The sequence below is a fragment of the Prionailurus viverrinus genome, chromosome D1 (genome assembly GCF_022837055.1).
Source record: "Prionailurus viverrinus isolate Anna chromosome D1, UM_Priviv_1.0, whole genome shotgun sequence".
Lineage (NCBI taxonomy): Eukaryota > Metazoa > Chordata > Mammalia > Carnivora > Felidae > Prionailurus > Prionailurus viverrinus.
The window spans coordinates 44,778,123-44,922,301 of record NC_062570.1 but is presented as its reverse complement, the minus strand read 5'-3'; the positions used below and the strand labels follow the sequence as shown (position 1 = coordinate 44,922,301).

The 144,179-nt window shown below is 38.5% G+C and overlaps 1 protein-coding gene across 3 annotated transcripts; it reads right to left on the bottom strand.

Annotated features, from left to right (window-relative positions):
- Positions 1 to 30,233: 30,233 nt before the first annotated feature.
- CTSC (cathepsin C) lies at positions 30,234 to 142,224 on the bottom strand. 3 transcript variants are annotated; one of them, XM_047877121.1, is made up of 8 exons: positions 142,199 to 142,224; positions 85,246 to 85,388; positions 68,230 to 68,375; positions 49,338 to 49,504; positions 44,855 to 45,010; positions 40,177 to 40,292; positions 34,576 to 34,707; positions 30,234 to 33,281 (listed from the first exon to the last, which is right to left on the bottom strand). In XM_047877121.1, the coding sequence occupies exons 1-8, from the start codon at positions 142,207 to 142,209 to the stop codon at positions 32,779 to 32,781; spliced, it is 1,374 nt and encodes a 457-aa protein (XP_047733077.1). In that variant the 5' UTR covers positions 142,210 to 142,224; the 3' UTR covers positions 30,234 to 32,778. The 3 variants fall into 3 exon arrangements, with proteins under 3 accessions (XP_047733077.1, XP_047733076.1, XP_047733078.1); XM_047877120.1 differs by lacking the exons at positions 85,246 to 85,388; positions 142,199 to 142,224 and adding an exon at positions 70,194 to 70,471; XM_047877122.1 differs by lacking the exons at positions 30,234 to 33,281; positions 34,576 to 34,707; positions 40,177 to 40,292; ... (2 more) ...; positions 85,246 to 85,388; positions 142,199 to 142,224 and adding exons at positions 55,857 to 59,160; positions 61,432 to 61,516; positions 70,194 to 70,497.
- Between the last annotated feature and the right edge of the window lie 1,955 nt (positions 142,225 to 144,179).

Here is a 144,179-nt window from a genome sequence, read left to right as displayed (position 1 = left end):
CATGGTTCGTGAGTTCGAGCCCCACATTGGGCTCGCTGCTATCAGCCTTTGCTACATGTGAGTATTATCTGCATTATTATTTTCTTAATTAACTAAGTTTTTTTTTTCTTATCCATATCATCCAAGAAATCACAAGTTTGATATGCTGGTTCAATTTATTCAAATACATATAAGTATGTGTATTTTGTCTAAAACACATAATAAAGAACCACCAAAAAATAAAATGTGTACCACCTAAATGGGTTAGAGAATATTGCATTGCAAGCTTCTTTCTGTAAATGTCTGTGCCCTTAGGCACAGTTCTCTCATTAACTACATTTAAAATAACCACAGGGAGTGACACAACGTTATGGCTTTAAATGTTTAAAATAAGTTTGAAAATATAAATTACACCCAGAGTTTTTTGGGGTTTTTTGCTTGTTTAAATTTCCAAATTCTACTGCCTACTTATAGGTTGTCTCTAGTTCAAGCAAAGACCTGGCAGATAACTCAGATCTATAGGAATTTAATAGACTAGATGCCTGGAGGACAGAAATTTATCTTAACATAGATGTGCATTTAAAGCCACCAACACTCTTTGAATGTTAATTTAATCGCTAATTCATCTAAGAGTAAATTGAACCAAAAGTTTCAATTCAATCTCAGAAGCCAGCTAATAGACACTAATGCAGAGGAATATGAGGTACCAAGCAAAGGTATCCTACCCTTCTGGAAAGGGAGGAACATTTGATGAGAAAGAGGAAACTTATTTAACCTCCCTATAATCCACTCTATCTTTGCTATCTCCATTTCCAGAACCTTAGTTCTGGTCTTTAGTAATTTAGGAAGTCAGAGTCAGGCTTCTGTGCCTCGCCTTTAATTTACTGCCACCCAGCTTCAATAGACTGCCACTGAGTCTGCCATGTATTCACTCAATATATACTGAACTCCTTCTATGAGTCAGGCACTGTTCTAGAGCTCTGATCATGTCACTAGCCCGACCTTGAACCCCTCACCATGGTCTTTCTGTTATAGTCCACCTCCCTTAGCTTGGCATTTAGGGCTTACCTTCTGACCTTTTTCAGCATGTCGTGTTTCAGCCCCCCTGCACCGCTTGACTTTTCCCTGGTACACTGTGTTCATACTCCTCACAGCCTTTACACACATGCTTGTCTCTTCCGCAGCTGGCCATGTCCTCCTGGCCTGTTTAAACTCACCTCATCTGGGAAACAGAGATGGAATCTTCAAAGGCCATCTCCACTTATATTTTTTAATGGATCTTTCCTATCTTTCTATTTGTGTTTTTGAAAACCTCCTTTGACGATCATCTATTTCATTTCATAACTGACTAAATAAACAATTTTTCAATTAAGAAGAATGGAGAAGAAAAAGGAAAGAAGGAATAAAGATAAAAAGAAAGCTATAGAAGCTTGGAACAAATTTCAGAATGTTATATAAGTTACCCATCAGCTTATGAAGCTTGTTTTTCTTCATGGGTAATAAAAATCACCCACATGTTTCCCATTTATAGCTAGACTCAGTTAATTACAGCATTGTTTGTGGTTGCTTCTGGGCAGGGTCAATACAGGTAATTAGATCTTTTAAAATCTTTAGAAAGTTACTCTCATTCCCTGTGAAACATCAGTATCAGATGCAGTATGCATTAGCAAGGAGACATGGTGAGTAGCGTGAATGAATTACATGATCCTAAGGTCGGTGAAGTGAAAAACTGAGGCAATTAGAAAGACAACTCACACATGGTTTTTGTCCCTGAATAACAACAAGCAATTAATTTTTGCTAAATATTTCTAAAGAAATATTTAGAAAAAGGTCTCAATTCTGAAATTTAAAAAAATCAGGTGCATTCAAGAACCATACATTCTAGGGCCCCTGAGTGGCTCCATCAGTTAAGTGTCTGACTTTGGCTTAGGTCATGATCTCATGGTTCATGAGTTCAAGCCCCGTGTCAGGCTCTGCGCTGACAGCAAGGAGCCTGCTTGGATTCTCTCTCCCTCTCTCTCTCTGCCTCTCCCCAGCTCATGCTCTCTGTCTCTCTCAAAATAAATAAACTTTAAAAAAAAGAATTATACATTCTTAGGTTTAGATGGACCCTTAGGAGTCATCAAACTTTCTTCTAGAAATAAAAGCTTTTCATCAACTCAACCCTTAAATACAAGTTTTTCCATTATAACCTGTGAGTAGCATGACAAAACAAAAGGGCAGGAGTTGCAAGCTTAGACAAACCAGGCTTGACTCCAGTTCCATTCCTGGCCAAGTTGCTTGGCCTACCTGAACCTCTGCTTTCTTGTGAGTAAAGACAGTAACATCTACCTCAAAGACTGGTTGTGAGGACAAATGAAATGCAGCCTGGATATGACAGGTGGTGTTAGTAAGTAGGCACTGAAGTTTATCAGCCCTCCTCAAACTAAATGCTAGGGAAATGAGTTTGCCCCTTGGAAATTAAAATTCAGGCTGACATATGCAAAAGCACTGAGCAACTCTGAATAATTTACAGCCCAGCAGAATTGGTTTGTATCTGATTGAATTTATTAACATTTAAAGGAAGGTGAAGATCAGAAGGAGAGGTTGAAAATCTCAGAGGCATTCCATGTGTAAGCATTTTCTGGATGATTTTTCATGTTTAGCCAATAATCTGCAAGTCCTATTCATGAGGGGATCCCCAGTGTGGAATGGTCGGAGGGATCTTCTGCCAAGGAGCTTTAGATTCCTATTTTCATAGGCACTATTGCCCTTACTCGCTGGCGTGGGTATCAGGTGTCTGAGACTAATGTCTTTAGACCTTGGGTGCCACTGGATTCCTTTGTCCTGATTCCATGCTTTTCATGCAAACTCTACTGCTTGTTTGGAAACCCACGTAGGTCAGCCTCTAGACACAGTACACAGTGGTCACTTGGAGACTGAGTATTCCACTCCCTGTGGCCATTACCTCTTATGGTAAATTCATAAACTGGTATTTGAATTTTGTATCTCAGTTCTGTAGGCTTGCTTGATATGACCTTGCCAAGAGATGGATCTACTCTATGTATTGACAACATCAGCAAGACCTCAGTACAGGAAAAATTCAACAAGGAAATAAATGTCCCCTGGTGAAGAAAGAAGAGCTAGAAGCCTCCTTTCATGGGACAGCCCAGTATCACTTTATGACTAGGTTAAATCTTCTTTAGTTTCCATCCTAGTCACCTGTGAAGTATTCGTTGCATCTCTTTTCTATCCCAAGGAGGAGTCTTTCGGTAAATGCTCCCTAAAGCACTGTCCAAGACAAATATTTGTGTGCAATTAATATATCAGGGAGGTGATCCTGGGAAGCACCAATAGAAAAGTGAGAGTAGAAGGTAGGACATGAAAGAAAGCCAGTAATGTTTATAATATCAAGCAAGTTAATGTTGGGGGCAACTTGGGCTCAATCTCAATAGGAACTCAGGGAGACGATGTAGAACATGACACAGAGTTATTCTCCTCCCAGCCCCCATGGGCAAGGAAGCTATACATTTATCCACTAATTTCCATCTCTTTTTGACTGAGGGCTATTTCCTAGTGCATCAGTTCCTGGCACTTCTGGCCTGCTGGTGTTTGGGGCCTGAGGATGCCCTCAGGTGAGAATCACAGGGGCTTTTGGAAGAACTGCGTAGGCATGTACTAGAAAGGGAGTGCCAGGGAGGTGTGGGGTAATGAGCAGGGTACCCAACAGCTGCTGCTATGGGAGGTCACTCATGAAAGAATAAAGCACATTTGCTTCTCTCAAGTGCTTCCAGTGACTGGATATAATTCTAAATCATAATCCAGTTCATTGACAGTAGTAAAAACAATGTAAAATTCTTCTCTGTTTTTGGATTTGGCTCCATAAAAGGCACAAAAGGAAGGAAGGCAAATCTGAGATTGATTCCACTTCTCCACATTCTCTTTGAGTGGAGAAGTGATGACTATAGGAGTGTATTCCCCAAAGACAATGCTGAAACTGAATTCTACAGCTTTACCTTCTATTTACATTCTGTTTCAATGTCTGGCAGAAATCTGCCAGCTAGCTCTGATGTAACTCAGGCATGTATGAGGAGATTAGAACGTAAGTTCAGATGTCTCCCTCTTCAACACTCAAAATGCAAGCAATGTCACATTTTGAAAAGTTTCTCAGTTTTAGGGGTCCCTGGGTGGCTCATTTGGTTGAATGTCTGACTCCTGGTTTTGGCTCAGGTCATGATCTCGTGGTTCATGGGATCAAGTCCTCATCGATTCTCCTTGGGATTCTCTCTCCCTCTCTTTGCTCTCCCCTCACTGGTGTGTTCATGTTCTCTCTCTCTCTCTCAAAAAATAAATAAACTTAAAAATTTTTCTGTTTTATTTAAGGTTCACTGAGGACTCCCTCATCCACTCAACTTTTGGGGAAATCCAATGTCAGTTATTTGAAGGACTGTTGGTATGGGTTCCTTTCCCTCTTTCTTTGTATGATACAAGAACACTGTCAGGGCAAGAGGGAGGTGAGGCTTGTGTAGATCTGGAAATGATGCCTACCAGGCATCAAAACCTTGAGCAGGGGAGAAGCAAGATCAGTGTATGCATGTCTCTACTGTCCTTGTTCCTTGTGGCTGTGTGGTGGCTTGAAGAGTGGTGGCCCTTGTCTCGCTGCTCCAGGCTGTAGTAAAGTCTCTTTGCCCACCTCTGCCTCAGAAGTCCGCTCTTTGGGAGGACTGTAGACCCTCAAAGCTAAACTCAGCTCCAGTTCTTCTTTGTGTCTTTGTACCTTGGACCACAATGCCTAGCCTTGACCTGTATCCCCCTGCCTTGCCCTTTTGTCCAGAATCTTATTGATTCAATCCACAAAACTAAAAGTCAAAAGTACTTTCTAATTGCCTGTTCTTGAACAAGAAAGCCTAATAGCTTCACTGGAACTAGAGTGAACCTTGGTTATTTTCAACTTCCCTTTTTTGGTCTATAAATTCATAGGCATATGTAAACACACACTCAGAAAGAGAGGAGAAGTAGGGAAAAGTGATTTGGTGATAGGGGGGTTGGGAGGGTAACACATAGCTCCAAATTCGTTCACCAGAACTAAGAAGAACCAGCAGGCATCGAAGGCATCTTTGTTGCTAAAAGCAACAAAAATAAAATTTCTGGCCTAGAATTCTACCAGAAAATTTCTGCATTACTGTTGTTTATTCATATGAGTTTCTGATCCTTGCCTTGACCTTCATTGGCTATCAAAAGGCATCTGATTGTAGCCAGTCTTCAAGTCCCAGACTGGCCTGCACCATTCTCATCAGCTAAGATCACCTTAGTCATGTGGTATTTAAAGACACAAAGAATTCACAAAGGTTTTTCTTTTAGATGCTATTGCTTTGGAGTATGTATTGAATTCCACAAAGTCCTCTATTAAGTTTCCTTTGATGCATCTATAGTACAGTGGGTGATACTCCTGTTGATGGTTCTGAGATCATTGTAATAACCTCATTGAAGGCTATTTGTCTGCTGAATCATATATGAATCTATATATGATAGAAATATTGATCATATAGAATCTATATATGATAGTATAATGATTTTGAAATCCCAGTGAAGAACTGTTAAAGGAATTTGTTAAAAATGGAGATCACAGCCTAAGATTCTAATTCAATAGGTCTGGTATGGGCCTTAGGAATCTGTATTTTTAATAATGATTTTCAGATGCAGGAGGTGAGAGGACCACTTTCTGTAAAAGACTTATTTTTAAAAAAATTTTTTTTTTACATTTATTTATTTTTGAGAGACAGAGCATGAGCAGGGGAGGGGCAGAGAGAGAGGGAGACACAGCATCTGAAGCAGGCTCCAGGCTCTGAGCTGTCAGCACAGAGCCCGATGCGGGGCTCAAACCCACGAACTGTGAGATCATGACCTGATCCAAAGTCGGACGCTTAACAGACTGAGCCACCCAGGCGCCCCTGTAAAACACTTATTTGATATCCATGTGTCAGGCAATTGCCTAAAAGCTTTAAAGGCTTTATTTTATCAAACCATCACATCAATGCTATAACACAAATATTATCGGCCTCATTTTATAGATGAGTAAATGGGAGCTGAGAAAGAAATCAAAACTCGAGGTCATTAAATAAGTATGGGTTAGATGAGATTCAAATTAAATTATATCTACATGATTGCAAAATCCAAACTCTTTCAATTATATTACATTATTAAATAGATTTTAGTATTAGGGATATTTCGATTTTAGCAAATATGGCAATTCTCTATTAATACATCTTAAATTAAAAAAAATAGCAGTAATAATATGTTCAACCCTACTAGCAAGAGAGTCTGGGAAATAAAATTTCCAGGCTTCTAGCTACATCTGTACAGGGGTGAGCACAGGAGGAAAGTATGGGTGAACAATATTGCATATAGTGATGTCACATATCACTGTTTGACATGGTTGGCAAATACACCTCCACTATCTCCAGGCTGCTCTATCTGATGTCATTTATGTGACACGTTTCTGTAACATCATGATGTGTGATGTTACTTAATTCATTCACAAAGCTAGACCTTTTTACAAATCTGTCATAATTGGAGAAGGAAGAATACAGAGAAAAAAGTTTAAGAGTCCTTGGTCACCAGTATATCCCCAGCACCTATCAAAGTGTTGTACAAATAATAGACAATAAGTATTCAGTAAACAGATAGTCTCATTTTAGCCAGAATTTTGCCTTTAGTTACCTACTTCTACCCATCAAACATACCAATTTCCAAGCTGATGGGAATATAAATTATATGTTTATTTTGGAGGATCATCTGGTAAAATACGTCAAAGCCTTAAGAAAGTACATACTCTGTGATCTAGCTCCTAAATCACTCCGTGATTCTAGGGCCTAAAGAAATAATAGAAACAGTGTATAAAAATGGCACATTTATAATATGAAAAATGGACAAAGTGTAAATGTTCCTTAGTAGGAAATTTGTTAAATTATGGCATATTCTAGAATGGAATATTATGCAGTAATTAAAAATGATAATGATAGATTTGGTTCACATAAAAAAAGGTAAACAATATTATCAACTGAAATATTTCAGAAGAGTACATATTTTTTCTCAATTTTGTAAAAGTAAAAAACTAAAGAAAATTAATTGTAGCTACACAAATGCATTAAAATGTATAAGAAGAATGAACCCAAAATGTCAATGGTGGTTCTCTCTGGACAGTGGGATTGTGAGTTTACTGGTTAGAACAGAAAATCAGACTCACAAAGAACTAAGGTATCTGGGAACTTTCAAAACTTAAAGTCCAGAAGTAGTGCTCATTTTAAGTAAGGAATTATCCCACTCCTCAGAGTTACAAAAATGTGGTTTCTTCCTCCCTTCCCCAGAGTCCACTTCATCTTCAGTCCACAGACGGGGACCTCTTGGCCCCAAGGGATGCCCTCATGTAGCCAAAGATTTCACCAACTTGTTCCCCATTCAGAGGGAGAGAAAGGGTCCCTTCCAATACCTCTTGCTTAAGTCCTGGGTTTTGCTCCTAGTGCTCAAGTTAGGAGTGTGCCCAATTCTGAACCATCATGGTAGCCAAGAAGTCACAATTGGCTTCAGCCAAACTGGGCTTGTCTCTGGAGCTGGACCATAAACCAGCAACGCTTGAATGGCTGAGAAGGTAAATACCCCAGTGAAAAATCAGGGCCTCATTATCAGAAAAGGTGAACAGATTCTGAGGAAGCAACTCACAAATGTGTGTGGCAGTGGGTACTTCACTGTGCTATGCATTTTGTTCAATAAACATATGAAATTTGTAAAAAAAAAAAAATCTGTCCTTGAGTTATAATTCACATATTAATGATGCTAGTTTTTGCTGTGATAATAAATAATGCCCCGAGAATAGTGACTTAAGACAACTCAGATTCCTTTTTACTCATGTTCTATGCCCATCTGGAGTTGTGCTAGGAGTTCTATTTCATGTTGTCTTTTCTCAGGGACACAAACTGGCAGGGCCACTACCACCTGAAATTTCACTGCTGTTTGTGCTCAGAGGGCAGAGAGCTGGAAATATGCATGAACAGTACAAAGGTTCCCAGGTAAACTGGAAACCACTAGACTTGGGGAAAGAGAGCCCAGGTTCAAATTCTGAGTTCACACTATGCTAATGCTGGTACTTTAACAAACTGAATAAATCTCAGTTTCTTCCTTTTTGGAGCAAGTATAATAATACTAACACCATATGGTTATAATAAGTTTACATTTGTCATTTCAAACAGTCAAGTGCCTGAAGCATAATGGATACTGTCACTCAAACTAGTTGAATTAGAAATCATCACTTTGCTAACTACAATTAACTATCCACATACCAACGTTTCAGATTCACATAATTGTTATTTTATTTTATTTTAATATTTTTAATGTTTATTTACTTTTGAGAGAGAGAGAGAGAGGGAGAGAGAGGGAGAGAGAAATGAGCAGACAGAAAGGGAGACACAGAATCCAAAGCAGGCCCCAGGCTCTGAGCTGTCAGCACAGAGCCTGATGTGGGGCTTGAACCCACAAACTGTGAGATCATGACCTGAGCCGAAGTTGGACGCCCAGCTGACTGAGCCACCCAGGTGCCCCACATAACTGTTATTTTATTTTCACATTAAAATTCAGAGATGGTGTCTAATGAAACTTGGGAAATCACTGTGTAGGGAGAATTGGAGGCAGTCAACTCTAGATGAGAAGCTGTCATAAGCTGTGTTCCCCAGTAAACCGACTCTGGGGTCAACTTTTGTTTGCTGGAATAGCATCTGTAAAGGGACGAGGAAGGTAGGACTGGGTAAGAAGAAAAGTTGACTTGTGATGCGGCAATCACAGAACCAATCTGCCCGGGAGCTCTGGAGCTGGGGTGGCCCTTCAGGGATGTGCTGGATTGTGGCCAGGGATCTAGGCCTAACCTCGGACCAGGTGATGCCCTTAGAAGGCAATTTCTGGAGAGCGACTTAGCTGGGAGCTGTAGCCAGCAAACTACCACAGCTAAGGAAGGTGAGGGACTGAGGGCTTCAGGCCCAATGAAGGGATCTGAGCCAGGTACCATGGGATCCACTTTGAAAGTAAACCAGCAGGAATGGGGTATGCCTGGCTGGCTCAGTCCACAGAGCATGCAACTTTTGAGCCCCATGTTGGATGTAGAAATTACTTTAAAAAAAAATTTTTTTTAACAAATATAAACCAGGAAGTGGAATAGGCTGTGAAACTGGAAGGACCCAGACTATGACTTGTCATGATTTCTCATTACATTGTGCTTCCACTTGAATAGTGAGGTGTTTACATTTATAAACATTTACAAATGTGGCATTTGTAAAAAATGCATAGTTGGCATAGAACTTACATTATTTTTCTCTTGCCTCTCTTTTGTCCTCATTAGGAATAATTTCCCTATGTTAGGGCAAATGCCAAAAGAGAACTTATTTTCATGGCAATCACCTCAGAAATAATTCCTGGAAGGCAAAAATCATTATTTGGCTTATTCCTACCTTGGTTGAAATACTTCATAAACCAGTGATTCTTAGGTTGGAATATGGAATTTCTCCAGGACTTCTTGGGTATGTCTCAGTGAGGCATGAGGAGACATGGTTAAAGAAGGCATGTCGGGGCACCTGGGTGGCTCAGTCGGTTAAGCGTCCGACTTCGGCTCAGGTCATGATATCACGGTCTGTGAGTTCGAGCCCCGCATCGGGGTCTGTGACAGCTCAGAGCCTGGAGCCTGCTTCAGATTCTGTGTCTCTCTCTCTCTCTGACCCTCCCCCGTTCATGCTCTGTCTCTCTCTGTCTCAAAAATAAATAAAACATTAAAAAAAATTAAAAAAAAAAAGAAGGCATGTCTTCTGGAGCATAGACAAGATTAAATGACTTGAAAAGCAGGGAGGAAGAGAGTAGACTTAACAGTTTAATGATTTTCAATTAAAAAAGTGTATATATTAAGGAGCACAAAACTGCATTATTTTAAAGATAACACTATATCCTTTTAACAAATTTCATGCTTGCTGAAGAGCATTCAAACCACATAGAGACACAGGCTGGTTCTGCTGTGCCTTTAAGGGGACTTCACCAGAAAAGTTTACAAAGCCCATTCTAAATAGTTACAGCTTTCTCATTACTGGCTGATCACTGCTACTTTCAAATTTCACATTTTTAAAGAAAGTTTATTTATTAATTTGGTGGGCAGAGGGGCACAGAGAGAGGGAGAGAGAGAATCCCAAGCAGGCTCCACACTCTCAGCATGGAACTCGATCCCATGAACTGTGAGATCATGACCTGAGCTGAAATCAAGACTCAGATGCTTAACCAACTGAGCCACCCAGGCACCCCTCAAATTTCACAATTTTTAAACTGAAGAGTAATACTTCTAGCAATTGCTTCCTTGGGAAACAGAACAAATAAAGCTTATATTTCTGTTAGAACACAAAGGGTGAGCATCAGTATATGCTTTATATTAAGCAAGCCAATGACATACCAAAGAGATTTGATGAACTGCCATCTCAGTGTCTTTCAAAATAGGGTCACAATGGAATGGTGAGAATAGAATAAGCAACAATGGTTATCAAGCATTTTCCACAGGCCAAAATCTTCTCACAAAGTTTATCTCAGATAATCCAACTTTCATAAAAAGTATTTATTATCCTGATTTCATGAGTGAAGAAACTGTGGGAAAAGGTTTAAACTTCAGTTTGTTGGTCATCAGAAATCCCAGCTCCTTTATCCATGTTAACAAGTTATTGGCCAAAATACTAAATTCTTTTGACTAATATCGAGAAGCCTCAGTTTGGAAAAAGGTGTCTGGGCTTTGGAATCACACTGAAGTTTAGATCCTGCTTCTATCATGTATTAACTCTATGACATTTAGAAAGGGCTTAAAATTTTTGAGCCTAAGATAGTTTATCTGGAAAATGCAAGGTACCAGCTTTGAATTGTAAGGATAAGAAAAATATATAAAAGCACAGCAGAATTTGAATAAATATTGTTATATTTTGTATTTAAGATATATCAAATAACTTTCCAGGAGCTTCCAGATTTAACTGTATATAATTCCTTGAATGATGGATTCAATGAATACGTCTAAATGAATGTACCACTTCTCCTTCCCAGTCTATTTAGAATGAAAGCTAGGGGAGCGGTGGGTCATTTAGGAACCTTGGGGAGGAGAAGAAAACATTCTGACTCAGGAGCTCCCCTGTCTGTATAATTCAGCCCAGCCCTGAAATGTCTGCGTGTCTCTCAGGCAGCTGCTGACAATCAGAACATCAAACACCCTCCTCCAGTTTTCCCAAAGAAGCCATGGTAATATTCTCAGTGTGCTGTGGCTACTGCTTTTTTTTTTTTTAATCTTCCTCTTTTACCTGACCCATTTTTGCGTGGGCTATTTTCTCCACCATTTGAGCCAGTTTTAATTAAGGCTGATAATTCTGGGGTGTCTTCGACATACTCCCTGATGAGTATGATATAAATGGACACAATAAACAGACGATCTCATATTGATAGAGTCTACAGCTGCATCTGCTAATTAGGGCCAATAAAGGCTTTGGGGGCAAGAGTTCCCATGTGACATTTGTTTAATTAAAGCTTTTGTCTGCCCTACTCAGAAGGGTGAAAAATATTCCACTTAAAATGGACTGAAAACAAACATAGCTTTTAGAATGTGGAACATTCCCTAACAGACACTCCCAGGCTCCCAGAAGGAAACTTTTAGGCCAAAATAATATGTTTTCTTGATAATATTTACAATGTTGTTATTGTCTTAATGAAAACCAGATAAGTGATTTTATTTCTCAAGCCACCTGTATACATAGGAGTTGGTTTGGCCAATCAGCTTTAAGGGCAGGGGGAGTAGGTTCAGAGACAAACCAGGAAGGATTGGGGTAGAGATCATAGAGCCCACTTAATGGCAGACTGGATCTCTCCTAATATTATTCCATGGGTGATGAGCTTGCCTTGACCTACTACATAATGTGTGCTCTCAATCATGAGTTATTTACTGCAGATCTTTAGTTACCTGTTATAGGTCAAGGAAGAAAACACATATAGTTGGACGATGAAGTGGGAAGGGCTTTGGGCATAGAGCCAGGAAGTGTGGTTTAGAGTCCTAATTTTGCCATGAATTTAGGAAATGTTTGTTAAGTCTCAGTTGCTTCACCTTGAGAAATGGAAGTATATATGTTTAGGGAGGGCTTTAACTTGCTTGATTTCAAGACTTTCCTGCCTTAATTTTTCTGGATACACTTTATTTGAGGGGATTTTTCCAAATGTGGTTCATATAAGTGGCCAATTTTCAAGTAATTAAAATACCAAAGCACATATTAACAAATTGGTAAATTTTTTTTTTTTTGAGAGAAAGAAATCAGGGAACGGGCAGAGAGATAGGGGCGGTGGGGGGGGGGGGCAAAGGATCTGAAGTGGGCTCTGTACTGACAGCAGTGAACCCTGTGTGGGGCTCGGACTCAGGAACCATGAGACCATGACCTAAGCCAAAGTCGGATGCTTAACCAACTGAGCCACGCAGGCACCCCAGTATATTATTTCGTGATATAATCTGTAAGGTTTTTGCTTTTTGATGATATATGTTGTAAGGTGCTTTTACTTCACTATGAAAAATTCCAATTATCAATGAATTATAGATACAAAGAATGAATGGCTAACTAATAGAAAGTATTGGCTCGGACCCCTGAGTGGTTCAGTCGGTTAAGCTTCCGACTCTTGATTTTGGCTTAGGTCATGATCTCACAGTTTATGAGTTCAAGCCCTGCATCAGGCTCTGTGCTGGCAGAGAGGAGTCTGCTTGGGATTCTCTCTCCCTTTTTCTTCCCCTCCCCTGCTTATGTGCCACCCGCCCCTCTCGATAAACAAACTTAAAAAAAAAAAAAGAGTATTGGCTCTTAAAGATAAAATGATATATTTGTTGCATAAGTAGAAGACTGATCTATACAGCTGCCCTTGATTCATGATTTAGCCCTATGTTTTGCTAAAAATGATAAATAGTATAGTGTCTTAATTCTAAGATGCACTCCCTCTCCACATTTTAATGTTTCTGAAATCAAGATCCTTCTCAAAATCAAAGTCAAAAAGGACTAGCCTAAGTTGTAACATAGCTGTCATTGCTTCTAGATATATAAATTGAGCTCTGTATGTAAAAGAGAGAAGGAGAGGAGAGGGAGAGTGAGAGAGACAGAGACAGAGGCAGAGAGAGAGAGAGAGAGAGAGAGGAAAGAGACAGAGAGGAGATAATTTTTTATTTGATACTTGCCTACATTTAGTTACTTACACTATAATAGGAGCTAAATTTCAGCTTTTATGTATGGTACCCTAATTGTTACTAAATATGCATTCAAATATATTATACCCAGGGCCACCTGGGTGGCTCAGTCTGTTAAGCATCTGACTTGATTTCAGCCCAGGTCATGATCTTACACTTTGTGAGATCAAGCCCCGCATTGGGCCCCATGCAGACAGCTCAGAGCCTGGAGCCTGCTTTGGATATTGTGTCTCCCTCTCTCTCTGCCTCTTCCCTGCTCAAGCTGTCTCTTTCTCTCTCATTCCCTCTCTCTCTCTCTCTCTCTCAAAAATAAATAAACATTAAAAATGTTTTTAATAAAAAAATAAAAAGATTTCTCAGCAGCTGAGTGGTGGTTATGGGGGCGGCTATGGCGGCCAGAGCAGCATGAGTGGATATGACCAAGTTTTACAGGAAAACTCCAGTGATTTTCAATCAAACATTGCATAGGCAGCCAAGGAGCAGTGAACAGCAGCTACTACAGTAGTGGAAGCCATGCATCTATGGGAGTGAACGGAATGGGAGGGATGTCTAGCATGTCCAGTATGAGTGGTGGATGGGGAATGTAATTGATCCTGATCGCTGACTCTTGGTCAACATTTTTTAAAGAAAAAAGTTTAACAGTTTTGCAATACAAGCTTGTGATTTATGCTTACTCTAAGTGGAAATCAGGATTGTTTTAAAGACTTAAGGTTCAGTATTTTTGAACACAAACTTTCATCTAGGATGTAACAACTGAGTAAACTATAACTGTTAAACAATTTTCAGCTTTTCTCTAGTTATATAGTAGGATGTACTCAGGACAGGTAATGAAATGGAACTAGGAGAGACTGATATGATCAGGTCACCTGTGTGAAGGACTGACTTCAGTTCCAGAATTCTCTCTTCCTTTTCTCTTTCATTCCTTCCTTCCTTGCCTCCCTCTTTCCTTTCTTCTTTCCTTCTTTTTTTTTAAATAGGTGACTTTATTCTTGACATCTTGACATTATTAAAAATTCAATGCATATATAAATTATAAATCAGTCAATAGAATAGATTAGAATAGACAAATCACCTCTGCAGAAGAATTCCAAGTAATTTATGTAAATACTTCACCCTCAAAAAGGTGAAGCATAACTCCTGACTCCTTAAGTGTGGGCTGTGTATAGTAATTTCCTTCAAAGAGTAAAGCCTGAAAAATGGGAAAAAGAAAACTTGACAGTGGAAAAACCAGACAGCCACACCTCAGCCAGGTAAGTTAGGTTGACAGTGATAAATCATGTTGGCAGTATGGACCTTTGATATAATGTGATGGAAATGGCATTTCACCTCTGTGATCTTCTTCCCCAAAACGCATAACCCCAGTCTAACTATAAAAATAATCAAACAAATCCCAATTGGGGGACATTCTATGAATACTTGAGTTGTATTCATCAAAACTGCCAAGGTCATCAAAAACAAGGGAAGTCTGAGAACTTGTCATGGCCATGGGGAGCCTAAGCAGACATGATCACTAAAGGTAATGTGATATGCTACATGACATCCTAGAATAGAAGAAGATATTAGATCAAAATTAAGGTACTTTAATTAAGGAATTAAAGTATGAAGTTAAGTTAGTAAGAATGTATCATTGTTGGCAAATGGACCATACTAATGTCAGGTGTTATTAATAGGGGAAGATGGCTGTGGAGGTAGAAGGGGAGTCTGTACCATTTTCACTGTCGGTCTCAAACTATTCCAAAGGAAAAAGTTTACTTAAAAAAATTAAGTACTCCAAGGGAAGTACTGTACTTTTTTAAATCTTTGTCTATCACAAGAGCTATGTCCTAAAATATATTTCTATTTATTACATGTGCCTTTAAAGTTGAGATGTTAGTCATATTTTTAAAGTATTTTTCCAACTTCAGAATTTCTGTTAACTACCATCTGTGATAGGTGAGAAATTAGTACAATTATATATTATTCCTTCTTCTTTCCTTCTATCCCATTCTTTTGCTATATCATTGTACATCAATATCATTATATTTAAAACACACAATACCTCCAACAGATGTTTAACTTTAATCCTACATTTAAATAATTAAGTGCTGGCAGTTTTAACCCCATTTTTTTCTATTAATGAGCTGTTCATTTAAAATACATAGGTTGAGGGGCCCCTGGGTGGCTCTGTCATTTAAGCATATGACCTTGGCTTAGGTCACGATCTGACGGTTTGTGAGTTCAAACCCTGTGTTAGGCTCTCTGCTGACAGCTCAGAGCCTGGAGCCTATTTTGGATTCTGTGTCTCCCTCTCTCTCTCTGTCCCTCCTTCACTCGTGCTCTCTTTCTCTCTCTCAGAAATAAACGTTGAAAAAAATTTTATTTATTTTAATTTATATTTTAATGTTTATTTATTTTTGAAAGAGAGAGAGAGACAGAGCATGAGCATGGGAGGGGCAAAGAGAGAGGGAGACACAGAATTGAAATAGGCTCCAGGCTCTGAGCTGTCACCACAGAACTGGATGCGGTACTTCAACTCATGAACCACGAAATTGTGACCTGAGCTGAAGCTGGACACTTAACGGACTGAGCCACACAGGTGCCCCAGAAAAAAAAATTTTTAAATACATCTGTTGATCCTCTAGGTCTCATTATCCAGTAGAGTTTTTGTTTTACCAAACTAACTCTGAGATTTTATATTTCCTGAGATCTGGGATGCCTGAAAACATCTACATACAGTGTTATACATGAAATAAATACAGCCAAGAATGAATTTGTTCCATCACAATTTTTAGTCTATGTATTTTTAAATGCAAACCATTTGTGTGTGTGTGTGTGTGTATGTGTGTGTGCGTGTGTGTGTGTGTGTGTGGTTTGCATTTAAAAAATAAGAATCTTACATCAAATATTTTCCAAACTGGTTCTGCTAGCCTATTATTCTGTTTAATTCAATAGCCCCATCTTTTTTGGTATCACAGAGTTTAGGCCGAAGATTTTCCACATTCAGAATTAAAAAATTATATTGAACCAATTTTTTTCATTTGGATTTTTAGGATATACATGAAATGAGAATAACAGGAGAGAAAATGGGAGACTTGAGAAGAAGAAACAAAAAGTACAGCTTAGTTTTGAGCCACCAACAGTGAGTTATGGAACTTGTATCCAGTTTACAGTGTGACTTTCCATAAGGAGTTTAGGCCTTGACTCTTCTGACAGAACATTTGAAAACACTTTGTATGTTTTCAAGCAGAAACGAAGGCTTATAATGGGAACTGGTTCAAGAGGAATGAATGTGGTTTTGGCAATACTGACAGAACTCACTCTTGGTTAAAATGTGCATCACCCCGGCTGACCTCCAGAACAGCTTAAGTGGCTCCTGCATGCTGGTCTTGTTCCAGCCTTTTCCAGGCTTCTCTCTGAGCCTTTATCCATTCTGTGCACTCATCTCAGGATTTGTCTCATTGGCAGCACGCTACCCACCCACGAGGCATGTGGGTTTGTCATGTAGCTAAATGCCCAGGGAGATAGAAATACAAATTCATGTCTACAAGTAGAGGCAGTAGGTCTACTTCGAGTAAATATTCAGTACTATAGGTAGAGTCCTTTCAGTAGAAACTTGTAGATGTGTAAATATAAAGTGGTGAGACATTTATTGAATTAAGGGAAGGATGAATAGGATCGCTTGAGGTTCAAACTAGGCTGTGCCTTAATTACCCTTAGGGGTACCAAGTTGGCTTCTCATCACTTGTGCTCCCCACAGCAAATCGTAGTCAAAGATCATCCGTCACACCATCTCTGAGACTTTAATCCTCTGTATTCTCCTATACTGCAGCAGGTAGGACTTTAGAGTTTACAAAGAAAAAAATAGCTTTACCCAAAATAGGGATTTCATGATAAAGATAAAGGGCAAATTTAGAAAAATTTTGGTGCTGCTGTGTCTCAAAGAGATTGATGCCAGCAGTAAGAAACTGAATGGTCTGTTTCTTTATCTCTCTTCCTGCTAGCATTTCTGTCTCTCTGTTTCTCTCTTCCAGATGGATGTGCTCTGTTTAAATTATTCAAATCCATATGAAGGGATTACCTTCTCTATAAAGTTGGAATGTTAATACATGATGAAGGAAAATATGATTCTGATTATACTGCTGCTGCTGATATGAAGTACCTACTATCTGTGCTTAAAAACAAGGGTTATACCTATCCAATATGATTGTTGTAAATACCAGACAAAATCATACATGGAGAAATTTAGCCGATTTCCTGACCCACAGTGATTTAAAAGTCAAGTATGGTCCCACCACAAAGGGCTTTGTATTCTGTGTCAACAGTGATATTAACTAGCATTCACTAAACACTTACTGTGTGCCGGGCAATTTTTGAATGGCTTTAGGTAAATTATCTTCTCAAATACTGTGAACTGTATGACTTGGGTGCTATCATTATCCCATTTTCCAGATGAGGAAATGAAAATAACAGAAACGTGAGTAAGTAGGTAGTAGAATGTGGAATGGGAGCTCATCAGTCTGACTCAGGAGTCTGTGCTCTTCACCTCTATATTACACTGACCCTCCGGGTGAATTTTAACCCAAAGACAGTGGTGATTTTGTAAAGGTGTTAACCAATGAAATTTTAGAAACAATTTGAGACAGGCTTGGTTTTTATAAAGATCAGTTAGATGATAAAATTGAGAACACTTAAAGATATAAAGGTTAGCTTTCAGCATTGCTAGTAAAATTAAGACTAAAAATAATTCTGTGCAAAGAAATTGGAAATATATATGACTCAAAATAACCCAGATGATTCTATCCCAGCCTTGATGATTTTAAAGGGTTCAGAACAAGGTTACCCTACATGTTGGCTTTTCAGAGAACCTTAGTTCTCCCTCTTTTCTCTTGTGAGGCAAAATCTAGCTTAATGGCAGGACTAAGGACTTTTGAATTACTGACAGCATGCTAAGCCTTGAGATAAAACAGCCTCGGATTCATGAAGAGATCAGTCAGATATTCAGCATTTCCAGGATCAGACTGAGCGTCAGCTCCAGAGGGATACATGAGGCATGAGTTTAAATATCTCTGCAGCACAGGCATGCAAAGCAAAGGAAATATCTATGTGTTGCAAATCCTATGCCCTAACAATTGCAACTCAAAGAAAGCCTAATGGACTCAAAATGTTTCATCTTCATATCTGGTACAGTCCCAATTTCTATTTGTAAATTGATGAAAACCAGATTTCTCTCAGCAATTGGCCTTCATTTCTCAATTTCTCTCTTCTTTCTCTCTCCCTCCTGCACATATCCCCATATAAACACATATGTATACATGCATACATATATAAATACATACACACACATAGGCCTGCATACTTTAGTGATTACTTTTCTTCTGGTATATTGTGTTTAAACAACTTCAGTTCCAGACAACAGGGATATTCTTTTGTTCCTTTTCATTTAACTCAGGATGCTCTTTGGTTCCTTGAGAACCAAAAAAAAAAATTTATTTATTATGTTTTAAAATAATGTATTTTTATGTTTTAGATTCCCTCAAAGTTGGCTCAGCGTCTGCCTCTATCTGTAATATAAGTAAAAGACTCAGGGCAACAAGAAATAGCTTTTTTATTTCTTATAACCCAGGTCTGTTTCATGATATTTTAGTCCATCTTTGCTTTTATAGGACATGAGGTCTTGCTATTTCTGGTTACAAAAAGAAAGAAGTCCATCTTTTCCCTCCTTGGCAACCAGCCTATTTTTCAGAGGTGAGGCTGTTGACCTAGATATTCTGCAATGATCTGGTCACTTCCCCTGACTGTACTTCAAGATGTTATTATATGGAATATTACTCCATTATATAATCCATGGATGACCTCTAAATATATCCTAATCCTTCCCATTCCAGAATATCTGTGCAGTTATCACAGACAATATGATGTTTACATAACAATTATTCTCCACAGATTCACTCAAGACCCAGAAATAAAGCATGACTAAGTAAGGTACTTTATGTGTGTGCATGATGTATGGATCTGTCTGGAAAAGGTAGAGAGCTTTATGACCCACAACAAAGAAAATACAGGGATACTAACATTTTTGTTCTTTATTAGATTTTGTAATCATATTAAGAATAGTTATCCCAGAATCCCAGAGTATCTCTGATTATCATAAAGGCCTTCCTTGTAGAAGGTTTCTTCCTTCTTTGCCCTGATTTGCTACTATCTAGCACAACAGAAGGATTATTTTTCCTCCTCATCTATGATCTACATACATGACATGAAGGAGCGCATTTCTTTTTAGAGTTTATTGTATTGATTCTCTCTAAAACAATATCTGGATTTAGCACAGATGCAACTGAACAATAACTTACAGATGTATAAATAGTAGATGGGACTACTCATATTATTCAACTAGCAAGTATTTTTTGAGCAGCAATCGTGTGCCAGCAATTATGGTAAGCATGGAAAATGCATCATCTGAGTTCTCCATTTCCTTAGGATAGAGAAAGTGAGAGGACATGCTGCTTCCACTCTACTAACGAGAACGAACTGGTTAATACACAAAACCATTAAGGATTTTTAGTCTCTTAGAAAACTGACGGCATCAGGTAACCTGGTGAACTGAAATGCAAAAGGTGACAAGCCTCTCTGATGAGACAGGATACCCTCCTTTGGCAGAGCAGTGAGTGGAGGATGTTGCTATAGATGTGGGTAAAAAGAAAGTAGATGGAATTTTAATTAATTTTCAAAGGCTGAGGCACAAAGATCTCTGCATCCCTTCACCAACTCTTTTCTTGAGCCTTCCCTGAGTGCTCACAAAAAACACTGGGGACAGAGGACATAAAAGGGACTCTCTCTGGGGTGCAAGATATATGGCTGTCTAGGTGATGGCAAAGAAAGGTACCTGGGAGGAGCCATCTGTATCCCAGGCACAAATCGTGGGAGACCGCAGACATCACTGAAGGAAGGCCAGGAATGCTATAAGAGATGACTCTTCCTGAGAAGCAGTCATGGGGCCCGCCAATTGTGCAGGAGAACCGCAAGAGGCCTGCCAGCACTCCATGCCTCTTAGTAATTATGAGAAAGCATCACTGTCATCAGGAATTTGAGGACTGCAGTACATAGAGGATAATGAAACAGGGTGGGTATAGAGCAGATGGGACAAATGGAAATTGAACACCAAGATGGTGGACTCAAATACAGCCATTTCAGTAACTATACTAAGTACAAATGGATTCAATACAGGAGCAAAATTCAAGGATTTCCAGGCAGGATTAAAACACACACACAACAACAACAACAACAACAACAACAACAACTAATACTGTCTACAAGTAACACACAAAAACACAAACAAGTTGAATGAAAAAGAAATAAAGTAATATATCTTTGAACACTAACTGTAAGAAAGATGGTGCAACTTGTGATTCAAAAAGTTGCCCACAGGGGCACCTGGGTGGCTCAGTCAGTTAAGCGTCCAACTCTTGATTTCAGCTCAGGTCATGATCTCACGGTTCATGGGTTTGAGCCCTGCATCCAGCTCTTTGCTGATAGCATAGAGCCTGCTTTGGATTCTCTCTCTCTCTCTCTCTCTCTCTCTCTCTCCCACTCATGTATATAATCTCTCTTTCTCATTCTCTCAAAATAAATAAATAAACTTAAAAAAAGTTCCCCACATAACACCTTTCTATAGGAGCCAATGAACCTTTCCCTTTTGACATAGCTATATCCTTGAATACAACATACCTCCATTTCTCTGCTCATGCCATACTTTGTCATGCTTTGTATTTTTCACAGCAACATGCCCATGTATTTTTCTGATTGTTTATCATTAACCTAATGCTATAAACAAGCAAAAGTAAGTGCATCAAATTCATCAAAGTTTACAATCTCATTAGGGATTCATGATACAGAAACAGATAATGAGTGTTAAAACATTTGGTAAGAGAGACTCTTAAAGATATCTAGAAAAAGAAATCTGACAAGAATAAAGGTGAGACAGACAAAGCTTTGAAGATAACAACAGCCTCCTAATTGATTTCACTGTTTCATTCATTCCTCCCTCTCAAGCTGTCCTTAATAGCAGATTAAAATATTATCAAAATAAAGATTTGATTGCATTATTTTCCTGCACAAAATTTTTCTTACCACTGGCCCTGTCTTCACCAGCAGGTGCATCCATCTAATATTGTTAAAATCCAATGTATGTGGGGGTAAAACCCAGGCCTAGTGCTACAGCCTTTCTTCCTCCCCAGAACCTTGAATACTCTCCTAGACGGTCTCTCCCTGGTACCCCCTAGAACCTTGGCCCAATTTCCTGGTTCCAGATACCATGCTTACCCATTATTCTGTTGGGTCCTCACACTATTTCTACTTATTTCATCTGGGCACTAACTGGGAATCATTTGCCAAAATGTAGAACCATATTATGTCTCCCATGTGCCTAGGAGACTCCTGCAGCCATGTTCCGTCAATTACAGAAGATGTCCCTTTAAATGTCAGTGCTGCCTGGATCACATCACTGGGTTTCCTTGAAGTCCATATATCAGACTGATGCTTCCCTTTATGGCACACCAACCCACCTCTGAGGTCCGAGATTGCTTCACAAGCAAAGATTTATATAACACTGTTCCATTTGCCTCTTCTCTTATTGACTTCTAATCTCCCTTCTCAAAAAATAAATATATAAATAAATGAATAAATAAATAAATAATAAAAATAAAAAAGCAAAGGATGACAGAAAGCAATATGTACAGGATTGAATTATTTCAATTATCAAATTGAAAGACAGTGAATTAATGCTATAGGCTTTTAACAGAGAGGGCAAGCTATGTCCTCACCTCAATATAAAGAACCCATTTAGAGGTCTCAAAGCACTAAATGACATGAGGTCATGGGTTAGAGGACAGTGAATTCACAGAGGCAGGAGAACCTGATTAAAGTAAATTTTCTAGGAAAAAGGAATGTGGACACCAACACATACTTATGACACCAAAACATATTTACTTATGGGCACTCAAGTCCATACCTGTTTTACAGTGACAGATCAGTCATGAGTAGGATAATTGTCTTCAAAAGTACTGTAAACTTACTAATGCTAAGGAAGGTATAAATAATTCTCCAAGTCAATATTGGCTGAGAATGGTATATAATTTTCTCTCAGTCATAGTTAAAGGAAGAATTACTAACTTGCTGCTTACTACATGGCATTTCAGATAATAAACCTTAAAAATAATTTAGCAAACTAGCAAGAAAACAGGCTCAAGTCTAAAGCTGTGGGTTCAAGGGACGCCTGGGTGGCTCAGTTCATTAAACATCTGGCTATTGATTTGGGCTCAGGTCATGATCTCATGATTCATGACATCGAGCCCCAGTTCAGGCTCTGTGCTGACAGTGGAGCTTGCTGGGGATTCTCTCTCTGCCCCTCCCCTGCTTGTGCATACACGCACACATGCTCTCTCTCTGAAAATAAATAAATATTTAAAAATGAATGAATGAATGAATGAATGAATAAATAAATAAATAAATAAATAAAGCTGTGGGTTCAAATACCCACAAGCCAGCCTTTTAGTCTCACTGAATCTCAGTTTTTATATCTGTAAAATGGGCTGTTAAAACCTATCCTATCTCATAGGTTGTTTGGAAGAATAGTATAAACATTACATTACCAGGTAAAAAGTAATTATTTTGTTTATTGTTGTGGCCATTTGGACAAGCACAGCATCTCCTAATCTGGTTAATATAATGTCTTATTTTTGACACACAAACAACCATTAAATGTTTTATATCCTTCTTTAACACAGGAGATTTGAAGATCAGCTTTTGAAGCCAGAGTTTTGGGCAGAGACCAAGATAATTCAGCTGCCAGCCACAAAGTACTACAGCAGATGCCAGAAAGCACTACTCATTTTTGAATTGGGGAAAATATCTTTGCCAAACCATGTCTTAAGGGTTTTTATAGTTCTTTCCCACATGTCGCTATGAAAGCATTACTTTTCATATCTCATTTTTGAATGGGGCTGTCAGGATAACAAGTATCAACTGTTTTCTAGGCCTGGGAAATTGATCCAGTTAAACTGAATCTAAGGATGAGGAGTATTTTAGGGATTCCGGTGACTTAGGTCTTGAAGGCATGGATGGCAGCGACTGAAATGAGCATAGGAGTAAGGCCTCCAGTTTACAGGTGGTATACCCCAATATGTTTCTGTGCAGACAGCTCCCAAACATTCCAGGACTGCCTTGGAAGGACATAGCTGTTAGGTAAATATATGAAATATGTGACAACCAATCATGTTATAACTAATTAGAAAATGCCATTGTCACTCTTGGCCATCCCCATCTCATGGTCACATTAGAAAAAGGAGGTTTGTTAAAAGCAGACCACAATGTCTAAATTCCAAGCAGCTAGAACTGAAGAGGTTTGGGGAGGAATTAGAGTTCTGAACTGATGTGTGCAGGCCCCTGCTGCTTCCAGGATCTGCACAGGAACACACTCCTGCCCTTACACTGCCATCCTGTGCATTAGTGGAGACCCTGAGAGGATGAAATAGTAGAACAAATAGGTCTGAACTTCTTAGGACTGGTGTGAAAATTTAATAAATGAAAATACCTGAAAAGTTATATGGTAGGACTGAAACATTTTCCAGGGATTCATCCTTCCAGGAAGATAATATTTTCAACAACAGCTGATAGAAGTTATTGCAAACAAACACGACTGTTTTGAGCTTACATCCCATACTGGAAATAACCATACTAAACCACTTCACCCTATTAGGAAGTTTTGATATCATTCAGGTAGAAAGCTATTCCCTTCACAATATTTGTCATTCAACTTCATGTATCCCTACTGACCAAGAAGATTTTGGTGAGTGTGAATTTGTGTAGCCTGTGTTATAAAAACCACAGGTAGACTAAAGGTGCATTTTCATACTACAGATATAATAGGTATTTAGAAATGAGAACTAGAAGGAGGTCATGAATAATTGGACATTGGGGGTGGGGAAGAAGAATAAATCCATGATAATACCTGTCATTTCTGATTTTGGAAATGCAGTGAATGGTGGTGCCATTAACTTAAAGGATGGAAATGAGCTTACTTTGGGGATGGGAAAAAGATGATGTACTCAGACTTGTACATTTTGCACTTGATAATGGGACTTGTACTTCTATGTACAAGTGGGAAGTGAGATATCTGGTTTAGAGCTATGGTAGGCATTGTTATGTTGGCCCCAAAAGGCCCCACCTACTGGTATTCAGGGTTTCCCTAACACTCTCTCCTTGAGGAACTTGCTTCTGACCAGTAGAATATGGAAACATTGAGGAGATATCTCTTCCATGATCAGGTTACAAAGACTGAATCCTATATTCTAGTACACTCTCTCCATTGTTTTTAGAGTTTGCGCAGTTAGATGAAGCAAGCTGTCATACTGCAGAAGCCCACATGAAGTGGCGAAGCACTCAGGGTGCTCTCTGGCCAATAGCCAGCAAAGAATTGAAGACTTTAATCCAAAAACATGCAAGGAACTGGATGCTGACTATAGTTACTATATGAGCCGTCCCCAGCTGAGTCTTCAGATGAGAATGCAGACCATCAGCAGACACCTTGAGTGCAGCTTTGTGAGAAGCCATGAAGCAAAAAACCCAGTGAAACAGAATCCAGATTCCTGACCCACAGCAATTGTAAGACAATAAATGTGCGCCAGTTTAAGCCATTAGGTTTTGGGTAATTGTTTTGCCATGATAGATAACTAATGCAGGAACTCTGGAGATGGGGACTAGATTTGAGATTCATCAGCACAGAGATGATTTATGCTGACAGTGAAAAGCTCAACAAGAGACAAAGTGTAGTGATGGGGAAAGGAGACACAGAAGCTGGAGGAATTGTAAAATTAAGGGAAAACTGGAGGACCAGGAGCCTAATAAAAGAAGTGTAAAAACAACAACAACAGAGATCTGAAAGCTGGGAGTTGCAAGGTTAAGGAAGGTATAACCAAATAGCAAATGCTGAGATAAAGATAGAAAACTGCTTTTAGCAACAAGATGTGTTTCACTTACTTTGATGTGAACAATTTCAAAGTGACCTGGCAGAAGGCAGATTTCAATAGACTGAGGAGAAAACACAAAGTGAGAAGGGAAAAGAAACCTCTTTGAAGAAGTGTACCTGTTGAGAGAAGGAAAGAATAATATGATATTTGCAGTAATGTGGAAAGTTGGTGGCTTTTTTTATGAGGGGAGAGAGACCTGAGCACATCTGCGTGATAAGGGCTTTTTGGTCATGCAAATTTTGATTACATTTTCTGTTATTTATAACTAAGCTGTTACAACAAAAACAATAAAGGAAATAACATGTGTAGCAATTCATAATATTCCTGCCTTTTTGAAGGTGCTTATATGTCCACTTGCATTTTATGTAGCAAATCAAAGCATTATTTTTCTATATATTCTAAACATTTGTTAACAGTATATATCAACAACATAGCTATTTTAATATTGTATAATATACTGTCAAGCTTGCAAACTGTAAATGATCTATTTCCTATTTATTGGACCTGTTTGTTGTTTCCAACTTTTCATAGCTGTGATTAACTGCACAAAGTTGCTCCAAAACAAAAACAGAAAGGGTCCTCCTAAAAGATGTTCTCTGGACGCTTGCCAAAGCAAGCACTCTTCCTGCTAAAGGGCTCTGAGCTGAATTCAATAAAAATTCATGCAAAAACTGTAGGGGCTCTTTCTTTTTTTATTCTTTTATTATCCCAAACTTCACAAGCCCAATAAGTGGGTAGTTCAAATATACAGAAAGAGATCACCGAGCACCCAGATTGATGTTCAGCTGGCAGTGAACCTAAATGTGAGCCCACCCTGGGTTGATATCTTTTTACTAACACCCAGTATACGAAATATAGCAGAAGGCCTCAATCACCTTCCTAATTTTACTTATTTATTTTTTATATTGGAAGAAATGTTGCTGTCCTTAATACCTTCCTTGCCATTGCACTCTAAGTAAAATAATCAACTTCCCTTGGAGGGCCAAGTGTGCTACCAGAAAATATTTTCCATTTGAGCCGATAGCAATTGTTGCAAATCTGCTAAACAAATCCTTTCTGTGAATCACTGTCATATTTCTGGCGAGAAGCTTTTTGAGAGGAAAAGCTTCTACTGCTTTTGCAGTGGTCAGCTGAAACTCACCATGTTTAAAATAGAGTATGTCATACCTTTTTCACTGTTCATCTCGTGATTAACCTGTCTCTGAGATCACCCTTCTATTATTCATCCTGGTTTAAGATGATGAAGGCATCTTCTTCTGACATTGCAGGGCTAGTGCAAGTATGATAGTCACCTACAAAAGACAAGGAAGAAGTAATGCCTTTATATATAATGTCTTGTTCAATTACTTGTAAAGATTCTATTTTACAGATACAGAATCGGGGCAGTTAAGTAATGTGCCCTAAATCATAGAGCTCATCCATTTATTTGGGATTAGAACCCAGGTCTCTATGTTATCAAAGTACAGCTCTATATTTCATCCCTCAAGACGTCCTTCCTCTGTCTTCCCCAGTGGTGTTGACTTTTCAGGAAATGGTCCCTATTGCTCTTCCTAAGTCTTTTTTTTAAAGGGCTTACTATACCACCTGGCACAAAATAAGACTTTGATAAATGGTAGCTATTATTATCAATAAAAACAACTCACTGGGTGCAAAAATAAAGTAGATTTGGCAGTTAGAGTTAAGTTAGAGGAGATAATGGAGAAGAGGTGACTTCTGGCTGACCCTTGAGCGGGACCCAGGCAATTAGAATCTCTTCACCTCCTCCCCTGTCCTTGGGAAATGCAACCTGCCTGTCCCCACAGTGGGAGCTCTTCCAACGGCATAGCCTTGAGTGAGGTGTTGAGGCCATCTACATGGTGTTTGTGACTTAACCCACATAAGGCCTTTTAAGATTCTGGCAGGTAGGTGTAAAGATCTACTTGCCTTGTGGCCACCAAAGACAGCAAGCCTTAGAAGTTCTCTTGCTTATCAAACCTGCCACCTACCAATCTGGAGTGACCTTCCTCTTTCTTCAGTCTCTCCTTGCCCTCTGTGTATGGGGGGTGGGGGGCGGGGGGCAGTTTGTGAATCAACAAGGCGTCCACTGGGTGGAGCTGCTGCAGTGGGCAGGCAGCAGCATGGGCTCAAGGGGAGGAGGAAGTAATGGTGCTGCTCTTGTGGATGGCAGGACCACAGATATGGGGAATCCAGGGCTGCACAAGAAGAATTCCTGAAAGCAGACAGAGGGCATCAAAAGAGTCTCTCTGCTGTTGGAAGAACTGTAGTTACCAGGTGGGGTTTTATTGGCAGAGTCCTGCTTGAAAGATGCCAACTAGGTCCCAACCCCAGAGAAACCAAAACAAGGGGCTAGAACCAAAAGAGCCACTAGGCTCCAAGAACGAATGGGGAGCTCAGTGTCCAAACAGGGTCTGACCGAGAGTGGGGTTCCAACTGGAAGCTGAGTTGTCCACCTGATACAGGCTCCCAGAACCCCACCTGTCAAGACTTTCCAAAGGTTCCTCCCAGCCAACAGCCGAAAGAAAACTAATGATTATATCTGCACCATGAAATGACTACTTGCAGGGGGGGAAAAGCACCTATATGCACAAAACTGTACTTTACTATGTTGGGGCTTGTACATCTCCAAGAGCCTGCTGAAATTTTATGCAAAATTTAGAATGAGTGCATGCTTTTTTATGGGAAAGGAATCCATAATTTTTACCAGTCTCAAAAGGGCCCACGATCTACAACCTCACAAGGGCAAAGGATCAATGCTTTAAACAAATGCTCTTTTTTAAGCAAAACTACTACTGGTCAAATATTTGATGAGTTGAGATGATATGTTCACCTTCTATGGCAGAATTTTCTCAAATATGGGCTTCCAATTATCATTTTATCTTCCCATTTGCTCCCCTCCTTTTTCAAAATATGGATTCACCAATTTATGGTCCACTGTTCTTACTACATGGCTAAGTGTTTAATAAGTCTAAAATCTTTCTAAAATCATATCCATGGGTTCCTATAGGGTGGAGGGTATTGTATGTCATCCTGAAGCTGAGGATGGTTTTTTTCCTTTTGCTTCAATCTTCCCCACTGCCTGGGCCTGGCAGGTCTTTTACTCCCCCTCTTGATTCTTCACAGTTTAGCTCAAGTTTCATATACTCTCTGGAAGCTTCTGGGATAACTTGAGCCTGTGGAATTCTCCCCATTCTCCAAAGTCTATACCACCATTAATTGCTGGGATGTGGGGAAACAGGTTCTACTTACATAAATGGGTTAGAAAAAAGCTTACGGTGGAAAGCCACCACCATGGGGCGAACGTGCTGAGGTTAGGTAGTGAGATATTGTAATAGGATCACAAGTAACTTGTTATATCACCTGCAGGAAATTACTTTCCATCTGGTGACAATGTACCTTGATCACAAACTCCACTTGTCACGCCCCCACCCCCCAGGACCCTTTGCTTCTTACTCACACAAGTTAATGATTACTATCTGACTGCTTTCTTCATACTCACCACATGTGTAAGATCTTGTTGTCTTCACGCTACCCACATGGGTAGTATCTTGTGAGCTCAATAAATACAGAGACGAAATGCCCGTTTGGGGCCCCTGTCTCCTCTCGGACATGAGCGTCTCTTGTATTCAATTCTGCATCCACTCTCTTGTTGCACAAGAGAGAACTCCAGACTCATAGTCAATGACACTGGAAAAGATGTGCCAGTCAGTCTTCATGTTGTAGAGCAGGCTTTCTCAACCGTGGCACTACTGACATTTTGAGCTGGATAATATCTCCTTGTGGACTGTGTCCCCTCTCCCAGTATGATGACCCCAGTGTCTACTAACATTTCCAAATGTCTCCTGAGGGACAAAAATCACCTCTGGTGGAGAACTGCTGTTGAAGCATGATCCCCATGTATCAGCCAATGTGCTAGACTGTACAGACTTTATTCATGGTCATACCCTATTTTGCTATCTTCATCTTCCTTTACTTTCGTTCACTCATTTAGCCTTAAGTTATTTTACTGCACCTTTAACTTTACAAAGCACTTTAAACCTTTTGTTGTTTTGTTTTACAGGGCAGGTAGTATAAAAACAAATACCCATTGCTTCTTTTAAACTTTGCCACACATAGCCCATGGAAGTAAATATTAGCATTGCCTTTTAAACAAACACTAAAGACTAGAGATCTCTGTTCAATAACTGAACTAAGGACTAAATAACAAGCATTAGAGAAGCAAAGACTTGGTCCATATTTTCAGAGCACAAAGCTATTTTGTCTCCATAGACTAATTCTTGTTACTGTTCAGCTGTATTTTAGCTTGCAGAACTGGGAGCTCGGAGCCTGGAGCCTGCTTCGGATTCTGTGTCTCCCTCTCTCTCTGCCCCTCCCCGCTCATGCTTTGTCAAAAATAAACATTAAAAAAATTTAAAAAGCATTTGAAGGGGCACCTGGGTGGCTCCGTCGGTTAAACGTCCGACTTCAGCTCAGGTCATCATCTTGTTCATGGGTTTGAGTCCCACATCAGGCTCTGTGCTGACAGCTTGGAGCCTGGAGACTTCTTCAGATTTTGTGTCTCCCCATCTGCCCCTCCCCTGCTCTCTCTCTCTCGCTCTCTCTCTCTCTCAAAAATAAACAAACATTTAAAAAGCATTTGAAGAAAGGCAATCTCGATAAATGGACTTCTGAAAGGAAAAAGGAGGACATCAACAAAGACATGTGTTGCATTTTCTGTCCAAAGGCCAGTTTCTCTCCTCCGATTTTGGTTGGCTGTCATGATGAGAACATTGTGTAACACAACCAGAATGTCTACTGAGGTTTCAACTGTTTTACAGTCCAGACTATTTCACACTTTCAATCACAACTGCAATTCAACGAGGTCAATGTTTTATAGCTAATGAAACTAAGGTCCGGTGTCTAACTGACACTACCAATATTCAGTTTCAAGTCCACGCAATTTCCATCGAAGCAGAAGACTCTGATATGTCTAAAGCTTTCCAATTGTGGTCAGGAAGTTTCCACTTAACTTTAGAGCAAAAATAAATCTTTATTACAGTTAAGAAATATAAATATCACTATATTTAGAGGACAACTGTTAAATTAAGGCTTCTAAACTACCACATGCGGATTGAAGCTTAGAGTACTTGCCCCAGAGAGATAAGATTTCTGAAAGCTGGAAAGTAACTTAGAAATGATTTTACAGAACACGGTGAGTTTATTGGTCTCACAACACAGATTCCTTTCTCCTTTTTTAATTGAGAAGCAGCAGGAACAGTAGAAAGCCCTGAACATAGTGGAATCCAGATTTATCTTTATTAACTAGAACCCCAGGTATGCTATTTCACCTCTGCTGGCCTGTTTTTACTTTAATGAGAGGTGGACCAGGTGACCTTCCAGCACTAACGTTTTGTGACTATTATGCTTACCTTATCCTTACAGGAAAACCCCAAATAAGAAAATCAACGTATTACACCCATAGATTAACCTTAGTCATTTTTACTTCAGAATTGCAGTGACTTTTCTCTCAGCCATAGCTTCCAAATGATGGTCTCTCACCCTGTTCCACAGAGGGAGTAGCAGAGGCAACAGTGCAGTCAAGGATGTAAAAACCTCTACACCAAAAAAATCTAAATTATCTCACGTTTTTGAAGGTTTTTGTTTCTTTGTGCCAGTGTGCCTCTGTAGATTCTGTTCTACCTTAAAATTTAAAAAAAATCTTGGGGCATCTAGGTGGCTCAGTCGGTTAAGTGTCCAACTTCAGCTCAGGTCATGATCTCATGGTTCCGGAGTTTGAGCCTCAAGTTGAGCCCTGTGCTGTCAGTGCAGAGCCTGCTTCTGACCCTGTCCCCCTCTCTCTGCCCCTCCCCTGCTTGCGCTGTCTCAAAAATAAACATTAAAAAAAAAAAAAAGGAAAAATCTCATAAGCCCCTCCTCGACTCTCATAGCAAGGTACGGCATGTTTATTTATAGAACAGGTGTTAGCTGTTTCCTCACAGCAAACATTTTATGATTTGTGTTCAGAAAAAGACTTGAGTGATATCCAGTATTTATATACTCTTTTCTACATTCCAAATACTGTTTACATGTTCTACGTATTATGAAGGCATTTAACCCTCGGGGAGGTCTAAGAAGTAGGTACATGTATCCTTTACTATTCACATCTATTCAGTTCCTGGATTCAGTGGTTAGAGGTCAAATAAAGGTCAGCGAGCAAGTCTGGATGCTGTGAAATTGCATCATCTGAATGTACTTTTGTTTCCCCACTTGGGATGTTGAAAGGCTGAGGCTTAAATAAAGCTTAAATAAAGTAAACCATGCCACAGAAAAGTGCAAGGGTTTAGACATGGAGAGCTTACACAGGGTTATCTATCCCGTTATCTCCACCTCACAGACCAGCAAACTGAAACACAGGTGGGTTTAAGAAAACTGCCTAAGGCTTTGTTGCTCCTATGAGGCACAGCCAGAAAGCTTATCCAGGCACTAAGCACCAAAGTCAATGCCTCGCTTGTGCTTGGCTGCACAGCTAAACTTTATTTTCCTTTGTGGATGGCGGTGTCTCCACACATACAACACATGTTGTTCTCCTGGACATGTCTTTGGGGAGGTTAGCCAGAGTTCCCATCCTCTGCGAGCTCAATTTGTCACCAGACTTTGATTGTATGTTCTAATTAGCACGAATGTAAACAAGTTTTAGATTATGAAACTTGTTTTTTGTACAGCTTAAGAGTTTAATTCCACGGCTTGAAGAATCATGGTATTCCATGCAGTCACCATTTTTAATAAATTCTGCCACTGTGGATGAGGTAGTGATCCCTGTCATATAGAAACAGAAAGGCACCTGGGTGGCTCAGTCGGTTAAGTGTCTGACTTCAGCTCAGGTCACGATCTCAGTTTGTGAGTCTGAGGGCATCGGGGTCTGTGCTGACAGTGTGGAGCCTGCTTTGGATCCTCTGTCCCCCCACTTCTCTTTCCCTATCAAAAATAAACATTAAAAAAACAAAACAAAATACCTTATTTCTTTTCTCTATGGCCTCTGGTTCATCAAACATCCAGGGAATAATTTTAGGGTTAGTCATTATTTGCCCTTATCATAAGGGTTCATAGTTTTTTTTTTTAGTTGAAATACACTCAAATTCTTATTTTTTAAGTACTTACATAAGTAATAACATGAGTCTAACTGAAGGGGCCAATGATGAAAACTGCTAAGCACACATATATGTCACCTAAACACTGATTAAAAACTTAAAAAAAAATTTAATAATTTCCATATTTTCTTGATTTTTACAATTGAAAAATAAATCTGTGTTCTCACAAAGAGTTTTAAAAATATAGCATGTTTGAATTACAAATTATTAACAAAATCCTGCATTTTGTTCCTGCATAGTAAAGTAGGCCAGAAGTCAATGGGAAGGTATAATCAAATCAAACGCAGTTTTCGTTCTAAAGGCAAAAATCTTCATAGAAATTGATTCGTAATCTTCTGCAATTACTGCTATAAACGTCTCCATCTGTGATACACCAATCCCCTCTCATGACCGATGGAAGTCAGTAGGAATTGCTGGGAGGCATACCCTACAATTTAGGAATTGGTGTGGCTGCCACTGCTATGCTTTCAATTGCACACTCATCGGTTCCTCTGCGGATCCGGAAGTAACCATCTTCGCCCCAGCCAATGCCCCAGCTGTTTTTCACAATCCAGTAATCCATCCCAGACACTGGGTCAGTGCCATAGCCCACCAGCAAGACGGCATGATTAGTCAGCTCAAAGGGGTTGAAAGGGTCTCTCAGACCAGTGTGGTAGTAGATCCCCTTGCGGTAGTGGAGGAAGTCATTGTAGACTTCAAAAGCAACTGCCATGGGCCCATGGTGGACCAGTTCAAGCTTCATCAGGGCTTCGTTGCAGCCTCCATAGAAACCTCCCACATAGTGGTACTCGGAGGAGTAGTAACGGACGCAGTCCTCCTTCGGTTTGCATGGAGAGTCTGTGCCTGTGTAGGGGAAGCATGCCTCTTCCACCAGCCCAAAATCTTGGGCGTATTTTCCTGCAATGAGGTAGGGGAAGCCACCATCACAGCCTGAGGATGAATAACACACATTAGAAAGAGGCAGAGGAGAAAGTGTCCGATTTCCTATTTTTCCTTTTCTACTCCATTAATTTTTTGTTACCCCCAAGAGTTGTTCTTAGTTTAAATGCTACTTCATTCATCCATTAGCCACATAAGCTAACTACCCTCTCATCCCCATATAATTAACAGACATTTATTTGGCACCTGACATGGAAGGTAGCTATAATAGCACAGTGGTTGAGTGGGGAGGCTCTGAAGCCTGACTATGTAGTGAAGTTCAGATCCAAAACTGTGAAGAATTTAACTTCTCCATATCTCTGTTTACTTATCTGTAAAATATAGATAGGAATAGTACCTTCCTTGTAGCACTGGTTACTACATGTAAAAGCAATAAAAGTTGGCTATTATTACTATCATTGTTAAATAGCCAGACACCACAATGTGGCTCTTCCTGAAGGAAGTCTTCTCTGACTACCTACTGCAAAAAAAGTCTAAATCAGGTCCCCATCACCTGCCTCCAGTCCTTACCTTATTATAAACATCCATTAACGTGTATTTTTTCTTCACCGTTCTTTTCATTACTTAATTTCTACCTTCCTCACTTAAGTGTAAGGTTCATGAGGATAAAGGGCTGTCTTGATACTTACAGTTCCCAGGGCTTAGAAGTTACAATGTTGGGGTTTAATAAGTATTTCAAAAAGAACAAAAGGCTCAATGACAAATAATCATTCCTGGCAGTTTCACTCTCTACTGGCCCAATCTGGTGTTGACAGAAAACTTTAACCTGAGAATGTTTCACTGTCAATCAGTTGCAGCTGGGCTTTCTACATAGATTACCCATGCCCTGTTCTGAAAGCCCACTTTCAGAATTTTAGTTTCCTCCTAGAGAGAAACCAGTGTTAGTATGGTTTTAATACAAATTACATTTTGGGGTGAGACTTTAGTTGGAACTGAAACTTTACTGTTTAGAAGCTGTGTGGCCTTCAAAATATTACAGAACAACTTTGTGTCTGTCCTGTTTATAAACAGGGATATCTACTTCTCAAGGTTTTGAGCATTGCTAGATAATGTCCATAAAAGGCTTCTAAGAGCTAGTGCTCATTCAGTACATAGTAACTAGTGACATTTTGCTGAATGGTGCAGTGAATTCCATGAGAATCACTCATGAATAAGTGATAGGGCCAGAACTTGCACCTAGGTGCTCTGACTACAGACAGTGTGCTCTCTACTACACTATCCTTTTACCTTTGCCAACAATGGCCTACCACACCCAGGTAAAAAGGGCTTGAAATACAACACTTACCTTGAGCGTACTGGCTGCAAGAGACAACCTCCTGAGGGCTCAAGATTGGGGTCTGAGTATTGTTGGTTAATATACGAATTCTTGCTTCTAGCATACCCATGGAAGCAAATGAGTAGCAGCTGCCACAAGATGCTGGTGATGGAAAAGCAAGATATATAACCCAAGAGAACTTTGAAGCACTTACAAAGAAACACAGAAATATGTGAGTGGAGAGATACAATTAACATATTTATATTGTGTGTTGCTGTTATTGTAAGAATCAGCCCAATATAGAAGATTCAATAGACAAACACTATTAACCTTATAGACAAATGTTAAGATGTCAGCTTTCAAAAGGCCAAGGTTACTCTATGGGGCTTTCCGGGAGAATATTTTAGGAGGCAAAACAAAGCAAAACGAAACCAAAAAACTCCTCTAATCTCTGAAAAGAATTTGGTACTATTCCTGGTAATCAAGAAATAATGTATGTCTGTAGCATTCTGAGCCATTCAGTTGAGAAAAACTATGAAGGGACACATGTGAGCTGAGCTTTTAAATATCTCCAGAGCAGCATTTTCTAAAGCTACTTGTTGGGTGGAATTAACACTAAGAATGGCTCAGGTATGGGTGTATTATAGAAAGTTCAATTTAACCAGGGTCGAGGAGGCAAAATACAACAAAGTCCAAGAAAGGTAAGAGAGTAATTATAATGACAGATACGGTATTTAAGGTGGCCAATGAGGAAGTAAAGGTATAAGGAATATGGAGGTAATGAAATTGAAAACAGACTGGTTCTAAGGGGAAAAGGGCAAGAGCAATACAGTCATGGTCCCTTGAGAAGTGTCACCCAGAGGAAAGAGGAACACAAAAAGTAGCTGGATAGAGGTAAGGGAGAAGGGAAAAGAGAACTGCTTTATTTAATACCCGGATGTCCTGGTGAAGACAAAATTAATTTATTAAGAAGCAAATGCTAGGGATATAGTTGCTCTTTCAAGAGAAAAAAAATGTTTTATTATGAGGTAATTTATATACCTCATATATCATTTTTCTACATTTAACAGGTGTGAGTAAACACATAAATACATTTAAGAAAATATGGCACATGTGACAAAAATGGGATTTCAACTTGTTACATTCTAGAAAAAAATGAACATAGTTTTAGTATCTCTATTATACAGCCTCTTTCACCTCTGCCACTGACACAAATTCTACATAGAGTTAGGCTTGCAACAAATCAAAAATATTGGTATAAATGTAGTTACACACAATTGATATTATTCAACGTACTAATATATTATTTACCAAATTATTTGAATGGTGAGCACTCCCTTATGCACTAAAATAAGATTAATGAATAGACAATATTACATTAAAAAAATCCATTTCACATAAAGAGTATGTTGCCTTCTCTTTAATAAACCTGAAATTAGTAAAATTTAGTAACTGCCTTCCTTAGAGAGAAAAGTACCCAAAACAACATTATGTATTAGATTACTATCTACCGGGACACTGTTCTTCCCTTTCACCAGGTGATGCTGATTCACATTTGTCCCTGAGTACAAATGAAAGCCAGGATACTCTATGCTCAGCCCCTAACATCCTACACTCCAGCTGAATTACTTATACTGTTTTCCTCAAACTGAACTGTGAATTTCCATGAGTGTACATAAGAAATGTGCCTTCTTCATCTAGCTGCCTGATGCAATCAAGAAACTCAATGCGTGTTTGTAGAAAGAACATTCCAGTTACTAACAAGTGTATATAGATTTACATCCAGGGGGAGAAAAGTGACTTCATTGGTAGTAGTCAACCTTTATTTGTTTCTAAGCTATAAGGGAGGCAGAAACCTAGACTCTACTGTGAGTCCTCTCCAGTAGTTAAACAATACCACATGTCCTTGACTAGAGTCCATTAGAACTCTACTACCCTTTAACTGCTACCATTTCAGATGTTTCCCAAACTTGTCCCTATAAACATCTCAGATTTATCCATACCATATACTGCTTTTACTGCTAAGAGATCTCCTAAATGATGACGATTAGGACAAACACTTGGAAGAGGATCTTGAATTCACCTGGTGTAGTACCCACTTGATAATGTGTATGTTGAAACTCAGAGAGAAGCAATGATCTGTTCAAAGTCACAAAATGAATAGATGGCAGGTGCTAGTATCTAAGCATCTCCTAAGGCAGGTTGTGTTCTTTTCAGTTCATATGTCTGCATCTACTTGAAAGAATTTTCAAACTTTCTTTCCTGTCATCAAGTTACTAAATAGGCCAAAATTAACTTGAACATTTTGTTTTTGAAACCATCTAAATAATGCTATCCTTGGGACCCCTCTTTCAAATGACAGAGTGTCAGAGAACTAGATCAGCAACAGTAAATAGATAAAGCCAGTGTTCTTTTCAAGGTACACTTGTAATAAATAACATCCCAAGAATAGGGAAATGGCCCCATTTTGATCATCCAGCATTCTTGGGCCATGGGTATCCACAGAAATAATGACTCTTGGTACTAACCATTGAACCTTCTTCATCTGACCATCTAGCACTGTGGGAGCGATAGGCCACATGTACATTCAAAGGCTCAGAATGTGCTGTTAAGAGAGAGAAACTGCAGCAATGAGGTAAGGACACAACCTTCTTCAAGCCATTGACATTCCCAGAATAATGTGTCAGCTGCCAAGGAAATTAATGCCTCCTTTCAAAAAGTTAAGACTAGAATGTAGATTTTAAAAGAACCATTATTCCTTAAGACTACAAGGCAACAAAGAATTAAGGGGGTCTGACCCAGACAGAGCTTTGCAGTAATCAAATTTCCACCAACTCAAAGAGCTAATGTGATTTCCATATGGTTTAACTATGTTCGGCTGCCCCTTCCCACAGTGGAGGACACACTGAACTAGTAAGGAATCAGGAGTCTTCCCCATCCCTACTCCATGACTCAGCTGTGTGACTCTGGGCAAGTCACTGGACCTTTCTGGCACTTCCTTTTTATCTTGTATGTAAAATGAATAGCGTGGAACAATTTCAGGCCCTGCGTACAGAGGGTATTTAGAACAAGACTTAAATGAACTAGGTTTTGGACATTAGAAAAACACTGCATTCCCTAACTAATGTGACCTGAGAGACACCCCCTTTCCCTTTTGAAGGTGCAATAATAAAGACAGCACATAAGAGGGAAGAACAAAGTCCAAGTCTTCCAATTTCCTAGTTTCTCTTCCCTCTCACACTTAGACATAAATCTTAGCCACACAGCTGGTGCTTAAAGCAGCCTTCAAGTGTCAAGATAAAACCTCATTTTCCTCGCAATATTCCTTTTGTCACTCACCTTGATTTGCTTTCTGAATACAGCAAAGTTGTGAATTACCTTAACTTGGGTAATTTTGAATTCTGGGTCACCTAGAACACTGGTGTTCCTAATGTTAGTGGAATTTTCCAAGTAGCCCAGTTTCCCAGAAGAAAAAATAATTAATTTTTTCCCCAACCCAAAGTAAAGACAACCAAAAAGGAAGTCAAAAGAGGAACCTTTAAAAATTGCCCGTGTCTGTACAAATCATATTTATAGCACTCACAGAATATAGAACATGGGAGACAATGGTTTTTACCAAGCTATGAGAAAACCAGTGTCAAAGAATTCAGCTTTAAAAACTCTTAATTTCCTTCCCTTGCATTACTGTCTCATCACCAGTCAATTGTGTCTTTCTGGAAGTGAGTGGAACTTTTCTTTTTTTTTTCCTTTTGTTTTTTAATTTTAAAAATTTTTATGGCTTATTTTTGAGTGAGAGAGAGAGAGAGAGAGACAGACAGACAGACAGCACTAGCAGGGGAAGGGCAGAGAGAGAGAGAGAGGGAGACACAGAATCTGAAGACAGGCAAAGACAGGCTCCGGGCTCTGAACTGTCAGCACTGAGCCAGACATGGGGCTCGAACTCATGAACCATGAGATCATGAGCTAAGCCAAAGTCGGATGCTTAACCAACTGGGCCACCCAGGAGCCCTAAACTTTTCTTTTGACCCTCTCCTATGCCCCCAGCAAATTTTAAAAACACTACAAAAGCAGTTACCATATTATATTTTAATGTTTTTGGCTTGCAGATCTTGCTAAACTGCAAATCCCTAGGACAAGAGCTATATCAATTAGTCTTTATATCCTCAGCCGTTAAAAAAAAATCATAACACATTTGATGCTCTATAAACACCCTATAATACGGCAAGAACAACCATGTGCCAGGCCCTCAATAATCAACACTTGACGTGCAGTATTTACGTAATCCTCTCAGATAAGTATAGAGCATCTCTTTGATGACAGAGTAAATTTTAAGCCTCTCTGGACATCAGCCCTTTAATTTCACTCTCCATTCATTTCTCAATTACTTGCAAAGTTCTCTCATCCCCCATCCCTCCTTTGCAAAGAAGCCCTCCCCAGGAAAGAAAAAGCAGGGGAGAATTTTCAGGATCTCTTTCTCTAGAGCTGAAGAGTCCCAGAACAACTCGTGAAAGGGAAGACAAAGAGATGAGACTTCTGATGTCATTTGGAGTACAGGAACCTTGCTGGCTGGCTGCTCTAAGACCTGCTCAAAGATCTGTACACTCAGAAGACTTTGCCAGGATTCAGTGAGGATGGAATCAAAGGGCTGGTGGTGAATGCTGAGAAGTCAGGCTGATTATCATGGAATTTCTAGGAAAGGGGAAGAACAATTTATTTTGGGGTGTTATTAACTTATAATCCTCTCAGAAGACACTAATCAGAATGTTTCCAGACAGCAAATAGTACACCTATTTTACAGTAACAAATCAGTCGTGTGTACTGTAATTATCTTCAAAATGAGCTTAGAAGCAATAAACCTGAGTACGGTATAAATGATTCTCCAAGTCACTGTTGGCTAAAATTTAGGATAACAAGATAATTTGCTATCAAGCACTACTGGAGGAAGAGTTATTCAATCTACTCATATTGTATCAAATTTCTGAAAATAATGGATAAAATGCAATTATGATGATACTTTTGGTAAAGCTGGGCTCCACAAGGTCACCACTCAGGAAGCTTGGTTAATACTTACCATCATATGTCCTGTTGACATAAAATGAATTAAAAAGGTCCTTACACAGCTCAAAAAATCTACTGTAACAGAAAAAAAAAATTAAGGATCTATTTTTCTGGGCTCATACAGTAACTAAAAACTAAACGGTGGGGAGCAGAGGGTGGAATGTGTAGGGGCAAATGGCCAAGGCAGATTCCACCAAAGCACTTACAGAAGGAAGACCAATTTCAATTCTGTGCAGTTCTTTGTTTCTGCATGAGTCTCTCCTACTGGGGAGAGCAGATGAGCTTGTCTTACTGGTTACTGATTAATCTCATTAGCCGCCTAGAAGTACTTGCAGAAGGCTACTATAGAAATGCTGGGCTCAGCTGGAGATTATCTATTATCTCTGATCTGTCATGGATAAAAAAGGAAGGAGTGGCCATTGGCTATATACTTTCCATTTCTTTACTAAAGTGGATTGTGCCTGTTTCATCCCTGTATCCCCAGAATCAACCGGAGAGCCTGGTATATAGTAAGTGTTCAGTATTTCAGAATGAATAAATGAAAAATCAGACTTTTTTTTTTTTTTTTTTTACCTTGGTTTCTAACAGGAGTAACAAAATTGGTACCATGAACATTTCTCCAGTCCCAAGATGCTGGCAAATGTAAAAGCTTTTCATGTATTTCAGCAGTCAGTGGTGCAGGTTTGGGTCTAGGACAGAAATAATACATTTGACATCAACATATAGTCATTCCTTTGAGGATGATTTCCTAACCCTTAATTCCATGATTTCAACTACATGGCTGCCTAGAATCTACATTCAGGCCCAAGGAGCACTTGTCCTATCAATGTTTCAATTATACAACAATGTGTCCACTAGGCCAGTGTTTCAACTACACAACTAAGTTCTATAAATGGCTTTACAAATGGCTTTCACAACTGGTTTCTTTTTCAGGGTTAGCAACTTTCTTCTATGAAAGGACCCTGGTTATGTACATCATTGAGATGCTATTTTTAGTGTATTTCAATAGCTGCATTTTCTTAAACAGATTGTGACTAAGAAAGTAGACACATGGGAAGTTGAAGATGGCCTACAAAGGATACAGAGAAAATACAGGAACTACAGAGGTTTGACTCAGGAGATGGTTAGTGGTGATGGTGAGGTGGTTATATAAGAAGTCAAGTAGCACAGAGATTAGAGATCAAGTCAAGTAGACAACTGGCTCCATAAACAACAGATGAAAATGCTTCATCATTACAGAACTGTACCTTATAGGATATGGTTGGAAAGCAAGACACAAAGAGAGGACTTGCCTGGGATGATGGATGAGGGACAGACACATCGTCCGGAAATGAGAAAACTGTTCTACAAGCTTCTCCATGTTAGCAATTTAAAACAAATAGCATTCCAGCTCTAGACACACTAGATTTCTTAGGCATTTTCCAGTCTGTGAAATGACTTCAGTGTTCCAGGTCTTCCTGCTGCTCCTTTTACCCCAAATGCCTGCTGCCTGCTGCTTAGAAGAAATCCCTTTAGAAGTTCTTCCCTAACTTCTACTTTAAAGACCACTCACACAGCAGCGTCTACCCACCAGCCGCCAAAAAAACTCACTTCTATGCTCTATCAACTCTTTAGTTAGGGCACTACTATTACACATTGATAACATGTATCTTTCTGATTATACACTATGTGAATTTCTCATTCAACTTGGCATTGCCATATCACACTGTTCTAACTTTTCAGTGCTTATCCAGTTTACCAGGTTCCAATTTAGTTACTGGCAATGGACACAGTGGACACAATGGAAATGAAACAGAGGAAGAGGAAAAACAAAAACCACTCGTTAATAGCAATCATAACCTTCTGAAACTGTAAAGATAGCATATTCCATAAAGAAGTATCAATTTTTCACTAAAATATTAACTAAGCCAGGACATTGCTGGAAACTCTACGTGACAAGGAGATGAACTTGATGTGATCTGTGACCATATGAAAGACTGCATTAAGAGACATGAAACATATGGGGCACCTGGGTGGCTCAGCTGGTTGAGCATTTGACTTCGGCTCAGGTCATGATCTCATGGCTTTTGAGTTCGAGCCTCACGTCGGGCTCTGTGTTGACAGTTCACAATCTAGAGCCTGCTTCAGATTCTCTGTCTCTCTCTCTCTGTCCCTCCTCCACTCACACTCTCTCTCAAAATAAATAAATAAACATAAAAAAAAGATATGAAACACAGAGCAATTACAATAACACAAAGAAGTTGTAAGTTATAAAACATACAACTTAGATAATGTCAATGGAATGACCAAGGTACATAAAAAAGCTATGCACCGCGAAAATTTTAGGGCAGGAGAAAAAAACAAATCAAGAAACGAATCTTGGATATTTCTTTCAAGATTTATAAGTAAAAATTAGGTGTGAACAATTTTTGGAAGGAAATAAAGTTTCCATGATTTTGCACTGCAAGGATAAAAGATTCAATCTATCAATACATATTAATTGTACTGTATATACTTAAGAATACACTAAGTAATTTGAAAGATTAAAAAAGGAATTGGGGGCACCTGGGTGGCTCTGTCAGGCGTCTTTTTTTCTTTTTTTTTTTAAGGCTTATTTATTATTGAGAGACAGAGAGACACAGAATGTGAGCAGGGGAGGGGTAGAGAGAGGGGGAGACACAGAATCTGAAGTAGGCTCCAGGCTCTGAGCTGTCAGCACCGATAGGCGTCTGACTCTTGATCTTGACTCAGGTCATGATCTCATGGTTCATGATTTCGAACCCTGCATCAGGCTCTGCACTGATCCTGTGGAGCCTGCTTGGGATTCTGCCTCTCCCTCTCTTTGCCCCTCCCCCATTCATTCTCTCTCTCCTCTCCCTCTCAAAAATAAATACACAATTTTTTTTAAAAGGAAATTGAAGTTTGGCAGCAAAATGTAATTTCTGAGCAGATATCTTAGGTCATACTGACCTCCTACAAATGGTTTCACCACTTACTAGCTGTCTGACATTTGTGAAAGAATTTAACATCACAAAACTACAACTGACTCCTATTAAGATGGGTATAATCATACATACCTCAAACGATTACTATAAAATAATTCAAATATGGTAATGATTACCAAGTGCTTAGAACAGCTCCTATCTCTGCAAATCCTTAGTAGATTAAGCTCTTACGATAACTCCCATCATCATCATCACCCATGCCATTAAGAGGATTAAATATGATGTGGATACCTTTATTTAAGCGACTGTCTGGCACAAAGCAGGCACTCAGATGTTAACTTCCCTCTTCCTACCATGCTATAAGGCAGAGTATTTGCCTGTCAATGCACAGACAGACAAAACTAAAAGAATGTGACAACAGAAGCTCGATGATGTGAAAATGAAGAGCAAAAGCCATTTGTGAGACAGGTAAGAATTACAAACATTATAGGTGCAGCACACATTTTGGGCTCTTAATCATTTGGGTCTAGATTCTTTAACTTTGGTGAAAGCTCTGACCTCAGGGAGATGACCATAACCAATACTTTTTCTATACTTTCAGCAGTTTCAATGACTCCCTGAACCTCAAGTTAAGGATCTGAGAGTTTCTATTATGTCATTGGATTCTTAGAACTAATTTATATACAAAAATGCTACTGAAAACCAGGCAGCCAGACCACAATGTCTGCTTCAGAATTTTCCATTTCACTCAATTCCATCTCCTATCTCTAAACTTCTATGGAGCCGTAGCCACAGAAGCAGCGCTTCATAAAGCTAGCCCTTCTTTAAAACAAAGGTGGTTGGGTGGAGAGACAGAAGTGCCAAACACAAAAGAGTTCCTGAGAAACATGGCCCATGGCACATGGCAAAGGAATTGTGTCTGAGGCTCAGATGCTCAAACCTCTTTCTCTCGCGCCCCTTTGGATTTTTACTCAACAGTTCTCACTTCTTGTCTCACACACACACAATATAGTTCCTTCACTTTCTCAAACCTGGATACAACATGCTCTCTTCCCTAATTTCCACTCACTAGAGTCTCATGGGCTGGAAATTCCTTAGAATACACTTTGAGAAATACTGTAGGAGAGTCTTTTGAGAAAGGGGCAGGATTATCAGAGAATGCTATCAGTTAGATAGGAAAAATCTCTACCCAGAGTCATAATTGAAAAATGTCAGAGTATTAGGATTATTAGTCTGCAAATGAAAAAAATCAGAAACGCATTTTAGTTAATTAATTAGTGGCCCGTTCAAACAAAACCTGAACCAAAACTCTATGGAGATTAATAAGGAAATAATCACTGTATTCTCTGAAAACTGGAAAATGTTTTTATGTACCAAAGAAAAATTACCTACACAATTTACTGAGTCCCACTGACTCCTTATTGGTTTCCAGTTCTCTGCCCTTTGGTGAGATCAATTTCTCCTCAACAAGGTATGGCATCCCCGGAATAACCTTGGTCATTTAACAAATGTTTAGGGACTATATATTCTGATAGATCCACCTATAGCTTTGAGGAAATTTTTAAAAATCTACCAAATTTCTAATATAAATTCATTTTCTTAAAGTAAGAAATATGCCATGGAAGTGTCACTCCTGGCTGAGGGAAGTAGACAGAAGTACACTGATAAATAAGGAGCAATTTTCTTTTTGCTGGACCTGATAATAGGGAGTGTTGAGATTTTTACAGTGACAAATCTGACAGTTCCTGAGGCAAGATGAGGGATATTTGAAACAAAGAGTGGCATGAATGGGGTTAGCTTGACAGCAAAGTTTTCAGTAACTGTGTGTCTTATTTTCTGAAAGCAGGTCAGGATACTGAATATAGGCACAAATTTAAAAGGCTTGGGTTAACCAGGTTAAGTTTATTTATTAGATAATAGGCAGTAACACAATCATAGCTGGGTACAGGAAGATGAAGCTGGTATTTTAAAGAATGTCTAAGAATGGGGACCAGGAGGAAAAGAAACCAAAGAGATGGGACTAGACAGACAGGAGGTGGGAGGCTGATCCATAATGCAGCAGAGAAATGACAAAACCCTAAGCTGGCATGTAGAAAATGGCCAGGGAACGATGGCGGCGGCAGATGATGTGAAAGCCAACAGCCATAAATAGGACTCAGAGCACTAGGATGTATGTGAAAAGGAGAGAGAGAGAGATGGTCAGAAAAAAAGATAATGTAACAAACTGGAATGAGCAACAACATGGTGGGCAAACCAGGGAGAGCAGGTTGGAGGGGAGAGTGGCATTAAAATATCTTTATTAGCGATAAACAGATATGCTTTATTACCTTGGGATTCTTCGGCTGTGACCACCACCTCTCCTAATCATCTCTCTCAGGGTGAGAGTCTCATATTCCATGTATGTGGTTGCAGTCCAAGACTTCTGAATGGCATTGATTGCTTTCACAAAGTCATGGTTATATTGGTAGAGCCTATTAGAATAGCTAACAACAAAAATAAGACAGTCTCAGTTATCCTCTTTACAGATGTAATTAGACTTCATTAAAGTAGGCATCCTTATACTCTGGGCCTAAGTGGAAAGTGGAATAATATTTTAGGAAGGCAATTTTTTTTTTTTTTTGCTTTTTTTTTGGTAATGCAACTGAACCACTTTATTCAAATCTTCAAAATAATCTTTATTTTACATTTTTAGTATAAAAATCAGTAAGTTAAATGCACCACAGTTTAAAAAGAGCCATAACACTGAATTTCCATAATAGTCAATGATAATCCAGCATCACACAAAGAGAACACAAAATTTAGATAAACTGAAATTATCAGATAAAATAAAATCCAATTTCAGAAAACAAAAACCAAACTACTAGGATTCCTGAAATACTCAATCTTAATGAAATTTCACTAGACTCAAGTCATTTTTTCTTGTATCATATTCAGAGTATGAGCCTATTAATCCAGTTCAAGAATTTTTGGGAGCCATTAGTAACCGCATCAGACACTCTAACAATATATGTAACCAATTTTTGATCTGAAAAATCCCCTTAATTTGACTCTAACGTCATCAGGCTTCTGAAATATATCCTAGTCCTTACCCGTCATATTTTAAACAAACTGTTGTTTATAGCAGTTTGTGTTAATAGCTTTTGTTCAAATAGAGCTGTATTTCTGGCACCAAAGCAAGTTTGAGTTTGTTCATGTACGAAGACATGACCTGTAAGGAAGGTCCAAAAAGTACCCTTCACTTTTGCCTGAGGGAAAGCACATGTATACCAAGAGTCTAGAACTGGAATGTCTCGTATAAAATAAAAGTTCAAGTTAACAAAGATCTATGTGTAAGGATGTTTGATGAAACACTTTTATAATACTGATAGATTATAAATAACCTAAATAAATGTTCTAAGATAAAGCATTGATTAACAATGGTACTTCATTGACTATGAGTTTATTCAGTAAAAATGTACAGGAGATTATTTACTGCGTGAAAATTAAAGGATATCTCACTAAAATAGAGTCTGGAGGTTTGGCAAGGGGAGCTCTCATGCCCCACCACTCTTCATCAATGGCAAATCCAACAGGAAGATAAGGATCTTGCCAGTGGATACAACTTTACTATCCCATCAGGAGGAAGAAAGGCTTACCTCCTCCCCTGGCAAGGCCCAGCCAATGGGAGAGAGCCGCAGCTCAGCCAATGAGAAGCCACTATACTTCCAACTCCCAGTTTCCTGCATGACTGTTTTGTTTATCATAACCTTCCCAGTTCCCTCCTATACTCTATAAAAGAGCTTGCTTCCCTTGCTCTGCACACTTGTGTACGGTTTTTGCCATAGCTTGCTGGTCACAGTTGCAATTCTCTGCTATTCCCAAACAAAATCACCTTTTGCTGGTAAAATAACTGTCAGTTTTATTTTTAATGTTAACAAGTGATACGGAAGAGTATTCACACTGTATATAAATAAAAAGGTAGGATATCAATAAGTTTATATACAATCAACCAATTTTTGTGAAAATATACTTAGAGTATAAATACATTTTTAAAATGCCAAGGGGTGCCTGGGTGACTCAGTTAAGTATCTGGCTCTTAATTTAGGGTCAGGTCATGATCTCACACTTTTTGGGTTCTGTGCTGGCAGTGGAGCCTGCTTGGGATTCTCTCTTTCCCTCTCTTTGCCCCTTCCCCACGTGCTCTCTCACACTCTCTCTCTCAGAATAAATAAATTTTAAAAAGTAAAAAATAAAAGGCCAAAACTTGTTATCTCTGAGTGGCAACATAGAATCACTACCTTGCCCCACCCGCTACAAGTTTTACAATGCACCTTTATAACTTTGTAATAATAAAAAAAAGGAGATGACAGCATAAACTGTATATAATGTACATATAGCATGGCAAACACTATAACATAGGAGGCAAAAAAATTTTTTTACATATGGACGTTAGGTTTACATCCTTGTTATTCAAATGTGGTTCTTGAACCCAGTATTAGCAGCCACACCTGAAAGCCCATTAGAAATGCAGATTCCAAGTATCCAATCCAGACCACCAAAATCAGAAACTACATTTTAACAATATGCCCAGGTGATTCACAATAACATTAAATTTGAGAAGCACTGGTTTCCCTGATCTCAAATGCTTGGGTATGGATATGGATACGGATATAAATAAATCTAATACACAGAGAATATGCTTACAAAGCAAAAAGACTGGAGAAGTTGATTAGTCATACAATACAAACATGTATCAAACCTATGTTCCAGGTACTAGGATTATGGATAATTATTTCTACTTAAGAAGATTCTGTCACTGAAGTGTGACTCATTATCCAAGACTTCCCAATTATGCAAAGCAAGATACACCTAATTTGAGTAACACCTAGGCATGTTGTGAACTGTTCTTTCCCTTTTTATTTAGATGTTCACAGAGGAATTATTTTGACATAGTCAAAGAAACCTGGGAGCACTGAAAACAATAAGAAAAATGTGCAACTACTTTGATAATCATGTGTATACATGTTTTTATCAAAGCTCTTTCCTTCTTGCAAAGTGTGAAACCAGAGAGTTATGATTATTAAATAGATTTTAAAACTTCCTGTATCTGGTTTCTGACAACACTAACAAAATAAAAACAAGTTACAGTTGTTTGTTTCTTTAGATACGAGGGCAAATTTTAAATTGTAAAGGTCTAGTTTGAAGTGTTTTCCACTGATGGGAGTCACTGTTGACTCTCAGGTATTCAAGAAGCAGTAAGTTAGTCCTGCTTTTCTTGCTTTACCCTAGCAACACATCAGACAGGGACATGTGCACTATACTAATGACAAGGTAGGTCTTAAACACTATTATTTTCAGTGTTTAAGATCCAAGGAAATTAAAAATAATGTAGTTTACTATGGGATAACAGATCATTAAGAGCTGAGAGAGACCTTAAAGATCTCTTTAAGCATAGAGCAGAAGACCTTAAGGTCTTAAGCAGAAGACCTTAAAGCACAGTCCCAAATGCTCCTTTCACAGGTGAAGCGGAAGAGGTTCTGAGCATGCCAGTGAGTAGCTTCTTCATTAAGTGGGACAATGTTTAAAATACCGAAAAGAGCACATTAGTACACAGCACATCCCAAGTGGGAGAGGGAAAAGTGAACAGTTTAATAAGAAAAGTGTTGCTCAAGGATCAAGTCAAGCAAAGTAATTTAAAAGCTAAATTCAAAATGGAGAGGATGCATTAGTCTAGATCTTTATGAGTACTTTCCCAGACAAGTGCCACTTGTCCTCTTTAAACTCCTGTCCCCATTGTCTCTACCTCAGAACCACATCCCCAACTTCTCTACTGTAGGATCACTCACTGCCCATGTGGCCTGGCCTGGGAAAATTTATTCATGGGTACTTTTAGTGGATTTCAGAACTAAATAAAACAGAAAAGGCTGCTACCAATAATACCCATTTATCTTTTCCTTCCAAATAACTAAAGTCTGAAATCTCTCATTTGTGTGGTTCACAGTTACTTAACCTGGACCTTGCTTAACAAAAACTTTAACTGCGTATTGTAAGTTGAATTGTGTCTTCCCAAAATTCATAGGTTCAAGTCTAAACTTCCTCGGAAAGTGATTTGGAGACAGGACCTTTAACAGGGAAATTACAGGAACATGAGGTCCTATCAGTGGTCCCAAACCCAATATGACTGGTGCACTCAGGAAAAAAAGAGATTAGGAAACAAACTGAGGGGTGACATGTAAGGACACAGTGAGAAGGTGGCTGTGTGCAAGCCAGGGACACAGGCTTCACAAGAAACCAAGCCGGCTGACATGGTGGATCTTGGACTTCTGGACTCCAGAACTGTGAGAAAAGAAATTTTTGTTGCTTAAGCCACTCAGTCTGTGACACTTGGTTTCGGCAGCCCCAGCAAACTAATACACTGCTACATCACTACTAAGAACTGTCAGTTCAGTTACTCACTGCCCTTGTTTAAAAGTTATGTTCAATTAGTATCACCTATGATTTGTTGCAACATAAACATTGGCATGTACAAGTGTTAAGCAATCACATGGCAATGATAAACCGCTCTTTTCTTTCTTTGGCACTGCAATTCTATGGTCCTTCATATAAATTTTCTTGAAAGCCATCAGTGGTCCATTACTCTTGGAAAAAATATTTTCTTCTCTCCATTCCATTACTCAACATGTTTTTCCAGTTAGGTTTTATATAATATGGCCTATGTTTCTATGTTAAATAAATTGTATATCATCAAAATAATGTTTTCCAAGAATTAACATAGACGCATCCTTCTACATACTATACAACTAAGTGTATTTTTCCCTTGTAACAACTCACTTTTCCGGGAGACTCTCAAGGTGTGCTGTGTTCACATTCACATTCTCAGAGGTACTTCCCACCTTGGTTCCCGTGAAGCAAGCCCAGTTCCGGCCCAGCACATCGTGCACCCATCCAGGCATGGTCTCCTGGCAGTAACTGATTACCTTGCCGCACTCTTCTTCATACTGCAACCAAGTAAGGGAAGGAAACGTCAAGCAAATGGATCTGTGCTCATCTGTCAGGACCCTTTTCCCGGCTCCCATTCACAGTCCTTTCATCTTGGGAACCAGCCTCTGCCAACCAAAAGAAAAAATGCACCCTGAGAGGTTACATTCTGAGAATTACTCTACAAAAGGAGGAGAAATAAACTTTTCTATGATTGCAGGAACTGACTGCCAAAAACAAAATTTGCATAACAAAACATTTCTGGGAATGAAAATCAGGGGGAAAAAACCTAACATTTTTAGAGCATCTGCCCCATGGCAGGCATTTTACAATAGTTTCCTCCTCATGTAGTCCTCGCTAAGCCAATGGGGAAAGAGCCTTCAATAAGCCCATTTACCAGCAAGTAAGTGGAGGCTCGGCTGAGAGAGGGTATGTAGCTCCTAAAATAACAGAGCAGTTACACGGCAGAAACAAATTTCTGTTCAATCTGTCAGACTATACTTTTCTACTCAAAGAAGATGTACTCCAGCAAACTACAAAAATAAAGGATGAAAAATTTCCATAGAACTAAACAAAATCCTTTTTCCTGTCAACCTCACAATTTATTAGGATAATCTGATTATGGGGGAGAAAAGTAACCTGATTATTAATATTCTCTCCATTATATTTCATTAATATGGCCCTTTGTCCTATTCCAATGTTAATACTGAACACCTATAATGTGATAGATCTAGGATTTGAACTCAAATACATAGGTTCCTGAGCTTACAAACCCTCATGTTATAACATCTCCTCATGGAGAAGGAAAGCCCAGAATGTGGGAGGAAGAAAGGGAAAATTCATGCTAAATTTCAATGAGGAGGGTCTTGGGCACAATTTCAGGCACTGACTTACTGGAACAAAAGCACAGAAGCAGTCAGATGACACATAAACAAATTGCCAGCAGTCAGCTGAATTGCAATACTTTTCTTTCGAAAAGTACATAGTAGGTTATTTTTGACTCTCAGGCTATAGTTTGCGAACTCCTAAAAAAACAGGTATCACTTTACCTGTGTGCAGGGGTTGGCAAACTTTTCTAAAGCCAGAGAAACAACATTTGAAGGCTTGCTAACTATAAGGCCTCTGTCAAAACCACTCAACTCTGCCACCGCAATATAAAAGTTGTATAGGAAACACAGAAATGAATGAAGTAGACTGTGTGCCAGTAGAACTTTATTTACAAGACCAGGCCCAAGGTTTGCAACCCCTGTGTTTAGAGGAATGCATGGGCTAAACTATACCTAAAGGTAGGATTACCTTTGCATCAGACTCTCTCTGAATTCAAATCATATTCACGAATGGAGTTAAAAATGCTTGGCCTTAGAATCCAAAAAAACTAGATTTGAACCTTGGGATTCACCACCCACTAAGCTATACAACCCAGGATAAGTGAGTATGGACTACTCACATAGATTTATACTCTGCATCCGTATTGGTGGTTCATGACATTGTGAAACCTGTCTATCCACAGCTGGCTAAGCATGTCTTCACCTGTGTGAGTTCAGCTTCCTGCTCATGTCCCTGCTAAAGCCCCAACTCAGGATGAGAAACACTGAAACAAGGGCCTTAGAATATGACCAAGCTGCAACATTAGAGGGTGTGTTGCATAAAAGGATCAGTAAAATTTATATTAAAATCAAAACTACTATTTTTATAGATCAAAAACACACTAATATTGGTACCTCATTTGATGGAATCTAAACCCCTTAGCATTCTTTTCAGTGTCTCTTTGGCACAGGCTCTTGATCATGTTCCATTCTCTGCAGTGTGGTGGTCAGACAGGCCAGGTGGGGTTAAGCCAAGGCTCCCCCACCTCTGCCGTTTCAGAAAGCAGTCTGACAAGACTTTAAAGAGTTCTTGAAATGTACCTTACAAAATATGTCAGATACATATAAATGAAAAAAAAAATACTACACGTAGGAAGACACTCATTGCAACAGAAAAGTTAAAACCAAGAACTGTGTCCTAAATGTTCATGTATAAAAATAAAGGAGTATTATACGGCATTTTAAATGATAAATGTGAGTTCTATAGGACAGACGGCTGCCTGCTTCTATGAATGTAGTTTTATTGAACACGGCCAGGACCACTTGTGCACATATGGTCTATGGCTGCCTCCATACTACAGCAGCAGAACTGAGTAGCCACCTTAGAATACCTAAGGCTCACAAAGCCAGAAATGTTTACTACCTGACCTTATAAGAAAAAGTTTATCGACCTCTGTAGAAAACCTAAGTTAAGAAAAAAAATTACAAGATAGCACTTAAGTTGAATACAAATGCAAAGAAGTTTCAAAAATGGAAATAAAAGGCAAAATCAGTCTCTGGGTAGAATCTTCTTACTTATAAAATGAGGACTGCTATATACAATTATTCACTTTAAAAAATATTCTTGGGGTGCCTGGGTAGCTCCATCAGCTAAGTGTCCAAGTTTGGCTCAGGTCATGATCTCATGGTGAGTTTGAGCCCCACAGGGAGCTGTCTGCTGTCAGCACAAAGCCTATTTCAGATCATCCCCCTCTCTCTCTGCCCCTATCCCACTTGTGCACACGCATGTGCCATCTTTCTCGAAAAATGAATCAACATTAAAAAAAATAAATTAAAAAATTTCCTAAGAATGAAACTCATAGCCTACAAAGTCCTGGAAGAGGATGCCTATGAGAGATGGTCAAGGTGTTGTTAGAGGCTGTTAACACTCATCTGTTTTGGAATTACTATTACACTTGAAAAAAATTATTTATAGAACTTATTGAGTATTTTGCTAAGGTCTTTCATTTATTTATCAAATATTTATTGGCCACCTATTTCTCAGGCATCAGTGCAAGGTACTAGGCACGCACACATAAATGTATTGATGTGGCCCTAGCCCTTAAGAGGTTCACAATTCAATGAAAGAAACAAATAATTCATTACAACATCATGTGGTTCAAGAAGCTAACCATGCTGGAGAAGCCCGGGAAACTTCCCCATCTAAGCAGAATTTAGATCACAGATGAAATAACTTTCCCCTAATACCAAAAGAGTTAGGGGCATTCAAGTGAGAAGAACTGGGCCCCATGTTTTTCATCAGTGTGGTTTTGCTCACCTGGTTGGCACAAATGAGTCATAGTTACAAGCATCATGTCTAACACCAAATGAACTTTCCCTGTGATGGGAAGGCTGACTTGTTATTTTGATAGAGGGGGAAAAAATTCACCAAAGCATGACTGATTTTGCTGAAGTTTCTAACCACATTTTTTTAAGGACTCTGTATTTTTTATCAACATTATGGAACTATAGCACCTTATCAGTTCACATTTTGATAAATATCTTACCCATCACTCATAAATCTTCTAAGTTCAAGGAAACCGAGATAATATAGTCTCAGGGGACAAAATAAGAAAAGTAGTCAAACTAGAATTTATAAAACCAAGGGCTCTTCCCAATACCACACACCACTTCATATACTCTGTCTTTTCAAAAAGAGCTAGAGAAGTAAACATACTAGCCAACTCCAAAAACAGAGAGGAGATACCGACAAACCATGCAGCAAAGAGTTTCCATCTGTATCATTCGAGCCTCACAATGATTCCTTGGGATAATAGGCATCACTCTTTTCAGAAAGAAAAAAAAATTACATGCTTTGCAAAGTAAATGGAGAAGAGAGAATTCAAACATGGGTTCACAAGTTATAGGATCATTACTTTATTCACTGTTTCCTTTAAAAAAAAAAAGTTGAAGATTAACAGACTCTCAAGAGTAAAGTCCAAATTGCTGTTCACAGCCCTGTAAGGGGCACTTACATTCTCTAGCAACCCTAATGGTCATTTTCTAATTCAATCTTTTTACCTTTTTTTTTGCCAAGGTTTTTTGATGGGGAGCAAAGGTCAAAGACATGGTCTTCAGGCTGGACTTCCTAGACTGGATATCCAGCTCTGACACTTACTGTCTGTGTGATCCTAAGCAGGTTACTTATCCTTTCTGCACCCTCATCTATAAGATCAGGATGATAGTAGACTCCACCTCATATACTCTGTTTTACATGTATTGACTCATTTCACTTTCACAGCAGCTTATGAGGTTGTTCTCGCCTCAAAAAAAAAAAAAAAAGGCACTGTGAGAATAGGATTGTTTACTCAGGAAGCAGGAAACTGGCATTAGGAAGCAATTAGTTATGGAATGAAGTGAATAAATCAATAAGAGAAAGAACAACAAATGCCAAGTCCTCTTTAGCAATAACACAAGAAACTCAGAAAAGATACAAAGTTTGTAATTAATCAAAGTGCAGTGCTTCTAAGATATCACAGAGACCCTGAGATTACCTTATAAAAGGTAGGACGGGGTTGTAATACCCTGTAATCTGTGCAGGATTCAGTAGAAGAAGCATTGAGCACTCTAGAAGCCGACTAGTCAGTACCTTACACCTTGAAAGGACCACATGCTGTTCATGTTATTTTCTTGATTTGAACGTTCTCACGGTATCTGTCATTTTTGCTATTGTGAAATAGTTCTTATGTGATTCTGACATTATTACCAATTAAGAAGCTGAAGTTTTGGCCACACTATCCAGCTTGAAATATAGCCAAAGTATTTTTAAGGGTTTTCATTTATTTCATTTATATAAACATCAGTGTCCGAATACCGTCCTGCACAGATGGTGTAATTTAAGTTTCCATTCATTCATGCCAATTTCAACAGATAATTTCATAAAATGTAAATTCCACACACTAGCATTTAGGTTTAGAAAACTACTAGGATTTACTAGCTATCCATTTGCTTCTTCAAAATTACCCAAGGTCGCCAAACATTCTCAAACCCCTCTTCAAGTTCCCACTCATTTCATCAACTATCATTACTGTTACCTATTTAACTGATTGAAAAAGAACAGGTTTGGATATTTTAGAAGTTTAAAATCACCTTGTTCCATGGTTTCCCTGACTAATATACTTGGCAAATATTTGAATACTTTTATGTAATGCACTGGCTATCAGAAATAGGCAGTCTCGTAAAAGGGCTTTGCCCTTTAAATCCTGTTCTGCCACTTATAATTCATGTAACCTTCAGCAAACCACAACTAAGGAGCCCCAATTTCTTCACCTGATAGTGGAAATGATACCTACAACACTGGATACCTTTGAAGGATAAAGATGACATTGTAACTTTGATGAGTTTAAAAAGTTAGGAACATGAAACAAGCAACAGTAGAAGTATGATTATCTGTTACCACGGGGGGATACAGAAGGTGTTTTAAGACTGTAACTATGCCATCAAAGAACTTAAACACTAAGCCCAACCTGTCAGCTGAACAGTTGATACTGGTTGTCAACCAGTGGTTTCCAAAATGAGATGAAAGATGATCCATTAGAATATTGGGAAAAACATTTTTTTTTACATTTGTAATTATATACAAATAAAATTGAGAAACAACTTCCACTGTTCTTTAATTTACAAAGCAACCGATGCTAGTGTCAAGGTCAGAAGTTCACCTGCCAGGCACAGTGTGCTACACATGTGATGGGTAGGACACAGGATATCCTTTTTACATGGGCCTGCTTACACTGATTTCTGTACCTATCTGATTTAATGAAGCTAATTTTCACAAAGTGGCTTAAAATACTTGCAGAGAAACCCGAATTTGCAAATACTAATATAAGCAGACATAAGAATACTGACAAAGCTTACCTTTGCCCTGTTCCTTGTAGAAGTTGTCGGGCAAATACAAGTTTCTGAAATCAGATGTTTTCTAATGGTTCCATCACAGCAGTGTTCAGTTTTTAATCTTAGTTACCAATAAAACACGTTTCACTTAAAATCTGTCTAGCTATACTTGTGGTGAGCATGGCATAACAGAGAGCTGTCGAATCTGACACTATCACAACAGTGTTAGCTCTACCCGAATTTAAAAAAAATAGTCCATTAAACTGTCACCACCCCTAATACCCAACAGCACTTCCAGACTTTACTAAACCTGTGATACTTTCATACTTTTAATAAAATGGATCAAAACTACTAACATCTTTTAAAGATTTTAATTAGAAAATTGTGCTTCCAAATGTGGAAAACTTTCAGTAATGAAAATTATAGGTAACGGATTCTTATGATAATGAAGCATGCTTTTTGTATTATTTTCAAAGAATATCATCGTGGAATATATTTTGGCAAAACCCATTTTTGTGACAAATATTTAATCATTTAATATTACCTCATGTGTTTGATAGCAAACATCAGTACGGCAGTACACGTATATAATGTTTTAAATGTACCTTTACACACTGTGGAATACATGACAAAAAATTTGGAGAACCATGTCTTATCCATCAAGATCATTCAACATTTCAGGAAAAGACACCTGGCGTGAAGCTCAATGATTTAATGGTAAAGCATATATGCAGAGATAGTACATTTCCAGCAATACTGAATAACAAAACATGTTTACTTGAGTTCTGCCCTGTTTCCTGTATATAGATTAACTGCTTTCATTTGCTGTCAGGTCTGGAGTGTAAAAAGCATCAACGAAAGAGAACAAGGCACATTTTTACTAAGTTGTTATTTTCCCAGACCTACCCAAGAGTACCACATATTTCCTCAGAAAGAAACAAACTCCCCTCTGCCGGCTTCAAGGATTAGCTCTAGCTTTCTACCTAACTAGATTTAACCATTTGTTTGAAAAGTTGAATTTCAATGAATTTTGAAACTGCCAAGAAATCATTACAGTGGTTGTAACCAAATACCTTCCAGAATTTTACTGAGGTAAAGACAGATTTGTATGTGGAAGTGAATTCATTTATTTCCAGTGCTTAAAACACATTCAGGTTAAACCAAAATATAGGTTCTAGAATTAGTTAAAATAGCAATTTATCATTCAATACAGTTGTCAAAATCTCTTGGCTCATTCCTCACTTCCTCGTTCATAAATTTTTAAACTGGGAGATTTGAACAAATCTAAGAGCTCACCTAATCTAACCTTTGGCTGGTGCCTCTCAATGTACCGAAATGGGGGAAGGAACAGGACAGCCCACAGCACTCCAGGCTGTGCGGAATCTGCCATCATAAAGCTATCTACCCCGACAGCTAACTTAGTTTTAGTAATTCTCAAAGTTACAACTTTACTGTTTTTAACTTTGAGCCCTATCTTGGTTTTTCTAGTCTCATACAAAAATTAAAATGTAAATAAATGAACAGAATAAAATCTAAAATCCTCCACTGTTTTCCACCACGCCAATTCAACAAATATGGCCTGAGGGTCCACTACAGACTCTTAAGTACATAAAGGTAACAATATACCCAGAAACATGTCAATAAAACAAGACAATACAATGATATATTATTCAATTTTCTTTCTTCTACATTTATTGAAGGCCTATTATTTATCATGCATCACATTATACAAAGGGAATAAAATGGTTAGTAGTACAGAGTTGATCCCTGCCCTCAGAGTTTAAAGATCAGAGCAGACAAACAATTGTGACAGAAAATGCAAAGCGGTATTATTTTAGGACACCTGCTAACTCAAGTATCTGTAATTTTGTACCTACCAAGTCTTCTTTTCCATTAGCAAAACATTTAGATGCAAAATTTCTCAGAGAAATAGGAAAAGAAAAAAAACTTTCGTAGAGGTGGTTTCAAATTCCATATTAAATACATTCTTACACACATTAGCTGCTTTGTCACTTTACATCCTGAAAATTAGTTTGAAAAATGCAACTCTTTTAGAACCCTGGAGACAGGTAACCTGATATGTATTTATAGGGCACAGAACCAGAAATATAAACATAGCATCATTTCTGATTGTGCTCCTGGAATACAGAAGAATTACATCTATGTAAGCTGATATTACTTGTGAAAAGTCTTTGAAAAGACAAGAGAAGTGTGGTCAGTTTTCCAAATACTTATAAAGTTCTATGTAATCAGGTTCTGAAGATACACAGGTTGACATACAGCTTTTCAGTATGGAAGAAGACACACTATCAAATCACTCCATTACAGCAGTTAATGCAGAATTACCTGAGCAGAGGTAACTGCAAGCACGATGTGAACCAAAACAATGGCAGTTCTCTGGCCAATGGAGAGAGCTAGGGAAGGTCTCACAGAGGTGGCATCAAGGCCCTGAGTAATGAATTATCAGGTCCAGAGGTAGGGTGAAAAAAGTATCCAGGTAGAAGTAGTTGGGTATACAGTTACTTCACCTTTTTAAGACATAACCTTTCCAGAATAGCAGACCAGTGGCCACTCAGAGGTCATAAAAAGTTCTCTGAACCAATAAAATGATAAAAATCTGATATCTAGAGATTCTTCCATTCAAGCACAGATACAAGAGAAAAGCCCTCCAGAAAATAGGGACTAGGTATGGTTCCAAATTTTCAGCTTACTGAGGCTGATATTCATCAATTCTGAACAACTGAGCAGGAAACTAGTCCACTGTTTAGCAGGAAAGAGCTAAAAGATAGCAATCAATAAGAACAACAGTGTAATTAAGAGAAGTCAACTAGGCAAGGTTACTTAATGTGACGTTTTTCAGAACCTTCCTTTCTAAGAACACAAAAGGAGAGAAGGTAAGTTTTCATCTTGAATGAAAGGACCCTGGTTTAGGAAAGAAAGAGAATAGCCTAATTTGGTAAGGAAACATAAGCTGTAAACCATTTCAAAAGAAGCCAATGCAATGCGTATTTCATTCCATTAAACATTCATGATGCTTATGAACTGGGAGTCTCCAGAAAAAAATCCACGGAAATGTCTGTCACTCAAGTACCATTATTTCTTTTATCCTTTAGCCCCAGGGAGGTCCCTAGGCTTGAAAGGCTAGCCCTTGTCATTTTACAATTAGATGCCCAGTAAGAAACTAACTTTCCCTATCTGTAAAATGAAGCTAGTAATATCTACTTCATAAGATCTTGTAAGGTAATATATGTCAAGTTCTTAGTAAAAAACTGGGACCTAATCAAAAAAACAGACAAAAAAAATGTATTAATCACCCCATCTTTCTGGCTAGGGTACTACAGGCCTATGATCTACAAGGATACCCTTCTGTGGTTTGACTTATCTCAGAAACCTGTCCCCCAAACATGTCTTCTGTAGAATGATCTTTCTACCCTTTACATCTGTGCATCTCAAGATATCCTTAAGCATTAATTTCTCCTTACAATGGGTCCTGTGGTTCGTCAAGATAATTAAAGAAAGAAAGGCACACAAGAAGATAATTTAACTGGGAATAAAATTTGCACTATGAACAAAATACAACACAAAATTCAAATCCTAATGAGTTTGGAAAAATCATTTCAATAGAAGAATATTCAAAAGGGAAAAACTCGAGTTTCATATAGTTCCTTTCATTCAAAGGTTGAATGGTGAAGCCACCTAAGACTTCCAGATGTCTTTCTTTTTCCTGTGTAGTCTCTGGTTGTTCACATTTCAAAATGGCGGTTGCTGCTTTCCAGGGAAATGGTTCAGGAGGGCAGCTGCCTTGGAGGTAGGTCACCAGGACTCCTCAGCATTTTACATGCACAGAAAGACTCCAGAAGGGGAATGTAGTTGCTAGAGGCCTCGGCTAGCTGTTAGAGGTAAGAAGGTCCACGGCTGCATGCTGCTCTGCCTCTTAGCCCCAAAGTCTGTTTTTGGTTGTTGTTTTAAAAGAGCCCCTCAACAGATGCTCTATTTAATAACTAAAAGACAATAAAAACTAGAGTTACAAGCCAACCAGAATCAGATGATCTCTTAAGAATGTTTAATCATATTAATTTCTTTTCAGAAAAAAAAAGAAACCCCCCCCCAAAAAACAAAAAAACAACAACAGTGCTAGTATTTGAAATGCTGGTAAATCTTAATGCTATTTAAGACATTCACAAAAGCTGCCATTCTCCAAAGCTGAAAGCTTAAGCAACATGTATCATGCATGCAGCCAACATGCTCAAGAAGCACATGCAGAGGCATTTGAAATCAACTACCACTGTATGAATCTAATATAATTTTGAAATATACTTAAAAGAAACAGGCCAATCCAGCAACCTAGATAGATAGGTTACCATGCATTCCTTACGAAACCTAAATGGAGGCTTAATGCTGTTTTGATCTGTATTTCCAGGTATTTATCCCTCTATTTATCCCACTTACTAAGGGGGTTTATCTTTTAATAGAGGCATTCCTTAATTATTAGGAAGAGAGAGTTTTAAGACAGAATTTTGTCAACTGCATTCTGAAGATACCTTATTTTTTGTGAGGAAAAAATGGGTAGCTTATTTTGGGCAAGTTGCCTATTTTGTCTTCCTCCAAAGCTACCACCATCCACTCGATAAAAGATCCTGAGATTCTGAAAGAAGGGAAACTACACAATCTATACTTATTCAACTACCAGGAATTCAGGGAAAAAAAGAGCTTATTAATTTCAGCTCTAATTTTCACTTTGATCTGTTAATAGTGGCTGCCTAGAACAACCTCTGAAGTTTAACAAGATACAGTGACAAGTGATGAGTAAACCTACCCAGCACATGTGTGGGCCACTAGGGGTCTGTTAACAGTTTGGAAAACACTGATACAGGATAAAGCTATGGAAATTTCAACACTTATCCCAGTTCCCTTTTTCACAGCTCTTTTTTACTTAGGAGCTAAGTAAAGGAAGTAGGGAAAGAGGAAAGGGGAAATAATATTGTGTTAAAATGCAAGGAATGGTAGGGCATCTGGCTGGCTCAGTCAGTACAGCATGAGACTCTTGATCTCAGGGTGGAAGGCGAGTCCCATGTTGGGTGTAGAGATTAGTTAAAAATAAAATCTTAAAAAAAAAAATGCAAGGAACAGTTAAGTCCCTATCAACTTTACTCTCTAACCACCCTTTTGCCATAAAAAGTTTTTTAAATTTTTTTAATGTTTATTTATTTTTGAGAGACAGAGACAGAGTGTGAGCAGGGGAGGGGCAGAGAGAAAGAGAGAAAGACACAGAATCTGAAGAGGCTCCAGGCTCTGAGCCATCAGCAGAGCCCGATGTGGGGCTCGAACTCACAAGCCATGAGATAATGACCTGAGCAGAAGTTGGATGCTCAACCAACTGAGCCACCCAGGCTCCCCTTCCATAAAAAGTTTTAAGACCTCTAAATTTATGGATCCAGTGAGAGTAATGATTTAAACATCTTTTTGGGGAGCCTGGGTGATTTAGTCTCTTGAGCATCCAACTTTTGAGTTTGGCTCAGGTCATGATCCCAGGGTTGTAGGATTGAGCTCCATGTCAGGCTCTGTGATGAGCAAGGAGCCTGTTTGAGATTCTCTCACTTTCCCTTTGCCCCTCCCCTGCTTGTGCTCACACCGCACACGCGTGCACTCTAAAATAAGATTAAAATTTAAAAAAACACCTTTTCTAAGTGTGAGAAGAATGTCAAAAGTGAAAAAGACCCTCTTATTCCTAGTCAGTAGTCTCTGTTCTGAGAAGGAGTCAGTTTCAAAAGATGGGTGATGTCTCACAGTGATGAGTGCCAGGCAGATGAATTTCTCTGGAAGAGCCACCCTCTTTACTAGAAAACAGACCTAATATGCCATAGCTTCACATGGTTCCCTCTGGAGTCTTTTTAGGAAAAAAATGAGCAACCTGAGGCAGTGTAACTACTTCAAATAAGTGAAGTGACTGTGAGCTAACTTTTTCTTAACTGGGTCTCTACCTTTTTGGGTTCATGTCTGCTTATGTTATGAGCATCATACTTGCGACAACCAATTCGATGTGTTGCAAACAGAATGAACTAAAGTGAAAGATCACTCACATAAAATAGTGCAGGCAGGTAAGAAGTAGCAAAGCAAGAAGCAGGCTCAAGCAAGAAATGTATAAGAAAACCCTAATCTCTCCAGTCTTCATCTCCCTTTCCCAGATGAATAAACAAATACTAATTTGCATAAGCCACCAGGGAGGAGGGAAGCTGGCTCTTTAGTAAGTTAAAAATTTCAGTGGAGCTCACCCAGTTTGTTCCTCAGATGTCTCAAATCATGTACCCTCACAGTTCCCAGCTGCATGAACAACTGACTGATAAAATCAGTGACATCCTATGAAGAGTTCACAATGGTAAACTAAGTCATTATGTTACAATTAAGCATCACCATGAAAAAAACAAAACAAAACTAGGCTTGGATTGTTAAACTTCTGATTCTTTCCATGAAATGAAATACTCAAGAGTAAATCTCAAGTTGTTAAAATTAAAAAAAAAAAAAAAAAAGACAACATCTGGATCTCAGTATGCTAAATCTATACTAAAACAAGTAAATTAGGCTAAAAACAAGTATTCTAAAAGCTAAACTGTTAGATCTTAAAAATGAACCCAGAAAGCACAGTAAAAAAAAAAAAAAAACAAAACAAACAAACAAAAAAAACATTACAAGATTCCCAAATTCTTAACTGTAGAAACATGATTGACATTTCTGGCTGATGTGACAAGCTTGAAATTTACAAGTCACTAGCACACAAAATGTGCAAATCAATTCCCTGGTATGGATTTCCCAACATACCGCTCTTGTTTCAAGAGCCAACCTGATATAGAAATACCCATGGAAGGGGCGCTTGGGTGGCTTAGTCGGTTAAGCACCTGACTCTTGGTTTTGGCTCAGGTCATGATCTCAGTTCTGTGAGTTTGAGCTTCACAACAAGCCCTATGCGGACAGTGCAGAGCCTGCTTGAGATTCTCTTTCTTTCTTTTCTTTTCTTTCTTTCTTTCTTTTTCTTTCTTTCTCTTCTTTCTCTCTCTCTCTCTGCCCCTCCCCAGTGGTCTCTCAAGATAAATAAATAAACTTAAAAAAAGAAGAAAGAAAGAACCATGGAAGTCTTTTTTAGCTTCAAGTTCTACCAAGACTAGTGGGTTGCAAACAAACACACAATTAGAGATCAATAAGGTTTGCTTGCCAGTCCTAAAATAAAATTTTCAGTCAGAAGACTAGTTTCTCTTCAACACATCTTCTCCACCCGTGAGTGGCTTAATCTTCAAAATGAAGTCTGAGTTCCTGCTCTACTGTTCCTTTTTTGCAGCCTTAGAGAAAGTGAAATGGGAAGCAGGAAAAGGTTAGGAAGCCTATTTAACTTGAGGTTTTTCTTTGGAACTTAGTTTCGCTCATAGGACTTCCTTCCTCTGTGCCATTAGAGAAGATGCGGTACAGAGGAGCTTTACCCGTGATGATAAAAAATAAAGTACATAAAAGCATTAAAAAAATCACTTATCCACCCAACACATAGTCAGCCATTATTTAACATCCTGTTTTGTTATATTGTTTTCATGTAAGAGGTTGGCTGCTTTTGGGGCACCGGAGTGGCTCAGTTGGTTGAGCATCAGACTTTTGATTTTGGCCCAGGTCGTGAACCCAGGGTCATGGGATTGAGCCCCACATCACACTCTGCACTAAGCATGGAGCAGAGCCTGCTTAAGATATTCTCTCTCTCGTTCTCTCACACACACAAATTAAAAAAAAAAAAAAGAGGTTGGCTGCTTTTGATCTGCAGGTACTTTGAAGGGATACAAATTTGTTGGGCATACCAATTATAAGCCAATGGTAATGCTATTAAATTTGATAACTCTTAGAAACTAGCCTGCAGATAGTCCTGTCATTTACTTTGGCCAGTACACTGCTTTTTTAAAAAACTGAGTATGAATGCCTCTAAGACAGTTTCCATTTTGCCACTGATCTTATTACTCCTTATTGTTTTACATTACAGTCATTTCAAATGCTTAGGTATCTGCCCAGGTGAACCCTAAATACATCTGAGATTGTAACTCCCCATAATGTTTCAGATAATTGAATGTATGCAGGAAGGGGAGTAGAAAAATATACCTTTTAAGAATATATACCTAGTGCTTCCTATCAAATTCAAACTATCCAGGAATGAAAATTCAGTGTCCAGATTTATTTCCTTCCAACCTTTTTATCCAGCTTGAAGTCCTATTCAACAACAGATTATCCCCACTTCACTCCCAATTTCTCAAGCAGTTAAAACCAAGGGGGAAAAAGAGCTTACAAAAACTTAGATTATGAACAATGCCCACCTTCCAAGTGAGGCTTGAGAACTAAATAAAGCAAATTCCTACCAACAGTAGTGGTATCACAATTGCTTCAAAGTTGGAATGCAGGGAGAATGATGTGGAAGCTGTTGGCTCTACTGGGCTGCGTGGAACAGAGCTAACAATATCCTACATGTATCACCTGTTCAACAAACGCTAACAGCAACAAGAAACAATCTAATGCAAATATGTAATCTAATGAAGGCATATCTGAAAAGGACAAAAGGAAACAAGTGGTAGGGCCTGGTATGAGTCAACATAGAGATCTGGAAATCCAATTGATTTGCCTTCTAAGAACATATAGGTAGTAGATATTCATGGCAAAAATGTCAGGTATTTCTTTAACAGTGGTAGGTTGAACACTACGTTGTAGTTTACATGAGACACTCTAAATAACAAATACTGCTTATATCTTGATAATTCTACCTTTTCAAAAATAAATTTTCATTTAAAAGATATTTTCTAAGTCTGTAGAATAAATGACCAAAGCTCTGTGACATTAACAGGTTTTTGGTTGGGGTGCTTAGGTGGCTCAGATGGTTAAGCAGCTGACTCCTGATTCAGCTCAGGTCATTATCTCATGGTTCATGGGATCAAGCCCCATATGGGGCTCTGCACTTACACAGAGCCTGGTTGAGATTTTCTCTCGCGCACTCTCTGCCCTTTCCCTGCTCACACACACTTGCTCTCTCCTCCTCTCTCTTAAAATAAACTTAAAAAAAAATAAAAGAAATCTTATTGGGTGCCTGGGTGGCTCAGTTGGTTAAGTGTCTGACTTCGGCTCAGGTCATGATCTCACAGTTTGTGGGTTCGAGCCCTGTGTTGGTCTCTGTACTGACAGCTCAGAGCCTGGAGCCTGTTTCAGATTCTGTGTCTCCCTTTCTCTCTCTGCCCCTCCCCTGTTCATGCTCTGTCTCTGTCTCAAAAATAAAAAATAAACAGTAAAAAAAAAAAAAAAAATTAAAAAAAAAATAAATCTTATTAAAAAAAGACGTTTGCGTTTTTCTTGAGTTACACACCTAATTTGGTACTTCTGCAGGAAATGCCCTGATACTTATGGTAAAAATCCAGCAAGCTTTTTGTGTTAGCCAGTGTCACCAAAAATATTTGCCTTTCCTATTATCTACAGTCAATTCCACTCTATAATTTTTGTTAAATTTAAAACTCAGCTCCCCATTACTGTCACTTGGATTTGCCAAAAGAGCATAGATTCTTTCACTCTGCAAAACATGTTGATCTAGAACTGCTTGATTAGCTTAAGAGAAATTTTAAAACCAAGTATCTTATGTATATTCTACTCTGTTTATTAAAATTATTATCCTATCACAAAACTTAACTATTGACCAGTCAGAGTGACTGATTTCTCAGCAGGAAAACACAGCCCTGATAATGGTTCTGTTTAAAAAAGCACTTCAGGGGCGCCTGGGTGGCGCAGTCGGTTAAGCGTCCGATTTCACCCAGGTCACGATCTCGCGGTCCGTGAGTTCGAGCCCCGCGTCGGGCTCTGGGCTGATGGCTCAGAGCCTGGAGCCTGTTTCTGATTCTGTGTCTCCCTCTCTCTCTGCCCCTCCCGCGTTCATGCTCTGTCTCTCTCTGTCCCAAAAATAAATAAACGTTGAAAAAAAAAATAAAAAATAAAATAAAAAAAAAAAAATAAAAAAGCACTTCATGGGGCGCCTGGGTGGCGCAGTCGGTTAAGCGTCCGACTTCAGCCAGGTCACGATCTCGCAGTCCGTGAGTTCGAGCCCTGCGTCGGGCTCTGGGCTGATGGCTCAGAGCCTGGAGCCTGTTTCCGATTCTGTGTCTCCCTCTCTCTCTGCCCCTCCCCCGCTCATGCTCTGTCTCTCTCTGTCCCAAAAATAAAATAATAATAAACATTGAAAAAAAAAAAATTTTAAAAAAGCACTTCAAAAAATATACTGAAATCAGTTAATGCAAGAACACTCTTCCTATTCTTGCTCCTAATCAGAGAATGCCATCCAGAAGCCTGTGATTAAGTAGGGGTCTACCCAACAACAGTGTATGTATTGATTCTTCCCATTTGTGGTTGAGTACACTTAAAACCTTATTTGACTTTATGAAGTGGCTCTCTACTGACCCATGACTTAACATTCTGAGGTTATGGAAAAATACCCAATGTGCTTACACTGTAATTTCAAGGGAAATACAAAAAGGCATTCTGATTCCTCCTCCAGCCACCAGCTGTCCCCTCTGTACCTACCAGCTTTGGACTCTTATTTAAGCTGAGAGCAGACAAACTGATGGAAAAATATTAATAAAAGGAAACTGCTCAGATCTATTTCTGGTTATGGTTCAGGCAATTAAATGCTGACTTTAGAAGTTTGCCCAACAGTTTCTCCATTCTACAGAAGGGAAGAAAGAAAACTTTTCTAAGCCAAATGGGTAAAACTATTTTACTTACTCATCTATTTGTATGCAACTTCCCATCTTACACTTCAACCTCCTATTTCTCAAGTGAATTCCACATCATGGATTCATTTTCAGTATTTAAACAAATTACCAACTAAGTGTCTACCAAGTGTCAGGCAAAAAAGGACACGGGGGGGGGGGGGCACCTGGGTGGCGCAGTCAGTTGAGCGTCCGACTTCAACAAGGTCACGATCTCGCGGTCCGGGAGTTCGAGCCCCGCGTCAGGCTCTGGGCTGATGGCTTGGAGCCTGGAGCCTGTTTCCGATTCTGTGTCTCCCTCTCTCTGCCCCTCCCCCGTTCATGCTCTGTCTCTCTCTGTCCCAAAAATAAATAAAAAACGTTGAAAAAAAAATTAAAAAAAAAAAAAAAAAGACACGGGGGAGGCGGGTAGAGTACATAGTCAACAACTAGCTTGAATAGGTCTTTCCTTGTACATCAATTCCATAGGCAAATGGTTCTCACCTCAAAGGCAAAGAACTTTTGAAGGGCTATAGCAGAGTACCGACAAGGAGTCTGCAAAGCCCTAGGCTCATCAATAAGCAGACCAAGAATTATATTCAGAGTGAATTATGCTTACCACCTATGTATCACAATTTTAAAAATTCATATAGATACTATTTTCTTAAACACATAGTATCCAGGGGTGATATTAAAACGTGTCATAAATGGTTAAGCATGGGTTCCAACTAAAAAACATGACCAGCTGGCTCTCAACTGGATAGATCAGAAAGGATAGATCAGTTCTCACTGAGTATCAGACCAGCTAATACAGGCGAGGGGGATAATTTTTTCCTCTTGGTCTCTCTTCCCTTTTTTCATGTTAAAAAGGGATTCTCAAGGTTAAGGAAAAAAAAAAAAAAAGGAAAGTTATTATTCTAAGAAATATACTTGGCTCAGATGTAGCACCACAGCCCAGTGATTAAATCACAAGCCAGGTTAGAAAAATCACAATAAATTCAGAGGTGACTCTTTTGTTAGTCTCCTGTCTTTCATCATCCTAAACAGATTCATTCCCCACTTTCCCACAGATCCCTGTAATTGGCCAACTCTTACCAGATGTTCCAAAAGTTGTAAACCCTACTCCATGCAAGTCTGTTTTTGTTTATACTCTATTTATAGTAAGAAACAGCGAGTCTCAGGCTTGTGTCCTCAATTCACTTACAGCAGTTAATACTCTGCCAACAGGAAAAGTTCCAACTTCAGAAAGTTATCTGGGATGGACTGAAATCTGTGCTAAATAAGCTATTATACCTCAGCATATGTATGCAACGGGAAGCAAGGTGTTAAAATACAAGAACCGACAATGCTTCTTCCCCAGTGAAAGAAGAACACAGGTTGGACTGGCGGAGCTACATTTTACTTCAGCCCACGCTATCTCTTTGTCTCAGCTCACTAAAGGCAGTTATTCACATTAATACATCTAGTACATTATAACACAGATGGTCCTGGACTTTACGGTGGTCCAACTTACCATCTTTGGTAAGCTACACACATACATATGGTGTAAAAGCTATACACGTTCACTAGAAACCGGACTTTGAATTTTGATTTTTCCTAGGCTAGCACTATGCAGTAGGAAACATTCCTGTGATGCTGAACAGTAGCAGTCAGCCCCACGATCACAAGGGTGGACCAGTGATACACTTACAACCATTCTGTTTCTCCCTTTTATTACAGTATTCAATTAATTCAATGAAATAGTCAACACACTATAAAATAGACTGTGTTAGATGATTTTGCTAGAGGCCAATTTAGGTGTTCTGAGCATGTTCAAGGTAGGGCAGGCTAAGCCATGATGTTTGAGAGGAATCAAACACATTTTCCATTTACAATGGGTGTACTGGCACATAACCCATCCATCATTATTAAGTTGAGGAATGTGTCATCAATTTTTCAGAGTCAACAAGCAATGGAAGGATAGGATAATAATTCCAAGAAAAAGAAATTTATAACACCCATATCTTTCCTACACATTCAGTACAGAGCCAAGTGACTAAGGCAACATTTAAAAGTAAAGGTGTAGTAATAAATAAATTTAGTCATACTTACCAAAATGTAAATTTCAATACAGATGGGTTGTACATATTCAAACACAGCTCTTTTTAATTTACTGAATTCACAATTTTAAATAAAGTGGCAAAATTACACCATCTAATATCTCTTGGGAAAAATGGTGTCAATTCGGGTTATCTTCCTAATCTAAAATTAAAATTCTGAGAGTCTGATTAGAAGAAGCTTCAGATATCAAATCACTGAAAATACAAATGCATTCCCAACAAAACTAACCTTAAAAAAGGCAAACCACTTGTAGTCATTCAACACAATCTCAAAGCCTTGATTGTAAATGATGGTAAAATGGCCGGCATTGCCAAAATCATCATATGCTGTATCCAACTTCTTAAGGTGCACCACTACCTTTTTTTCTGGTGGTCCTAAAAATAAAGAAATAAATAATAATGCACAACAGAGGAAAATTATTTGGACGGCAAATGGCAGGGAAATCTCTAGAATTTCCATGATTTTTAAGCTGCTTTCCTTTAATGCCACCGGATTTGGACCAGTCTGGCTTGTGAAGATATCAGAGTCTCCATCCTGTACACTCCCACAGGTGTCTCAGGAAAACTAGTGAAGTGAAGGCTCAAAAGACAGAAATATGTCCACCAGGCAGAGAGTCCCCCAAAAGTACAGCCCTACCTTCCTAGAGCATCCAAACACTGAAGAAAAGGAGGAATAGGGATGTTTCAAATGACAGCCAAAAATGGGTAGAACACAAAATGGTAGTCAAAAAATGGAAAATGTAAAATATAAAAGATCTGCTATCATATCACAAGGACAAAGGAAATGATCTCTTTAGGGAAGAAATGGGGTGTCCTTCTCAATGGCTCTAGCAGTTCAGAACCTCATAATCTGAATCCTTCCACGCTATTAGGCAAACTCAAGGTTTCTATCCTATAAAGCTAGTTTGTGCCAATAGCAACTAAGCTTTCAACCTTCAGAAGATAAGAGCTCGGATCTACATGTGTCTTTACTAGATTAAAGTCAAAGGCACGATTTATAAGCAGAGGTTGTCTGAAAGGGTTCTGCTGTGTCCATCTGGGGGTTTCACACTGTAGTTTTTCCAGGTTTCAGATGAATACTCTGAAAGAGGAGACTGCATGTGACAGAACAGTTCTCCTGCTTCGGACCTTCAAATTCAACTTTTAAAACTGAAGGTGGTTATAATGCCCAGGATTACAAAATGCCACACAGTCATCTGGAGTTGGAATAGTTGAATAGGTCTGTTTTAGTAACAAATGACCTGGCAATCTCTTCCTGCTGAGACAAGGAAATTGAGGCAGAGAGCTTCCCTCACTCCACATGCCACAGGGTGGTAAGGGTTTGGGCAGAACAAGAGTGCCTCTTTTGACAGAGATTGTGTGTTTTTTCTTCTCCCTTCTCTAAATTCTTCGTCCTCAGGATAGCTATGTTCTCTGAGGACAAATGAAATATCCCAGTGTGTTCTAACACGAGACATTTCTTTCAGAGGTTTCCATAAGCCAGACTTTGTGCTTGGCTCTGGACATTCCCAAATATAATCACTGACTAAAGAGTTATCCCCCCACCCCCGAAAAAAAAAAAAAAAAAAAGACGACGATGAAGAAGTAGAAAGTAAAAAAGAATGAATGGGTGGGGGGGAGGGAGTACTTTTATCTATCTCCCTGCAATACAGGAAAAAGGGCAGAGCCAATACCAAAAGTTTTCTCGGACTAGTAGCTTCAACACACGTGTAAGTCAAAAACTCTGGGCAAAAAAAAAAAAAGGCTCTTTCCCACAAGCTAACAAAAGGAAAAAACCTTTTTTTGCTATTTTCTCCGCTATTCGAGCTTATTTTTCATGGGCACAGCTTTAAAATCTGCCCTGCAGATTGGGCAGGGAGATCCTAAGATTGCACGGTCTCAACTCTCTTCCAAATCAAATAAACCAAAACCCAAAAACTAAAAAGGGAAAAAAGTTCTCGAAAAAGTGTTTAGGCCCCGGGAATGGCTAAGGAAACGTGCAATTAGAAGTTCTCAGCCGCTCAGCGTGGACTTCTCGGCCCTGGAGCGGGAAAAGGCACCCCAAGGGGCCTCAAGTCCATCCTGGCTTCCCAGTAGCACCGGCCTCGGGTCTCGGCGCTCCGCGTGGACGCTGGGGGCAGAGAGCTCGGGAAGGCAAGGAAGGAGTCCCGGGCCAAAGCGGGAAGGGGGAGAGGCCGGGGCGCCGCGGCTTACCCATAACCGAGCAGTTGACTTCGCTCCGAGAACCAACGGGGCCCACCTGGAAGACCCAGGTGCCCAGCAGGTCAGGGTAGGTGCAGTTGGCAGGTGTGTCGCAGTACGCGGGGCCAGCGACGGCGAGGAGCAGCAGGAGGGCGGCGAGCAGCGACTGGGGCCTGGGACCCATGCTGGCGGGGCCCCAGAGGGGAGGAGAAGGACGAAGTCGTCACCGAAGAGCAGAGGGCTCACAGCGAAGCGATCAGCCCAGCGCGCGCCTTAAAATAGCCTGAGCTGCCGGAAACCCACGGCCTGCAAGGGGCGGGGGCGGGGTCTGGGGCCCCAGGGGCGGGGGGAGGGGCGCTCGGGCGCAGTACCGCGCTCCCGGGTGCGCGCAGCTCCGCACCTGGCCGCAGCTCCACCAGAACCTGGCTTGAACCTGCGGACAGGGTCTGTTACCATGGGACGTCTCCAAATAGGATTTAAGAGCCACAGTGACTTTGTTCCATGAGAAGTAACCCCGGGGGGAGGGGGGGGGAACAATGTGCGGCGGTAGGCAGCAACTAAAGATCAGAAAGAGACAGACATACAACGGAGGTGAGGGGGTGGGGGTGGGAATAGACAGAAAGTGTGAAAAAGACCCAGAGAGGAAGCGATCTAACAAGTGGAGTTTTCTTTTACTCCCTCCCCTTCCCCAGTTAGTCCTCACCAACTCAGTTATTTTGTACCTACTGGGGAAAACGTTGCCTGCTACCCCCAGGCACCCCAGCTGTTTGAGAACTGCTCTTCCTTCCGTTTGCCAAAAGTTTCACAGCAACTTTTTGCTTGGTTTTGTTTGGTTTCCTGTTAACGTTGTTTACTTATTATCCACAAGAGAATTCAGTTGGAGTGCAAACTTGCAGGTTTTTGTGTATCAGTTGTTGTTTTTTTTTTCCCTGCAAACTTTATAGGATTTAGTTAAGGCAAGTACTCACACACATGCACAAAAGCTGTCAGAGATTGTGGACCTCCACCCCTTCTTTTACAGATGAAAAGCAGGAGGCCCAGAGAGAGGAAGTAACTTGCCCAGGGTGAGGAAGGAAGCTGGTAGGAGAAAGCTGGTTTTATGAGCAGGTCCAGTGTGCCAGTCTGACTGCCAATAATTATTACTGCCAAGTGCCTCTTGGCTTAGTTTAAATATCACCCTTTTCTGGGAGAGCTCCTGTGACTTTTCCTGACTCTTGGTGGAAGTTGGGGCTTCTTTTATACACAGAGCCTGTTAGGTGTCGGGCCGTGTGTCAGCATCAAGGGCAAGTGATGAACAAGATAGACTTTTATGTGTCCCTGTCCTCTAGGGCACACGTATTTTGCCCTCATCACAGTGGTTACAAATAAATATGCTCATTATTCACCTTTGTCTCCCTAGATTATGACTTAAAAACACCCAGAAATTGGGGCACCTGGGTGGCTCAGTCATTTAAGCATCCCACTCTTGATTTCAGCTCAGGTCATGGATTTCCATCAGGTTCCTGGATCAGGCCCTAAATCAGGGTCCATGCTGACAGCATGCAGAGCATGCTTGGGATTCTCTCTCTCCCTCCCCCCACCCCCCCACTAGTGTATGTTCCTGTTCTCTCTCTGGCTCTTTCTCTCTCAAAAAAACAAAAAAAAAAACAAAACACACACACACACACACACACACACACACACACACTCAGAAATTGTCCTGGGGTTTTTAAATAAATGCATAATAACTGAGGGGGTTCAGAGCAAGTCTCCCCAAAACATGCCATTGAGGCATGTTGACTATTTTGAGCTGAAGGCAATCAAGGCCCTACCTGTCCATGAGAAACTTTTTGGGGTGCCTGGGTGGCACAGTCGGTTGAGTGTCTGACTTTGACTCAGGTCATGATCTCACATTCCTGGGTTCAAGCACTGCATCGGGCTGGGTCTGACAGCTCAGAGCCTGGAGCTGGCTTCGGATTCTGTGTCTCCCTTTCTGTCTGCCCCTCCCCAGCTCATGCTCTGCCTCTCAAAAAATAAAATAAAATAAATATTAAAAAAATTTTTTTAAGAAAAGAAACTTTTTATCCCTCAACTACCTAGAAAAATCTAATTGAGGATCTTTTCCAGAATTAGACTTAGTACCAGAGATACATTTTATCTGACTGACCTATCTGCATGGTAGGGCAAAGATCTAATTACCAAATATCCGCTCTTCTTCTTATTGCCCTGTGAATTGTCCCCTTCTCCTTTAATGTGCCAGGCCCCTAGCCTATTCCTCAGCTCAGGATGGAGTCCATACCTCATTTTGCCTTTCTGGCTTTGAACTTATCATTGTATGTGGGGTTCCCATACATACAAAATCACATTTTATTTCCTCCTGTTAATCTGTTTCATGTCGATTTAATTCTTATCCCAGCTAGGAGAACCTTTGAAGGGTAAAGGAAATTTTTTTTCTCCCCTGTATAACCTTATCTTGGTTTCAAAGCCTGGAAGCCAATTTCAATTTGGCAAGAGGAACTGCTCTTGAAAGCTCAGAAGTGAGTATGCTTTCTAATGTAGGCAAAAACTGCAAAGGCAAGGGTGTGGCCTTTTAGATTTCATAGCCCTATGCTTGAGATTAAAAGTTGACATCATGTAATTACAGTAACACACTTAACGATACACCAACAGAGTAGCATTGCCTTCTGAAGTTTCCCCAAAGTGTGTTATTTGTTAAAACATGAAGTCTTTTACTAGGTTGTCAATATTGAAGAGTTGAACAATCCAGTTGGAAATTTCTTTGATAGATGTAATCAAGTAGCATACTTAATTGTGAAGATAGTTTAAATAGTCTTTATTCACTGAATGATAACTAAAAGGGGATCTTGGAGAACTTTTAGTCCAATGGATTAATTTTAGTATTGGAAAGTAGAGATCCAGAGATCATAACTCACTAGATGTCACAATGCTAGTTACTGAGATTCAAAAATAAACCTCAGATAACTTGATTTTAAATTTAGTTTGTTTCCAATTATCTACTATTTACAAACTATTCCCCCTCAAAGTAAAGTGCTGGTCCTCTTTCCGTTAGCAGGGAGGAAAATTACGTGATTCTCAAACTGATCAGGCCCTATGTTTTATTTTTATAACATATTTTATAGAGACCTTTACCATTCTGAAGTGAAATGTGTATATAATATAAGGTACTTATACATTTAATAAAAAAGAAAACTAAAATACCAAATTTAATATAAGGAATAAATGGAAAGATGTCTTAAGTAAATTTCTAAGGCAAAGATATATTTCATCATCTAAAATGCTCATGGATCAATGTGCTGGAAAATAGAATATGACGTTCAGATACTCATTATGTCTCTAAATAAAATTATAGAATCGGGAAGAGTGATGGGTGCCTTTTCTCTGAAAACAGAGATAATTTCAGCGAGTTAGCATAGAAATATCTCATCAGATGGTCATTCAACCCATACCTTGATGTTGATGCTAGATAACTCTTGGTCAAGTCCCAGCAGAAAAAAAAAAAAAATGCTATCCTCTGTTGATTTATCCAGAAATTTCATTCCTGAAAACTTGGCATATATTGAAATGATATGAAATGAAATTGATTTTACACGCAAACCAGAATTTGGTGCTCAGATCATTATAAGTAGGCAGCCTTTTTAGCAGTAGTTCTCAAAGCATGGTCCCAGGATCAATGGGACCAGTCGCAGCCAAATCTTCCTGGGATTTGTAAGAAAAGCACATTCCTGGCCCCTCCCTCATAACCTACTGAATCAGAAAATGTCTGGGTAGGTCCCAGCAATCTGTGTTTTAACAATCCCGTTTCAGGATTCCTACTATAGCTACAGTTGGAGAATCACTGGTTTAAGCATCAGCAAGGACTCCAGTCACACTGCTTGAGAGGGAAGACTAGGCTCTGCCTCTCATCAGCTGTTTAATCTTGAAGAAGTTATTTTACTTCATCTTGTGCCTTTGTTTTCTCATCTATAAAATGTGCATAATTGTATTCCCTATCTGCCTCATCTGGGTTTTGAGAAGACTAAATAAGTAAATACAGATCTCTGTGGAGATCTGACTACATTTATTATGCATTTATTATTGTATGTATTTCTCTTATAAAACTTCTCCCTTTTGGGGAGCCTGGGTGCCTCACTTGGCTGAGTATCCAACTCTTGATTTCAGCTTTGGTCATGATCCTACTGACTGTGAGATGGAGCCCCCACATCAGACTGTGCTGATGGCAAGGAGCCTGCTTGGTATTCTCTCTCTCCCTCTCTCTCTGCTCCTCCCCCACTTGCATTCTCTCTCTCTCTCTCTCTCTCTCTCTCTCTCTCTCTCTCTCCCTCTCTGTCAAAATAAATATATTTTTAAAAAAGAATTATAAGGGTGCATGGGTGGCTTAGTGAGTTAAGCCTTTAACTCTTGATTTTGGCTCAGGTCATAATCTCACAATTTGTGTTTGAGCCCCATATCAGTCTCTGCACTGACAGTGTGGAGCCTGCTTGGGATTCTCTCTCTCCCCTTCTCTCTGCCCCTCCCACACCCATGCTCTCTCTCTCTCTCTCTCTCTCTCTCTCTCTCTCTCTCAAAATAAATAAATACACTTAAAAAATTAAAAAAATTAAAAATTAAAAAATTATTCTGCTTTCTATTTGAAAGGTTTATTATAACTTGCACAATACATTAACATGTTATATAAATCTGCTAGTGATCTTATAGATATCTTTGCTCACACTTTACAGATAAGGAAAATGGGGCTCTGAAAAGATAAGTCACTTTTCTGTGGTCATCCTGCTATGAGGATAAGTCTGATAACCAACTGAAGACTTTCTGGTTTTTAGTGAGACTGTTGGAATGGAATTAAAAAAATGAAGGTTGGCCTACTTATTGGTGCAGTCAGATATAAAATTAAGACAAAGAAAGGTTCTCCAAGAGACCTGGACAGAAGACGCACATTGAGGCAGGTGTGGAACTTTCAGTTACTGACATAGTCTCTACTGTTTGATCCCATTCTCACTGCACTGTTTCCTTCTGTTAAGCAAGTTTTTGAAATGAGATTTTGAAGAAGCATTATTTTTACAGGTAGACCAGGCTTACCCTCTGGGTCACAGAGAGTAAGAGCAACCCTACAGAGCCATCAGATGTAATCAGTTTGTCCACTTTGCTCCCTTTCCACCAGCATCACTCTGGTCCAACATGCCATCATTTCTGGCTGAACAACTGTGGTTAACTTCTAATTTCATCCACTTTTTCTTGAATTTAAGGTACAAGCCAGGAACCTAAGTATCATCCTTGACTCTTCCTTTTCCCACCCTCCCCCCATCTGATCTGCCAACGTATCACACTGAGACTACCCTCAACACTGTGATTTTTTTTTAATTTAAATGTAAATCATATCAAGTTACTCTCAATATTGGGAAGCTGAATACTTCCCAAGAGGTTACCTTGTTATCATCTTTGAATGAAATCCTACATGAAAGACCTGCATGAACTACGTATCCCTTTGTTCCTCTAATCGCTCACTGTATCAGGAATGAACTCTTGCTTTCTGTTTGATCCTCAAACCGTCGAGATTTCCTCTCTCCTCATTACATTTGCACTTTGCTATCCTCTCCGCCTGAAATAATTTACCTACTTTTTCACATGGCTGCTCATACTCACTGTTTATGAAACTATCATTGATAAATATTTTACCTTCTTAGAAAGGCCTCCTCTAACCACACTGTCTGAAGTTGCCTTCTCCAGCTATTCAATTTTATTTCTGTTTCTTTCTGCATGACACCTAAAACTGCCTGTAATTATTGAATTTTCTTGTTTATTATGTTTCTGCCCCACTGGAATGTAAGCTCCGGAGGACTTCTCTGTCTTGATCACCATGGTATTTCCAACACATAGTGGGTGCTTTGAACTTAAAAAAAATGGGGTGCCTGCGTGGCTCAATTGGTTAAGTGTCTGGCTTTGACTCCAGTCATGATCTCGCCTTTCTTGAGTTCGAGCCCTTTGAGCCTCACATAGGGCTTTCTGCTGTCAGCGCAGAGCCTGCTTGGAATTCTCTGTCTCCCTCTCTCTCTTCCCCTTCCCCACTTGCTCTCTCTCTCTCTCTCAAAAATAAACATAAAAAGTTAAAAAAAAAACCTGCCATTTATTTTACCAGCAAAAGATGGGCTTATTTGGGAATAGCAGAGAACTGCAATCAAGGACAAGCAAGCTATGACAGAACCATAAGCAAGTCGGCATAGCAAAGGAAAGAAGTATTCTTTTATAGGGGCGCCTGGGTGGCTCAGTCGGTTAAGCGTCCGACTTTAGCTCAGGTCACGATTGCGCGGTCCGCGAGTTTGAGCCCCGCGTCGGGCTCAGGGCTGATGGCTCGGAGCCTGCTTCCGATTCTGTGTCTCCCTCTCTCTCTGCCCCTCCCCCATTCATGCTCTGTCTCTCTCTGTCTCAAAAATAAATAAACGTTAAAAAAAAATTTAATAAAAAAAAAGAAATATTCTTTTATAGTGGAAAGGGGGACATTGGAGGAGCTGTCATAAACAAAAAGTCCATTGGAGTAAACTGGGAGTTGGAAGTATAGTGGCTTCTCATTGGCTGAGCTGTGAATGTCTCTCATTGGCTGAACTACTGCAGGGTGAGGGGAGTCTTTCTTCCATCTGCTGGGATAGGAAAGTAGTAGCTCAAGTAGTATCCATGTGCAAGGTCTGTCTTTTCTTGTTGGATTAGCAATTAAGGACTAGTGGTAGGGCATGAGAGCTTCCAGTGCCAAACCTCCAGACTCCATTTCAGCAAGGTTTCCCTTAATTAATTTTCACAGTGTTCAATAAATACTTATTAAATGTTGATTGAAACTCTTTACTCTCCAACTTTAAGAATCAGGAAAATTGGAAGCAAATTTTCATTTCTGTTTGTGTGGCAAATGTTTGTGTCATAAGATGATGCATTTTATATGTCTCACTTCATACTGTTCACTTTCAGAGATACTCAAGTAGTATACGGGACCAACCTGAGAGCCCCAGCAACATCTGGAACTTTAAGTTAGTATACCTGTGTGGATTCATTTGGAAGTTGACCATGGACTGCTTCATAAATGTTTGACTTGCTATCCTGAAGTTATAAATGCATATTGGACAACAGGAAGGCCAAAGCATGTCTCAGCATTTTATTTTCAAAGTTATGTGTTTTTATATACATTATCACTGCGAAGGACACATGAAGTGAATCAAGGTGAGTTCTAAAATAGCAAAACTGTAGAGTTTTGGCATGAAGAGAGCAAGATCAGACTGGGATGACAGGTTTAAAGGTCAAGACTATTAGTTTCTCCAAGTAGAGAAAGAGCATCATTTTCCAAGAATCATATAACTCACCCAATGAGGGAGCCCAAGGCAAGCTGAGGGCAAAGCACAAGCTAACACCCTGCAACCCACATACTGCCCCCGCCCCCCAAGGTGGGACATTCCTAGGCATTCCTGGATGCCCTAAAACTAAGTAAAGGAGAAAACAAATGGTTAACTGATAGATAACATAGTTATGCAAAACATGAGTCTCCATCAGTATACAAATGTCTTAGTAATTTACAAGAAAAAGGCAATCTTATCAATAGCCTAATCTCCAGAAAACTATAGACTCAGTTTCCTGGAGCCCCAACATCACCCTCCCCTCCATAGTGATGGGGGGAACAAAGGCAAGAAGGAAATGGTAAATAAAATGGAATTTCCTTGTAACCTGCAGCCCACTGACAAATATTTAAGATAAGCAGAGTATAACCTTTCTTCAAGAACTCCCTACTGTCACAAAGTTAATGCCTTACTAGAGGAAAAACCACCTTAGCTCCACAAAGCTATGTATCCAGTATCTTGAGAATCTTCTTTAGCATATCAAAGTCCTTTTTGGAAACCTTGCTTTTACTTCCCCCAACTCCCAGGTATATAATTACTAGCTCCTTAGGCTTATAATGCAGCTCTTTCTGCCCACGGGTCCTCTTTCTGTGCTTTAAGAAATTCATCTTTTTACATCAAAGATGTCTCAAGAATTCTTCCTTTGCCATAAGCTCTGGACCCCCACCACTCCAAAACCGTATCACACCCAGGTAATGATATGGGAACATTTAAAATATTTCATTTCTCATGTTATTCTGTCTTAAATCAATTTAATTATTAAACTAGCCAAAGAACTTAGAAGGGAGAAAGGGAGGTTTCAGCTCCTACAGAACAAATAAAAATGATAAATTTGAGGTCCTCTTTCCTCAGAGTTCTGTTACCTTCATTGTATCCACATTAAAGTTATTTATATATTTAATTATATATCTATTATTAATAGATTTATTTTTGAATTCTAAGGGTTCTAAGGGTACTAAGTGTTTGAAAAGAGGAATGCATAAATCAGCTTGATCTTCTGACTCCTTTGATTGGGTCAGTGGCTTATTTCTAATAATTTGGCGGCCCATCTGGGATTCACCTCCACTCACAGGATCCAGGTCCTCCTGTGAGGGGGGAGACACATCCCACCTCAGTTTGGGTGGCTTTTCTGTGAATTATAGTTGTATTAGTTGCATTATTAACTTAGATCCACATTTTGTTTTGTTCTCTACTTAATTATGTTTTATGCACCTCTTATCAATTGTTCAATTTTGCCCTTTCCACTCCTACTCCACATGTACCCACTGATTAGAGAAATCTAATGGGGACCCGATGATAGCATTTGTTTTGAAATTATCTGACACACCTGATATACCAGGTCTCAAAAGGCACCTCACTGGAAGTGTTACGGAAACTAGTCTGGATCACCCAGCAGAAGAACCACATGGCACTTGGAGATGTTGGAAGGCAGGACGTTTATTTTACACCAGCGGGCCCAGAGGAGATCATTCTCCAGAGATCTGAGCTCAGAGAATCAACAGAGGGGACAATTTATATTCTATTACTTCCACATTCCTAATTAGTAGTAATTTGGTGCCTGAGGCAGCAGGGTGGGAACAAGAACCTGGAAGGGAAGTTTTTAGGCAGGGACTGAAATTCCCTTATCAGTCCTGTCAGCAGTCATATAAGGGATTTTTCCCTAACAGAAGAATGCATACCTCCAGATTATTTCAACTCCCCGCCCCAAGGTTTCAAGAAACCCTTCACCCTTCCTCATGTATTCACCTCCTTTGCAAACATATATAAGCTGTCCCTAGGCTCAAGGGACAAGGCAGCTTTGGGAATGATCCCCCCTGCTTCTTGTTGGACTGTCGTTTTGATAATAAAGCTTTCTTTGTTTCCAAACTGTTGTCTCAGACATTGGCTTACAGTGCCCTGGGTGCCCAGACAATTTTGAGTTTCATAATATCAGGAAAATTGAGTAACTCTCCAAAATGGCCAAAGCCATCACCTTAAATACCATCTTTAGCTAAAGACAAAAGAAGATATTCACAGTGGGGAGTCAGTGATAGTGATGTCAAAAAGAAACACAAAAGAAATGTCAAAAAAAATTGAATTTCCTTACAACTTGCAGCCCATTGACAAGTACTTGGGACTGGCAGAGTGACCTTCCTCCAGGAACTTAACTGCTTTAACTTCAAGACTTTGCTAGAGGCAAAAAGCAACCTTAGCTTGATTGTGTAGAGGCCACTTAAGGGAAACAGGTTTGAGCAATGGAATGTAGAAAGGGCCGCAGTGACCACCTGGCTGAATACAAACAGACCCATCAGGTGACATAGGCTTTAACAGACCCATGCGCTACTTACAATTAGGCACAGTTACCAAAAAAAGGGAAGATTCCATACATCATTATATCTTCTCCATATATCTCCATATCTCAAACCCCCTTCCCAAGATATATGTTAGCAATCATCCTTCAAACATATGGTTCCCTGATATACATCTGAAGGGTCTCAGACTGATGTTTTCCTAGACAGTAATAAATGACCTTATCCTAACAGCAGCTAGCCCCTCAAGGTGCTGGAAGCCTCACTTCCAAATTCCTTAGTCACTTCTGCTATCCCTAACCTCCCCTAATTAAAAAGTGTATCATCAGTCCCTCCTCACAATCCCAGGGTAGTTCTTTGTGCCCACAGGTCCTGTCCCTGTGCTTTAATAAAACCACATTTATGCACCAAATGCTTCTCAAAAATCCTTTCTTCACCTTTTGCTCCAGGACCCCACATCACATCATTATCACACATAGGAGGTTACCAGGAGAAGCACAGTAAACAAGAGTAAGGTTGTTGTGCAGATTTAAGTCTCTGTCTTCTCCACTGATAACAGTTTCTAGAGATATAGTCATTTCCTTGCTTCCTGGTGCAGTGAAGGTGACACCCTTACAAATGGGAATTCCCTTTACAAATGTAAATGTCTCTTCTAACATCTACCCAGTTTTCAGAGCTTCATGTGTCTGACATTTCTTAAAAATAACCAGCTTAAGAAATCAATGTGCCAAAGAGGCATATTTTGCCTCCTACTGCTTGTTTTTGTCCCTAATATTTAACCATATGTATATTATTATATGATTAGATATAAAATTATACCAAGTACATTTTGCCATGATACTACACAAAGTTCCCCGCCCCCTTTCTCCCCTCTCCTTCTTCTTCCCTTTCACACCCTGCCAAGCAAAGGTAATCTGGGTTCACTTCCTGGTGTGTCGACTTCCAGATCCCTTACCAAACTTACCAGCTCTTTGCAAACATGCATAAAAAGCAGGGCACATGATATATAAGGGCTCAGATTCTAAATCATGAATGCCACAATTTGCCACAGAAGTGTTGATCTGTCTACAAGGGAAAGCTTTAGTCCAGTGAAAACACAAACCATGACTAAAACATATTTATATCTATCATATGGGGCGAGGTATATGAAATCCATTTACCAAACCTCAAATGATCCATTATTTAATTTAAAATGTGCACAAGTGGTACAGACAGGTTTCCCAGGATTGTATTCTGATCAAGTGGGACAAGCGAGATAGGAACTTTTTGTGGCCTTCTTGGTATTTCCTCACCAATAATGGTTTATAAACACTATCATTTTGTCAGTAGAACAATGGCTTAATGTATGCACAGTGGTAAGTAGTGGGAGTTTTAGAATTTCTGATAGGGCTGGATTGTTATTTTGTCCAAACCTAAGTTCTCTCCTTTATTATTGAGACAACAGTTAGTAGATTTCCAATATTGTTTCTCCCTCTCTGGGGCCAAATGCTCAATGTCTCTTGTCAATTTTTCCAAATTCTCATTTGGGAGAAGATTCCTTTGGGCCATGACAGAAGTTGACTATTGGTTTCCTTAACAGCAGCATTTTTGATGGAAATATTACTAAGGTGGATTACTTCATCTTCCAGGGAATGCCTGGGAACCTTAATAATCAGGGAAGCCAACAAGAAGATGGCATCTAATGTATTTTGGATATAGGAGTCGTTTTGAATTTTATCTTTCTTTGGAGGTAAGGACATCTCACTATTTCCATAATACTCCAAAGTCAGGAGCTACCCCTAAGGCATACCAACTATCAGTATAAATGTTATCTATTTTACCCTTGGGTGTATAATTCAGCCATTTAGGGTGAAGTAGCCACAGGTAAAGGAGCTGTTTCAATGACTTCAAAAGAGTTGCAGTAGCATACACAGTATAATATTTACCACAGAAATATTTTATCCTTTAAATAAGCACCATCAGTAAAGCATGAAAGATTTGCATTGGCTAGAGGAGTTTCCTGTAAATTGTCACAGGAAGTCAAAAGATAATCTGTCAGCATTAAGCAGTCATGAGGGGTTTTGTCTAGATAGAATGTAGTCCTTGTTTTGAGATCAGATGCTTAAGTATCTAAACCGAGTTTGAGCAAACTGTAATTTTTCTTTGGACACTTTATGTCCCTTGAAGGCCAAAAGGTAGATGTGGTCTTCCTATGAAGAAGTTTGAAAATAGGAGTAGGGAAGCAAATCATCTATGTATTAGAGCAAGGTAGAGACTATAGAAAGCTTTATATCATCCAAATCAGCTTTTATGGTTTGTGAAAAGTAAGAGGGACTCTCTCTGTAACCCTGGGGCATTATTTACAGTTCAGGTGTATTTTTGTTCTTCCCAAGTGAAAGCAAAAAGATATTGGCTATCCTTCTTAGCTGAAATACTAAAACTGCACTGCATTGATCAATTATAGTGATAAATTTGCTTTCAGTGGAAATGGATGTTAGTAGCACATGGGGGTTAGGAACAATAGGGTGCCTAGGGATAACAGTGTTATTTATTGCTCAAAGATCCTGGACAAACCTTCACCCTCAGTCGTTCAGTTTTCTCATAGGTAAAATAGGGGTTAAAGGGCCTAGTGCAGGGGATGTTGAGGCCCTGGACTTCATAATCTTTTATTATGGATTTGATGCCCTGAAGGGCTTCTTTATTTATAGGGTATTAATTGTGGAATGAGATTTGGAGGGATCTATTTGAATATTGATGGGAGGTGCACTGTGGATTCTGCTGACATCAACTGAAGATTTTGCCCTCAAAGAGGCTAGTAGCTGATCCAATAGGAACAAATGATCATTGTCCCTGGTCTCAACTATAATGCCATCAGAGACACAGCATAGAAAGATGTTTAATGGTCATTTAATTCCCCTCGTTGGCTATTTTGATTACTACTGTCAAATTATAGAATTATTTTCCCCTTTTGGGAGAAATTCTGGCAAGATAGTTTTCTAAGAAATCTCAGGCCAATAAACTGAGGAACTAAGGAGGAAAAGGGTATGTCTCAAAAGGCCTAGACAAAGGGAATAGGTCCAGAGACCTGTTGACATTTGTTAGACTCTACTTTTGAACTGTTTTTTCATACTCCAAGGCAGGGGCTGCTTTATAGCAGTGGGGTTAAGCACTGAGAGTGTAGTTCTGGTGTCAATACGGGCAAAGATTTCATTCCCAATCTGGAGAGTTGTTTCTCCAAGCTGATTAATAGGGAGAATTGGGAAGAGTTCCTCAGTTCCCAGAGGGGTTCCTGAGACCAGTTCCTCAGAGTTCCATCACTGGGAATTAGGAGGACACTAGAAAGGCTGGTTAGAAGGTGCCTGGAGTGCTGAAATTTGTAACAATTCTTTTTCTAATGCCCTGGCTGTTTGGAATAATAACAGAAACTAGAAGGTTTTGAGATTTATTTAGGGGTGTCCATTTGCCAAAGTTGAAAAAAGAATTTTAGTGGTCTTTCTTTTAGGTAGCTCATCTAGGATGCAAGTAAATTGGTTTGCCATGTTAAGTAAATCTGGAGTGGGCAGTTTTCTATTACATCCTGGTCCTTTTGACTAAGAGAGAAAGATTCCAGTTTAGCTCATCAATAAGCAGAATTATATGCTACCAGGTAGATTCAATATCCAAAAGAAGACAAGAATATTCTTTTTTTTTTTTTTAATTTTTTTTAACGTTTTTATTTATTTTCGAGACAGAGAGAGACAGAGCATGAACAGAGAGACAGGGAGACACAGAATCAGAAGCAGGCTCCAGGCTCTGAGCCATCAGCCCAGAGCCCGACGCTGGGCTCGAACTCATGGACCGTGAGATCGTGACCTGAGCTGAAGTCGGACGCTCAACCGACTGAGCTACCCAGGCGCCCCAACAAGAATATTCTTAAAAGATAATTTGGAGTTGATTGTAATAATCATAAATAGACAGGTTCACAAGACTTCTGTGTGAAGCTTGAATTTTGTTCCTATCAACAGGCTTAGGAAAAGCTATTATAATAGCCCAGTGGAGATTTCCAATGAATTTTCTATCGTGTTGCCCCAAAGTCAGGAGTCTGTTTCTCTAAATCCCCTTCAGGATGTTCCCTTCTGACTAGTTTCATCCAAGGCTTGGCCTGATCCTCACCAACAGGTATGTGGACTAATTGATATAAACCTGAGAAACTAGATTAGTAAATTTCAATAGCTATGCTACATTCTTCTGCAAACTTATGTGGGTCCTCAGTCACTTTAAGCAACTCCTTAACTATGACTTGCATTTTAGCCTTAGTCCAGGGAACATAAGAAATTTGAGGTGTATTTAGATCTTCTGAAGATTTAACTTTAAAGAGGCAAGTTTCAATAGTTTCAGAAGAGGAGTGAGCGGGAGAGATTCAGAGGAAAAGGGAAGTTCAGCAGAGAGAATAGAGGAAAATAGTGCTAAACGTGAGGTCTGAGCATAAGATGGCTGCCATGTATCTGCAGACAAAAAAGTTGGGGTAGGGAACAAGAGGCCTCAGAAGCCATTTTGACTTCTTTCAGTGGTTTGCCCCGGTTAACTTAGAAATGGTATTTTGCAAAGACGCAAACTTAGAGTCCTAAAAACATCTGGAAGTTTCAAGGTACCATTTAAAAATATGCATCCTGTTCAGATGTTTTTTTCTTTTTCTTTTTTTTCTTTGGAACCACAACTTTCTAATTTAATTTTGAGTAGAATAAGTTTGGAGAGAGGTAAAGTTCCCCCACAATGGCCATTGAAGTTCTAAATTACTTTTGGACAACTCAGACTACTTAGTGAGAAATGCACATGAGGAGGGACCATAGTTTTTAAACATGAAACCGGCCCAAGTCCAAGTGAGGGGGGCACCCTCAAAGCATTTGGTGATTGGGATCCCATTTATTAAAGCTTTTTCTAGAGAAAACAGAAACATTTCTAAATACCAGTTTCAAAAGCAGTAGCCTGGTTCCAGTAGGAATCAGACCAAAAGCCAGAACAGTTCCAGTAGGAATTGCCCGGTTCGGAAGAAATTGGACCAAAGGCTGGCGGGCCAGTTCCTAAAAGGAGTCCGACAGAATGCTAGCACAGTTTCAGCAGGAAGAGTCTGATCCCAAACAGGTTGACTGAAGGCTAGCACAATTCCAACAGGTACAGTTCCAACCAGAAGAGTCTGATCCCAAACAGTGGGATTGGAGGCCTGCACATTTCCTCCTGGCACCAGTCCAACAAGAACAGTCTGATTCTGAAAACGAGTCAGACCAAAGGCCAGCATGGTTCCATCAGGAACAATCCAATTCTGAAAAGGAGTTGTATGAGAGGCCAAACTATTACTCGGAGATAAAAACGAAAACAAAAACAAAGATCCCAAACAAAGCCTGAAGAACTCAAACACAAAGCATGGAGCTCAAAACCCAGGAGAAAACTTACCTTCCAACTCATGGGTCAGTGAGAAAGCAGTGAGCCCCATCGGCTCTGGGGGCATTGTCTGATGTTGGCTCTCCAGCCTGGGGGTCTTTGGAGGTTTGCTCTGGATCCCACATTTGATCACCAATATAAACCCTAAAATAAAACTACCAGTTATTTTACGAGTGAAAATGGTCGTTTTGGGGAATAGCAGAGAATTGTAGTCTGGGACAAACAAGCTACAGCAAAAACTTCCTGACTCCATTTTAGTGTGGTTTCCTGTGATAATTTTCACATTTTTTAATGAATTAATTTCATCTTTTATTTGTAGCAAGTTCTCTTTCATTTGGTTCATTTTATCTTTCTTTCCTTAATTAATTAGCATGAATACTTAGCAGCTCATTTTCACTCTTTCCTTTAATAATAAAGGTATATTAGGCCCACACTTCTTTTCTGAGACGAACTGACTGTATCTCGCAAGTTACAGTATGAACAGTGTGAAATCCTTTTTTTCCCCTTGTCATTTAAAACGTTTTAAATTTAGATTTAGACTCCAATTGCCTCCATAGGTTATCTAGGAGTCTCTTATTTTAAGTAGTTAAGTTTCAATTTAACTTATTTTCTTAGATTATATTCTGTAAAATATCAGCACTTAAAATTTTATTACTTTCTTTGTAGCAAATTTTATGGCAGGTCTATAAAAGCAACATATAATATTACATTTTCTTTACTCAAGGCAACTGATATACAAAGTGATTGAATTAAGTCTTTCTGTGACTATAGTTATTTTTTGTCTATTGCATCTTTCAATTCTGAAAGAGTGGTTGAAATATTTTAATGTAACCTAATTCTAATAAAGTTCTTAGTTATCTATTTCTTTTTTTTTTAATGTTTATTTTGCAAGAGAGAGTATGAGCACGTGAGGGGCAGAGAGAGAGGAGAGATAAAATCCCAAGTAGGCTCCACACTGTCAGCACGTATACCAACTGAGAGCTCGATCTCATGAACCGTGACATCATGACCTGAGCCAAAACCAAGAGTTGGATACTTAACCAACTGAACCACCAAAGCACCCCTCTGTTTATTTTTTAATATTCTAATTGCTTTGTAATCTGATACATTTCCATGTAAGTATATCTCTTTGGAACATATTCTTTTTACCTATTCATAGATGTCCCACAATAGCTCTCTCCCCTGGAAATTCTACCTAAACCTGCATCCTCAAAAGTACCTTCCAAAACTTGGTAGTTTGCCAGTCCTGCATATTGCTGTGCTCCAAGACTCAGTTAACTTTGAGTGTTGAGGGAGAGAATGCTTGGGATGCAAATTCACACTGTTGTTGGATGCTTTAGGTTTTTAATTTTTTCCTTCCTGACTTTTATGATTTTAACAAGCCTTCTCACCAATGTAGTGTACGGAATATTGATAAGAGTTATTAGTAGTAAATTAAGAGGGACAGAGGAATTTAATTAAAAGTGAGGAAGTGAGGGGCGCCTGGGTGGCTCAGTCGGTTGAGCGTCCGACTTCGCTCAGGTCACGATCTCACGGTCCGTGAGTTCGAGCCCCACATCAGGCTCTGTGCTGACAGCTCAGAGCCTGGAGCCTGCTTCAGATTCTGTGTCTCCCTCTCTCTCTGGCCCTCCCCCCATTCATGCTCTGTCTCTCTCTGTCTCAAAAATAAATAAATGTTAAAAAAAAAATTAAAACAAAATAAATAAAAGTGAGAAAGTGAGATCATGGAGAGAGGCAAAATGTGCAGGTATAATTCCTTTTTATGATAATGACGACCATTTATTGAATGTCTACTATGTGTAGACACTATGTACATATGCATACTGTTTAATCCCTATAGCAGCACTATAGGGTAGGCATTATTCACTTCATTTTAGAAATGAAAGAGTGTTTAGAGCACAGAGATTAGGTATCTTGACAAATACCATGCATGTTAGTAAGTGGCTTAATTAGAAAGTTGGGCTGATTCCCAAAGTATGCCTGAATCCCACCACTCATTTTTCCCCCACTATACCCATTGCCTTATTTGTATGAAGATTAAGAAGAAATTCTGAATAAATGGTTATCCATAGATTGTAGAAGTATAATACTTAACCACAAAAATTGCATTTGTTTAATAAATATTTGTTCAGCATAGTACTAGTGCTGCAGTCACTAAGCAAGAAGAAATGATGGTGGAGTAGGTGTTTTGGGAAGAAAGACAAATAAAAGTTGACATTAAAGGAGTAGAGAAGATCACCCAAAGCAAGTCCATAGACTACAGTGTGGGCACGGATAGTGAGCAGAGAAAGGCTGAAGACAGCTGTTATAATAATCACCAAAATTTAAGGAATAAGCTCAAGAGAAAAGTTCATGAAGGAAAAATTAAGAGAATCACAAAGTGGATCAAGAAAGATAATAACATTTTGAAAATCAGGAAGAAGAAATTTTGAGTCTAAACTTTAATGAGTGGATTTTTGCTTCACCTATCCCTAAGTTATGATAAACAGTGGCTTCCTCTTCCAACACCATATGCAAGTTGGTGTTCCATTTCTTGGGCTCGGGGCAAAGACTCTCAGATCTTTGGGAAACTGATCAGAAACCTGGATAGTCCCCAAATCCTCTAGAAAACTGAAGGCTCTGAAATTAGAGCATGGCTACTCTTGATGGACATTACTATAAGCATTGGTTCATATTTCGTGGTTTTATGATATACAGATTGAGTAATATCTTGAACCTAGTCAGTTCCATTATACCATTACACCACAATATGGCACATACTGAGAATTGCTTTAAAAAAACGAATTTCCTGGGGTGCCTGGGTGGCTCAGTTGGTTAAGCATCTGATTTTGACTCAGGTTATGATCTCACCATTCGTGAGTTTGAGCCCTGCATCAGGCTCTCTGCTGTCAGCACAGAGCCCGCTCCAGATCTTCTGTCTCCCTCTGTCTCTGGCCCTCCCCTGCTCATGTCCTCTCTCTCTTTCTCTCTCTCTCAAAAATAAATAAACATAAAAATAAATTTCTTACATAAACTTATTTATCATTGGCCTCTCCTTATAAAAGGATACAGGGGCATCTGAGTGGCTCAGTCAGTTGAGCCTCTGACTTCGGCTCAGGTCATGTTCTCTCAGTTCACGAGTTTGAGCCTCGTGTCGGGCTCTGTGCTGACAGCTTGGCCTGGAGCCTGCTTCAGATTCCCTGTCTCCCTCTCTCTGCGTCTTTCCAGCTCATGCTCTGTCTCTCTCTCAAAAATAAATAAACATTAAAAAACTCAGTTAAAAAAAAGGATACAGACACATTACCACAGTTTGACTTTTCTAGTTGCTTAGAACATGAATAAATAGGAATTATTGTGATATGTTTGAATTTATTTATTGATGTTTTTTGAAAAATTTATGTTTAGGCAACAGACCTGTTGCATAAATGCAAGAGCTAATAAAAAAGCTCATCTGCTCATCATTCACTTGACATGTCTGAAAGTCAAAACAAAAGTATTTCATTTTTGGGGTACCTGAGCAGCTCAGTCAGTTGAGCATCTAACTCTTGATTTCCACTCAGGTCATTATCCCAGAGTCCTGGGATCGAGCCCTACATTGGGCTCCATGCTGAGTGTTAAACTTACTTAAGATTCTCTCTCTCTCTTGCTCTCCCTTTTTCCCTCTCCCCAGCTTGTTTTCTCTCTTTCTCTCTCTCTCAAAAAAAAAATTCATTTTCTGTACAATGTGAAGTGCAGCAAGACTCCATGTTGAAAAAGACCATAAAAACAACTTCATATCATTCCTAATTTGGCTCAATTGAATCTGTTAACAGGAAACAATTGATTTAGAGGTATTTGTTATATCTCTACAGACAGAGAAAATTATCTATTTAGAGAATCACTAAGATTATCTCTTTAAAAAAATTTTTTTTTAATGTTTTATTTATTTTTGAGACAGAGAGAGACTGAGCATGAGCAGGGGAGGGGCAGAGAGAGAGTGAGATACAGAATCTGAAGCAGGATACAGGCTCTGAGCTGTCAGCACAGAGTCCGACACGGGGCTCGAACTCACAAACCACGAGATCATGACCTGAGCCGAAGTTGGCTGCTTAACCGACTGAGCCTCCCAGGTGCCCTGCTAAGGTTATCTCTAACTGATAATCCAATTTGAATGAATATGTTATTTTTAATAACAAAAATATTCAAAATTTTACCAAAGTATTGACTATATTAAAAAAAAGTGTCTTCTGAGGACCAGTAAAGCCAGGTTATAACTGTACCACTGCTATTAACTCACTTGCAGAGTTTGAGGAGATCAATTCAAACTATCCCTGTGATTTCTCCCATGTCATATTAGTAGTAATTGCCCTACTGACCTTACTTTGTTGTTAATGAATTTTGAAAAAGGTGAATTCATTCAAGTAGTATTTATTAAGTGTTTACTGTGTGTCAAACTTTGTTCTAGCACCAGGGGTTGGTGAAGAACATGCCAAATGAGACCCCTGATTTCACAGAGCTTAAATGTAAGCCAAGAATAATTACAGTCACATGAGGATGAGTACCACAACAGTAAGATTTGGATATAAAGATGATGTATGGTAGCTTGGGAATGCAGGGAAGAACTCTCTGAGGAAAATGACATTTCAGCTGAGGTCTGCAGGATAAGAGTTGTATATGCCAATAGCATTCTAAGTAGAGGGAGAACATATGTAAAGTCTGAAGGAATTTAAGGAGGTGTGTGAGGTTCAGAAAAGCAAATACAAAGAGTGATGGGGAAGAAGTGAAAAATAATGGTTATGAAAATACACTGAGACATGGCTAGTGAGAACATAAACTGGTTTAACATTTCAGAAAACATTTTGGTAATATGAAATAAGAATCTCAAAAAAAAAAGCCAACAACATTTCTAGCCTTTGACTCAAGAATCTCACATCTGGATATCTATCCTATGAAAAATCATATGAAATACAGAAAAAAGTTAGGAATAAAGATATTCATTAAAGTAGGGGTGCCTGGGTGGCTCAGTTGGTTGAGTATCCGACTCTTAATTTTGGCTCAGGTCTTAATTAGTAGCAGTGGGATGCCCTCCCCTTCATTGCCACCTTCTTCCTTTATTATTATTAAATAAAGTATATTATAACAAATGTTTTCTCATATTATTGCTCACCTCTGGATCTAGATCACAGTTGAGGAACTCTCAGAAGGTATCCCCATTTTATATAAGGGTTACTGGCAAATCAGTCTCATGTCCCTCCAGAGAAAGATATTATCTTCATTACCCTGAAATATCGCCTGGGAGAAGAGGGAAAGATCTCACCTTATTCTGATCAGTAAACAAATCTGTCATTTCACCTGTAGGGAGACAGATTTCTGGTTTTCATGGCTTTTTGCTGTGGGAACAACCTTGAAAAGGTAGTCCACAACAAATGTATAGAAATGCTGTGGAGAATTGTCTGCCCAAAACCCCAATGACTATTATTTTTTAATTATTTTATTGCTAACAATTCTTTTTTTAAAAAGCCTTTTTTTTTTTTTTTTTTTTTTTTTTTAGTGATGCCTACATCCAACGTGAGGCCCCAACTCATGACCCTGAGATTAAGAGTCAGGCTCTTCCAAGTGAGCCAGCCAGGCACCCCACTGCTACTAATTCTTAATGCTGTTTTAGCAAGAATTACTATAATGAGTACATGATATTCATAGTTGAGTGGAAAATGGAAGTTGACTACATAGTGACTCAGACTTTTCCTTATCAAAACTATCAGCCAATCTAGGGAAGTTTCTGCCACTAATTAGCTATCATAATTTCTCTGGGCTCTATTTGCTATGAAGTATTTTTTTTAAGACTAGTTGGCTGTCTAAACTCTAATTTGCTTTAGATTCCACAATTTTATTATTCCATATATAGAGGCAAAAGAATTTAAAAAACTCTACAGCTTAGTGAATAAAAACATCTTCTTTATCCATTCATCTATTGATGGACATTTGGGCTCTTTCCATACTTTGGCTATTGTTGATAGTACTGCTATAAACATTGGGGTGCATGTGTTCCTTCAAAACTGCACACCTGTATCCCTTGGATAAATACCTAGTAGTGCAATTGCTGGGTCGTAGGGTAGTTCTATTTTTAGTTTTTTGAGAAACCTCCATACTGTTTTCCAGACTGGCTGCACCAGCTTGCATTTCCAGGGAGACAGAGAATCTTAAGCAGGCTCCACGCTCAGTGCAGACCCTGATTAGGGGCTCAATCTCATGACCTGAGATCATGATCTTAGCCAGAATCAAGAATTGGACCCTTAACTGACTTAGCCACCCAGGCACCCCTAAAAAATCACTTCTAACTTCACAGTTGGTTAGAATTATTTTTTCCATACAACCTCTTTAACAATAATAGTAGAAATAGGAGTGAAAGGGGTGCCTGGGTAGCTCAGTCAGTTAGGAATCCAACTCTTGATTTTGTTTCAGATTGTGATCTCACGATTTGTGAGATTGAGCCCTGTATTGGGCTCTGCACTGACAGTGCACAGCCTTCTTGGGATTCTCTCTCTCCCTCCTTCTCTGCCCTGTCCCACACTCTTGTGCTATCTCTCTCTCTCTCTCTCAAAATAAATAAATAAACATTAAAAGGAAAAAAGAAATAGGAGTGACAAAGGGATTCATATTTGGATAAAGCCCAGAGAGAACATCATAGCAGGGGGCCCCTCAATTGTGGGAGTTTTCCTGAAAGCTAAAGGGAAGGAAAGGGGAAAGCAATATGAACAACATTGGTCTTCATATTTTTTCCAAGAAACTTCCTATCTGCCTTCAAGAATTTACAGTTCTTTTGAGAAGAGTGACATGAAAAAAACCCAGCAATAATAAAATGAACTGTATATATACAGGATTTCCAAATACAGACCAAATGAAGTTCTTTTATGGGGTAAAATGCCACAAAACACATGTAAATGAGCATTATGTCTCATATTCAAATGCATGGTTCTTTTTCACATGTATGTATTAAGAAGTCTTATTTTGATTAAGATGCAAATTTATGTAAAGACATATACAGAAATACAAAGAATCCAGTGAAGAAATAGGCAAGAGACATAAACAGACACTTTTCCGAAGAAGACATCCAGAGGACCAGTGGCACATGAAAAGATGCTCAACATCACTCATTATCAGGAAATACCAATCAAAACCACAATGAGATACCACCTCACACCAATCAGAATGGCTAAAATGAACAACTCAGGCAACAACAGATGTTGGTGAGGATGCGGAGAAAGGGGGACACTTTTACACTGTTGGTGGAATGCAAACTGGTGCAGCCACCCTCAAAAACTATATGGAGGTTCCTCAAAAAATTAAAAATAAAGCTACCCTATGACCCAGAAATTGCACTACTAGGTATTTATCCAAAGGACACAAAAACACTGATTTAAAGAGAGCACATGTACCCCAATGTTTATAGGAGCACTATCAACAATAGCTGGATTATGGAAAAAGCCCAAATGTCCATTGACTGATAGATGGATAAAGATGTGGTGTATATATTATATATATATATATATATATATATATATATTATATACATACATATATATGTATATATTATATACATATGCATGTATATACATACATATACATATATATGTATATACATATATATGTATATTTATATATACATATATAAAGAGATATAGATATATATATATATATAATGGAATATTACTTGGCAACCAAAAAGAATGAAACCTTGCCATTTGCAACAATGTGAATGGAACTAGAATGTATTATGCCAAGTGAAATAAGTAAGTCAGAGAAAGATATCATATGATTTCCCTCATATGTGGAAATTAAGAAGCAAAACAGATGAACATAAGGGAAGGGAAAGGAAAATAAGATAAAAACAGAGAGGGAGGCAAACCATAAGAGACTCTTAACTATATAGAACAAACTGAGGGTTGCTGGAGGGTATTGGGTAAGGGGATGGGCTAAATGGGTGATGAGCATTAAGGAGGGCATTTGTCGGGATGAGCACTGGGTGTTATATGCAAGTGATGAATCACTAAATTCTACCCCTGAAACCGTTATTACACTATATGTTAACTAACTTGGATTAAACAGGAAGAAAGAAAGAAAGAAAGAAAGAAAGAAAGAAAGAAAGAAAGAAAGAAAGAAAGAAAGAAACATATGTTAGCAACTAACTCTAAAGGTAGTGCTACTGAGATGGCGGTGAAACACAGATTGTCAATGACATTAAGAAACTCATTTGAACGGTTATTTTTATTAGAAAAGGTAGCAAGGACTATTGCACTCCATCTTTGAGAAGCAGCTGTTGGCATTCTCTGCCCATGAGTCAGGAAAACTAGGTTTCAGGCCAAATCTAACTGCTATCTAGCTGGTGATCTTGGGCACGTCATTCTGTTTCACTGGGTGTGCCTTGGTTTAACTGTTCTGTGCTAATCAAATGTGGCTTGGAATGATTAAGAAAGAATATTTTGTAATGATGAAAGTCTCTGAATTAGATTTAGGAAGATAATTCCATTACATAAAGACTTACCGAAATTACAGCCAATTGAAATTTGGTTATTTGAATTCTACTGTGAAGAGAAGAGCACCTGTTATTTTGCATATTTTGCATTAATTTTTAAAAGATACAATCCTTGTAAAAACCTGATATAGGTATAACAATGTGCACATTATCAACCTGTAGACAACCCACAGCTTCTCAGGGGTGATGTTGCATCTGACCGAGGTCAACATCCAATCTCCATGCCCTTTCATTATAACACAGCCTTATCTGCCCAATTTTTTATCATATAAAAACACGAGGAAAGTTTCCTGTCTTCCAACACCTTAAAAATCTAACATTACCATGAGCATTTACTTCTCTCTGCAACTTATCCCTTGGGAAACTATAACAGCTCAAGAAACATTTATGTTATTTAACAAATGTGTCTTCCATTAGAGAAAGCTTCAAAGTCAAAAAGCTAAACAGTTTCACAGATCTCACAAAACCAGAAGACCAGCTCTCTCATTTTTTGGTGCATAATTTTTAACTTCCTTTCTTTTGAAACCAGAGCATCTACCACTGAAATACATACTATCATTCTTTGGGGTGGACTGTGGGATGTGAGAGGGGTTGAGGCACTCTAGAAGGTGGGGTAATGATTCAAAGGAACAGTTGACAGATACCAGGGTGGTCCTATAAAAGATAAAATGGTTTCTGTAGCTGCTGATAAAACTCTCACGTGCTCAGTCAGAATACATATGACACCGAAACCCTGTACTAATTTCCCCTTCGCTTATCTTTAACACTTGCTTCATTTTTTCTTATTCAAACAAAAGGTTTGAAAGAAAGGAGTAGAAGGTTTTTAATGGAAAAGCGTTTTAAATCTTTTGAGTCTTGCTTTCTTCTGTCTAAAAGTGGAGAATTGGACTAAGTTTATTCTTTTAGTTTTGACATGCGGCAATCACAGTTTTAAATTTAGAAATTTATTTTAGGTGAGGATTTATAAAACATTTGAAAACATTTCACACTTTTAGGGATAGACAGAAATAGGCTTAATTCTTCTAACATGGAAAGCACCAAGGACTTACAGGTTTTTCTGACAAGTTAATACAGCTAAATAGGTGAATACCACTGTAAGAATTGTCTATTACTTGAATGTAAACATGGACATCTCTGGAATGTGGTAAGGAGAGTTGGGGAGGTTTAATCCACAGAAAACTTAACCAGATGAGAGAGAAAAACACAGGACTATTTTCAGTTAACTTTGCTAAATAATAACAATAACAATAATAATAATAATAAATAACATTAGCATATTTCATTGTCATATTAGATAAATAATAACCCAAGCACATGTTTACCAACCCTACATCTTTTGTCTCTCCCCATTCTGACAAGTTTCCCAAAATCTATCAATCTGTATACTCATCCCTGTCCATCTTTGCCCCTCATTTATCCCTTATTCCTCAACCTCCACTGAAGAGAAGGAAGAAGGAGAATATGAGTTGTTTTTCTCTCCAGGTTTACCATAAGCTCAGTGAGGGCAGTGATTGCATTTATTTTATCCTGCTGTATCCCCATTAATTAGCAATCACTTGCTGAATGAATAAATTGGTATCCCTTCAAGCTGAAATATGGGAAGGACTGGTAGAAGCTTCCTTCCCCAGTGGAAAACTGAGAGCCCTGTCTAATCCTCAACTTCCTGCTTTTGGGCTTCATGAATAGAAGGTTTCCCCTGTTTATGAGAAAGAAATAAGGGCAAGGCTAGCACTTGCTCTAATTGTCAAGTTTGAATTCTCACTCTTTCTGCTCCCCTCAGGGCTTTTCTTTTCTGCACAGCTATAAATGATTTATTTCTCCCAGGGAAAAGACATAAATTTAACAGGGCTATTTAGTGATTGCATTTCAATCTTCCCTTTGAACAAATATACATTCTTCATTAATAATGAAAGAAAATCCAATAGAAAAATGAACCAGGGATATGAATTAGCAGTTTAAGTGAAATAAAAAAATTTAGATTCTTACCAATTAATTCAATATGCAAATTAAAATGAGATATTTTTGCCTATAAGAGTGATAAAAGTGTAATAGATTGAGCATATCCACTTTGGGTAAAGACATGGAGAAATAGATACTTTGCTGTATTTTTGATGGGCACAACAATGGAAATAGCCTTTCTTAAGAGCAATTTGACAATATCGATAAAATGTAGCACTTTAACCCTGCAATTCCATGGGTTACGGGTTCATTACAGTATTGCTTATAAAAGTGAAATGGTGTGGCGTGCCTGGATGGCTCAGTTTGTTAAGTGTCTGACTCTTGATTTCAGCTCAGGTCATGATCGCACGGTTTGTGGGATTGGGCTCTACTTGGGATTCTCTCTCTCCCTCTGTCTTTTCCCCTCTCCATTCTGTTTCTCTGTCTCTCTCAAAATAAATAAATAAAAATTTTTAAAAAAGTGAAATGGTGAGTAATAGAAGGGTGACTAAGTAAGTTAAGGAAAATCCATACTAAGGAATATTTTTGGAACTGTTCAAAAAAGAAGACAGAGCTTTAAATACAGACATAGAACGATGGCCATAATGATATAAAAATAAGTTACATGGTAAAATAATATGTGTAACTTCATATTTGTATTTACAAATAAATAAATTGTGTGGGATAATCAGAAAAATTTTAACAATGGTTGCTTCGAGGTGGAGATGTGTGTGTAGGTGTGGGGCCATACCAATCCAAGTGAGGACTATTTATAATATTCTAGGAGGCTATGATATTTAATACCTAAATTTTTAATTGTAAACTCAATAGAGAAAAATTTTAAAGCAAATTTCAACCTTACCTCATTGAAAACAATTGTTTTTATGTTTCTGTGTTCCTTTATCCCCCCTGCATTTGTTATTTGAGTACTTTGCACCATGTGCTTTGCTGAAAAACTACAGTGGATGTGCTAGCACACTTGCCCACACTTGTGCAGGTGCATACATACACATACAAACACACACACACTCTCAGGTTCTTGCTCTTATAGAGCTAACAGGCTTTATCTGTGTGCATATATGTTTTTCTTCACCATAGCATAGAACTTATATCTGCTATTATTTTGCTTCAGATTATATCTTATTATGAACACAATAGTTATTATTTTGAATATTCCATCAAAGAGAAGCCATGAAATATACACAGTTATTCCCTATAGTTAGACATTTAGGATACACACACACACACACACACACATATACATATATATACACATATACATATACATACACACACCCTTTCTCAGTTAAGGGAGCTGCCATCTAATGAGTTGTTAATATCTACATAGACATTTGAGGCTTTTAAGAAAACTACAGATAGGATCCCAGAGATGTCACCCAGTATTGCTCTTATTGCACAGAATGGAAACAGTGACATTGATACCTTTTACTTCCTGTTTACCTCCTATTAGCCAAGCACTTTCCTATATGCCTCTTAATTCTCAAAATAAGACAGTATTAGTATCTTTATTTTACCAATAAGAAATTTGAAAATTGAAAATTCAGAGAAATTTTGTAAGGAGGGTATAATTTATCACCACTTAAAAAAAACCTTTTAAATTTCCTCTTTTGAATGAGGAACTTGATTAATGCTTGCATAATCATCATGTTTAATCCTCCAAAAACTCCAGCAAAATATATATCTTTATCTCAAATTTACATTTGAGAAAATTCAGAAAAAACAAAGTATAGGTGTATCAGGGACTAAATTGGTAGACAGCTAATAAGAGTGTCAAGCAACACTAGTAAGTGGTGCCATCTCACAGTGAGAGTAGACGAGTAGACTCATCCATTTACACCCCAAGCACAGGGTTGGGGGGACTCTCTGTTGCAAGTTTTTCTCCATTACTGTTACCACAACAGTGGCCATCTCAGTTCTCCTTAGGTAGGTTCAAGTTCTTCTTCCTCCTCAATATGTCCCCAGATTTCCCTTTCCATTTCATTGAAACTGGAAGGATGAAAAGACAGCAGGACCAGGGACTTCTGAGGTATTTGATGTACAGGGAACAAAGGCAAAGGCGAGGTAAGTTTAATGGAGAAGCTGAAAATAAACTTATTTTTGACATTGCATGGTGATAAGATCACCTCTAAATAAAAACGTCTGTTACTTACACAAAACACCACATATTCTGCCTCTGAAAAACTCCCTAAACTAAGAACAGGGTTTCTCCCTGCCAGAGGCCATAGCCTAGAATGTGTGGTCTTTCTCTTTCTCTTCCACAGAAGCCATGTTTTTTTTAGTCCACCAAAGAGAGTTCAAACTGCTTCCCCACAGTGTCTGGAATCTTGGAGTTCAAACTGCACAAATTCCATTCTTAAAGGACACTCTTGTTAATCATTTCAGTTGTGCCTAAGATCATTTCAGTCCATTTCACTCCCCCAGAGTCAGGAGAGTAGTGGTTATGAGCATAAAACTTCAAGTTAAAATATTTCTGACTGTAATAACCAGTCTGTCCCTGACTAGGTTTGGGCAATTTATTACACCTCTCTGAACTGGTTTTTGTAAAATGACAAAGCCAATATTATGTTTTTCATTACATTATTGTGAAGAGTAAGTGTAGCTATGCAGCAGCATCATTGTCATCATCATTATTACTATCATTGTTTTATAGATCTAAAAACCTTTATAGATTCCGTGTTGGGTTATACTGCCCATTCTTTCTGAACCTCAGGTTTAGACATTTCTCTGAAACCTTGACTCATTTCTTACCTCCCTGAATTCCTTGAGTGTACCCCAGGTCTTTTGGTATTTTTCTAGCCTTCAGAGCACATTGTTTTCTTTTCTTTTTTTTTCTTTAATTTTTAATGTTTATTTTTGAGAGAGCTAGACAGAGTGCAAGCAGGAGAGGAGCAGAGAGAGAGGGAGACACAGAATCTGAAGCGGGCTCCAGGCTCTGAGCTGTGAGCACAGAGCCTGATGCGGGGCTCAAACTCAAGAGCTGTGAGATCATGACCTAAGCCAAAGTCAGACGCTTAACCGACTGAGCCACCAAGGTGCCCCCACATTGTTTTCTCATTGCCCCTTGATGCCTGGATAGCAGTTGTCTGCTGAGTACCATCTGGACCAATGAGAACAACCCTGTTTCTTGCACACCAGCCAGGATAAGTTTCCAAGAGACATTTTTCTATTTTCTATGTTAAACTCTCAACCAGAATTCTAACTCTATACTTTCAAGCTTTCCCCAAACGTTAAATGTTGTCTTTAGTTTAATATGGCTCAGGAGTGATTTATATGAAAATTCTCTGGAAATTACAAAGTACTATAGAAATGTTGAAAATGTTGGGGCCCATGGGTGGCTCAGTTGGTTAAGCATCCGACTTCAGCTCAGGTCATGATCTCATGGTTTGTGGGTTCAAGTCCCACATTGGACTCTGTGCTGACAGCTCAGAGCCTGGAGCCTGCTTCAGATTCTGTGTGTGTGTGTGTGTGTGTGTGTGTGCGCGCGTGTGTGTGTCTGTCCCTCCCCCACTTGTGCTCTGTCTCTCTCTCAAAAATAAATAAATGTTAAAAAAATGTTTTTAAATGTTGAAAATGTTATTGTTTGTCTTCTGGCAGCTGTTAGTAATTGTTACCACAAAATTCCAATCATGAAAACTAAAGCATTAAAAATCACACACATTTTTTTTTTAAATTTTTTTTTTTCAACGTTTATTTATTTTTGGGACAGAGAGACACAGAGCATGAACGGGGGAGGGGCAGAGAGAGAGGGAGACACAGAATCGGAAACAGGCTCCAGGCTCTGAGCCATCAGCCCAGAGCCCGATGCGGGGCTCGAACTCATGGACCGTGAGATCGTGACCTGGCTAAAGTCGGACGCTTAACCGACTGCGCCACCCAGGCGCCCCTCACACACATTTTTATTTCTTCTATATTTTTGCATGTAAAACAAACAGAGATACATTTTTACTTATATTTTTACTTCTATTTTTACTTAGTGTAGTTTCCTTTTCCAGAAATTTGAGGATCTATGCAGTGTGTCTTTCAAATCAGGCTCTTTAGCCTTTTATTTAGGAATAAAGTTAAGTTTATGTAAAATGAACCGGATGCAGAGAATTTTTTATTAAGTATATCAGTTTAATTAGTTTCTATTCATAATCCTAAATTTATTAATCAAGTGTTGGCAATCTAGGATCTTTAGAAAATTATTTGGATGAATAGATATATAATTTATTATTTATTACAGAGCATTTTTATTTTATTTTACTTTCATCATGATAAGTGTACTCTTTACTCCCCATCACCTGTTTCACCCATCCCCCCACCCACTTCCCCTTTGGTAACCATGAATTTGTCTTCTATACTTAAGAGTCTATTTCCAGGTTTCTCTCTCTCTCTCTTCCTTTTGTAAATTGATCAACTGTGGGGGATAAGCTTAGGAATCACCTGGGCTTGCACTAATGGGTTAACAAGGCATAAAGAAATACAAAGGCATAAAATGCTCACACCTGAGTTTGGGTAAATCAGATTGGCACCCCAAGAATAGGGGGTGTAAAGGCACCCTGATAATAGGGAGCGGCAAAGGTGCCAGGAATAGGAAGGTGCAAGGGCACCCCAAAATAGAGAGGGGGTGCAGAGCCCCCAGAATAAAGAGGGAGAGGCAAAGGCCTAAAATAGGAACAGTGCAAAAGTGCCCAATACATAGGTATATGAAATAAACAAGATTAGATATTCAGGGTGAAAGCACCCCCAATTTGGTACTATAACAGAAAAGCTACTTTCACAGGAGGAAGGGCCAGGTTAGGTAAATTGGTGAATTGGACTATGGACAACTGCGCTGCAGGCAAAGCAGCCCAGAGTGGAGATGGTTAACGAAAGAAAAGGTGCCTTATTATCCTCAAGGTTATTTCTCCTATTTACCCCATCCCCTAGGCTAGCTAAGATAAACAGACATGCTGCCTCATGTCCACTGTAAACAACATTCCTCCTGACTGTCCAGCGCCCAGATTTTGTTTTGTATTAACCTAAACCCCTAACCCCAAATATCCTCAAGACCCCCTTTCCCTCACGTCCACAAGTTAATGTTCACAGATTCATCATCTCTTTGTTCATGTCCATCACCATGTTTGTAAACCTTTTGATCCTAATAAAAACAGGGCAAGGACCCTTATTCAGGGCTCTTGTCTTTCCCTGGACATTAGCCATCGGTCGCTTTCAACGTTTTATTTATTTTTGGGACAGAGAGAGACAGAGCATGAACGGGGGAGGGGCAGAGAGAGAGGGAGACACAGAATCGGAAACAGGATCCAGGCTCTGAGCCATCAGCCCAGAGCGTGACGCGGGGCTCGAACTCACGGACCGCGAGATCGTGACCTGGCTGAAGTCGGACGCTTAACCGACTGCGCCACCCAGGCGCCCCCCATCTGTCGCTTTCAATACTGCATCCCACTCTTTTGCTAGACAAGAGAGAACTTTAGAAACAGAGTGTATGACAAATTACTTAATTAATTTTATATTTTTAAAAGTTTATTTCGAGAGAGAGAAAGACAGTGTGTGCAAGGGGGGGAGGGGCAGAGAGAAAGGGATAGAGAGAATCCCAAGCAGGTCCTATGCTTTTAGCATGGAATCCAACATGGGGCTGGATCTTAGGAACTCTGAGATCATGACCTAAGCCAAAATCAAGAATTGAACACTTAACTGACCGAGCCACCAAGGCACCCCTATTTTTTTCTTGAGAGAGAGAGAGAGGGAGAGAGAGCAAAAGCATGGGAGATGGGCAGAGGGAGAGAAAGAGAATCTTAAGCAGGGTCCACACTCAGCACAGAGCCCAGTGTGGGGCTGAATCCCATGACTTTGGGATCATGACCTCAGCTGAAATCAAGAATCAGATACTCAACTGACTGAGCCACCCCAGCGCCCTTCCCCCTTTTTTTGTTTTTAAACCTTTGCTCATTTGTTTTGTTTCTTACATTCCACATGAATGAATCACATGGTATTTGTCGTTCTCTGACTTCTTTTGCTTACCATGATACTCTCTAGCTCCATCCCTGTCATTGCAAATGGTAAGATTTCATTCTTTTTTATGGATGAATAATATTCCATTGTATATCTATACCACTGTATCCATTCATCCATCAGTGGACACTTAGGATGTTTCCATAATTTGGCTATTGTAAATAATGCTTCAATAATAGTAGGTGTGCATGTATCCCTTTGAATTTTGCATTAGTGTATTTGTATTTTGGGGGGTAAATACCTAGGAGTACAATTATTGGACCACAGGGTAGTTCTATTTTTAACTTTAGGAGGAAATTCCATACTGTTTTCCATAGTTTTCATTCCCACCAACAATACAAAAAGTTCCTTTTTCTCAAAATCCTTGCTAAAACTTGTTTCTTGTGTTATTGATTTTAGCCACTTTGACAGGTGTGAGGTGATATCTCATGGTTTTGATTTGTATTTCTCTGATGATGTGTGATGTTGAGCATCTTTTCATGTATCTGTTGGCCATCTGGATGTCTTCTTTGGAGATATGTCTGTTCATATCTCCTGTTTATTTTTCTGTTTATTTATTTATTTTGAGAGAGGGAGAGGGAGAGGCAGACAGAGGTAGAGAGAGAGAATCCCCAAGCATGCTCCACACTGGCAGCACAGAGCCTGATGCAGGGCTTGAACTCACAAACTGTGAGATCATAACCAGAGCCAAAACCAAGAGTCAGATGCTTAACTGACTGAGCCACTGAGGCACCCCTCTTCTGCTCATTTTTAATTGGATTATTTTTGGGTGTTGAACCACATAAGTTTTTTTAATATATTTTGATACTAACCCTTTATTGAATATGTCATTTGCAAGTATCTTCTCCCATTCAGCAGGTTGACTTTCAGTTTTGTTGATTGTTTTCTTCCCTACACAAAACCATTTTATTTTGATGTAGGCCTAATAGTTTATTTTTGCTTTTATTTCTCTTGCTCAGGAGAAATATCTAGAAAAATGTTGCTATGGCCGATGTCAGAGAAATTACTGCCTGTGCTCTCTTCAAGGATTTTTCTGGTTTCAGGTCTCACATTTAGGTCTTTAAACCATTTTTTGTGTATGGTGTAAGAAAATGCTCCAAATTATTTCTTTTGAATGTTGCTGTATAGTTTTCCAATACCATTTGTTGAAGAGACTCTTTTTCCCATTGTATATTCATTCTTCCTTTGCCAAAGATTAATTGATGATACAACTGTGGGTTTATTTCTGGGTTTCCTATTCCAGTGATCCATGTGTCTCTTTTTATTCTAGTACCATATTATTTTGATTACTACAGATTTGTAATATAACTTGATATCTGGAATTGTGATACCTCCATTTTTTTTTATTAAATATAATTTATTGTCAGATTGGTCTCCATACAACACCCAGTGCTCATCCCAACAGGTGCCCTCCTCAATGCCCATCACTCACTTTCCCTTCTCCCCCACCCCTCATCAACCCTCAGTTTGTTGTCAGTATTTAAGAGTCTCTTATTGTTTGCCTCCCTCCCTCTCTGTAACTTTCTTTCCCTCTTCCCGTCCCCCATGGTCTTCTGTTAAGTTTCTCAGGATCCACATATTAGTGACAATATATGGTATCTGTCTTTCTCTGCCTGACTTCACTTAGTATAATACCCTCCAGTTCCATCCACATTGCTGCAAATGGCCAAATTTCATTCTTTCTCATTGCCAAGTAGTATTCCATTGTATATATAAACCACATCTTCTTTATCCATTAGTCAGTTGATGGACATTTAGGCTCTTTCCATAATTTGGCTATTGTTGAAAGCACTGCTATAAACATTGGAGTACATGTGCCCCTATGCCTCAGCACTCTTGTATCCCTTGGGTAAATTCCTAGCAGTGCTATTGCTGGGTCATAGGGTAGTTCTATTTTTAATTTTTTGAGGAACCTCCACACTGTTTTCCAGGGCAGCTGCACAAGTTTGCATTCCCACCAACAGTGCAAGAGGGTTCTTTTTTCTCCACACCCTCTCCAGCATCTATAGTCTCCTGATTTGCTCATTTTAGCCACTCTGGTGTGAGGTGATATATCAGTGTAGTTTTGATTTGTATTTCCCTGATGAGGAGTGATACCTCCAGTTTTGTTTCTATTTTTCAAGACTGCTTTCACTATTCAAGGTCTTTTGTGGTTTCATACAAATTTTAAGATTGTTTGTTCTAGTTCTATGAAAAATGTGGTTGATATTTTGATAGGGATTGCATTAAATGTGAAGACTACTTTGGGTAGTATAGATATTTTAACAATATTTGTTCTTCCAACCCATGAGAATGGAATGTTTTTCCATTTCTTTGCATCATCTTGAATTTCTTTCATCAGTGTCTTATAGTGTTCAGGGTGCAGGTCTTTCACCTCTTTGGTTAAGTTTATTCTTAGATATTTTATTGTTTTTGGTGCAATTGCAATGGGATTATTTTCTTAATTTCTCTTTCTGCAGCTTCATTATTAGTGTATAAGAATGCAACAGATTTCAGTATATTGATTTTGTATCTTTTGACTTACTGAATACATTTGTCAGTTCTAGTAGTTTGGTAGAGTCCTTAGGGTTTTCTACATAGAGTATCATGTCATCTGCAAACTGAGAGTTTTACTTCTTTCTTACCAATTTTGGTGCCTTTTATTTCTTTATGATGTCTAATTGCTGTGGTTAGGAATTTTAGTGCTATTTTGAATAATATTATAAAGTTTTTTTTGCAATAAATTACTATTACCAGTTCAAAACTTTTGTATGAATCAAATAATGTCACTATAATATTATTCAAATTATATTTTGTTCTGCTAGCTCATAGATATAGTGAGTCATTCAGTAACTGTCTTATATTAATAATAAAAGCCAAGAAATCATGGAGAAAAGTTGAGAAAGAGTATACATAGACACTTAACATTAAAAGAAATATAAATAATAATACTCGGAAAATGTTTACAATTCAAGTAAACATAAAAATTAAAATTAGACCTTGTTAAATCATCATATTGATGAAAACATAAAAGATCCAGGGGTGTCTGAGTGGCTCAGTTTGTTAAGCATCCAACTCTTGATTTCAGCTCAGGTTATAATTTCACAGTTCATGACTTCAACCCTGTATCAGGCTCTGCACTGGCAGTGTGGAACCTGCTTGGGATTCTCTCTTTCTCTCAAAATAAATAAGTAAATATTTAAAAAACATAAAAGATCAATAATATCCAATGTTGGCTATATTTTGGAGTGGCACTGCCCAAAAAAATTTTCTGTGATGATGGAAATATTCTATATCATTGGTATCCCATATGGTAGCCACTGACAACATGGGGTTATTGATCATTTAAATAACCAGTATAACTGAGAAATGAATTTTAAATTCTATTAAATTTAAATTTAAGCCACTACATGTAGCTAATGGTTCTTGTATTAGAAAACACAGGTTTGAGAACATGGGCAGTTCATTAAATACTTTGTGGTAGTATAATATATTTTTTTTTTTGGTGAATGATTTGGAAAAATCAAAATTTAAAAGGCAGACACTTTTTTTTTGAAGTTTATTTATTTCTTTTGAGGGAGGGAGAGAGTGCATGAGCAGGAGAGGGACAGAGAGAGAAGGGAGAGAGAGGATCCCAAGCAGGCTCTGTGCTGAGCCCCACATGGGTCTCAAAACCAGGAACTGTGAGATCATGATCTGAGCTAAAACCAAAAGTTAGCCACTTCACCAACTGAGCTACCCAGTTTCCCCATGGCAGACACATTTTGACTTAGCAATATTAAGAGTAGTAATTATGAACACTTTAACAAATATTTGAAAATGTGCAAAAAAATCAAATGATATTTATTGCAGTATAATTTTTAAGAATGAATAGTTAGAAACTCAGTTAAATATCCATTAGTACAAAAATAGGCTAAGTAAATTGTGATATGTTTGTAGTATGCAACTTTATAGTTGCTTATAAATATTGATTTGTAAATGTTGACTTGAAAAGTTATCCATTATAGTCTTTTAGATTAAAAAATAATTATATGGCTAAAAATATGCATAGTATGGCAAGTACATTTCCCAAAGGAAAAAAAATATGTGTATATGCTTGTCTATGCATAGAAAAATGCATGATAATATATTAAAACAAGTGCCATTGGTAGTTTTCAATGGAAGGTGGGTTTATATACTAACATGCTACTTAAATATTTTAAAAGCATATTTTCTTTTTGAAATTAAAAGAAATCCATAGAAGAAAAAAATTTCTTCTGATGTGCTCACTAGAATTCAAATTATGTGAAATTTATATTCTACCTTTTAGGATTTTAAAATGCCAGACATGAAAAAAATGCATTTATTAACAGTTGTGAACATTGGGATGTTGACTACACCAATGTATAAAAGGGAGAGGTTATGTGACTGTATATTTACTCTTGATTTGTGCAGGTGGTATTGCTGAGGGTAGTTGCAATCTGTAAAGAAATGTGGTGAAAGGGATGCCTGGGGGTGCAATTGGTTAAGCCTCTGACTTCTCCTTGGATCATGATCTCCCAATTTATGGGTTCAAGTCCCATACTGGGCTCTGGATCAATAGTGCAGAGCCCACTTGGGATTCTCTCTTTCTCTCCCTCTATCCCTCCCCCACTTGCACACTTTCTCTCTCTCTCTCTCTCTCTCTCTCTCTCTCTCTCTTTCTCTCTCTCTTTCTCAAAATAAGTAAATAAACTTAGAAAAAAAAAAAGAAATGTGGTGAAAGATCAGTGTGGAATCAGTTCTCTTTGAATGCCAAAATCATGTGGTATTTATCCTGCATATAAGCCCCCTAGTTGCTAACTAAGCCCAGATTTTGCTGATTGATACCTCTTCTTTAAAGCTTCTGGTTATCACAAAGTCTTGGATCAAAGAGAAGGCCTTTTCTAAAATATAAATTTGGTCTCCTCAGTCTTCCACATAAAAATCTTTAGAAGTCTCCATACAGGTTACAGAATAGCATCAAATCCAAACTCCTCAGCACCATATGCCAAGACTTCTCTAACCTGACCCCAATTTTATTTTTCTTCCTTTGTCTTGCACTACTTTCCCATTCTCTTCCCTTTTGCAACAGACCTCTCATTTACTCCTCAAATATCCCAACCATTCTCAAGCCTTCATGCCCCTTTTCAGGCAATGTTTCTCAGTAATACCCTTAATTACACCCTTCTGTTCTTACCTACCTGCTAAACTCAAGACCTAGCTTAATGTCACCTCTTTGAATCTCTCCTTGATGCCTGTAGGCAGAACTAATCTCTCTCATGCTCTCTGGTTTCTAAAACTCTCTGTAATTACTTCTATCCTAAATTAGAGATAATGTTTACATATTAAATTAGAGATAATTATTTGCATTACTCATTATCATTTTCCCCTCTCGATTGATGAGTTCCTCAGGCTGCTATCATGTCTTATTCATCTCTGTATGAGTTAATGCATGCGTAACTTGGCAAAGTGTAAGCCCTTGATATATGGAGTTATTATTTTGTTGTTTATATTCTTGATGCCTCCTCCAATATATATTACAGATTCCATATTTAATTGATTTTGCTTGAATTAGTGAATTACTCATTGTACATACTTGAATGGCATGGCTATTACCTAATCTCTGGCTGAAAACGGTACCGTCACGTTGCTTACCTATGCTTTTGTGAATCTTAAAAGTTTTTAATCTTTCCTCATTTCAGATTATCATATTGTTCCTTGACTTTATATCTTTATTTAACTTGCTCACTGCTTAAAGAACCATTTACTGAACATCTATTTGAACCAGAGTGCTTACTAGTCACTGAGGATACAGAAGTAAATACAGTGAAAATTATTCCTGCCCTCATGAAGCTTCAGCATCTAGTAGCAAACATAAACATTAAACAAAATGTTATATAACTAAAACTTGATATCTGCTGTGTAGTAAAATCACAGGGTGTTATGAATGCTTTCAAAAAAGGACTCTAACTTCATCAGATGAGTTAAGAAATACTTCCTGGAGGAAGTGATATTTAGGTTGATATCCAAAGAAAAGATAAGAATTAGGTTTAAAAAAAAGTGGGAGATTGAGAAAATGGGGGAGAATTTCAGACAAAGGGAACTAAACTCAGAAAAATAGATCCTGAATGGAAAGAAGACAGTAGGATTGATAGAGCCAAGTTGCTCTCTAATGAATATGACTCCCTTTGTTGGGATTCTTATGTATATATACTCATGCATGATATTAATTAAATAATCAGGATGGAGCATGGAAGTTCCCCAGAATTCAAAAGCAAAGCTGTTTAGTAAAATTTTTGTTTATTCAGAAGTTGGATGTGTATTTGACACACTTATCATGTTTAGTTGTGATCTTTCCAAACAAGAAATCATGAGGAAATCCATACATTTCCCATGATCACTCTTGGAGATGAAGGGAATAGATTTTATAGCCTAGTACTGCAGTGTTTCCTTACCACCACACACACACACACATCATGATAAAGACATATTTTTAGCAGTTTTTTTTAAATTTAATTCTTAAAATTAACTTTTAAGTTCTTTCCCACAGAAGTCTGTTTTATTAAAGCTGTAACTGCTCTTTTCTGGTACAAAACTCATGTAACTCAGAGCAATAAGTAGAGTCTTCTCCTTTTGGCTTGAGGCCCAGGGAGACATGTATAATCCCACTCTGGGTTATGGAACCTACCTATTTCTCCTGAGTCTACTTGGAAAGAAGTATTAAAAGCTGATTCAATAATGATCTTCTCCTTAAACCATCAGTACCTTCCCTCCAACACAGTATTTTTTCTTGGGCAAATTGGGGCATTCACATCTCTCCTGATTTCAAGCTTGTGAAGACAACCTATCTAGTCCAGAGGTCTGGGCTGGTTAGTAAAGATATGTTTATAAAGTTTGGTGTCTACAGAAGTTGTCTTGCTATGTATATAGAGAAAAACTAATTTGTGGTCACAGAATGAATTGCTAACTTGACCGGCCACCTTGTAAATGTAGACTTTGGTCACAAGATTGCACAACAGGAATACCATTGATAATGGATCAGAAGTCCCAACTTGATGTGGGGAGGAGGTAAAATGTTTAAAGCAAGGAAGAGTCCTGACCTCCAACCTCACTTCCCACTTCTGATAGGAAATTATGTGCCCAGATATTTCCATCTTTCTTTGCATACAGTGCAGTCAAAAAAATTGAAATGAAAAGAGTGTGGCTGGGGCAGGGATGACCGAAGTAATTCCACTGAACTCATTCAAATTATACTGAAAGTCACTGGGTAAGCAGCCCAACTGATTAATGTTGATTCCTTTGTGATTCAGTTGGCAGAGTCTTAGGAGAGCCCAAAAAAGGACATTGTCTTTTCTAGGAAAGATACTTCACATGATTATGAGAATAGGAAATGCAATGGCTCTGGGTTCAGATTACATTAAATGGTTTTTACTGTGATCTAAACTGATTTGGAACCAGTCAGCTTTGCTCTCCTGCTTCCAAGTTCTGCTGCTTTCTTCCTTTGCCTGATCAGGCATATTTGCTTTTCTGATTCTGCAATATTTTTTTCCTGAACCAGAACCAGGAATGTCTTATTGTGAGATAAGGGAGATACAACTTCACTGTCATGTTGTCCTATTTAAAAAAAGAAATTCCAAGAATTTTACATGCATTATCAAATGTGATTGAAATAGGAGTCTCGCTCATGTTTTATTGGTGTATGTTTAGAGGTGAAAACACGGCAAGAGAAGAGCCTGGAATCTAGAGCATTCTGAGAGAACATCTATTCACTTGTCTGTCTTCATTCTAGCAGGATTTATAGTCACACTTGCTTTTGAATTCACAATGCCTTCCTTAGTGTCTGGTACAATAGTGAATGTTTCTAGAATAAATAAGCTTTGTGGAACAGGAAGAATAGTTGGAAGACCTAGAGATATTTTGCAGGACAAGAAAAGACCTAAAGGGGACACAAATCTCATCTATTAGTTTCTTAAGAGTGGATAACTGGAGGAGAAATGTCCTGTCTGTGTTACTGTAAACAGCAGAGTGCAGAGTCAGGACAAACACGAGTTTGTTCATGGAAAAAGATTTCTGTTCCAAGGGTCCAATGCTTTTTCAAGTTGTCATCAAGATCCATGCATCAGCTACATCTGCTAATGTGAGTAAAATATTTTGAGAAATTGCAAAGGAATTCAGCATTAGAGTGTGATTATTATCACTCATTCAAAGTAGACAGATTTGGCCATGCATTTTATAGCACTCCAGGCTCATTTGCCCTGTGCAGCTTTCTCTTACTTCCAGCAGAGTCCAAGCCTTTTTGCCACACCACACTTAGAGGAATTGGTTCTGGAATAAGACTTCCTAGGGTAGATCTTAACCCTTCCTCAGTTAAGCTGTATAACTTTTATTAATCTCTGTCATAGTTAACTGAATTATAAATGAAAATGTAATAATAGTATGTACCTTATAGAATGCTGTGAGGATTAAATAACATAATACTTATTAATCATTTAGAAGAGTTCCTGGGACATGGTAAAGGTTGAGTTAAAGGTTAATTGTTTTGGGGATGGATAAAAGGTTCTTTACTTCTGTATTGATAGATTTCAGCATGGTACCTAATTCAATGCCTACCACTTAGCAAACCCTCAAAAATTGATTGTGGAACTCAATTTTATACTGATAGCATAAATTAGGAGAATTTTCTGGAAGCTACTTTCATGGTATTGTCTCAAATGTAATTTTTTTCTTCATAGTTCTTATGTCTCAGGAAACACAATGTGGGGTTCCCTACAACAAGTAGGGAACTCACTGACACTCCCTTAGTCGGGTGGAAAGCACCTGTTTTGTTTTAAACACACAGCTTTCAAATGTCAATTAATAAATGTGTAAGGGATGATGAAATTAGAGAAATTTGTGAACAATAATAGTAACAACTATTTCAGGCAAAAATCATTAATCAGTGCTAAAACTAGTGGATACGGATTTCTGTTTCTGCTTCAGATGTAGAAAGTAGCAAGCAAATGTCACTTTTGTTGTAACAATGAGGAAAGGTTAGATAATCTACAAAATCATGAATTTTCTTGAAATCATAAGAGAGCTGAGGTTGCAAGGCAAAGCAGTTCAATTCCAATGAATGTCATGCCCTTCTGAAAAGAGATGGAACTAAAGAACTATTTCATTTTTGACAGAACATGAAAGGAAAATATTGCTGTCAGCAAATCAGGTAAAAGAAAATCAGCTACAATTTCACACATTCTTTAAGTCAGTGAGTGGGATAGCTTATCATTTTAGAATGATGTGAGAACATTAGTACAAGTAGAATTCACCCTAACCTGCAGATTCTTACCCATGAGCTTCCAAAGTTGTTCCTACTGAATAGTGGGTGCAGGGTTCCAGGCATGATGGAGACCCCTGTGTGACACCCACGTGTGGGTGTTCAGGTAGTGATTGGTTACCACTGGGAGTAAGTTGCAAATCATCCACCTTGTTCCCAGATTTAGGTCTCATATACAAAAAAAATTCTTAAGCCACTTGGAGAGGGACAGCAACGCTTCCAACACCTAGAGCCCAGGAAAGGGTCCTCACTTATGTGAAAAGTGATGATGTAAATGTATCTGTTTCTGAGAAACGTTAAGAAACTAACCCATAAGAGTTTCCTCCCATCCTTGGACCCAGAGAAAAATCTAGAAAAAAAGGGTAGAATTAAAAGGTGATGGATACAAAGGGTCCAGGACTGATACAAAGTAGAGGTCAGCTACTACTGAGAGATCAGAAGGAAACTCTCCCTGCCCAAGACCTGACACAAAGTAGCCACGGGGAAGCAGTGAGCAGGAATGCTGAAAAGTTGGGGCTCTAAGGCCAGGAATATAGTGCCTGCTTAAGACTGAGGCATGAAGTTTATTCATGATAATTAATAATAGTAATGACACTCTAATGCTGTTATCTTTTTTCTAATTACCTAATTCTCATTGTGACACACGGCCAAGATTTGAGTCTTGATTATGATTTTTGAAATTCATTAGACTTACGTTCGGCCATACCAGCCAGAACGCGCCCGTCCCCGTCTTTTCTGGGAAATTCATTAGACTTACAGAAGTCATACCCTGGTTCTATAATCACATTGACTCACCTTCAATCATCTTACATTCCACTCTATGCCAACTGACTTCAGCTCTAACAAGCCTTCTACACATCAAACATCACTTCTGTGATGTCTTTTCTTACCATTCTGGGCTGAATTAATTTCTGCCTTTACTTTAGAAATGTGGCCTATCACAATGCACTATGATATCATTAACATTGTAAAGCTAAGGCTGATCTTAAACCTAGGATTCTATAGTATTCAAATACTATTTCACCATAAAAATACTTGGAGTTCCTTCTTACTCTTATAAAAGTCTTATCCTCATTGAACTCATTTAGATCTACATAAAAACTTGGAAATAAATACAAAATATATTTATCTTCTTATTGTTATCACCTTGATTTTTTTTGAATCGTAAAACAAATTGGGCTTTCTTTCACATCTGGTTTTCATTACTGTATCCAAACTGAAATGAAATTACTTTGTCCAAATAAGTAATGCCTCCAACTGCCTACTATAGCATGACAATAAGATACATGAAAAAAAGTCTAAAGAGATTGCTTGGAAAAAATAAACTTGAACAAAAGCAAAGGTTTTTTGGTTCAGGCCGCTGGGTATTTTTCTTAGACCAATGTTTCACAAACTCTGTTTCTTTTATTTAAAAAAAATGGTTTTAATGTTTTAATTTATTTTTGAAGGAGAGAGAGACAGAGCACAGGCAGGGGAGGAGCAGAGAGAGAGGGAGACATAGAACTCAAAGCAGGCTCCAGGCTGTCAGCACAGAGAGCGATGTGGGGCTGAACTCACGAACTGTGAGATCATGACCTGAGCCAGAAGTCAGACGCTTAACCAACTGAGCCACCCAGGCACTCACTCTGTCTCTGTTTCTTAAGTTGATAATAGATTTCTCTTGAAATGAATAATTAATTTCCTGGTCAAGTACATTGGGAAAATGCTGCACAGTGTGATTTACAACACAAATTAACTATTAAAAGTTTTTCAGAAGTCCTACTGAAAAGAAATCCATTATACTTGAAGACCTATTTAAACATCTCTCAGCTCACTAATATTTTCAGATCCGTCTGGGAAATTCTGATTTAGTCTATTTTCACAACTCTTCCCAAGCATGTTTTCCCTCTTGTTAATCAACTCTGTCAGTTAGCATTTAGTTGCAGAGTACTGAAGCAGTAAGAAATTTACTAAGACATTAGGCTGAACTTCCAACAATGACTCCTAAAGCTACACCACAGAACTATCTTTAAGGGTGCTACCACTTTTATTTTATTTTTTTTTAATTTTTTTTCAACGTTTTTTATTTATTTTTGGGACAGAGAGAGACAGAGCATGAACGGGGGAGGGTCAGAGAGAGAGGGAGACACAGAATCGGAAACATGCTCCAGGCTCCAAGCCATCAGCCCAGAACCTGACGCGGGGCTCGAACTCACGGACTGCGAGATCATGACCTGGCTGAAGTCGGAGGCTTAACCGACTGCGCCACCCAGGCGCCCCTAAGGGTGCTACCACTTTTATCATGATCAAGAATACATCTGCTGAATCAAAAAGGTGCTTCTCCAGACAATTCCATAACCATTCTAGTCTGCTGTGATCAACAACAGCAAAATAAATGCCTCACATCTGGCCATTTTCCCCACTTAATCCAATTTAAATTCAGGTTTCATGCTTGTGCATGTGATTGGTGAAACATACACATATCCAGAACCTTAGCTGCAGGGGAATGTGGAAAATGTGATGTTCAGCTTCCCAGACTCTACAATACAAAAGGTGATTAGAATAGATGTTAAGGCAATCCCCAGTATCCTAGTCACCATTTCTGTTTTCTCCCAGCACATATTATTACATTGCAAGGTAATGAGATTTCTGATGATGCAATGATGAACTAATTAAAAATACATATAATTAGAACCAGTTTTATAAAGATTCATTATGGCAGAAACTACCTAGCTCAGTGCCTGTAATAGAAGAACTGACCCAAAACAAAACAAAACAAACAAAACAGTGTCATTTGAATGAATGAATGAATGAATGAATGAGATTAGAGGATCACCTTGACCAATCTCCTTGCTTTCCAGAAAATGAAACTGAGCTCCAAAGAGGTGAAGTGATTAGTTCATATTCTTCACAATGGAACCCAACAAAGTCTTCTCTCTTAAGTTTCTGTTCATTTTTTGTTCCATGGTTCTAATATTATATTTCACCATATCAAATAATTTGCCTTTTTTTAATGTTTATGTATTTATTTTGAGAAAGTGAGAGAGAAAGAGAGAGAGTGTGAGCTTGGGAGGGGCAGAGAGAGAGGCAGAGAGAGATTCCCAAGCAGCCCCCAAGTTGTCAGCACAGAGCAAGACACAGGGCCCAAACCTATGAACTGTGAGATCATGACCTGAGCTAAAATCAGGAGTCACACACTCAACCAACTAAGCCACTGAGGCACCCCTAATATGCCTTTTTTTTAAAGGACTAGAGGGAAAAATAAATATGTAATCAAAAAGAAACAAAAATATTGAATATCAACAAATATCACTGAGCTTTAAAATATGTAGAATGCTGTGCTAGGTACTGCAGGGAGCATAAATAATAATATAAAATCCTGCCCTTCTAAAGTATCAACAAAATGAAGTTCTCATAGTGAACTTTCTCTCTGTATACTGACATACACAGAGTGTTGGAGCAAAATTACACATGCAATCCCTGTAGCCAATTTTACATACATACCCCAATACTTGGAAGCCCAGGAATGAAACAAACAGAAAGATAGTACATTTAAACCTAAATATATCAATATATATACATTAACTATATATACATTATATATATATATATATATATATATATACACACACATTAACTATAAATGATTCAAACATCTCAACGAAAGGAGATGTCACTCAGAGATTTTTAGACTTGATAAAGAAAACAAGAACCAACTACATGCCATCTACAAGAAGCTAAGTTTAAATATAAATATAGAATTAGATTAAATGTACAAGAATGAAAAAGTATATAGCATTAAAACACTAACCAAGAGAAACCCAGAGTGTGTGTGTTAATATCAGACAAAGTAGATACCAGAGTGAGAAATATTACTAGAGATAAATAGGAACATTTCATAATGAAAAATGGGTCAATTCATGAAGATGATATTATGATCCTAATGTGTAAGCACATTATAAAGCAAAAAATGCTAGAACTGAAAGGAAAAATAGGCAAATCCATAATTATAATTGTAGACTTGAACTCTCTTTCAGTGATTGATAGGACAAGTAAAAAGAGAATCAGTAAGAGTATAGAAGATTGGAATGTTATTGATCAACGTGACATAATTGACATGTATAAACCAATATACCCCCATAAAGCAAAATATACATTTTTCCAAGTACACATGAAATAATAACCAAGATATAGCTAAAACAAATCTTAGCAAATTTAAAAAGTATGCAATTATTGAAAGGGTGTTCTGGGAACACAAAGAATTAAACCAGAAATATTAACAAAATGTTCTCTGAAAAATTCTAAAATATTTGAAAATTAAACAACACACTTCTAAATAATCTATAGGTCAAAGAAGACCCCTTCCAGGGGGAGGTTATGAAATATTTTAAACTAGATAAAATAACAACATAACATGTCATATGTTATAGCTTAGTGTGAAGCTACTCAAACAGGGCTTAGATGAAAATCTATGGCATAAATGCTGATATTAAGACAAGAACAATTGTCTTATATCAATGGTCTGAATTTCAGCCTTAAAAGTTTATCAACAGGATGCCTGTATGCCTCAGTTGATTGAGCATCCCACTCTTGATTTTGGCTCAGGTCATGATCCCAGGGTTGTGGGATCAAGACCCGCATCAGGCATCATGCTGAGTGTGGAGTCTGCTCAAGACTCTCTCTCTCCCCCTCTGCCCCTCTCCTCAGCTTGCATCTCTCTCTCTCTCTCTCGCTCTCTCTCTCTCTCTCTCTGTCTCTCTCCCTCTCTCTAAACAAAATAATAAAAATAATAAAAATCTGAAAACAAGAAGAGCAAATTAACTCCAAAGTAAGACATGGAAACAAATAACAGGAACAAGTAGAAATTATTAAAATTGAAATAGAGAAAAAAAAGATAAAAACAGTGAAACTAATAGCTGCTTCTTGTCAAAGTTTCAATAAATTTGATAAATCTCTAGCTAGACTGAGCAAGAACAAGAGACAGCACAATTTACCAATGTCATAATGGAAAGAAAGGTCATAACTATAGATTTTTCTGACATTAAAGAAGAGAATATTTTGAATGGTTTCATGACATAAATTAAAAAACATAGATTAAATGAACAAATTCCTTGAAAGAAAATAACAAGATTTACTCACAAAGAAATAAACAATCCAGATAATCATATATCTAGTTCACTTAGTTTTTATCTTAAAGTTATATTGAATTTTGTCAAATGTCCTTTCTGCATTTAATAAGATGATCGCATAGCTTGTATTTTCTTTAGTATATTGCAACTATAAAATGCAGATTGCTTTTGAAATGATGAACCAACCTTGAATTACTAGAGTAAATCCCACTTAGTCATGATTTAGTGTTCTTTTAAAAACTAAAATTCTGATTCGATTTGTTAATTTTTTTTTTACATTTTTTCTTCTCATGCTTATCAGGGATATTAGCCTACAGTTTTGGAGGTTTTTAAGTGTATTTGGTTTTGCTATCAGGATAATGCTGGTCTCATTATCACTTGGGAAGTGATAATTAACTTTAAATTTTCTGGATAAATATGAAGAAAAACACAATTTCACAATTTATCATCAAGTAGCTAAAAAACAAAGAAAAAGAAAAAAGAGAAAATCTTGAAGTCAGAGAAAAAAGGCATTATAATACACTAAGAAACAAATGAGAAAATTAGGCAGACTTCTTTTCTTAAACTGTGACAGACACGCACGCGTGCGCATGCGTGCACACACACACACACACACACACACACACCAATGAAGGAGGAAGGAGAGAAGGAAGAGGAGGAGGAGGAGAAGCAGGAGGAAGAGAAAGCAGTGGCCAGACATGGTAACAATGTGAGTAAATATAACAGACTTTAATTTTTTAAATCTCTTTAAAATAAATTTGACTGTATTTATCCTGCTTCTTGGGTTTCTCTGAGGCTTCTGCAATTCTGACTTATTATATTTCATTATATTTGAAAAAGTCTTGGTCTTTATTCAAATATTTCTTCTGCCACATTGTCTCTCCTCTTTCTGAAATTCCAATTATGGGTATATCAAACCAATTGGTATTGTTTTACAACTCAGATGCTTCTGTTTGCTTTGCACTCTTTTTTCCTCTTTGTGTTTTAGTTTGGATAATTTTATTGAACTATCTTCAAATTTACTGATTCTTTCCAGTATTGTATCCATTCTGCTGATAAACCTGTTGAAGTAATTTCTTCATATATTTTTTCTAACATTTCCATTTGAATCTTTTTGATATTTTACTTCTTTATTCTGAAATCCATCCATCTTTTCATGCATGCTGTCATATTTTTCACTACTAAATTTCTTCAACAGGTTAATCAGTTATTTGAAGCTCCCTGCCTGAGAGTCAATCTCTGGGCCATCTCCAATTCCGGTTCTATTCATGCTTTTATTTCCTGAATATAGGTCTTTTTTTTCTCTTGATTTGTATGTCTCATAATGTTTAAATAAATGCCAGACATTGTGAGTGGAATGTCAATTAAAGCTAGGTAAATAAAATTTATGCCTGGCAATGGCCAACCTTTTTTTCTGTCATATAATTTGAGGGAAAGACTTGAGTAAATCTAACCTATAGCTGGCCTGGGTTTGGGCTTCCTCTAGTGGTGGGGCAGTATTGTCTTAAGCTTGATGCAAGTTACAGAGTGGTAGAAGTTTTCCTGTTCCACCCTTGGCTTTCTGTGGGTCTGCAAGCCTATGCCACATAGGTGGTTTCTCTCTATGCTTTTTCCTCTCTCTTGGTGAAAGACTGCTATTGTTTGTTACTTGTGGTAAGAGCAGTGCTTTCTTGGTTCTACTGCTTTTGCCTCAATCTTGTAGGCCCTGCATACAAGGGCCTCAGTGGTAGGGTTTTTCAGTGTTTCTATTCCCAAGTGGTAGCCAATCAACACCTTGTGTTCTTACAGAACCCATAGTACACAGATGGACATCTCCAAGTACTCCTCCACTCACACTTGGCAGGTCCTGCATGACTGTGCCACTAACAGGACTCTTTCAGGTCCTGCCCTGCCCCAGTCTTCCTCATGAGCACCTGGCAGATGCACACACAAAAGAGCTGGTGAGAAAGAGCAGACTTCCCTTGTATTCAAGACTCCTAGGAATACTAAACTGTCACGCTGGTCCATACCCAGCCTTTAAGAATTTATTAAAATATCAGCTATATTCTTCTACCACTTTTATGGTAATAATCTTAATATTTTGGGGAAGAAAAGCCATTATTTGAAAATGATGAAAGCATACATTTTATCATATGAATGTTTTCACATCTATGAAATATTAAATATAACAAAGATATGATCTTTTATTGCCTTATTCATGACACATAAATATCTGGAAATATGTTTTCCCAAATTTACAAATGAAACAATTGTAAAAAACTGACATAAATTGTCACCATATAACTGACAAGTGGTGGATATTCTCACTATTCAGACTAGTTTCGGCTTTTATGTACCTACTTTCATAGAGGGCTACTTTCCAAATATTTACAGTAAGTGGATATTTGAAAAAAATAAAAAGCAAAACCATTAATGCCCATTAAATGAGGTGTGGAAGAAGGAGTGAATTATGTCATGCTTCAGAACCTTCCCACTCACACCTATGTAAAGAAGGCATAGAGATTGTTAACTGATCTTGCATTAGAATCAATATAGCATATGGGCTTCATATGCTGAAGTTCATCCTGGCCACATTAAAGGGCTTTTTTTAAATTTTTTTTTCAACATTTATTTATTTTTGGGACAGAGAGAGACAGAGCATGAACGGGGGAGGGGCAGAGAGAGAGGGAGACACAGAATCGGAAACAGGCTCCAGGCTCTGAGCCATCAGCCCAGAGCCTGACGTGGGGCTCGAACTCACGGACCGCGAGATCGTGACCTGGCTGAAGTTGGATGCTTAACCGACTGCGCCACCCAGGCGCCCCTAGGGCTTTTTTTTTTTTTTTTTAAATAACCAGCAGGAATAAGCTTTTCAGCTCAAACTTTACCTCCTATACAAAGCCTTTTCTGGGGGAGGAGCCAAGATGGCAGAACAGCATGGAAGCTTTTTGTGTCTTGCGTCCATTAAATAAAGCAAGACCAACACTAAACCATCCTACACACCTAGGAAAACCGATTGGAAGATTAACACAACAATCTCCACAACCTGAACCACAGAATTCAGCAGGTACATGACACAAAGAGCTGAACTTGGGAGGCAAGAAGCCCCCAAAGGTAGGGAACCCCTTTTGCAGGCAGAGAGAGGACACAGACTGTGGAGGGGGGGAGCATAGGGGAAAAGCACCCCTCCCCAAAAGAAAGAAAGTGGAAATTTGGAAGTAGCTGCAGGGACTAAACTAAAAAGGGAGAAAGGAGAAAGGAGAGGGTTTAAATTCCATTAAGACTTCAAACAAGGGGAATGCAAAGGCTGCAACTCCGCACCTTTATACCTGGCAGTGCTCTGGTAGGAAAAGTGAATCCCCAGGAACAGAGTGGGGTCTGGGATGTTCTTGGGCCACACGGGGAAAAGTGGTTCCACTGCTGGAAGGACATTTGGTAGAGACTGTTGAAGCCACCTGGTCCCAGCAGACCCTGGAAGGCAGACACATTCGCTACTGCTGGGGCAAGGTCGTTAAGGGTGAAGCCTGGTGCCAGATGTGTGTTGCAATTTTCCAAGGTCCCTGAAACGGTGAGGGTACACTGTCTCACGATTTTGGGGGGGGGGCGGGCTGTCACCTGGCCACAGTCTCTGGGCACCCACAACAGCAGGATCCAGTGGGCATTCCTGGGTACAGCTGATATTTGGGCATTGCTCATTAGGCCATCACTCAGTGAGATCCTCCCACAGAGGGGCGGAGCGGGTCAAAGCCGCAGTCCTTCAGAAGTAAGGGGCCAGGGAAAACAGCCACGTCTGAGACAAAACTTGGGAGAGAAGTACTACCTGGGGCCTGGTCATGGAGAGTGGAAAAGCAGGGAGTGGATGAGAGCTGAAGACAGAGGACTGGTGCGTGACTACTGATCTGGGAGAACAGACTGGGTACCTGGGTGGTGTCATTTTCACTGCTCCCACGCATGCATATACGCACCAAGCAGCACCATAACAATCCACCCCAGTAGGCTAGCAATGCCATCTAGGGGAGAGCGGAGATGTTACACTGAGCCCTGCCCAACTGGGCCAACTTTGCTCTTCACAACACAAACCTTTCCGCCGGCTTAATCTATGGACTATAAAGAGCTACATGGACTGACCTCTAGGGGAAAACAAAGCAATCTCAGTCCTACCTCAATCTGTAAGCAGGTTCATCTATTCAATTTTTCTTTCTCTCTTTTTCCTTTTTCTCTTATACAATTCTTTTCTTTTTCTTGAATAAAGAAAGAGAAAAAAATCATTTTTATTGTCAATTTTTATTAAAAATATGTCTTTAATTTTTATTACTATATTTTTTATTTTTGTGTAAATTTTTCAAATTCTACTTTACTTCCATCATTTTATTTTAGTCTACTTCAGTGTACTCACCTTTTCAAATTTTCAAACAATTTCCTTTTTTCTTTCTTTTTCTTTTTTTCCCTTTTTCCTTTTTCTTTTTCTTGAATGCAGAATGAGAAAAACTTCATTTTTACTTTCAATTTCCTTTAAAAATGTTTTTATTTAATTTTTATTACTATATTTTTTGCTTTTTTATAATTTTTTTCAAATTCTATCTTACTTCCATCATTTTATTTCAGTCTATCACAGTATGTTCACTTTTTCAAATTTTCAGATTATTTCTTTTTGTCGTTTCCTTTTTTCTTTTTTAATATTTTTTCTCTTTTTCATTTCTTTTCTTTTTTCTTAAATACAGAAAATGAACAAAATTCATATTTCTTTTTAATTTTTATTAAAATATTTTTCTATAATTTTTTTCTACTATAGTCTCTACTTTTGTGTATTTTAGTCTACTTTAGTGTATTCATTTTTTCAAATTCTCAAATGATTTCCTTTTTTTCTTTTTCTCTTTCCCCCCAACTTTTTTTTGTTTGTTTCTCTAATCTCTCAAACCACTTTATACACCGAAACCAAAACACACCTAGGATATAGCATTATCTATTCGATTTTTGTGTGGGTGTGTTTTTAATTTTTAATTTTAATTTTTTAATTTCAATTTTCTACATCATTAATTCATTTTCTCCCTTAAAAATGACAAAACGAAGGAATTCACCCCAAAAGAAAGCACATGAAGAAACGACAGCCAGGGATTTAACCAACACAGACACAAGCAAGATGTCTGAGCCAGAATTTAGAATCACAATAATAAGAATACTAGCTGGAGTCAAAAATAGATTAGAATCCCTTCCTGCAGAGATAAAAGAAGTAAAAAATCACCAGAATGAAATTAAAAATGCTATAACTGAGCTGCAATCAGGGATGGATGCGGCAGCAGCAAGGATGGATGAGCCAGAACAGAGAATCAGTGATATAGAGGACAAACAGAGAATAACGAAGCAGAGAAAAAGACGGAGATTAAGGCAAAAGAGCACGATTTAAGAATTAGAGAAATCAGTGACTCATTAAAAAGTAACATCAGAATCATAGGGGCCCCAGAGGAGGAAGAGAGAGAAATAGGGGTAGAAGGGTTATGTGAGCAAATCATAGCGTAAAACTTTCCTAACCTGGGGAAAGATACAGACATCAAAATCCAGGAAGCACAGAGGATCCCCATTAGATTCAACAAAAACTGACCATCAATAAGGCATATCATAGTCAAATTCACAAAATACTCAGGCCAGGAGAGAATCATGAAAGCAGCAAGGGAAAAAAAGTCCCTAACCTACAAGGAAAGACAGATCGGGTTGGCAGCAGACCTAGCCACAGAAACTTGGCAGGCCAGAAAGGAGTGGTGGGATATATTCAGTGTGCTGAATCAAAAAAATATGCAGCCAAGAATTCTTTATGCGGTAAGGCTGTCATTCAAAATAGAAGGAGAGATAAAAATTTTCCCAAACAAAAATTAAAGGGGTTTGTGACCACTAAACCAGCTCTGCAAGAAATATTAAGGGGGACTCTCTGAGGGGACAAAAGAGGAAAAAATATATATATAAATAAATAAATACCAAAAGCAACAAAAGATTAGAAAGGACCAGAGACCACCACCAGAAACTCCAACTCTACAAGCATCATAATGGCAGTAAATTCATATCTTTCAGTACTCACTCTAAATGTCAATGGATTCAATGCTCCAATCAACAGACATGGGCTAACAGAATGGATAAGAAAATAAGACCCATATCCATGCTGTTTACAAGAGACCCACTTTAGACCTAAAGACACCTACAGATTGAAAATAAGGGGATAGAGAACTATCTATCATGCTAATGGTCAACAAAAGAAAGCCAGAGTAGCCATACTTACATCAGACAATCTAGACTTTAAAATAAAGACTGTATCAAGAGAGGCAGAAGGGCATTATATCATAATCAAGGGGTCTATAGACCAAGAAGAGCTAACAATTGTAAATATTTATGCACCAAATGTAAGAACCCAAATATATAAATCAATTAATCATAAACATCAAGAAACTCATCAATAGTAATACCATAATAGTAGGAGACTTCAACACCCCACTCACAGCACTGGACAGATCATCTATTCAAAAAATCAACAAGGAAACAATGGCTTTGAATGACACATTGGACCAGATGGGCTTAACAAATATATTCAGAACATTTCATCGTAAAGCAGTAGAATATACATTCTTCTCCAGTGCACATGGAACATTCTCCAGAATAGACCATATACTGGGACGCAAATCAGCCCTAAGTAAGTACAAAAAGATTGAGATCACACCGTGCATATTTTCAGACCACAGTGCCATGAAACTTGAAATCAACCACAAGAAAAAAAATTTGGAAAGGTAACAAATACTTGGAGACTAAAGAAGATCCTACTAAAGAATGAATGGGCTAACCAAGCAGATAAAGAAGAAATTAAAAGGTATATGGAAGTCAATGAAAATGATAGCACCACAACCCAAAACCTCTGGGACGCAGCAAAGGTGGTCATAAGAAGAGAGTATATAGCAATCCAGGCCTTCCTAAAGAAGGAAGAAAGATCTCAGATACACAACCTAACCTTATGCCTTAAGGAGCTGGAAAAAGAATAGCAAATAAAACCCAAACCAGCAGAAGACAGGAAATAATAAAGATTAGAGCAGAAATCAATGCTATTGAAACCAAAAAAAACAGTAGAACAGATCAATGAAACCAGAAGCTGGTTCTTTGAAAGAATTAACAAGATGATAAACCACTAGCCAGTTTGATCAAGAAGAAAGAGGAAAGGACCTAAATAAGTAAAATCAAGAATGAAAGAGGAGAAATCACAACCAACACAACAGAAATAAAAACAATAATAAGAGAATATTATGAGCAATTATATGTCAACAAAATGGGCAATCTGGAAGAAATGGACAAATTCCTAGAAAAATATACACTACCAAAACTGAAAAAGGAAGAAATAGAAAGTTTGAACAGACCCATAACCAGTAAGGAAATCGAATTAGTAATTAAAGATCTGCCAAAAAACAAGAGTCCAGGTCCAGATGGCTTTCCAGGGTAATTCTACCAGACATTTAAGGAAGAGGTAACACCTATTCTCTTGAAACTGTTCCAAAAAATAGAAATGGAAGGAAAACTTCCAAACTCTTTCTATGAAGCCAGCATTACCCTGATTCCAAAACCAGACAGAGACCCCACTAAAAAGGAGAACTATAGACCAATTTCCCTGATGAACATGGATGCAAAAATCCTCAACAAGGTATTAGCCAACCGGATCCAATAATACATTAAAAAAGTTATTCACCACAACCAAGTGGGATTTATACTAGGGATGCAGGGCTGGTTCAATATCCGCAAAACAATTAACGTGATTCATCACATCAATAAAAGAAAGGACAAGAACCGTATGATCCTCTCAACAGATGCAGAGAAAGCATTTGACAAAATAGAGCATCCTTTCTTGATAAAAACCCTCAAGAAAGTAGGGATAGAAGGATCATACCTCGAGATGATAAAAGCCATATATGAGTGATGCAACGCTAATATCATCCTCAATGGGGACAAACTGAGACAGGGGACAAACTAAGGTCAGGAAAAAGACAGGGATGTCCACTGTCACCACTGTTATTCAACATAGTATTAGAAGTCTTAGCCTCTGCAATCAGACAACACTAAGAAATAAAAGGCATCCAAAATGGCCAGGAGGAGGTCAAACTTTCACTCTTCACAGATGACATGAAACTCTATATGGAAAACCCAAAATATTCCACCAAAAAACTGCTAGAACTGACTCATGAACTCAGCAAAGTTTCAGGATATAAAATCAATGCACAGAAATCGGTTGCATTCCTGTACACCAACAATGAAGCGACAGAAAGAGAAATGAAGGAATCGATCCCATTTACAGTTGCACCCAAAACCATAAAATACCTAGGAATAAATCTAACCAAATAGGTCAAAAATCTATACACTGAAAACCATAGAAAGCTGATGAAAGAAATTGAAGAAGTCACAAAAAACGGAAAAAGATTCCATGCTCTTGGATAGGAAGAACAAATATTGTTAAAATGTCGATACTACCCAAAGCAATCTACATATTCAACGTGATCCCTATCAAAGTAACACCAGCATTCTTCACAGAACTAGAAAAAATAATCTTAAAATTTGTATGGAACCAGAAAAGACCCCGAATAGCCAAAGCAATCTTGAAAAAGAAAAGCAAAGCAGGAGGCCTCACAATCCCAGACTTCAAGCTATACTACAAAGCTGTACTCGTCAAGACAGTATGGTGCTGGCAGAAGAACAGACACTCAAATCAATGGAATAGAATAGAGAACCCAGAAATGGACCCCATGTATGGGCAACTAATCTTTGACAAAGCAGGAAAGAATGTCCAATGGAATAAAGACAGTCTCTTCAGCAAGTGGTGCTGGGAAAACTGGACAGCAACATGAGGAAGAATGAACCTGGACCACTTTCTTACACCATACACAAAAATAAACTCAAAGTGGATGAAAGACCTCAATGTAAGACAGGAAGCCATCAAAATCCTCGAGGAGAAAGCAGGCAAAAACATCTTTGATCTTGCCCGCGTCAATTTCTTACTCAACACGTCTCTGGAGGCAAGGGAAACAAAAGCAAAAATGAACTACTGGGACCTCATCAAAATAAAAAGCTTCTACACAGTGAAGGAAACAATCATCAAAACTAAAAGGCAACTGACAGAATGGGAGAAGATATTTACAAATGACATATCAGATATAGGGTTAGTATCCAAAATCTATAAAGAACTTACCAAACTCAACATCCAAAAAACAAATAATCCAGTGAAGAAATGGGCAAAAGACATGAATAGACACTTCTCCAAAGAAGATATCCAGATAGCCAACCAACACATGAAAAAATGCTCAACATCACTCATCATCAGGGAAATACAAATCAAAACCACAATGAGATACCACCTTACACAATGAGATAGCCACCTCAGAATGGCTAACATTAACAACTCAGGCAACAACAGACGTTGGTGATGATGTGGAGAAAGAGGATCTCTTTTGCACTGTTGGGAATGCAAGCTGGTGCAGCCACCCTGGAAAACGGTATGGAGGTTCCTCAAAAAACTAAAAATAGCACTACCCTACAACCCAGCAATTGCACACTAGGCATTTATCCAAGGGATACAGGTATGCTGTTTCGAAGGGACACATGCACCCCCCCATGCTTATAGCAGCACTATCAACAATAGCCAATGTATGGAAAGAGCCCAAATGTCCATTGATGGATGAGGATAAAGAAAATGTGGTGTACACACACACACACACACACACACACACACACACACAGTGGAGTATTACTCAGCAATCAAAAAGAATGAAATCTTGCCATTTGCAACTACATGGATGGAACTGGAGGGTATTTTGCTAAGTGAAATTAGTCAGAGAAAGACAAAAATCGTATGACTTCACTCATATGAGGACTTTAAGAGACAAAACAGATGAACATAAGGGAAAGGAAACAAAAATAATATAAAAACAGGGAGGGGGACAAAACAAAAGAGACTCATAAATATGGGGAACAAACTGAGGGTTGCTGGAGGGGTTGTGGGAGGGGTGATGGGCTAAATGGGTAAGGGGCATTAAGGAATCTACAGAAATCATTGCTTCACTATATACTAACTAATTTGGATGTAAATTTTAAAAAATAAAAAATAAAGTTAAATAAAAAAAAGCCTTTTCTAAAACCCCTAGACTAACCTATACACCCTTTTTCTGGGCTCCATAGTTCTCTCCTCTTTTTATCTTTATACTTTACTAATAGTGTTGCATTACTTTTGTTTTTCAGTGTCTTTCCAGACAGAGTATGAATTCGTCTCTTAGAGGTGAACTAGTCTTATTTTTCATGGTGCTGAACATACAAAAAGAACATGATAAATATTTGTTACATTAATTTTCTGTATTTATGATGTGAAAAGATACATCACTATACTTCACCTTCTTAATGGTAAAGAAAAAGGTATAGCTATAATATTTGTCATGATTTAGATAGTACACCATTTTCTAAATATCAATGTTTCTAAAACATCAGGTTTGTTTTAGAAAGAATGAGTTTTTACAATTTACCCTTTGTATGAGAAAATGAAGCCTATTAACTATGTACAAAACATTATGAGATAGTATTATTACTAGATACAATATTGAATGAGATTGGCAAGTTGGAGTAGTTTTTGTTGCACTGAAGAATGCTTATATTTCTAAAAGAATCCTTGAGTATTTCCAGAATTTGCCTTGATTACAGTAAAGGCCAAATGCAATGATTATGAGAAGCAAAATAGTATAATGCAATTTTTTTTAAGCCAGATAATTCTTTTAATGTGATAACATGGAGGCCAAATACAGAAAATACATTGGAGTTCCCCTTCTCTTCTGCTTGAAATGGAAGTGGGGAATATTTCACTAGGTGGACATCCTTCTATGTCTTTTCCACTTACACACACATGCATATATTGTCTTGAAGCTTGAGGACATGTGGTCCTGCAGAGGACAGAATGAAAACACCAGTATACTAAAATAAGCCATTAACAGGGAATTGGGAGACCTGGTTGAATAACAGCCTTTTCACCAAAACATTCAATATCTAAGGTTTTTTTTTAATGTTTATTTATTTATTTTGAGAGGGAGAGACAGAGCACGAGCAGGGGAAGGGCAGGAGAGAGAGAGAGAGAGAAAGAGAATCCCAAGCAGCTCCACACTATTAGCCTAGAGCCTGATGTGGGGCTCAAACCCACAAACCATGAGCTCATGACCTGAGCTAACATCAAGAGCTGGATGCTTAACTGACTGAGCCACCCAGACACCCCAGGATCTAAGCTTTTAAAAGTTCTTCAGATGATGTCAACATTTAGCCAGACTTAGGGATAACTAGATATATACTCTTATGATCCTCAATAAATTTATGACTTTATTATCTTTCCCCTAATCTTATGTTTTCTCTTTTTCTTCCTCATTAGTTTCTTTTTTACACTTTTCCCCACTTTACTTTTTTTCTCTTTTCTTCCCTTTCTTTTCTTTTTCTTCTTTTTCCATCCTAAATAATCCAGTCCAAAAAACATTAGGTAGTAGGTGTCTGTGGTGGGAGGAGGGCCACTGTGGCACAGCATGAGGAGTCAGAGCTCAAGGCAGGTAGAAAGGGTGTCTTTTTAGGAGGGTGTTACAGTGATGGCATCAGAACCCGAGAGTTGGGGGACATGGCCCTGCACACTGTGCTGGTGCCAGAGAAGGATGAAGATAGCATGCACATGCTGGGGACTGGAATCAACAGTTCTCAGACCACTCTGGGATCCCTAGTCCCCCTGTACACCCCTCCTTGCCAGGCAGGTTGCTTAATCTCAATCCCTGTGCAATATAGCATAGGATATGTAGTCTGAGTGGAGGTAGGAGGGCAGTAGAGGAAGGAGGGTGTCCACATGGGGAGTGGAGGCAGCTCAGAGAGAGTGTCAGAGTCCAGGTAGGGAGAAGAGAACATCTGCAAGAGGGAAAAGTGGGCATTAGTACTGAAAAATTGTTGAAATTCCCAGGGCTTGGACAAAATAAGTAGATAAAGGGTATTGTGAGCCAGGTTTATTGCTTTCAGAAAAGGATGGAAATATGGAAAGAGAGAAAACTAGAATGAACCTGTAGTGTTAGACTGGACTTGAGATATCAATGTGACCTTATAATATACAATGTATAGGCCAACATAAATACAGATGTAATTGTGAGTATGCATGTATGTATGTATATCTTTTTTTAAATGTTTGTTTATTATTTTTGAGAGAGAGAGAGAGAGAGAGAGAGAGAGAGAGAGAGAATGAGTGGGGGAGGGGCTGAGAGAGAGAGGGAGACACAGAATCCGAAGCAGGCTCCAGGCTCTGAGCTGTCAGCATAGAGCCTGAGGCGGGGCTTGAACTCACGAAATGTGAGATCATGACCTGAGCCAAAGTCGGACGCTTAACTGACTGAGCCACCCAGGCGCCCTGCATATATGTATGTATATCTAAATTTAAATCTAAATTTTTATCTCTGTATCTATCTATATTCTTACCCTGTCTACTGACACTACAGGCCTAGTGTCAGCTGCAGCTCAATGGAAGCAAATACATCTAGGACCCAGATGTTAGTTTGTAAATATCTTTTTCCAGTAGTAGTAGTAATAATAATAATAATAATAATAATAATAATAGGACTTCATGGAGAAATAGCTAGTTCCAGGTCTAAAGAAGGGGAAATACAAAATGAGCCTAGATTATCCTGTTCTGTCAAAAACAAAGAGGTGCCCAAAAAGATGAAGACATATTAAAATGATACAGAAGCCAGCTAAAATGGGCTCTTAAAGGCCCAATATGGGACAGCATGAGTATGAGAATTAAAATGGTATCCATAGATGAAAACCCATTGAATTAAATAGAAGTCTATGAGACTAGACGAGAGTTAGTCTGCTGTGAAAATGAAGCAGGCTCAACTGGAATGAGAGGTAGACCTCCTGAGATTTACAAGAGGAGATTTAGAACATGGCAGAGAAGTAGGGAGACCCGAAGTTCCCTCATCCCTCAAACACAGCAGTATTGAGGCCAGAAGACTTGAAATTCCAGGTATCCAGGCTATAGAGTGACAGAAACATTTCCAGGGGCCCACAGAGACAACTTGGCAGGCCACAGGTGCATTATTACAAACTGGGAGAGAGAAAACAGGCAGCGTAAGCATGGAGGGGAGGAATCTCCTTCTGTGGAGAGACAAAAGGGAGAGAAAGAGAGGCTGTGGAAGTGTAAGATTGAATTTGGACAAGAGAAAAACCACGGACCAGGGAATGGAAAAAATGGATAAAGAACCAATTTCTACCTCATTCTAGGGTTTCAGGGCTTTCTCCTGACTGGGGCCTGCCACCTTGTTGGCATGCCTGGGGAAGAGGAGAGCCAGCCCTGGGCTTAGTAGCCAGCTCAGAGGCGCAATCGGAGAGAGCAGTCCTCTCCCTTGAGTGCTGTGGGAAGAAGGTAAATAGCCTCCAAGGACAACAGACCCTGCAGATTCCCACCACCCAGAGGCTTTTTGTCGGCTGGCTGGCGGAGTGGCGCTACCCCAAAATGGGCCACATGGAGCAGGATCCTTTAAGCCATTGGGGTTTGAATCCTAGTTGAGCACCTGGGAGGCATGGGAGACTGTGGAATAGGACAAGCCAGCCAGTTCGTGCCTGCACACCACTGTGAGGATGGCCTGAACAGTGTTTGGGACACCTGGTCCAGAGGGTGAGCAGACAGACTGGGGCATTGCCATTTTTCTCCCCATCATCAACAAGTGGGGCTTCAGGGAACAGACAGCAGGCACACAGAGGAAGGAGGACCCCCCTACACCAAGTCACGTTCCTCCAAGCCTGGTAACTGTGTATCTACCACTGTAAGATTGACACTGACCCAACCAGACAGTCTCCTCCAGACCAGCACAGGCACTGGTTCCAAGGCACCATCAGAATCAGTCCAGCGGTTTTGCATTTTCTGATTCGTACACACACACACACACACACACACTTTTTAATTTAATTTAATTTAATTTTATTTTATTCTTCTTCTTTTTCTTCCTCTTATTCATTCCCTTCTCTATTCTGGTTATTCTGCCTGGTCAATTTTTTTTTTCTTTTCTTTTTCCCCATCCCTATCATTTCTCTCTTTGTATTGGATAAGGCTTCTTACACCACTCCCCTTCGTTTTTAATAAATTTTTCCAGGATTACTTCAATGAACAAATCAAAGCACATCTTCTGGAAGGTCCAAACCACCACCACAAGTAGGGAGATAAAGCAACCAGAGTCACAATAACAAAGAGCATGCAACACACTCCAAAAACACCTCCTGCAGGGCCGGGCCTGGATGGTGGATGACCCCTTTTTAATATAATAGTGTTCACAGGTGCAGGACACATAATAAGCTATTAAAACACATAAGGGACAGAAAACTAGCCAAAATGACAAAATGGAAGAATTCTCCTCAAAAGAAATTCCAGAAAGAAATAACAGCAGCAGAATTGCTCAAAACAGATATAAACAATATATCTGAGCAAGAATTTAGAATAAAAGTCATAAGATTAATAGTTGGACTTGAAAAAAGCATAGAGACAACAGAGAATCCACTGCTGCAGAGATCAGGAACTAAGAAATAGTCATGATGAATTAAGAAATGTTGTAAATGAGGTACAAAATAAACTATATGCAGTGACATCAAGGATGGAGGAAGCAGAGGAGAGAATAAGTTAAATAGAAGATAAAATTATGGAAAATGATAGCCAAGAAAAAGAGAGATAAGAAAATACTAGCGAACAAGGGGAGAATTAGAGAAATAAGTGATTCAATGAAACATAATAAGATCCATATCATAGGAGTTCCAGAATAGGAAGAGGGAGAGAGAGGAAGAAGGTTTACTTGAACAAATTATAGCTGACAACTTCCTTAATTTGGGGAAGGAGAAAGACATCCACATCCAGGAGGCACAGAGAACTCTCTTCAGATTTAACAAGAATAGATCTTCGCCACAGCATATCATAGTGAAACTGGCAAAATACAAAAATAGAGAATTTTGAAAGCAGCTAGGGACAAATAGGTCTTAATCTACAAGGGTAGACACATAAGGGTAGTAGTAGACCTGTCCACTGAAACTTGGCAGGCCAGAAGGGTAGGAAATATCCAATTTGGTGTATAAGAAAAATATGCAGCTAAGAATCCTCTATCTAGCAAGGATGTCATTCAGAATAAAAGGAGCAATAAGGTTTTCCCAGACAAATAAAAACTGAAGGAGTTCATGACCAGCAAAACCAGCCCTGCAAGAGATCCTAAAGGGGATTCTGTGAATGGAACACTGCAAAGAATACAAAGGACCAGGGACATCATCACAAGCATGAAACCTACAGATAACACAATGACACTAAATCCATATATTTCAAAAATAACTCTGAATGTAAGTGGACTAAATGTTCCAATCAAAAGACACAAGGTATCATACTAGTTAAAAAAACAAGACCCATCTATTTTCTGTCTACAAGAGACCCATTTTAGACCTGAAGACACCTTCAGATTGCAAGTGAGGGGATAGAACCATCTATCATGCTACTGGAAGTCAAAAGAAAACTGGAGTAGCCATACTTATATCAGACAAACTAGATTTTAAACTAAAGGCTATAATAATAGATGAAGTGTATTATATCATAATTATGGGGTCTATCCATCAAGAAGAGCTAACAATTGGAAATGTTTATGCTCCCAACTTGAAAACAATATACAAATTGACTAATCGCATACATAAATAATCTTACTGATAAGAATACAGTAATTGCAAGGGACTTTAATATTTAATACTCCACTTAAGACAATGGACAGGTCATCTAGGCAGAAAATAAGTAAAGAAACAATGGCCTTGAATAATACACTGGACCAGATGGACTTGACATATATATTCAGAACTTTTCATCTAAAAGCAGCAAATACACATTCTTTTTGAGTACACATGAAATATTCTCCAAGATAGATCATATACTGGGTCACAAACAGCCCTCAGTAAATATAGAAGAATTGAGATCATACCATGCATATTTTCAGATCACAATGCTATGAAACTTGAAAACAACCAGAAGAAAACATTTGGAAAGCCTCCAAATGCATGGAGGTTAAAGAACATCCTACTAAAGAATAAATGGGTTAACCAGGCAGTTAAAGAAGAGATTAAAAAATATATGGAAGCAAATGAAAATGAAAACGCGACAGTCCAAATGCTTTAAGATGCAGCAAAAGCAGTCCTAAGGGGCAAATACATTGCAATCCTGGCCTATCTCAAGAAATAAAAAAAATTATAAATATAAACCTTCACACCTAAAGGAACTAGAAGCAGAACAGCAAAGAAACCTCAAAGCTAGCAGAAGAGAAATAATAAAGATTAGAGCAGAAATAAACAATATAGAATCCAAAACACAGTAGAACAGATCTATAAATCTTAAGAGCCAGTTTTTTGAAAGAATAAACAAAATTGATAATCCTCTAGGTAGACTTCTCAAAAAGAAAAGAGACAGAACCCAAATAGATAAAATCACAAAGAAAGAGGAGAGACCACAACCAGTTCCACAGTAATATAAACAATTATTAGAGAATACTATGAAAAATTATATGCCAACAAACTGGACAACCTGGAAGAAATGCACAAATTCCTAGACACCCACACACTACTAAAACTCAAACAGGAAGAAATGGAAAATTTGAACAGACCCATAACTAGTGAAGAAATTGAATCAGTTATCAAAAATCTCCCAACAAATAAGAGTCCTGGGTCAGATGGCTTCCCTGGGGAATTCTACCAGACATTTCAAGCAGAGTTAATACCCATCCTTTTCAAGCTGTTCCAAGAAATAGAAATGAAAGGAAAGCTTCTGGACTTATTCTATGAAGCCAGCATTACCTTGATTCCCAAACCAGACAAAGACCCTACTAAAAAGGAGAATTACAGGTAACTATCCCTGATGATCATGGTTGTAAAAAATCTCAACCAGATACTAGCAAATTGAATTCAACAGTATATAAAAAGAATTATTTACCACGATCAAGTAGAATTCATTCCTGGGCTGCAGGGCTGGTTTATTCATGAATCAATCAATGTGATACATCACATTAATAGAAGAAAGGATAAGAACTATATGATCCTGTCAATAGATGAAGAAAGAGCATTTGACAAAATACAGCATCCTTTCTTAATAAAAACCCTTAAGAAAGTCGGGATAGTAGGAATATATCTTAACATCATAAAAACTATATATCATCCTTAATAGGGAAAAACTGAGAGCTTTTTCCCTGAGATTAGGAACAGGACAGGGATGTCCACTCTCACCACTGTTGTTTGATATAGTGCTGGAAGTCCTAGCATCAGCAATCAGACAATAAAATGAAATAAAAGGCATCCAAATTGGCAAAGAAGAAGTCAAACTTTCACTTTTCACAGATGACATGATACTCTACATGGAAAACCCAAAATACTCCACCAAAAAGCTGCTAGAACTGGTAAATGAATTCACCAAAGTTGCAAGATCCAAAATCAATGTACAGAAATCGGTTGTATTTCTTTACACCAATAATGAAGAAAGAGAAATCAAGAAATCAATTCCATTTACAATTGCACCGAGAATCATAAAATATCTAAGAATAAACCTAATCAAAGATGTAAAAGATCTGTATGCTGAAAACTATAGAAAACTTATGAAAGAAATTGAAGAAAACACAAATGGAAAACATTCTGTGCTCATTATTTGGAAGAATGAATATTATTAAAATGTCAATACTACCCAAAGCAATCTGCACATTCAATGCAATTCCAGTCAAAATAACACCAGCATTCTTCACAGAGCTAGAACAAACAATCTTAAAATTTATATGGAACCACAAAGGACCCTGAATAGCCAAAGTAATATTGAAAAAGAAAACCAAAGCAGGAGGCATCACAATCCCAGACTGTAACCACTACCACAAAGCTTTAATTATCAAGACAGTATGGTACTGGCACAAAAAAAGACACATAGACCAATGGAATAGAATAGAGAACCCAGAATTGGACCTACAAATGTATGGCCAGCTAATCTTTGACAAAGCAAGAAAGAATATCCAACAGTAAAAAGACAGTCTCTTTAGGAAATGGTGCTAGGAGAATTCGACAGCAACATGTAGAAGAATGAAACTGGACCACTTTCCTACACCATACACAGAAATAAACTGAAAATGGATGAAAGTCCTAAATGTGATACAGGAGAGGGAGGGAGGCAAACCATAAGAGACTCTTAAATACAGAGAACAAACTGAGGGTTGATGGGGGGGAGGGAAAGGGGAAAGTGGGTGACGGGCATTGACGAGGGCACTTGTTGGGATGAGAGCTGGGTGTTGTATGTAAGCCAATTTGGCAATAAATTATATTTAAAAAAAAAGAAAGAAAGAGACAGGAAACCATCAAAACCCTAGAGGAGAAAACAGGCAACAACCGCTTTGACTTCAGCCGCAGCAATTTCTTACTCGACCTGTCCCTGAAGGCAAAGGAAATAAAAGCAAAAATGAACTACTGGGACCTCATTAAGATAAAAAGCTTCTGCACTTCAAAGGAAACAATCAACAAAACTAAAAGGCAACTGACTGAGTGGGAGGAGATATTTGCAAATGACACATCAGATAAAGACTTAGTATCCAAAATCTATAAAGAAGTTACCAAACTCAACACCCAAAAAACAAATAATCCAGTGAATAAATGGGCCAAAGAAATGAATAGACACTTTTTCAAAGAGGATATCCAGATGACCAACAGACCCATGAAAAGATGCTCAACATCACTCATCATCAGGGAAATACAAATCAAAACCACATTGTGATACCACCTCACACTGGTCAGAGTGGCTAAAATTAACAAGTCAGGAAACAACAGATGTTGGTGAGGAAGTGACGAAATGGGAACCCTCTTGCATTGTTCGTGGGAATGTAAACTGGTGCAGCTGCTCTGGAAAACATTGTGGAGTTTCCTCAAAAAATTAAAACAGAACTACCTTATAACCCAGCAATAGCACTCCTAGGAATTTATCCAAAGGTACAGGAGTGCTGATTCACAGGGGCACTTGTACCCCAATGCTTATACCAGTGCTTTCAGCAACAGCCAAATCATGGAAAGAGCCCAAATGTCCATCAACTGATGAATCGATAAAGAAGATGTGGTTTATATATACAATGGAATACTACTTGGCAATGAGAAAGAATGAAATCCTACTATTTGCAACAACATGGATGGAACTGGAGGGTATTATGCTAAGTGAAATAGGTCAGAGAGAGACAGATACCATTTGTTTTCACTCATGTAGATCTTGAGAAACTTAACAGAAGACCATGGGGGAAGGGAAGGGGAAATATAAAACTTTCAATCAGACAGGGAGGCAAACCCATAAGATACTTTTAAATATGGAGAAGAAACTGATGGTTGAGGTGGAAGCAAGGGAGAGGGGAAAATGGGTGATGGGCATTGAGGAGGTCACTAGTTGAGATGAGCATTGGGTGTTTTATGTAAGCAATGAATCATGGGAATCTACCCCCAAAACTAAGAGCACACTGTATACACTGTATGTTAGCTAACTTGACAATAAATTATGTTAAAAAAAAGAGAATTCTATGAGCCTGTACTGATGTATATACAGACATATATGCATGGATAAAATGAAGGTTTCATGAGGAATGGAATATTAAAAGATCAAAGTGTCTCCCCACTAAATACTTACTAATTACAAAGGGAAAAAGTGTAAATTAACAGTAGAGAAGCCTGGCAGACACCACCCTAATCAAGTGGATGTTATCAGTAATGGGACAAATCAAAATTATTTGCCAATTAATAGGATGTACTCAGCACCACCGCTGTGATATTCCTGCAATAAATAGATTACTTGAACCTTATTATGAGGAAATGTAAGATGAACCCAAATTGATGAAGGGCTACAGAGTAACTAGGCTGGAATTATCAAGTTCAAAAATTATCAAGTTCATGAAAGTCAAGGAAAAACCAAAGAACTAATGCTGATTGAAGAAGACTGACATGAAAACTAAATAGGCAATATGATTATGAGTTTGATCTTTTTGCTAATAGAAATAGTACTGATACAATTAATGAAACTTTAATGGGATCTAAAGATTCATTAATGGTGATATTTCAATACTTTTCTGATTTTAATAATTGTTTATGATTATATAGAATAATGTCCTTGTTTGTAGGAAATACATGCAAAAGCATTCAGAGGTAATAGAGCATCACATCAATAACTTACTTTCAAAAGGTCAGGGAAAAACTATTCCTACTGTACTTAAAACTTTTCTGTAATTTGAGATTATTTCAAAATAAAAATGAATAATCAAAATGTATGTATTTCTAGACTTGAAGTGCTTGAGATGACAGAAAATGCTTTATTTTCTTTTAATCCCATCTAAGCACCTAGCACAGCTTCAAGAGATACTTTCAAAAAAGGTGTTTATCAAACAAATAAATCTAAAAGAATGGACAGAAACCAATGATAATTAAACTGATTGCTAATCAGCACTTCAGAGAATTCAATGATTAGTACTGATTGTGCTCACTAGCATTTATATAATAAAAGCAACAATATATTTTTATATATTATATAACCAACAATATATTTTTAAAGAGTTGAAACAAAAATGGTTGTTGATAAATCTTAAAAGTTAAATTAAGCATAACCTCCCATTTCATTGAATATTTCAATTATTTAAGATTTTTCTGCCCACAAATAATTCAAAGAATAGTTTTAACATTATGGATTGTGGATAAGATATGAATATGTAAACACAATTTGCATTCTGGGAGTATAATGTATAGTTTGGCAACTAAAGTAACAATACTGTATCATATATTAGACAGTTGCTAAGAGATTAAGTCTTAAAACTCATCCCAGGAAAAAAAATTATAACCACATGAAGTGATAGATGTGAACTAAATACATTGTAGTAATCATTTCACAATATATATGCATCAATCATCATGTTGTATATGTAAAACCAATACAACAGTAGTATAAATTACATCTTAATAAAACTGGGAAAAAACACAATTTGCAGATTTTTGGGGCAGAGATAATTATATTCCTATCCTTGCATCCATTTTCACTTTCTTCTTCCATAAAAGTACTCTGCTTTTTGAGCTGAGCACACTGCCACCTAGAAGAGAGACTGTTCCCCATCCTCCTTTATAGTTAGGAATAGGTACCAAGTTTGTGGCAGTGAGCTGTGAGTGGCTGTTGTCCAGAACTTCAAGAAAGGCTTAGTGCAGCTCTACCAACTCGACACTGTCTTGTGCTGGAGTTATTTACCTGAGAGAATAAGTTTCCATCTTAACTAGGTTTTGGAATTTTTCTGTAATACTCAGCTGAATATAATCCTAAGAAATACTCCATGTGTTAACAAAAATTCTCAGAACTGATCCAAACATCTGTCAAACATGTTTAAGAGCATGCTTCAGGTATACCTGGGTGGCTCAGTCTGCCAAGTGTCCAATTCTTGATTTTTGCTCTGGTTGAGATTTTGTGGTTTGCGAGATCAAGCCCCAAATTGGGCAGAATCTGGCCTGCTTTCTCCCTCTTTCTCCCTCTCTCCCTCTCCACCCCCACTCAAATGCTCGCGCTCTCTCTCTCAAAATAGATAAAGTAAAAAAAAAAAGAGCATTCTTCAAATATCAACTCCATTATGTACTAGTTACTTCCATAACCTTATGAAAGTTATTTAATGTCTCTTAACCTCAGATTCCTCATTTGTAAAAAAGAAATAATAATATCTACCTCATAGTGGTTCAGTGAGTATTCAATTAGATAATAGTTACTTCAGAATGAATGTCTGAAACCTAATAAGGATGCAATAAATGCTAACAGATCATGACAGCCTTTATTTTAATGCACATGGTTTTTTCTCTGCTTTGTAAATTATAGTATTGTTAATGTTTCACCAAGTTCTCATCATGGATTTTATTTCTTCTTAAATGTTTTCACTATAGTTAGACATTCCATGATATAAAAATCCTTTTCCTAGGGGTGCCTGGGTGGCTCAGTCAGTTGTGTTTCTGACTTTGGCTCAGGTCATGATCTCAGGGCTCGTGAGTTTGAGTCCCGCGTTGGGCTCTGTGCTGACAGCTCAGAGCCTGGAGCCTGCTTCAGATTCTGTGTCACCTTCTCTCTCTGCCCCTTCCCTGCTTATTCTCTCTTTCTCTCTCTCCCTCTCTTTTTTTTCTCTCCTTCAAAAATAAATAAACATTAAAAAAAATAAAACATAATCATTTCCCTAAATTCTGCTCAGTTTAATGCTGATTTTCTGTTCTATAATCATTTTTTTCTACCTAAAATCTGAATGATCAGTGTACCTCATCTGTAAACCATTTGTCTTGAGAAACAGGTATTGTTGACCTGGAGTCCATTAAATCAAACAAGATCACAGGAGGGATGTGTTTTGGTGTTGGCCAATACATCAGCACAGTTCTTGGGTCATCCCCTTCCCTAAGGGCCTGCAGGTTGGATTACTATCCAGGATCTCAATATGGCTTAAATCCATCAATAAAGTTTATGTGTCTTCATTCCACTAGTGTTCCTGGAACTAAATTATTACTCTTACTTCTCAGTGAGACCACTGTTTCTATGTTCCTTCTTAAAACTCTGTGACACATACTGGGATGACAAAGAGGATTGAAGACACCTAACAAATACAGTAGATCAGGTCAGACATGTTACATATCATTCTTAAATGGTATCTTAAACTGAATGTGGGCTGTAACTCCCATAGCATTTTCCCGCTTTCCCGCCTCCTGAGTAGATCTTGATTTTCTAGGAAGACCCATCCAGAACTCAACTCATAGAAGGAGCACCCTCAAAATCCTGGCTGAAATTTAATCCAATCACAATTAATCCAATCAAACTTTTATTGTATTGTTAATAAGGTATTCTCATAGATTGTAAAGCTGAAAAAGAGAAGATATCCTTTTCTAGAAAATACTTGTAATTGACGGGAGCCCATGGTTGCTGCACCAGAGCCCATCCAATGAGAAGACTTTTAAGCTTCTAGGAATGTAAGATGTCAAAAACATTCCATGGATTCAATATTATATGGTTCATTAGGATCTGTTGTGGCTATCCTTAGACATTTTTTGCTAACTAACAGAATTAAAAGATCAACTACTGTTGAAGAGGGAGGATTTTTCTTGGTGACTTTAGGATGCTGTTTCCATTGTAGGAATAATTATGCAAGGCTAAGTATCTAGGAAAGAATTGCCAGGGGCGCCTGGGTGGCGCAGTCGGTTAAGCGTCCGACTTCAGCCAGGTCACGATCTCGTGGTCCGTGAGTTCGAGCCCCGCGTCGGGCTCTGGGCTGATGGCTCAGAGCCTGGAGCCTGTTTCCGATTCTGTGTCTCCCTCTCTCTCTGCCCCTCCCCCGTTCATGCTCTGTCTCTCTCTGTCCCAAAAATAAATAAACGTTGAAAAAAAATTTAAAAAAAAAATTGCCAGAGAAAGAATTAAAAATAAGATTTTATATGGAAGTACCCACCTTGATCCTGAAAGAAAACAAATGAACAGCAACAGCAGCAATTGAGCAGAGACTCAAACTTAGAAAACCCAAATATAATTCACTGGAGTCAGTGTGAACAAAGCTGAAGTCAACTATATTAAACATCTTATGTACCAATCAAGTAAAGTATGTGTAAGTTGTAAAAACAAAAAACAAACAAACAAAAAAACACCTTATAAGTGAAGGTCTTATCTCTTTTTGTATTTCCCATTCTTAGTGCAGTAAGTGACAGGACACTAAATACATGTTTAATTAATTAAAAAAAAAACCACAAACACATTAAGCCAGAATAAGAGGCAGAGCTCTTATATAAAGGCTTTCCTTAAGAAATGAGGCTAAGTTGTTTATAATTCTTTTAAATACAGTGGGAAACAAATTTCAGGATATAAGAGCAAAACAAGTCAAAGAATTTTTCTTTTTTAAATTCTTCATCCAAGAAAATGCTTATTGGTGTTCAAATGTCATATACAGTGCTTCAAGTTCCCTGCTTTAAGGTTTATTTTGCACACTTGAGCCATCTACATATTTGAGCTGGGATATTTCCTTTGGAAAAGAAAGTAAAAATTAAAAGTTTGCCCACAAGTAAAAGTCCACAGGTGAGACTACAGGGTGCTTTAAATTGAAGTATTCAAATCCTTTTTAATCACCTTCCTTAATGTAAAAATGTTGAAATTTAATCCAAACTCTTTTAGATTATTCAGGATGATAAGCAGCATGTCTCTCTATATACTCTAAAGGATTAATTCAAAAAGCAACTTAAGACACTTTTTGGACAAGAAGATTTCCCCTTGGAATTTTGGAAACACACATAAATATTTTGTTTGGGGTGCTGAGGATGGAGCTGGTGTTCAGAACCCTAAAGTGGAATATCAGAAGGTGTTTATCAGGTTCATTCCATCGTAGACCTTTAGCTGTTTCCTTTTGGTTTCCTGAGAGAGATACAAGTCTCACAACTATTTTTCAGGTAAGGAAAATATTCAGTTCCCTAAATCTTCCTAAATTCCTCTACAGAAACTCAAACTTGAAATACAAGAGTAATGACTTTACCAAATTTTCTGTCTTCACAAGACTCTCCAATTTCCCACAAGGCCATGAGTCAATGTTTACAATGGTAGGTATAATTTTCATGACTTCTCAAGGAATTTCATTATTTTACATTAATTAAATGCTCTAGGAAGAGAAACATAAAGAGACAGATAGCAAGGTACACACACAAACACATAAACATACAAAAAGTGGAGTGAGATTAACAATAAGAGAAAGAGAAATTCAAAAGACATCTGTTTTACTTATTGAGTGAGCAAGAGGACTTCTTGTCCCTTCATATAGGCTCTTTCCATTTGCCTAGCATAGAATGATTATCTTAGTAAACTGGAGTCATTTCAAGATTTTAAAATTTGTATGTTTTTTTTTTAATTTATTTTTTATTTTAGAGAGAGAGAGCATGAGCCAGGGAGAGGGGCAGCAGGGATGGGGAAGAGAGAGCGAGAGACAGAGAGAGAGAAAGACAGAGAGAGAATCTTTAGCAAGCTCCATGCTAGTATGGAGCCTGATGCAGGGCTCAATCCCATCATCCAAAGATGATGACGTAAGTCAAAATCAAGAGTTGGACCCTCAACTGATTGAGCCATCCAGGAACCCCAAAAGTTTGTATGTTTTTGAGCATGGTTTCAAATGTAAACCAATTATTATGCTGAATCATATAAATTTGTCATTTTTGTAGGTCAAAAACTGTCAAATTCTAGCAATTTCCTATTGCTCAACTGTTCATATAATCTCTTATTGATTCTCTTGGTGAGGGAGGGATCCCATACTCTAAATAATACAAGATGATCAATCATATGATACTCAACACTGGAAAGAAGGAAGATATTGCTTGCTATGTAGGGCCATGAGAGTTTGTACTTGGGAGCAGAGTGAACACGCAGGGGCTGTGGAAGGCAGACTTTAGAGGAACAAGACGATGAGATTCCTTTGGTTCCAACAGGAGAATGTAACTGGCTTGTTTGAATAATCCCACAGGCTGACAGGGAACCGAAACAGTTAGGCTGAAGTACAGCGCAGCTGGTCCAGGTGTTAAGGAAACTAGCTGAGTGAGAAGCCCTCTCTGCTGGTTAGGAGACATATCTGATGCAAAATCCTTGGGACCCTTTGGGATGCTAGTAACCCATGTCAAAGTAGCATATGAAATTTTAGGTATTACAATGCATCAATCTAACTTCAACTGATATTCAACTGGTAAAAACTTCAACTGGAAAAAAGAAGTTGATGTGTTCTATTGTTGGAGAAAATTTAGTTGTGTGGTACTCATATCTTCGATATAGAGCCTCCCCAATGGTAATTTTCAGTATATGTGATTTTCTGATCAAGTGCTAAGATAGATGCTGCTAGTTGTCTACTCAATAGTGGTTCTTTCCTCTTCTTTACTAAGTTCAACTTTATTCAGGACAACAATGTACTCAGTTTAAAAATGTGATGTCATAGGCTCCATTGTATTTGTGACGGCCATGTGACATAGCTTTGGTCAAAAATATATTACCAGGAGGCTACTGGATTGGACTTTCAGAAAAGCAATGCTTCCCTGAATAAAATGTAACAGACTCACCTGGCACACATCTTTTGTTCTTAGCATCTTTGTCTTTTTTCTTTTCTTGTCTCTCATAGGAAGATGCAATGTCTAGAAGTGGAGAATTATGACCATAAGAAGGACACAACTTATGCATATATGTTAAAATTTTCAGGAGATAGTGTAACATAATTTATTACTTTTTAAAAATGTTTATTTATTTTGAGAGAGAGAGTGAGTGCACATGCACAAGGGAGGGGCAGAGAGAAAGAGAGAGAGGGAGAATCCCAAGCAGGCTCCATGCTCAGCGCAGAGCCCTATGTGCAGCTCAGTCCCACCAACCATGAGATCATGACCTAAGCTGAAATCAAGAGTCAGACCCTTAACCAACTAAGCCACCCAGGCACCCCAGCATATACCTGAATTTAAATGTTAGCTTCCACTCATAGACTTAGCTGGATAAACATGAAAATAATATGTAAATTTTCAGTTTTCTCATTACTTTTTACTTGTTAAGGTCCCTGTAAAGTTTATATCTGAAAACACAGATTCATTTATTTAAAAATATTGAATGTTCCAAGCCCTGAGAGCATAAAATAAAACAACAAAAACCTAATATAGGTCATACCCCTAATGAATTTCTAGTGAGGGATAACAGTACCTTAAAAAAAGAAAAAAAGAAAAGTATTATGAAGTACAGGTATGATTGATGATATAGGGAGGCAAGTGTTGTTAATGGGGACAAAATGAGACAATCAAGAAAAATGTGCTGCTTTCCTTCATCACAAAACTTTTCAAAATAGTTATTTATACTTGTCTCCATTCTATGTCTTCCCAATGCCTTCCTGATTCTCTCTAATCTGCCTTTCCAATCTCTACTTCATTACTACATGGAAACAGCTCTTATTAAGGTCACCAGTGATCTTCGTGTCACTAAAAACGATGTATACCTTTTGGTGTCTTGTCTTAATTGTCTTTGCAACATGGTGTGACACAATTAAATGCTCCTCTTTTCTTGAAAAAAAAAACCCTCCCTCTGTGACACCACACTCTGAGTTTTCCTCCTTACCAGCTTATCCTCTTCTTTCACTGCATGTGACAATTCCTCAGAGCTGGACCTGAGGTCTCTTTCTTTTTAGTTTTTGTATTCTTGATGACGTTATCCATACACATGGGGTCAATTAACATTTATATGTTAGTAATTCCAGAAGCACCTACATGGCTCAGTCAGTTAAGCATTGGACTCTTAATTTCAGCTCAGGTCATGATTCCAGGGTGGTGACATCAAGCCCCACATCCAGCTCTGCACTGGGTATGGAGCCCGCTTAAGATTCTCTCTCTCCCTCTCCCTCTACCCCTCCCCTGCTTATGTGTGTGCATGCATGTGCACACACTCTCTCAATAAAAAATATTATAAGTAAATAAATTAAATAAAGTTTAACATTTATATGTTAGTAATTCTAAATTTATACCTCCAGCCCAGATTTATCCTGTGAGTTACAAACGCAAATCCTGACATATTCTTGCTAATGAATGACAAATTATAGTCAAACCCGACATTGTTTTCAACTTCCCAGCACCTTATTTCTTTTCCCCTTTTTCTTTTTTAAGAAAATTAAGATGCATAATCCTTGTTCTACAATGAAATTTCAAAATTCCAAATCCTGGATTTCCTATACTTCCTTGTATTTAGAGCATGGGACATGACCTATGATCCATCAATCATATGTGCCTGTCACAGACTGTAAATGGAGAACCGATGACATAATAAATTGAAATTTGTGACACCTGTCCTCTGGCCATGGTGTTGAGAGAAAAACAATCAAAGCCTGGACCAGTAGCTTTGGTGGAGTCAGTGACAGGACTCAGTGTTCAGTGCTTACAGGGTCATAGGAACAGCTACAGTGTTTACAACTGGATCCCAATTGGACTAGTTCTATGGCATAATTTTGGCCATTGTCCCTGAATCTATATTCACGGACCTGGCTGTGTACCAGAGTGATGGTTCTGTGAGCTACTA

Bases quoted from the DNA above. Each gene is read 5' to 3' on its own strand.
- CTSC (XM_047877120.1), bottom strand. From the start codon at position 70,365: ATGGGTCCCAGGCCCCAGTCGCTGCTCGCCGCCCTCCTGCTGCTCCTC. The intron at 49,505-68,229 runs GTTAGTTTTGTT...ACTTGGTTGCAG, and splicing joins AGTGGTTTGCCTTTTTTAAG to TATGAAGAAGAGTGCGGCAA. The intron at 33,282-34,575 runs GTAAGTGTTGTA...ATTCATCCTCAG, and splicing joins TTGCAGCCAGTACGCTCAAG to GCTGTGATGGTGGCTTCCCC.